Raw genomic sequence first — 143,316 nt, 5'->3', positions numbered from 1 at the left:
AATACTAACTCAACTGCTTGACATCACATTTATCAATGTCCCTAAGAGGAACACTCAATGTTTCAAACTAACCTCATGATCCTGTCCACAGAAGATATGGGATCAGCTGATCCTGCACATGTTTACTTGGACAGTTTCTACAATGACTTATCATTAAGGGTATGCTCACATTAGCAGCTTAAACTCAGTGAAATAATTTCTCCCTGCTGTGTTTCAAGCCACATGTGCATAGTGTTGCTCACACCACAGAGAGGGGGTAAGGATGTCTTCAAATGTCATGCATGACCTTTTTGGCTTCCAGGCCCTTGCAACTCACCCCCCAAAAACTCATGTTTCATGAAGCTGTCATCTGCACATGTGCGCTCATCCGTGCATGTGTGATGGTTGTCTTAAATGTTCACATTACCACTTATCCCTTGCAACTCTCCAATTCTTTGATTCTATTATTCTATTCCAACCCAGTTGGATTTTTGCCAGTTTGAAGAAAAACTCATCAGAGCAGTGTTTCTCAAGAAAATAATGGATCAATGTAGATACTGCTTCAAAAATTGGCAGTGGGAGAACACTGCACACTGGATTCAGAGCAAGCGATAATGTGAACATACCTTAAGTGTGTTTAGGGTGGCATCCTTCAAGCTGCATTTTAAGCATGTTCACTCAATGCTGCCAGTGGTTTGGATTGCTTTTATTTTCTATTTGTAATTATTTGTTTGCTGCATGCACTTTTAAAAAGTTTTGGCTTTAAAAACTACTGTTCACCACCCACAGAATTCTAAAATCGCTATTAGGCCAATCACAATGCCACAAAACACAGGCAAAACATTTCAGGTCTGATAGTAAACCAAGCGTGGCTGGCAGGAAAGCCATGCGAGTGCATCGGGCACAAAGTCTTGAGATGGAATGTAGCAAGAGAAAGCAGGCGTTCAAACGAAGCTGTCAGGTAGGCTTAAAAGGTTGCATTCCGTAGGCCCAGGCAACGGGAGTTATTCCGACGTTATACAAACGGAACACATAAGAAAAACACGTCCAACAAAGCCCAAACGAACCTTATTCTTAGAGTGTTTAGCTTTAGACTGCAGAAGCCTGCGATGGTTCGTCCACAGCAAACGAACCCAGCTCCTTGTGACTCATTCTGTGGCCAGCGGGTCTTGTTGTCAGTCCGGCTCACAGGAGAAAAGGCACACGACACGGACCCCCCACCCACCCACAGTTCCGGCAACCGGACTCTATAATCACAAGGTCGAAGGAGCAGGAGGGATGGGTCTCTGCCTCGAAGAGCTTACACGGGGTGCGGGGGGACACACACTGGCGGAGCCACTTAGACCCGCGAGGCATCCAGAGCCCGGCGAAGGCGCTTCTATGCCTGTGGCCCGGACACCGCCGCCTCCACGACTCCGCCATCCGCCCCTCACTTCTCAGCCTCGGCTCGAAAGGGCAGCCGAGCCTCGTCCTCGCCCTGCTCCCCCCCCCCTCCAATTTCGGACGCGGAGGAAAACATGCAGACTCTGGGGAAGCCTCTCGCTTGTTCTGCGCCTGCGCTCTCGCCCTCCCTGCTGCGCTGTCCCCGCAACCCGCCGCGCGCCGCCCACGAGCCCCGCTCCGCCCGCGCGAGGGTTTCTCCCTCCACCTCCGCCCCAGCGCCGCCGGCCATCTTACTCACCCGCCTCAGCCGCAGCTCCCTCAAGCGAGCCTGAGCCACTTCGACCCCCTGCCTCGGGGCCAGCTCCGCCGCGGCTTCTCCAGGCGCTGCGCTGCCCGACCACAGTCAGGTGACAACATCACAGCCGCCTCCACGAGCTCTTCACCGATTGGGCGCTGGTGCCAGCTGACGCTCGCCCTCTTCCCTCGGCTCCCTCCTCCGAGCCCCGCCTCAGTGTCCCCGCCTACTCCCTCAGCTGCGCACGCGCTCCTTCTTGTGAAGGCGTCCGTTCCGAGCGAGGCCTTCTCCGCCCCGCTGAATGCGAGGGAGCGGAAGTCGGTCCCTCTCTGCCTGCGCTCGTGTGGGAAGAAAGGCCGCCTCGAAGCATTTCGCCGCCTGAGGCGGAGCTGCAAATGTTGCCTTCCATAGTAGTACCCAAGGCCGGTCGAGTTAGTTCGGCACCCGAGGCGGGAAAATGCCGCGGATGTTTCTTCCCCCGTTCCTGGCGCCTAATAAACACAGTATTTTAAAGTAAATAGCTAACAAATTGCTGCCCTTAATAGAGCTACAATTCCCAGCACCCTTAAACTATGGTGCCCATAATTCTTTGGGGAAAGCTATTATTGTTAAAGTGACAAGAGTACAGTGCCGTACTTTGAATTCCTCAGCTGATGGGTAGCAGAAGCAGCTCAGTCTTTGTACGTGCAAGAGCACCATCCAATATGCGATAAAATAATACACAATAAAATAATGAGAATAAGTAGTGGGTTCGTGATGCATATTATGTTTAAAGGTCCAGGTCCGAATGATTGAAGACTACTGATTTACCCAGATTTTTCTATTCTGCCTTCATCTTCAAATATAATACGTTATAATGATAAAAAGAAGAGGAAACCACTTTAATTATACTGCTATTTGCTCTCTCACAGAGCAACAAAACAATGTCATTCAGTCATTTCATAACTGAAATGTGTGACAAAATATGCAAGTCTTGCATTTTCTCCTTAATAGTTTTGAAGTGGATTGATTGATGGACCTCTTTGAGAAGGTAGGAGCAGTGCAACAGCTAATTTTTCTGTGGCAATTTATAGCTATTTATATGAACATATATCAGTTTATACGCTACAAATAATCTAATTCATCAGAAGCCTAACATTTGCTAGATGGCAGTTACTATGATCAACTGAAGTAAAGGCCAAAGGATAAAGAATATAAAATACTTGTTTTGATTCACCCACACCAATATAAATAAGCTTTATCTGTACCTAATAAAAATAGCTACTGTACAGGTCACATATTGTTCATTGCCTATAACAAAGTTCACAACGAATTATTTTATCTCATTTTTTTGCGTATGTTGCAGTGTTCCAAATAGAAACTTATGTCATAGCAAATAGGTGCTGTGTTCCTTGTTCCAAAAGTGGTGCTAGATGCAAATGTATTTTTTTCAATGTTGCTTATTATGTCAAATTCAAATTCAAATTCAAATTTATTGCGGCTATAAGCCCATAAAAACATAAAATATGGAATATATGACATAAAATTACAGCAAACCATAGACCCTGGAGTCATAGGGAAACAAACCACAGCACAAATACAAGTTTTAAAATTGCAACCAGGAAGCAGAAAACAAAAGTATTAGTGGTCGTTTAGTTGGCCACAACGCCTTTTTTGAGATATGACAGAGTTTAGAAACCTTGCCACCTGCAAGGTTGTATAGGAGTTGTTGTCTTGCAGGAGTAAGGCAAGGTGTGACTCAGCTGGTGCACCTGTAAGTTTTTGAGTTATTGGTCTTAGTAATTTTGCCCGAGCCTCACTATGCAGGGAACAGATAAAGATTATATGATGGAGAGATTCCGTCGACTGTTTATCACAATCACAAAAGGCGGAAACTAGGCCCTTGGAAAATCTATGTCTCAGGACATTAGAAGGAAAGACATTAAACCTCGCTTTGGTGAAAGCGAATCGGTGCCCAGCAGTGGAGAGCGAGGATAGGTATAGAGGGACATGATGTATTGGAGTAACTCCAAAATTCCGAGGCGAGCAGACACCCCCACCCAGCATATGATTACGCTGCAGCTCCAAATCGTCCAGTCTTTGATTGATTAGTTGTTGCTTATTATGTCAAAATGTTGGAGACATAATAAAAGCTGAAGCTACTGACATTCTCTCTCTTCTGCATCTGGTCTTCTCAAGATATTTCATTTATTAAACTTAGTTTAAAACAAAACAAGATCCAAGCCATCTCTTCTGTCTTCCTTCAGATTCCTATTATGCAAATTCTTCAGTTTGTACTGCATGGCAGAAATGCACTGCAATAAAACTAGGTGGGAAGCAAATATGATCAGTTTAATTAGGAGAAATAATAATCATTATTCAACTGTGTATTTGTCCATTGATGGTGGTGACTATTGATTCTGCTATAATTAGTACTATTCCAGACCTTTCACATGCAAAACAGCTGCTGGTTCAGAGTTTACTCTGATTAATTCATCAAGCCCCTAAATATTTGGAATGATTTCAGTTCTTCCTTTTAAAAAAAATAATGGGGCCACTTCCATTGGCCTTCCTAGTATCTCACTACTCAAATTATATCAGCAATAAGCTTGGCAAATCAGGCAACTGACCAGTCCAATATTGTCAGCAGGCTACCTATTATTTTGCTGCTGTCAAATACAGTATTGCCAGATAGAAATTGATTGTGTATATGTCACCTTCCTTTTTTATTTCATAGTATGATTTGTTAGCAAAGGCAGGAGGAAAGATAGCATGGCCTCATGGGTTGTAAAGTTGCTTTTGAGACTTTTTTTTTGGTAAAAAGTGACTAATTAATGAAATTAATAAAATAATAATAATAAAGCCCAATAGGTGATGATGGGCTAATCACACACTTTCAGTTTAATATACCTCACAGGGACTTTGTGAGGATAAAACAGCAAGAACCTCAGGTTCTTCAAAGAAAGAAAAAGGAGTAACTCCACATTCCATATTCAATTAAAAATAATCTGCCAGTGGAGGGAGCTCACATGCTGCAGTGCCACAAAATCCAGCCCATAAGTAGAGGAGATGCTGGAACTATTATCCAAAGATTAATAATTAAAAAGAAGGCCAGTTTAACTGGAACTCAGAGTTCATTCTGAATAATGAGCTCAGCATGAGTGTACGACATCAAAGGCAGCCCAAGTCGAGTAAGGAAGCCCCACTGGTCCTTGCCAGACATCCTTCCCAGAGTGGCTGATGTGAATGGGAATCCCCCTGTAGTAATGAGCATATGACCAACGAGTCATGTATGTGCAGGCCTAATAATCTTACATACCCATTGCCACATTTAATCCAGGCAACACCTCTAATTGAGCCTTGTCAGTGATGGCTTCCATTCAGTACGCATGACCCCACCTTAATTAAAATAAAGCACCCTCTTTTGTATTTTCTGAGATCCAAATTCACCTGTGGTGAGCACAGGAACATTCCTTGAACATGATCTGAGAGTTTAAGGTGCCCCTGTGACTTCATGCAACTCTGAGGTTTGCTCCCAGGGTCAGTTTGCCAACTATCTTATTGGGACCACCAATTTGACAGGTGGAAGGAAACGCTGTCAAGGCTTGCACACTTACTGGATTCATTAAAACACAGGTTGAGAATGAGACAAATAGTACTTTTTTTTCTAAGCCACATTAGAACATATTAACACATTTTTGCTACCCTTTTAACTTGGATTATGATGATACTTTCTGGTTTTGCACTGATAAGACAAACAGCATGAGTAAGGACTTGCTTCTTTAGAATGACACAGCAAAATGGGTTCACCTTAAAGGTTCAGAAGGAAGATATTGCTGGGGAAAAACAAAATGTCAGTTTCACAATGACTGTGCTGTTACGCTTTACTCTAGAAATTCACAATTTTCATCCTGAAAACATAACAATAGAAGACACTTTATTATTATTATTTAAACATTTGCTGACAAACCAGACTATTCCTAAATTGCAATACAAGGGGGTTCAGGAAGCCAGAACAGGGAAAGGTAGAAAGGTGCTACAAGCTGAGGGAATGCTGTTGAATATTGCCTTTTTACAGCATTCAAATGTGACTGAAATCACCACAATAGCAGAGAGCTGAACTAAATAGATTGCTATCTGTCCAAGCCAGATTCCATTCTAGTCCCACAAGTCTGAAGCCACATGCAATTGGGGCAATAGGATCCACCCCAAACTTCACACACATCTTGTGCAGAGTTTACACATGCACAATACGCATAGTTGTTCTCCACATTGTCTGAAATCCCGAGTTTTGCAGGGACCTTGATTGCATGAAGAGAGCCAACACGCATGCAAGCAGTACATGTGCAAGCCCTGTGCAAAATAACTAATGGATGCAAGCAGACCCTAAGCACAATTCAAACCACAGCCCCTTCAATGCAGCCAGCATCCCAGTCTCATGAATAGGAACAGTGCTTTCATGTGGTCTGTTATATCAAAATGGCAACATGTGAGGGGCAGTCATTGCCATGATGGTGGTTATTTATTTATTTTTACTCCTTGCCCACCACCACCAGTGAAGTAAGTGGGAGGGAAGTTCACTGCACTGGGTGTGGGTCTGGTGTGTGAAGTTCCACCATCCAAGGGAGCGTGGTCATAGAGGAGAATGGGCTATGGCCTAAGTCTGATTCTCCCCTGTGAACATCCCTTTCCCTTTCCCACTCACAACTCAAATCTGTTTCAGCCATTCCATTGGCATATCTCCCCCAGCAGAACACCAGCATGTTCCATTTACACATATCTGAGGTATTCCACTGTTATATCAGTCATGGGAGTAGGTGTTCAAGAAGGCATCATTTTCCATTCCTCCTTGTATCTGTCACATGCAGCATTGTTTCCATTTCACTGCCATTCACCTGTCAAAAAAACATTGGACTCAGCTAGACTGGTAAAGAAAAAAACAATTTATATGCGTTCTCGAAGCTACTAACATGAGTCTGGCCAAACTGCGAGAGGCAGTGAAGGATAGGCGTGCCTGGCGTGCTCTGGTCCATGGGGTCACGAAGAGTCGGACACGACTGAACGACTGAACAACAACATGCGTTGTATATGTGATATAACACTGTGCCACAAGATGGCGATGTGGAGTCCCATTTTCTCTACCCGTTTTCTCTGTTTAAATTTACAACGCTTTATACAAAATGTATAATTTGTAACAAAATGTATAAATAGGTAAGTGGATGCTCAAAAAGGCTTTTGCAAGTCTCCCATCTTCCCTTTTAAGTCCCCAGTTTTGCTCTGTTATTTTTGCAAGATTCCTCTTCTCAATATAAGATCTATTTAAACTATTTAAACATGTTGTTGTTGTTCAGTCGTTCAGTCGTGTCCGACTCTTCGTGACCCCATGGACCAGAGCACGCCAGGCACGCCTATCCTCCACTGCCTCCCGCAGTCTGGCCAAACTCATGCCAGTAGCTTCGAGAATACTGTCCAACCATCTCATCCTTTGTCGTCCCCTTCTCCTTGTGCCCTCCATCTTTCCCAACATCAGGGTCTTTTCCAGGGAGTCTTCTCTTCTCATGAGGTGGCCAAAGTACTGGAGCCTCAACTTCAGGATCTGTCCTTCTAGTGAGCACTCAGGGCCGATTTCCTTGAGAATGGATAGGTTTGATCTTCTTGCAGTCCATGGGACTCTCAAGAGTCTCCTCCAGCACCATAATTCAAAAGCATCAATTCTTCGGCGATCAGCCTTCTTTAAAACTATTTAAACATAGTTTTCAGAAATGTCTATAGTTCTGCTTATTTGTCTTCATTTCAACTTTAAAGGAAATGAGGCAGCACAAAAAAGAAACTGCTGACTGGAGACATGACAATGTTTTTCTGGGTACTTTTTGTTTTTGAGAGATTAGGTTTGAAGAATTTTACAATCCACTAGAGTTTACAATCCACTACTCTCTGCTAGATTTCACAATGATGGTGTATTTAAGGGCAGATACTGATCTGATGTCTCAACAGCAAGTAATTGATATTTGTCATTTACATAAGTGGGTCAAGAAATCATAGAACTGTAAAACTGTAGAGTTGGAAGTAACCCACAGAGTCATCTAGATTCTAATCCAATCCCCCGTGATGCAAGAATCTCAAATACATCATAAAAACCTCTGCTTAAAAATCTCCAAGGAAGGAGAATCCACCATCTCCCAAAGGAGTCTGTTCCACTGTTGAAAGTTCTTATTGATATTTAGCCAGAATCTCCTTTATTGTAACTTGAATCTATTGCTTCCGGTCCTAGCCCCCAGAGGAGGAAACAAGCTTGCTTCATCATCCATGTGACAGTCCTTTAGATATTTAAAGATGGCTGTCATATTTGCTCTCGGTCTCCTCTTTACCAAGCTAAACATACCCAGCTTCTTCAACCATTCCTCATAGAGCTGGTTTCCAGATGCTTAATCATCTTGGTTGTCCTTCTCTGCATACGTTTCAGCTTGTCAATGTTCTTAAATTGTGGTGCCAAGAACTGGACATAGTACTTAAGGTGTGGTCTGACCAAGGCAGAATAGATTGGGACTATAATTTCCTACGATCGTGACACCATACTTCTGTTGATGTAACCTAGAATCAGTGAGCAATTTAGGGCAGTGTGGGTGGTTCCCCTGCATGGGGCCCTGAGCTGAGGGGGCACAGATTTGAGAAGATTCATAATTGAAGAGATCTATCTGGGGGTACCAAATATTGGCCTTGCACAGGGCACCATATTGTGAAAGATTACCAAAGTCCGTTCTGGATTAGCTTTTTTTGCTGCTGCATCACACTGTTGAGTCATGTTAAGCCTGTGATCTACTAAGACCTCTAAATCCTTTTCACATGTACTACTGGAAAGCCAGGTGCTCCCATCCTATATTTATGCAGCTGGTTCTTCCTGTCTAAGTGTAGAATGTTATATTTATCCCTACTGAAATTAATTTTGCTAGTTTTGGCCCAGTTTTCCAATTTGTTAAGGTCATCTTGAATCCCAGTTGTGTTTTCTGCATCCCTGGCTACCCCTCATAGTTTGGTGTCATCTGCAAATTTGATGAGCATCCCCTCAATTCCTTCATCCAACAGGCAGAACAGATGCCCTCTCCTGTAGAACACAGCACACAGTTGGGCATGTAGAAGATGAGACAATATTCTAGTGCCAACGTGTATAGGGCTTTGTATACTGGTACCAACATCTTGAACTTAGCTGGGTCCTAATTGGTAGCCAATGCAATTCTTTCAGCGGCGGTGCAATATGATGATAATATTTTGCCTCAGGGAATGTTTGAGCTGCTGCATTTTACCCTGGATACTGCCTCTACATCAGCTTCCTTTACATGCATAGAATTCGACTGCATATCCATAGCATTCCCATTTGCTGATACAAAAAGAAGAAGAAGCTAGATTGTGAAGGTTGGAAGTCATTGCAAGTAAACCTCAGACAAGAACAAGGTCTTAGTAGTGCATTTAGTATTGGCCTATAGATGGTGGTGATGATTCCTTCTTTTTCATTTGCCTTTGAAAAGTGGTATTTACTGGGACAGGGTAACTTCTTAAACAAGAAAGGGTGTGGCTGTATTTCATTATCATTCTATGACTTTCAGCATTATATAAATACACATACACCCACACACCCTTGTGTCCTCCAGAATGATATTAAATAAGAGATAAACTTAAAATAACAGAAACGCTTAAAATAGGAATGGGCATCAATAGACGAAAAGTTTCAAATGCTTAACATCAAACCAAAATAGTAATTTTGTTTTTTCAGCTGCACATCTCATAGTTGGTCTGAGCTCACTGCATAACTAGTGTATTTTTAAGCTACTCAACTTAAAACTGCTTCTCTTTCCTAGCCATGTGTTTCTTAATACCTCTGCTCCAACTGAGGAACAGTCTTTCGCAACCCCAAGAGAGCTTGGTTTTGATCAGTGCCTCAGTGATACAAAGCAATTCATAAACTCCCTTCTGTAGTATATTTTTTCCTGAGTAAAAGGCACCATGTGCAACTTGCACATCTACTGGCAAAAATGAATTAAGGAGCATCCCTAAGCTGTGAGCCTGTTTCTTCAGGCAGAACACAACCTTATCTAACATAAAATCCTGTGGTGTGTAAACTACAAACACAATAAAAGTTAAACTAATAATAAAGCTTAAATGAAACATTTTCAAGTTCCATTAAAATCAATGAGAATAAAAACACTCAGCTTTCATGGGATTGCTCCCAAAGCAGTTTAAGTTTCACCTCACATGTGATTGTGTAAGAAGAAGTGACTATTTATGGGAAGCGTGACGTATGTTTACACTGAGGACCAAACGCTATTCCCAGAATATGTCTGCAGTTTTATTTGCTTGGTTGTTGTTTTTTAGAAGCAATAACTTTTACAACTTCTCCAATTTGTTGAATTCTTCTTGACAACAATGTGGCAGAAGAGACCACCAACCAGCTCAAATCATATAATGGGGTTTTATGCCCTTTTCTTCAGCTCAGAGAGTAAAGTTCTTTCTGGTGTAGCTTCTCTAAGAAATGTACAATGAATAGAACATGGAATGGATTCCTGACATGTTCCTGCACAGCCAGCCCCTAAAGCAGCCACTGTGGAAATTCTGTACCTGTACAAGCAGCAGAATGCAAACAAAACGTTGGAGAGATTAAGATGGCTCCATTTTGTGGAGTCTGCAGTTTACCTGTTTTGTCCCTGGTTGTCCAACTTGAACTGCTGCAGCATTAAACTGCTTTTTTGTATATATTTATAACCTTTTCAAAGAGGATAATTCCCCAAGAAGTTGTCAGTACCTCAAAATATTGTTACTTCAATTCCAGCTTTGCAAAATGCTACAGTCACTCTCTTATCTGGCAGTTTCAACACTGCATGACTCATATCCTTATGGCCTGGAATATTTAAGAAAAACATATTGAACATTTGCTACATGTGGAAGAACGTATTTTAAAAAATGTATTATTATGTTGCCAACCAAACGCTCTGGATGTAAGTTAGGAACCATATTCACATTGTCCTCCTAGACTTGACAATTTTAGATGAAAAACTGATTGAATCATAGGCTTAACCCCTACCTCACAACATATTGCCAGCTCTTCTTTTTCTTTTTAATTCCACAATCACACACACACACACACACACACATACACACACACACACACACACACACACACACACACATATTAGTTTAAGAATTCCTACATAGATAATCCATGATGTTGTAACATCTGACATCTTGTAAGGGATGGGAGCATCTCATTCATTTCCATGGAGGCAAGAGACCTGCGTGCCCATTCACATGAACACACAGATATGTTACAGGTAGGTAGCCATGTTGGTCTGCCATAGTCGAAACAAACTAAAACAATTCCTTCCAGTAGCACCTTAGAGACAAAATAAGTTTGTTATTGGTATGAACTTTCATGTATCTGAAGAAGTGTACATGGCCACTAAAGCTCATACCAATAACAAACTTAGTTAGTCTCTAAGGTGCTACTGGAAGGAATTGTTTTAGTTTGTTTTGACACAGATACGTGGTTTTCACTGAAGTGAAGAGGGCAATGTGTTGCATTTGCAGAAGCTTCTGATTCTTTGTGTAGATGCTGTAATTGAGAACTATATTGAGAGGCAACCAAAATATGACCAACCTATAGAAAACTGTTTATGTACTTACAGCCCAACGTATACTTCCATTCCATAATATTAAATATACACATCACATTTGCTTTTATTTTACCAACTAAGTCCTGGAGGATAAGAATAAAGGCCCATCTAGTCCAAAATTATCACAGCAGCCAACCAGATGCCTACAGGAAGCCTTCAAAAAGGACATGAGTACAACACCACTATCCCTACTCGTGTTGCCCAGTAACTAATATTCAGAGGCATATAATCTCTGATACTGAAAGCAGAACCTAGCCACCATGGCTAGTAGCCATTGACAGCTTTATCCTCCATGAATTTATCTAATTTTCTTTTAAAGTCATCCAAGTTGGTGGTCATCACTACATCTAATGGGAATGAATTCTAGAGTTTAATTGGGTGCTGTATAAAGAAATGGTTTCTTTTTTCCTGTCTTGAATCTTCCAGCATTCAGATTCACTAGATGACCCCCTTCCCCACAACATGCATCGTTTTAGATACACCTTATCACATTCCCCCTTACTCACATTTTTTTTCTAAACTAAAAATCCTGAAATGTTGTAACCTTTTCCTCCTTTTTGTTTTCTCTAAATAATGCTGAAATTGTAAAATTTTACCTGCGTAGCCAATCAAACCCTTCCTAAAGTTGGCTTGAGACAGGGGTGGAAAATAGCTGTGTTCTGGAATGATGAAATAGCTAGGTTTAGAAATTTAATGAATTGATTCACCATGGCACATTACGATAAACATTAAGAACTTAAAAAAGAAGGAAATGGGGAAAGGTTCTGAAAATGAAGAGGAGAGTAAAAAATGGCCAGCTGTAAAACGCATTGAATGAGGTACAAACTCATTGAATGAGGTACAAACTTTTGTACAAACTAGCTTGTAGGATTCTAATTCCACACACAAATTTTACCAAGATTGGGTAAAACATAGTAGGCCCTAACCGAACTAAAGTGAAATGCATTTAAACCCAGTTTAAATCAATAGGCTTTAAGTCACCATATATCTACCATTAATTTCATGAGAATTTACAATGCACTTTAGTTCAGCTGGAGCCATTGTAGAATGCACATGAACCAGAACCATTGTTACCAGTTTAAAGTACTGTACTTAGGGGAAACCTTATAATATATAAGCAAATCACACATCTCAATCAGACCTAAGACTTATTAACAGCAGAAAGGAAATTCAGGAACAAAGTAACTTTTAAAATTGTATTTTAATGAAAAAAATACTGTATGAATAGAAATGGAAGTATAACAAAGAATTTTTAGCTGATTCATGAAAACAGAGTTACCAATAGAGGAAGGAAATACTTGATATTAATCTTTTATGCTTAGCTATTTCTCCTAGAAAATTGATACAGATACTACACTACTTTTACACCACAAACCTAAACACATTACCCAAAAGGAAATCCCATTACTGAACTTACTTCCAAGTGATGCTTTTCGGATTTGGGCTCCAACTGACAACTATATAATCTTAACCATTCACCACTCTGGTATCTTCATGTTATATTTCTATTTCTTGCATGCCAGAAAGATGACACATAATTTTAATACATATCCTGATTCTAACTGCATATACTTAGAACTAAGGCTCACCAATATTAATGGATCTGATTTAAAAGTATGCTCAGAATTGCCTGGAATTCAATAATATTTTTGTCTGACAATGCATAGGGCTATCATTTACATAGGGCAATGCAAAAGTCTCTTCCTCTCTCTCTCATACACACAGACACACACTTTTCTCTAGAGCCCCTTTATCTCGTTATGAGATCTGATTATGCACTTGCCTCCCTCTGCACCATGATCCTGATTGAAATGGTGGGACAGGCAGATGTAGGAGTGCTTTTAAGACGGAAAAAATGAGAAGGAAAGTCAGGACATCCAATCACAGATCTCATCTGAAGATCTGTGATTGATCTTTGAAGATGTATCTTTGTGGCAATATAGGCTGATTCCCACAAGGCTTCCTGCCCCCAGTTCTTGGTCAGACTTTGCTATGCACTAAATCACCTTTGAAAAGTCACCCAAACTGGTTTCTCACACTGTTATCACTCAGACTCAAAATGCTGCATGCAGCCAAGAAGATGGTGTGTGAAAACTGACCTATGCTGACCTATGTGTGTGCATGGCACCAACATTCAAACAGCTGGCTCACTGCATGGAACCACACCTGGAAAGTCTGCATAGATAAATCCAAGGTGTCATGCACAGAAAAGGTTATTATTTCCCTGGGGAACGCCCTCCCTCCAGATGTCAAGGAGATAAAGAACTACACAACTTTTAGAAGACATCTGAATGCAGCCCTAATTGGGAAGTTTTTAATGTTTGATGTTTTACTATGTTTTTATATATGCTGTAAGCCACCCAGAGTGGCTGGGGAAACCCAGCCAGATGGGCAGGGTATAAATAATAAAATTATTATTATTATTATTATTATTATTATTATTATTATTATTAATAATTTGGATTACATAAACATTCTGATTCTGAGCACACTTATATTGAGAAGCAAGTCTTGTCACTGAAATATCTATAGGACCTCCTCTTGGAAGGACTACAAGCTCATTAAAGTAAGATTAAGATCAATGGGGCTCACTTTCAAGGAAAACGTTAAGATTGGTACAGTACTGTACAAGGAAATGTGCCCTTTTCCATTTCCTTGCCACATCAAAGTTGTACAAATCACTATTGCCAATTTGCAGTGCGTTCCTATGCAAATCTACTGAGAAGAAAGTCCCAATGAGCATAATAGGACTTAGTCCCAGGTAACTTTGTATAGGATTACAGCAACAGTTATTTAAAGAAAGTGATTGAGGTGCCATGTTACTAGTTTTTAAAAGTTATTCAGTGTATGATTGCTCTTTGGCATATATTGTCAGATAAACAAACTAGTTTTTCTCCCATAAGCTGGAAAGAACAGGCACGTGCTCCAGTGTTCCCCATATTTAACAGTGTTCCTACTAATATGCCTTAGTATGGTCCACTTCCCATCACAGAGACTATTCAAATCAGTTTCTAGTGTGCTTGTATCTTCCTAAAATTGGAAGAAATATATTCAGACTGATCCATTTGAACATATAGTGGGGATAGATAAGCATTCAATAATGTTACTTGAAATAAAATATCTATTATATAACAAATAAAAATATACATATTAAGCTAGTGGCTGGCAAGCATTAAATCCATTTTAGACGTATGCATATTCTGCAAGTGAAGTATTCCAACACATCAGAGGAAACCTTGGAGGGGGAAGGAACACTTGCCTAGCACAGAACAGGAACCCAGATTTTTGATTTTTTTTTTGCTCAGACAGGTTCATTCAAAGTTATGATGATCCTTGCCTCTTTTGATACTGTATTCTAAGCTTCTCCAGCTGTTCAAAACATTGCGTCTGGGCCAGCTTCAGTGTCCGGTTCTCTTCTGTCAGGTCTGCATACTCCTTAGTTAGCTGAGCAGCACCCATGTTTTCTTTCTCAGCTTGATCTAGCCTAGAGATCAGCTCCCTTCTGGAAAAAGAGAGAGATTTTTAAATGTCCTTTGTGTCCCTTTGGCTTGGATCCTAAGAACTATGAAAAGAAGGAAAACACATTAAAATGCTGTTCTGTGAACTCTTAGCTAGCAGAAGACCTCTGTATCAGGGTGAGTTACAGTATAAGAAACAGGAAGAGGGAAAATACTGGCTGTGTCATATGAACCCTAAAAAGCAGTTAAAATGTGGTTAAAAAATTTAAATATTATACAACTCACATTGAAAGCTTAATCCTTCATGAATAAACTGAACACATGTATATGGGCAATGTTTAGACAAACCTTTGGTTTTGATTTTACAATTAATCATATCTTCTCCTCCCAAATAGGAACATAGGAAGCCGATTTAGATGGAGCCAAACTATTGACCCATCTAGTTCAATATTGTCTATGCAGACTGGCAACAATTCTCCAAGATTTCAGACAAAATATCAAAAGAAGAGTGATCTAACAACCGTAGTGGGAGGTGATATGACAAGATAGCCTGATACCCAAGGCCATCAGATACGTGGGCCAAAACCACGCATCAATGTGTTAGATAGCAATTTTTAGATCCAAATAATCTTTTGACCAGATGGTATTGGTGACATGCCAAGACTCCATACTCAAAACAGGTAAGGACAAACTCCATGAATGATACACACCCCCAACCTCTCCAGGTCACAGGATATGAATCTATGATTGCCTTTCTCTTGCCTATGGATGCCTCTGTGAATCTAACCTTTAAGCTTGCAATGTAGACAGACAATGCAGAAAAAGAAATAACACACGTAGGAGGAATACAAGAAAACTCTCTCTCTCTCTCTCTCTCTCTCTCTCTCTCTCTCTGTCTCTCTGAATGTTATCCTGTGTTAGTCATATTCAGAGAAGACCCATTTAAATAAATTAGTTTACTCTAAGCATAACTTAGATGTCACTCATTTAATTTTAACTAGTCTCTTTGATTAAAGCAGAAATTCTTCATGCAGATTTTACCTTTCTGAGTATATGACAGTTATTCTGAAAAGGAAACACACACTTACTTTCTTTCTTCAAGCAGTGCAATTTCCTTTTTGACTTCATAGTATTCTTCTGCTATTTGGCAGTGCTGTTTGAACACCTGCATAGATTCCTTTGAGTCATGGCAAGGAGGTAGAGGCTTCATAAACATAAAGGGGGAAATAGCTTAAGGTTTTTAGCATTCAGATGAATAATCAGAAATGAAATTTAAACTGAGATGTTATTTTAATATAATCATGTGTGTTCTTATAATGAGTGGAGAATTGTCTCATGAAAGTATTAGCTTAAAAAAGAAGACACCTTCTGCATCTGTTATAAGAATAGTAGTATTAATTTGCAACCGGTATTAAGGATCTAATTGATTCTATGGAACATTCACGTTATACATATTTATGAATAACAGCTTTGGCTTTATAATAATTATTTAATTAAATAATGCAACCAAGTCACATAAGCTAAATTACAGAACACAGAAGGCAATGTAAGAATGACCAATTATTTCTAAAGATATAAAATCCAAACCTGAGCCCTGAGCTAATACTTCTGACAACTAGAGCCCTGGTGGTTTGGCTATGACCTTACATAGCCCCTGATTTACAACACAGATAATATCACAATCCAATTCATGTACAGCCTTGCATTTTGTTAATCATATCAAATTTAAAGCATTTTACACAAGGACATAGGAAGAGCCTGTTGAATCAGACCAATGGCCCATCTAATCCAGCATCCTGTTCTCACAGTGGCCAGTCAGATGCCTGTGGGAAACCAGCAAGCAGGATTCAAGCACAAGAACACTCTTGCCTTCCTGTGGTTTCCAGCAACTGGTATTCACAATTTACATTTTCATTCTACAGAGTAATCATACCTGTTTCTCCAGTGGTAACTATGTTCAAGGTATTTTTTATAGAGTGACATAATGTGCAAATACAGGCTGTGGACCCAAGCAGCTTACACTCTAATTTTTTTACATGGGGAGACAGAGGGATAGGAGGGGTATGGGTAACAAAATGTAGAAATTAGACAGCTGAGTCACACACAGAGAGTTTTGGTTTCACGCTGGGGGCAGGGACAAGATGCTAATTCAAAGCCTTCACAGGGTCATATATGACATTCACAGCAATAGACATGGTTAGACTTCATCAAACCTGACCACTGAGCATTCTGGCTAGGGCTCATAGGAGTTGGAATCCAGTAGCATTTGAAGGACATCAGGTTGCCTATCTCACAAAAGTTTAGAGAGGTGGGAATCACATAAAGTTGTGGGAGAAGACTCAAAGGTCTAAGGAGCCGAAGAAGCCGATTCATTTAAGAGGAAAGGAAACAAGGGAGCAGAAGCTGGGGAGGACAAGGACAGGGGTATAATAAGATGTACAGATCTATTGCTGGATTAGTAGATATGAATACCAAAAAGGAAGACAAAGATTAAGCAAAGAGATAGGATGGAGCAAAGCCATGAAGACTTTTAATGCTAGATTTAAGTGTGGAAAAGATTCTGCCCAGAACACTACCTGAGAGCACTATGACACAATTACAGCATCTCAGAGTCAAGGCAACTCAGTCTAACAGAAGCAGATGGTGGACAAGTGGGGAAAGACTGAAATTCTAATGTAGTACTCCAGGCAACAATAACTGGGGTGGGGAGTGGGAAAGATGAGAACTCCCTACTACTTGGGTTGGGCATTGCACTCATAACTAGTGATGCAACAAATAGTTTAATATTCATGCTCTTCAATGCTACAGAACCCCAGTGATGGCAGAAGAGATGTTCTCCTGGTGGCACATAACTTGTCAGGACATGGTGAATATGGTGGCTGACATAAGGTCAAGTGAGTTCTGGGTTGATGGGAGGGGCTCCCCAGGTTACCAGAACTGCTCTGATTTTGCTGCAGCCTTGCCCCACCCAATCTCTGTCCCTATGAGGACAGCAAGACACCTACCGCTACTGAGGAACTGTTTATGTATCACAATTCATGATTCAGGGAGCACAGCCTCTAGCTTCTGATGAGGTATGCTTTTATGTTCCCATTATTTTTCGTTTTCACTGCAACAATGTAGGCTGAGGCACAATGGAAAATGAACTATGTGATGCACCCACCACTTCCTCAGTTCACTTCATACGTCTCTCAGTTATTGCCCGTTGAAACTCAGACCACAAGAAGTGGGTTAAGCTAGAAGGTAGCATACTTACTGCTAATCTTCTGGAAATTTCCAGACAGGAATTCCACACATTTTTCTGTTAAGGAGACACCCCCCCTGAAATGTGTCCTATGCATGTCAACACTGTCTAAAGAGGGTTCATTGATTTATTTATAAAATACTTTGCATTCTGGGCGTGGGGGCTTTGTAGGTTTGGCAACAGTTCCTAAAGATCAGCATTGGTGGACAATCTGGCCAAAGGAGAGCTTTTATTCTACTACTGATCTTCTCCTGCAATGTAAAGATGCAGGGAAGAGTTTGCAGTGTTGTATTCTTTCCATCACAAAAGGCGATTATATACCCCTGAAACTAATTTTAGTTTTTATATGGGGGGGAGGGGAAAACCTGGGGCCTTCAGGTACTGTTGGACAACAACTCCCATTGGTCATGCTGGTAGAGGTTGATGGAAGTTAGAAGCCCAACTATATCTGGAGGACCACAAATACCTCAGATTATCCTTTTTGGAGGTTAAGACCTTCAATAATATGTTATTGTCCTGCACATGGCTAGACATACAGCAGGTTCCAATGTCTAGGGTGGGATTTATTCCCAAGTATACATACAACTGCAGCCTAAGGCTGGAACCCTATCCTCCCTTATCTGAGAGTAACCCCCACTGAACTCCATGAGACATTGTAAGTCTAGTAAATAAAAATATTCTGATATGATCTAAATCATCATTCACTAGTTATTCTGGAGACACCTTTCTGTGCCTTTGAATGAGCAGCACCTTAATTCAGGCAAAAATCAGTGGCCACAATTTGTCTGTTATCGTGGACTGTGTGTAACACACTTTGAAAAAGGTAAGTAAACTTCTCACAATACAGCAACAAGCTGCTTAAGTAGAAGAAGAAAATACTTACTTCATTCATCTTAACTCAGTTTGTTGCCCAGTTGAGAAGCACCCAGCATTCCATTGATCTAAAAGAGAATCTATTTCTAACTCTGCTCCCTCTTTTTAGGCTCCTCTATTTGTGGAGAAAAATACTTGGAGTCACTCTGTTGGGAGTGGCACAGCACATTCATACTTGCATTCAGCCTTTTAAAATGGCATAGTATTTTTTGCTAACCTTCAGTATGTCACTTCAGTAAGAGTTCACTATAAGAAGAATGGCAAATGATTTCACCTAAATAAGTGATAACGCTACAACAAAGAAGCAGGTGCCTGCTTGTAATTGTCCTTGAGTTCAGTGTAAATATTATTGCTATTTTCATACCCCTTGTCCAGTGTGTGTGTTAAGATCTTAAACACCTTCTCTCCTTCAATCTGAACATGGTTTTACCTACTTTCAAACCTGACATTCTCACCACTGTGCTTTTCTGTTACCAGTATTTTCCTTCTAAAGACTGGCTACACATAAAGCCATGGGAGATACAGAAGGTTAAAGTGGGCATCTAGCAGTCAATCACTGTTCCTTTAGTAATTTTTACAGGGACTGCATGAGGGGACACAACAAAAGCTCTTAGCACGTAAACATTTAGGGAAAGGCTATTGTTATGAGCCTTTCTGTATATATTATCTATGAGAATGGGAAACTATGGCAAGTCAAAATTCCTATCCTTAGGAATGAGGCCACATCTTCCAAGGTACGGGGCATAATTTGTGGGGGCTGTACCCTGTTCACCACATTTGTTTTCAATATCTGGAATTAACCTAGAACAGCAGTTGCCAACGTTTTGGGGAAAAAACTGGAGAAACTGTCATGCCCGTGCCAACCAAGCACACGCCACAACCTATTATATTAGCTACAATAGAATGCTTCTTTCTGTCAGGATATTATTACACGCCGAGCTGCAAAAGCTGCAGCAGCGAGGCTCACGTGACTATGTGTCTGTTTTCATCCTGTGAGAAAGCCACCAGTTCTATTAGCTTTCCCACACATGTGTTGTTTTGTACCTTTTACTTTCGTTTCTGGCTCAAAGATGCTGGACACGCTAATGCACAGCTCTGACCTATCGAGCTGGCAAGCAGAGGCATACTCTGCACTTTATCTATAATAAAGTAGTTTTAGCCTTAATGGCTTGTGTGTGTTGTTCTTCACGCTGGGGAACAATCACATATCAATGTGCCCCTGGACTCGAGTAGCCAGGAGGGCACGTAGGCTTCGTCCCTACCTGGGGGTGAGTCTCACAACTTGCCCCAGCGGGACGTCTGCTAACACTTTCAAGTCTAATTTCAGCTGGTGGGAGAGGAGGCCCCTGTGGACACTAAGGAAAGCCTTTGCGAAGCATTGTGCACCTAGAGGCGCCATATAAGCAACTCTTGACCTAGAGCTTAAGGTGTAGGAATAAATCAAAGTGCCCCTGAACAGGCTCAGGGTGCATTTCTCTCACCAATGGAGTAAATAATGTGGGCTGTATTTAAGCACTATAAACTAACCCAGCTTCTAGATTCCTGACCCCTTTTCATTGGTCTAGAAGTAGCTCTACTGCAAGAGGCCTCCAAGAACCCTGAAGGGCTGGCCCAAAACATTTTGCTGCCTGATATGAAGGATATAAAAACACAAGAATGTAAGAAGAGCCTGCTGTATCAGGCCAATGACCCATCTAGTCCAACATTATTTTCTCACAGGGGCCAACCAGATACCCACAAGTAGGACCCAAGCACAAGAACACTCTTTCCTCCAGTGGTTTCCAGTACCTGGTATTCAGACACATCACGAGGCAAAATATAGAAGCTGATGAGAGTGGCAGTTCTGTCTTACTTCAACCCTGATGCTAGCACAGCATCCTTCACCATACCTGAGGGTAGCAGGTTAGCTTAGGGATGCAGGGCAGACTACCTGGGACACACTGATCTGTCCTACCATAGGCTGACACTGCTCCCCACCCGCCAGGATTGACCAGCAGAGGAAACAGTTGCACTCTGCTTAATGGTAGGGCCATTGCTGCCAAGTTCCTACATAGAATACCATTAGGAAACCAGTTTTGTTACCAACACCTGGGTGGAGCTTGAATTCCACAATCCTGTTCAGCCTTCACCAGCCCAGTGCCCTCCAAATGCTTTGGATCACAACACCCATCAGATTGATCAAGCTAGGTTGGACTGGAGCTTGCAGTCAATATCAACTGGAGGGCATCAGATGGGCAAAGAATGGTCTAGTTCGGGAAACACCAGAGACTTTCAGATCAGAACTAAATTTTGCTCAGAGTAGACCCAGTGAAGTTAATGAACATGATTAAGTAAGGTCCATTAATTTCAATAGCTTTACTCTGAGTAAAATTTAATTGAATACCACCTGGGTTTTCTCCACACATGACCCGCTCCTCCGAAAGAATTATCCACCACCAGGTAAGGGCCTAAAAGAAACACTAGTACAGTTGGTTGGATGCAGGAAACCGAAGAGAAAGAGGTTTGAGATTTGAAATGCTCATAAAAGTACCCACTGTTTAGTTTTTGGACAGAGAACAAGACATCTGTAAAGACCAGGACATTTGTAAATGTTAAGGACAGGGTTTAAAAAATAGCAACAAAGGGCAGGATAAACATAACAGAGATTCTGAAAATGTGAGACTATATTTCTACAGTGAGGGCTTAGGAGGCTAAATGTGCTTTGGCTGAGAGAGCCGGGGGGGGGGGGATGAATGTGTCTCCAAATATAAAGCTAAATCTGGGGGTAAGAGAAAAGAACAAATGGAACTGATAACTGTGGTTCTTGTGTGAAACAAAGAAAATAAACATAGGCCAGGGATGTTGCTTGATGTTACGCTTAATTAGTGCATGGTTTCAAGTTTGGATTAATGGTCATCTATAGTTTTCTTGGCTATTTAAAAAGTAACCAAATGCATACTTCTGGTTTGTGCCCAGTACTCAACTCGCCTTATAATATGTTCAGGCTTTCGTGAATGTTTCTATTGTTATCCTCTCAGTAAATCCCCTTTCCAAAACTAGAAAACTTTTTATTCTGGATTTAGGCAGCCCGTGTCTTTCTCCACCCACCCCTGGCTTCCTATAAAGAGAAAGGCAGCCCATCTGTCTAACAAATCTGTCATTTCCTTCTTTCCATGCCTCTCATTCCCCCAATGTCATTTTTAGTCAGCCACTTGCATAGATTGCTTACTGAAATTTTAATAGCTCAAGTGGCCTCCATCTTGTATCTTTAGAGATGCCTGTCCAATTTAGTCTGTCCCCTACCATAGTCTGATCTAAATGTGAGGTGGAAAGCATGTAGCTGTTCTGTTTTGATCAGGTTCAACTGTGTCAAAGCCATGTTCAGAAAATCTTAAATACTTCCAAACACATATGAACTTGCATTGAACCGTTCACAAGATCATAAGGCAGCAAATGACTGTTAGATTATACAGGCTGTACTGGAATAGACATGTAAGAACTGTGTTTCCCAACACTTATAAATCAATTAATTATCTATCACCTTCTCTGTACCTGTTTTTTATTTTCCTTTGCAGGAAAAACTATCCCATGGCACAGAAAACAAAGAAAGAGGAATACAGGAAAGAATACACATTTGCCTGATTGGTGTATTCGGAACCAAATACTTGCTCTGCATTATGACATACACCAGGCTTCCTCAACCTCGGCCCTCCAGATGTTTTGAGACTACAATTCCCATCATTCCTGACCACTGGTCCTGCTAGTTAGGGATCATGGGAGCTGTAGGCCAAAAACATCTGGAGGGCTTTTATTCTGTATTTTTAAATGTCATACAAAGTGGACTGAAGAAGCATGCATGTCTGAAAGAGATGCATTCTTTTATATTTATTTCATTCACAAATGTGCATTTCAATATTTTTACATCATATTTGAGCACCTGTGATGGCCCCTGCATTTCAAGTGAATACTGAGAAATGCAAAGTTTGTTTGTGGCAAATACATGTTTGCTATCATACAGGAAGTGACTGCTTCAGTGTACATCAGGTGGGAAACTTGGTAACATGTAAAATGACCCATGGGGTGGGGGTGGGTGGGAAATGTTATGTGAAAGGGGCCTAGGGACCAAAGGATTCATGTACCCACTAGAAAGTGCAAGGCAAGGGAGGGAGCAAAGAGAACATCACATTGCAAAGTCTACAGACAGCTGGTTAAAATGCCTTCTGTCACTGTAACATTTTGACCAGGCAGCTTTAAGGGGAGCAAGCGGGACCAAACTGATGGGAGGTGGGATAGCAGAATTTCCACATTTTGAACTAATGTTTTCCTAGAAAGCTTCTAGTCTAGTTTTTATTTAAGGAAAGAGAAAAGAGCAGAGGTCCTTTGCTGCAAATAACCAAATGTGGAAAGTGCATTCTTTCTTTTTCTAGATGCATGATCTCAGTCTGAATCTGTGTTCTTATTCCAGTGACGCACTTGAACATGTACTTCAAGCCATCTATATTCAGCAAAGTTCTTGTCCTTACTGGGACTTGTTTTTATATAAATTTATTAGGCTGCTCCTAGTTCAACAATATAAAAAAGGTTGATGACAGGAAGCTTTATTGTCTCTCCAAGCCTTCTGCAAATGTAAAAGATTATACCTGGCTGATAAGGATAATTTTAAAACTGTTAAATCTTATTCTTGCTTGCATAGTGCAGCATACAATATATACATAGCTGACTGTTATTAGCATACATACATTGCAGATATGTGTTGGTAACAGTGCCATTCACTTCCCCCAATAAATGTTAACTAATGGACCACTGATTCAGTGCCTAAAGGGAGACCCTTTGCCTTTCCGGACCTCAGGGCTTCTCCATTTTTCTGCTCATCATTATTAACTTTATGCAACATTTCTCCTACTGCAGAAGGGTTGGATTCAGTACTAAAATGTGGAAGGAATAAAAGACACTGTTTAACTATGGCTGCAACAGAACTTCCTTCTGTGTAAATATGCATAGGACTGCACTGTAAAATTCATGAGCTGAATTGCAGCTCCATCTACTTTTTCTTAAAAAATAAAAATGGCAGTTCACCCTTTTTGGACTGACATTCTGGGAGGGTGAAAGATTCTGCCCCTCGCCTTCTGCTCCTTTCACCTTTAAACTAGTGTGGAGCCAAGAATTTCTCCTGCATTTTTAAAAGTATTTTACGTCGGCCAATGAGAAAAGAAATTGTGTCCAAAAATTATAAAAGGGGAGAGTTGATTTCAGTGAAATTCTCATAGGTTATGTGAAGCACCTTACTTCTGAGGTGGGTGAAGTAGGCCTATCCTTTCTTTCATTCTGCACATCATCTCATCAGAGGACTGCATTTTGCATACTTTCTGGGTGCCTGTACTTCACTTAAGCTCTAGGAAAGCTAGCCTGAGTAACTTCTCCCATGTGCTTTTTTAGATCAGGAAGTGCAGGCAGCTTGGGAGAATGCAGAGTACAGGAGAAATGTGTACTGGAAAGAATAACTCACCCAGCACCCTTGGCCCCCTCATAATGAAAAGGTAAGCTAACAGACACTCTAAAGAAATTCTCAAGTGCCCTGATAATAAGGCAGAACACTTGAAGCCTCTTTCACTGATGATTGTGTGGGTGGGTGGGTGGAAATCAGGGCACAGATTTCAGCATAGAACTACTTTACAGCTGCCATCTGCCATCTCTTGGGGTGAAAAGATGGAGATGGAGATATATGGTGGCTGGGAGAAAGATCCAGAGGGGAATGAGAAAGAATACAAAGAGTTTGAGTCAGATGAAAGGTATCTTGAGAGATGTCTGGAAAGGTTGCTTCAAAATTAATCGCCTCCTAACACTGCTCAAGGTGGGATGAAATTTCTTTTTTCTTTGCTACCTGAAGGCCTCCCATTGTCTCAGGAAGAGATGTTTCACTTTATAAATGTGGGATAACCAGCCTCATGTGACCAACATACTTAAGTCTAATTAATGCAAGAAGGGGTTAATACCACAGAGTAAGTTGTCCTGCCAAGCTTGGTTAGGTCACTTCTCCTCATTTTGGGTGAAAGTTAATCAAGCCTACTGTTGTACCTCAGTCTACCAGAGAAGCTCAGAGAAGCTCAACATGGCTCTAACAAGCGTCTCTTAAGTTCCTATACCAATAGTATAATTTAAGAATTTTCAACACTGTAGCTAAGCCAAGCATTACTGCCTGTGCAACTTTTCTAAATGCTGCATGAACCTGAGCTTTGGAGAGTTTGTAAATAAAGCATTTTCAACTTGCCAAACATGTGGTCTTTTTCTATGTGAAGAGAAGAGGGAGGTTTTGGAACTCACAAGGGCATATTTTAAAAGCCCAACAGCCTATATTTCCATGCTTTTCATTTTTATAGTTTGAGTACATACATTGACAATCACTCACTACAACAGCAGAAGTCCATTTATGATAGTTATAAATAATTGTAGTTGACACTACGGATTTTAGTATTAAATAAAAGAGTCACCTGGAGCTGCTTTTCTAAATCTGGAAAAGCCAAAGGAAACACATTCTCAGGGGGTGTATCATCTGAAAAGAAAACAAGTTTAAATTATTATTTTGAAATCTTAACAATTATTAAGAGGCAGACTACATCATCAGCTGATGTAAAGCATAGAAGAAATGTGCATGCTTACATTTGTTTCCCATCTATACAAACATATATATGGTCAATTACTTAAAGAAGGGGGGGGGGCTGAGTACCAAATATGGCCCCCGGGCGCCTATATCTAGTCCTCAGTCACACCCACTCTCCTCAGGCCACAGCTCTCAGCAGCCCTACGTCACAACCCCCTTGAGTGTTTTTGTCTGGCTGGAATGTGTCTTTGAACTCTGTTTGCATGGATGGAAGATAGAGATGTGTGTGTGTGTGTGTGTGTGTGTAAACCAACCTGATGTACAAGGTAAAACTTGACATTTGCCTCTGACCTTGGTCATCACTGGCGTGTGGCCCTTGGGAAGACTGCCCAGATGGGAATGCAGCTCTTCTTTTGAAACAAGTTCCCAACCCCTGTAGAGCGTAGGCTCTACATTAGAAACAGAGACTTTGGAAAAAACGGATTGGGGGTGGGGTGGGTGAGTGGGTCTGTGCAGGGTGGCAGCTCTTTGCAAACAATTTTACTGTACATGGAATCACCTTTAGGGCTTCATCCATCACATGACCACTGTTGTGGCATCAAATATGTAACGAATAGTTGTGAAGAAGCCCGAGGCTACCTTCTTGGATAGCAGCCCATTGAATGACAGTACTAAATGCCACTGGACTTAGGGAATCATGAAGTTCAACTTACTTTCTCACAGTTTTACAGATAATCTCAAAAAATAAAAATAAAAATTGACAACAGTGGTTCCATTAAGTCTAAGCCCATTGACTGCATCCATTTCCCCTAAAAATAAGGGATCAGGATCCATAAAGTTCATAGATCAACATTAGTTATAGTCTTATGTGAAGTTTTTTTTGGGGGTAGGGTTGCTGCTGCTGGTTTTTTGTATCTTTTTAATAGATCTTGTTATGATTTATGTGAAAATTGTTTGGTTTAATTGTCTATTTTTTATGTTTATTTATTGTTTATGAATACTTTTGTTATGTTGCAGTTATGTATTTTTTATGTTGTAAGCCACCTTGAGCATGGTTTGAACTGTGGAAAGGTGTCATTCAAATAATATTATGTGTATGTATGTATGGCCAACAGTATGCAGATAAAAGCTTCCGGAACTTTATGGTTTCACATAGTACAACTCTCTGCTTCAGCTCGTTACTTCAGTGGGCTTGAACATGGCTTGTGCTGCTGCCTGTTGAAGTCAAGTTCTTCTAAGCATTTTCCCATTTTAAGATTGGTTGACTGTCGGGATCGCTTCCAACAATACAATTATATGATTCTATTACAGTGGTACCTCGGGTTACATACGCTTCAGGTTACGGACTCCGCTAACCAGAAATAACGCTTCAGGTTAAGAACTTTGCTTCAGGATAAGAACAGAAATCGTGCTCGGGTGGCACAGCGGCAATGGGAGGCCCCATTAGCTAAAGTGGTGCTTCAGGTTAAGAACAGTTTCAGGTTAAGAACGGACCTCCAGAACGAATTAAGTATGTAACCAGAGGTACCACTGTATTCTTACAGTACATGCAAACAGAGGCCTGATCTTTTCCTGACTGCCACTTGCATGCATTTTATAGGGACAGGGGGCTAAAAATGCAACATCAATACAGCTCATACTGAGATAGTCAGAACATGTATTTTGTATTCTGGGATCATACCAGAGGACAAAAGAGGAAGGACCATCAAATATTACTATAGAAGAATGTGAAGAGTGAACAGCTGGGTAGTGGTGACATTCTCCTTTTCTCCTGGAATGAGAATGGAATGACTAGATCCCTGGCTGGTTGCCACAAGGCAGCATGAGACTGCCTGGGCTAAGGGGAAAGCTTTGGTGGGTTTGGTGTGGGCTCGAGGCTTTATTCTTCCTGCATCTGGTTTAATCTAAATACCTCTGGCTTATTTATATGCATGTTATGTGATATATCAAATGGCTCACTAATATCACAATGTGATACGTCTATTGTTTCTTTGGCCAACTAAATTCTTTCAAGAAATAAAGGCAAGTATGGCTGAAAATAATCCTCCCTATGTTAAAAGTATTATTATTGTTGTTAATTCAGAAATCCAGGATTTTAATGTAGTTGTAATTGGGCAGTAGTGAATCTACCCAGTGCAATTAAAGGCTGGAGAGGTAAAAGGAGCCAGGGACAAAATTAACAGCTTTCGCCATAGATGGTAGGATGATATCTGGACGCCAGGTCTACCTGTTGATGAGCAGTAGATACCTACTGGGAAACATTGGATGATTAGATTTGGTATTGTTTTCAGAGGCCAGGTCTGCCCAGCTTAGTGGACCTGGTGTCTAAGCCTTGTTGCCACTTAGTCGCCAGGTCTACCAGAAGGAGTGCTAATTATGTATGTATATGCTTTGCCTGGTCCTGGAAAGATTTCTACAGATGTCCATGAAGAGTCTGGAAAAGCCCTAAACCTGCAATTCTAAGCATGCTTGGCAGGAAGTGTCAGTGAAGACAAACCTAATATTTTAAAAATAGTTGCAGCTGGTTTTTCAGCTACAGTGGCCAATCCAGCTTCCTCTTGGTATTGGAATTTGGATGCCAATACTCATTCTATCAAGTCAGCTGCTGAGTCAAACACCAGACTTGCTCTTCCAGCCAGTGTTCCAGGTGGACTGCAAGTAGGTATAGGGGATAAATGCAGTTGTGTTGACATTTTAATGCAGAACTCCCAAAGGGCTTATCCAGACTTACCTTTCCTCTGCTCCTTCCAGGCATAGTCCGCAATTCAAAGGTCCATATCCAAGCACTCCCCTTTTTTTCTCCAGAGTTTTCCCTGTGAAAATGCACTCTTTAAAGCTCAATTGGATCAAATGTCAATCTACAGAAACCCCGAACTGACATTTTCTCCAATTCAACTTTAAAGAGTGTGTTTTCATGGGGAAAGCTCAGGACAAAAGAAAAAATACTGAAACATGGAGAGTTAAGGCGTGGACCTCTGGCTGGAAAGAGTGGGGACAAAGGTAAATGTGGATAAGCCCTAAATCACAGTATGCAAACTGAAATACAGCTTTCACTTGCAATTCTCACTTTTCCAAATTTTGCAGTGCTGTTCCATAACCAAATAATGTGTAAAAAATATGTATATTAGGGGACAGTAGGCATAAATATAAACATATTAGTTAAAATAACATTCAAAAATGCATTGCATTAGGTAAATTTGCTTGCCTATCTGGAGAAATTCACACTAAAATGTTGATGAATTTTCATGAGAACTTTAAAAAATAAATAAATCACAAGCTGATGCGGAACTGCAGAGAAACTGACTCAAGATTGGAAAAATGAGAAACCGAGAGAATCCAAAATGTACATCCTTAGGTGCAAGCTTTCTTTGCTTTTTTAAAGTACTACATTTATGTTTACCAATATGTGTTTTAATCCTTTGCACAATTGTTTTAAAGAAAGCATTTTCAAAATAGTTCTTTTCACACAAGCTGCTCAGAGGATTCCCAAGGGGCTGGGGAGGAGTGCTTCCTGTGATGTAATGACCAATAGCCAATCAGCACTACCCACAAGTAGCTTTTGCTGCAAACCGGTACTATCCCCCTCCTCCCGCAAAGAAAAGGTTTGATTCCAAAGAGATGAAAGTACGTCTGCTCTACTTCTCTACAACTGTTAGGTCTATTTTCAGAAGCCTCAACTAGTTGTGATGCTAATTGTGCCTAAGCAATTCATATTGACAGTTAAAAAAATTTAAATAGCACATGGAGGGGAGGTTATCTCATGGTCCCAATCAAAATCTCCTCCAGCCCTAATACTCATTGGTGCTGATAGGATTTTCATCAGGACCATAATGAGGAGAAAGGGTTAAATCCCTTACATGTTGTGCACTGTGGTCCTAATCCTTCTGTCTCCCCTAGGGTGGCTATTTAAATATTGGGCATGCTAATTACCTTCTCATAATTAACACTGCAGTCCTCAGTAAGCAAGTTTATGATAAGGGCTGTTACTTTATGAATTTTATGCAACATCTTTATTGTCAGTTGCAAGTGTTTCACTTTTCGCAACAGAAAAGGTATTGCGCATTTTTTAAAAATCAAACCAAATATTCTAAAAGAAAAAAGTTGAATCACAGTGAATGGCCAAAAGGAAAGGCAACACATGACTCAAGTCACATTGGTAGCACAGCTGCTCTAAGAACATTTTGACAAGGATACTGGATACTGATACAGTACTTACTTTGGCAACTCAAGAAGCCCATACAACTATTTTTATTTCTAACATGAGTATTTCTTTAACACAATATTTTTAACAATTTAATGGTGGTAAAAAAAGGTAAAGGTAAATGACCCCTAGACGGTTAAGTCAGTCAAAGGCGACTATGGGGTTGCGGCACTCATCTCTCTTTCAGGCCGAGGAAGCCAGCATTTGTTCACAGACAGCTTTCCGGGTCATGTGGCCAGCATGACTAAACTGCTTCTGGCACAACGGAATACCGTGATGGAAACCAGAGCGCACGGAAACGCCGTTTACCTTCCCGCCACAGCAGTACCTATTTATCTACTTGCGCTGGCGTGCTTTCGAACTGCTAGGTTAGCAGGAGCTGGGACAGAGCAATGGGAGCTCACCCTGTCATGGGGATTCAAATTGCCGACCTTCCAATCAGCAAGCCCAAGAGACTCAGTGGTTTAGACTATAGCACCACCCACTCCCTGCTTTACCTTTACCTTAATTTAATTGTTTATGAATTGGAAATGCCATGGGTTGAACCTGGGATCGCCATCAGTGATATATATCCAATTCCATACAATTTATGAAGAACATTTTAAGCATAGAAAGCTGCATTATATTTGACAGGTCAGACTTTACCCAATTCTTTAAATTTAAATTCTTTATACGATTTTTAGACTGCTTTTCATCCAAAGTCTCAAAGTGGTTTTTAAGATGAAAACCAGATACATTTTAAAATAAAAGCAACCAGTATAAACAATGCCGAAAAGGGTAGCTGGGATTAGGCCCAGAAACAGTGCCCAACAGTGCCCAGCTCAACAACCTCGGTAAAAAAACAAAAAAAACCTTAATTTTGTTTCAACAACTTTTGCGTCCAGATTTTCACTTTTTGAAATACGGCAACCCTAGCTACACAACTCGTCTAAAAGCCTGAAAACATAAAGGACTTAACTAGATGACAGAAGGTCAGCAATGATGGTGCCATCCATGCCTCTAAAGGGAGAGAGTTCCAAATTCAGGGTGAAATTACTGAGAAGGCCCTACCCTCCATTCAAATACAGAGATCAATACTCGATGGCAACACTACAAGCAAAGCTCTCCTGATTGATCTCATGGTCTGAGCTGGCTGATATGGCCTAGAGTTGCGTACTCTGACTGCAGTTCTCTCAGGACTTAAGCACAAGGTATTTCACATTACTTGCCACTCAATATTTCTTTCATTCAAGATGGCAGGAATCGAACCTGGTACCTTCTGAATTCAAAGATGTGCTCCATCACCAATGAGCTATAGTCTACAGAGGTGGGGAATCATTGGTTGGATTCTAACTCTCATCAGCCCCAGCCATCATGGCCAATGGTCAAGGACATTGGAAGTGTAATTCCTCAACCTCAGGACCACCACTGGTTCCCACCGTAGAGTTTAATCAAGTTGTCAACTCTGTTGTTGTAATAATGGTTTGGGGTAGAGCAAAATAAATTTTATAACAGATTTAGCCGTTAACCATAAGAGCAATTGGGGGGGGGGGAGCCACCTAAACTTGCTTAGCCTATTTCCCTGCTTTACACATGACCAAAAAAACCATTTATTCTGCTCCTTCTAGTCCAATACCCAGTGCAATACCCAGCCTCCTCACTTTCAGCTCAGCTTCTTGGTCCTTGCACTGTGGATCCTCTGCAACACTCTCCATCCTAGCTTCTCTTGATTTCTGGATCTCTCCTGTAATAATACAGTAATGACCGCTCCCCATATCGAATGGGGGGCGACTTTTGGGGCTCCTGGTAGTTCAGGCTGGCTTCATCCTCCCCATGCTGGATACCTGGGGTCTCCACCTACCTCAGTCAACCGCCCAATCCCGCCTGGGGAGGCGTTGCCAGGGGATTCGCCAGGTAAGGGGAGGGACCGCCCTGTCCGCACAATAGAAGGTGTAGTTTACCTGTGAAGTGGCAGTCGGGCTCCAGAGCTCTCCTCTAATAATAATAATAGTTGTACCCTGCCCATCTGACTGGGTTGTCCCAGCCACTCTGGGCGGATTCCAGCATATATAAAACCATGATAAAACATTAAACATTGTTTGCCAGCCTCACTTATATATATATTCCAACACCTCTACTCAGCATCTTTGCTTCACAATGAAGTCTGTTTTAAAGTTTCTTGTTCTCTGAGTTGCTTCTCCCCCCTCATAACTTCCAGTTTCCTGGTCTGACCTTTTCAACTCCCTGGCAAGTAGGGTAGGCCCAATAAAATTTTGCTGCCTGAGGCAAAGGAAAGGTGACTGCTCCACCCTTCCAGCAGGGGTGGAAGCCGAGGCAGCAGGCAGTTGAATCATGCTTCAACACTGGTGATGAGACAACATCCTGCACTACACCCAAAGGCTGGGTTAAGGGCTATACAGGTCGGCAGCATGCACAGCTCTGTTGTCCAACATCTTCCCACTTGCTTCCCACTCAGTAGCATCTGCTGCCCGAGGTGGTCACTCTACTGAGCCTTGAAGCTTATAGTCTAAACAATTATTATTGCAGTTTCATTCACAGGGACTCAAAGGTACAGGAGTCCTTTCAGGACCTGAATTTAATCTTAGTCATTAAAAACCTTTGACACCAATGTTTAATGCAGCAATTATTATAAAACCTTCAGAAAACTAAGTCATACACAACTTTTCCACATAAATTATGCAGAGGGAGTATAACATGTACATGGCATAACTCTTTCCCTCTCCACCCGGCACTTTAGCCTGCAAAACTGAACAGTCAGCAGTAATATAAAGAACAACGTCAACCAACTTTTTACTTCTTTTGTTTCTGAGGGAACATACAATCCAGACCAGCTGTTTCCTGAGAGCTTCCCTCAGTTTGGACAGGAAGGTATTTTCTTTTTACCCAATCTCATTTTTTTTCATACTCTCTCTCTCTCTCTCTCTATATATGTTGTCCTTCTAAAGATCCACCTAGAATTCTGTAATGTCAGCCTGCTGCTGTGCTAGGATTGTGTCTTTTTGTTGTTGTTGCAACTAAGAGCCCTGATGAACAATTTCAATGAAACAGGTTTGCTAATAAGATTATAACAACTAGATGGATATATGAGACCTCCGGGTATAGGGTGGTATATAAATATAAATAATAATAATAATAATAATAATAATAATAATAATAATAATAATGGGACCAAATCATTTCAAACACCTAAGAAAAATCAAACTGTGGCCCTGAAGTGCCATTTTGTGGCAATAATGGACTACCAGGACAAATAACCTTTAAAAAAATTGAATTTTACCTGCGGAGTCATTTAGACTGAAGGCAATTCGTATCGGTTTATCAGCAGGTACCCTTGCGGTGGTGATCATGTGGGCACTTGAGCCTATGCGTTTACTTATGTGTTCCAGCTGCAAAATATAAATATTGCATATTTTATGGGTCTTGAGAAGCCAATGCAATGTGATTTTAATGTTCTTCAAATATCTTCATAACTTCTCTGATGTAATCCTCTCTCACATTCAGGAATATCGCAAAGCATAATTTACGTGCAAGTAAATTCCCGGTCATGATTCTTTCACATATAAGGTCCACAGTGTGCAGAGAGAGGCAGAGCATAGGCATCATATATCTTTCCAGACAAATCCAAGTCTTCCATTTAACAATTGCTAGCCAAGACAATTTTTTCAGAGAAACTCACTGTATTTTGCTGCCATTATTGGCTTTTCCTAGGACAATGCAGGGTTTAGTGCAATTATATTTGTCTGCACAATGGGTGTAGGCATGTGGACATGCATAATTGATCTGTGACCAGTCCTTTCTAAGCATTATCGTCCAAGATATTTCTACAAGTTTTTGCACAATTTAAGGCATTTTAGAAACTCTACCACCGACAACCAAAGATTGATCAACGAAGGTAGAGGAGAACACCCATTAAACAAAATGATGATGAAAAAGTCGGGAAAACAATTCTTTGGCACAAAACAGCCCATTGCTTTACAAATGGGTTTTGCTTACAAATTGGCAGTGTTAATATACAATGCTATCTTGCAATAGGTCAGAGCACTGGTATATCTAACGAATATATCTCTAGCTCTCCAAAGCTTGTGGAAGTGGTCTATCTCTACTTTGCCACTGGAGAGATCATTTTAACCAGAGAAACTGGGGATTGATCCTGGAATCTGGGAGCCATGTGTCTTACAAATGACCTGTGGCTCACCTTACTGTCACTATTTCAGTGTAAATGAGTTGTCCTGTATCCTCTAAAACATAGCAGGGGAAGCTTTTGAGCTCCATGGGCCACATCCTTATCCAGATTGGACAACAACCACCTGATGTCACAATGATGTCAGGTTCAAGGTGCTGCTAAAACTAAGGTTTCCCACCTCCATTTCATCAGGGCCTTTAATGTAATCCTTCCTGAATTAGGAAGAGGTTTGAATAGAAGCTCCTGCTAAACAAAGGGGACGACGACACACATTTGTTTTAGCTGAGGTTTAAATGCAAACCCCTTCCTGAATGAAGGAGGCTGTATGGAATCCTGCCAAACTGAGCACTGCTCAGTTGTGTGCTCCTGTTCCTACTGCATGCAGGATTTAACCCTGCCCTTCCACCCAAGTGACACCAGCTGGTGGATGGGTGGATGTGGTTTGTGAAAAATGGCCTCATGGGCTAACATGGATCCCCCCAGCAGACCAAGATTGGCCCACAGTTCAGAGATCCTCCCCCCAACTCTAAAAAGCCAGCTAAAGTACATTTAAACCAGGTGTTCTGATGCTTACACTGTAAAATTTTAGACAAACAGATATGTCTGTAACCTAACAGATTTCATGAGTGCAACTAACTTGTTTTAATTCTGCATTAAATGAACCCACTATAAAATAAGTTTACTAAGTTTGAAGCCAGCCACTTACCTGCTCATTGCAGCCGATTATCACCATTTGGAGCATCATTCCAGAAAATGTGACTACTGGGCCAGAGAGTGATCTGTTCAGAAACCCTGCGATTTGTATACAGATACCAGATTTCCCCACAAATCTATTACTACTTCACTGCTGCTATAATATTGTGGCTAACAGAGAAATAAATCCACCGAGTCAGTTGTAAATTACATACTCAGCAGTGTAAGCAAGGTGCATTCATATTCCGCCATTGACCTGTCCTGTAGTTAGTATGGCGTTTAGCTGGTAGAAAAAACAACTCATTGCTCTGCCTCCCTCTAATGCTATACTTTTAATGTAATAGCAGGGAAATGGTTTGCTCAAACATCACTGGTAGAGATGGGTGAATCTGTCAATTTTAGTTTCTCGTTTTTCCAATCTTAAGTTCAGCTCCACATTTTCCTATCAATTTGTGACAAAACACCCAAATGAAAAACTCTATTTTTCTATGCAATTTCGACTAATACATATAATTCTGCAAAGCAATTTTCCCTAATAAAATGCAGTTTTGTATGTTATTTTCATTACTTTACCCTAATATATGCATTTTTGTACACAAGCTGCAGAATTGCATTGCAAAATGTGGAGAAGAATCTCCAAATTTTGGTTCACACATTGTTTCAGAAAGGGCAGACTGGGTAGATTCACCTTTAACATTTCACCTGGAAAAATACAATGCAGCTCTGAAAACTGCAAGAACTCTTGGAAAGTCTGGACTTTGCAGTCTTATGGCCATTGTATTTTATATTTTATTTTTTGAAGCACTTAAAAAAATATTTGATAGCAAGAACTAGTTCACACACAAAAAATCCTTAACACCATTCTCTAACAACATAGGATGTTGTGGTAGTAGGCATAAATTTGGCCAGCCCACATCTGTTTCCCAATGTACCTTGCTCTTTCAGCATTTATCTAGCAACTGTAACACTATCCTAGTTGTGAAAAGCATTTAAACATGTGCTTAAGCCAAGGAGTGTTGTCATTCATTTCAGGATGACACACTAATGCAATTTGCAGGCTCCGGAAGACTAACACATCGAACATATTGTGTTGAACCTCAAAGTGACCCATTTAGACTATTAAAATGCAATACCCTAAATTACCAAAGTTAGTGTACCTGGTCTACTAAAGCACAAGCAGTAAGTACATTGTTTGTTTTGAAATATGTTTGCTGTGAGAAGTTCTATGATATGTCCCATTTCTCTCAGATGATCATGGCAATATCTAAATCCGCTAATATCTACACAAGCACAGGTTGTAACAGTGTTAGTTCTGAAGAGAGCTTGGCAAAATCTTTAGACTTACATATAAAGGTTTGGGAACTCAAGTTATACCCTAGTCAATGCAAATAAACCAAACTTAGATCCATAATCTTTAGCTTGACTACTAGGCTATTAAAAGTGCATAACAAATATTATTGATGCATCACTTAGCTTGTTATCAATTATTTAAAATCCTATCTATACATGTATGATTAAATATTCTTATTGAGTACTGCTTTATTTTCTCTTCTTTACAATCACAAAAGCATTTGAGATGGTAAAGATACACAATTATAATTTATTGTTCACAGTATTGTGGCCAAACTAACCTCCTGCAAAACAGACAGAAAGCATGAATGAAAGAAAGGTTATATATTTGGAAAACCAACATCATCATCACTTTTCCCTCCACGAGTCTCCTGTGTTCATCCTTTGGATAGCTTGGAGCAATGCATGAAAGGCATGTTAAAAAGTGATCAAGCTGTGAAACAATTTATATGTTAAAAAGCGCAAGGATTTTGAGTAGCACAAAGCTAAAATGTGCCTGCAGCAAAGCCTTTTGTTTTTTTAAACCATTCTCTTATCCTGGTAATGTAAGTTTCTTTAAAAATATTTGGCTTCCCACTTTTCAGAAAGGCAACCACTTTTCCTGTACACAACACATACACATAGTTTTCTCTGTACTGTACCAAAGAATCCCAAAAAGTCTTCCTCTCAGAGAATGAAACAAAATGAATCTATGCAAAGAAAGGACGGAAAGTTCATTCACAACATTCTCTGTGTGAATATCATCAGTGAGATAAATTAAAAAGAATTGCTCCCTCCCCAAAATATATCCCTTTTCCCTCTCTCCTGATGAAACCTTTTTAAAATTAAAAAATCCCAAGGAAACAGTTCCTCAGTTCAATTGCCTGTGAAACAGAGTGATCCTTCCTTATTTATTTATTTTTTAAATCTGCAACAGAACTCAAGTTAAGTGTGGTTACAACTCAATCAGTTAGTTCAGTTTTCACACCTGTTGCCTTACCTCACTTAGTAGTGTCTGCACTTGTATAATCCAGGGCCAGCCACTGCCTTGGCTTGTCGCTGCCTTTATGGAGTAAAGATTCAATAGAAGAAAAGACTGCACCTGCTACATAGCAGCAAACTGACAAGGTCTGAGAAGTTGAAACAGCTGTCAGGGCAACATGCTGCTACCTGCACTTCCCATAGGCTTTTCAGTCCCTCAGGAGCACCCTTTTCCGTTTTCCTTCACAATTTCACTGTTCCTTCCCTTCCCTTCCTTTCCAACAACGAAGGATTACAGTGTTGTCATGCTTCATGGGGCAAAAAATCCTTCCATCAGAGGCATTATTAAAGCAGTGAACTGTCAAGAGTCCAAGATTTTTAATTCATTAGTCCTGCCAAACCTAAAATATACAAACAGACTTGCTTCATAGGACTGGAATGTTTTCAGCATGACCCAATCTGTGTCTGTGTCTATTCCAGCAAACTGGAAAAGATAGCCTGACTCCAGTCAGCAAAAATGTCTGCGTCTCAAATCAGCTTGGGTGACATTGCCAACTTGAACCGGCTGCAAGCAAACTATCAAATGATAGCTCCTGCTGCTGCTGCTGCTGCTATGAAAGCTAACAACTAGGTTAGATGTTTGCTGCTTTAGACCGGGCTCAGTAAAATGATACCATCCAATAAATGAGATGATAGACCTGCAGCAATGAAGAGACAATGGGCTATTCTTAGATGCACTGTATACTAAGGGTCTATTAATATTTTTCTTAAGGCATGTCTATAGCCATTCCGGAATTACACTGCCTGAAACGGAAGAGAAGCAATATGTTTTCATAAATCATAGAGTTTACAATTGATGTTTTATGTGAGAGCTAGAACCACTGAAAATAAAAGCAAGCTAATAGCTAGTGAATTGCAGTCTCATCAAACTTTTTTGCCCAATGATAATGTGTATACATCCTTCCTCAGTCTATATAACATGCTTTATTTACAGCTCTGACACTCGTTTTTGAAGTATATTATATAATTTTTTTAAAAATGGTTGGGTTCAAATTATTTTACATTTAAATTATTTTACAATCATGATTATACTGAAGTTATGTTGCATTACCTTTTAAAAGTATTTATGGAAACATGCTTATATGTATAAATATTTTTTTAAACTCCCATGTAAAGTGCTGCTTTTTCCCTGACTGCTGTGGTAGAGCATTTTTGAGCTGCCTTATAATATCATTTTCTGGGGTGAGGGAATGGAACAGGTTTTCCAATATATTTTTCTTAGATATATACAAGTTAAGGGGGGAATATTAGGTAGGCAATAAGACAGACACTACAAATCTTAAAAGAACATATTTTCCCCAAAAGGAACAGCGAGCCTTGCAGCTTCCCAAGGCTGCTTGTTACCAGGGGACAGGGGGACACAAACTCTCATTTGGAACAACCACCAGGTATCAAAGGCCGCTGAGCAAATATTTTCAGGCTGTACAAAAGTTTACGGTGAAAATATCTGTTCAGTTTACATGTGATAATATCAATTGCCATAACAGTACTTTGCTGCTTTCTATTATTATTTTTTAATTTTCAGAATTACATTGATGCATGATAAAGTATGGAATGTGCAAGGTTCATAATAACACATATGAAAGTCATCAATATATAGATGAACCACTTCAAAAAAGATACATAAACATCAATCAACATATACTTTGCTCGTCTTCTGTTTGTACAGTCAATTATAGCACAATCCTAAACATGTCTACTCAGAGACATGTGCAATGAGGAGTCCCCCAGGTAAATGTGTAAAGCACTGCAGCCACAAAGAGCTATTAAATTACTTTATGTTTTGCCCCAAAGACTGAAAAGTGACAATCCTATATTAAAACACATTAACAGTGGCATTTGGAGGCTAATCCTTCAGAACAGAATACTCTTGTGCAATTATTTATGCCCAGCAGAATAGACATAATAAGCACTACTTCACATAACCTCTTTCAAGGAGTCCTTTCCCAGGAAATTAGCAGTAAATGCCAAATTACTGCTCAGCCAGTTGCATAAAGGTGTATGGTAAATTGAACTTGTTACAGATAGACCTTCCACCTCAGTTTGATATTTGGCATATGAGATCACAACAAGTCAACATCAAGATTTTTCTGAGACTGGGTTGAGCCAGAACATGCTGAGTTACACACCCACCATGAATCAAAGTATTCAGAGAGATACTCCAAGACATCAGCATCATGAAGGAATGTATACAAGAAATTGCCTATCTGTGTCACTGTGTTTATCAATTTTTCAAGCACTTGTTTGGCAGAACACTGCTGTGTAAACAGAGGACACAAATAAAAATATAACTGTTTTCCATGCTCATAATATTTATACAGTATCTCCTAACTATATAGCTGAAAGAACCAAATATGGTTTTTCACAAATCCCAAAAGACCACCTTAAGAGTTTTTAGTCCACCATCCTCTGCCAACTTTAATCTATTTTCAGAGATTATTAACTGCTATGGGTGGCAAGTCACCCACCTGGGCACAGAGACAACACATATCTAGAGGACTTGAAAAAGATTTAAATCTAAGTTCAAGGACTTTACACAATGAACAGTCATCCGGAAATACTGTTGTATTTATGACATGGGTGACAGTCAACATTGGGGAAGAGTGACTAGGTTATCAATGGTTTCTCTATGGAAAGGGGACAGATGAAAAACACAAGATAATGATGTCATATTCATCTTGCATTTTTTTACAATGTACTGTTCAAACTGATCCAGAAGAAGAAGAAGAAGAGTTTGGATTTGATATCCCGCTTTACCACCACCCTAAGGAGTCTTAGAGTGGCTAACATTCTCCTTTCCCTTCCTCCCCCACAACAAACACTCTGTGAGGTGAGTGGGGCTGAGAGACTTCAGAGAAGTGTGACTAGCCCAAGGACACCCAGCAGCTGCATGTGGAGGAGCAGAGGATCGAACCTGGTTCGCTAGATTATGAGTCCACCGCTCTTAACCACTATACCACGCTGCCTCTCCAGGGCATGAGAATGCACCACACTGAGGTGTGTTCCAAACTTTCTCCTTTGAGGACTTGTTTTTGTTTTTAAAGCAAATGGCTGCAGAAATGTGGACAATTGAATTTCAGATGGGAAAAACAGAAACGGAAAGAACTAAAACTGACAGATCTGTTCATCCCTATTGCATACAACAACACTCCACACAATTCTTTTAATTCAACCAGACCATCACCCAGCTACTAAAACCATGCCTGGAAGACTATCAGAAAAATATATTCAGGGCTTTCTGAAAAGCCTGCAACTTAGAAATCAGATAAAAGTCCAATGGAAGGAAATGATGTAGCTATGGGGCCACCATACATAAAGACCTGTCCCCTTTGGCCATTCACATTACCAACCTGGGAAGTGGGCACAGTAGGAGAACCCCTGAAGCAGATGTTAAAAGTGCAGGCAGGATGGCAGTCCAGTAAATAGCTTGGGGCCAAACTGTTTAGGGCTCTAAAGTTTCCTCACCCCTATTCTAATTCTTTTACCAGTCTATAATACTCCGGAAATGTGTATTTTCATTATAGCTGGGGTCTCTTCCACATTTGATCTTTAATGTAATATGGTTCTATCTTGAGTTCCCCACAGGCCCCTCTGTTTATCCCTGGGTGTTGCCAACCAACATTTGGATTAGAAGACATTGGAAACGTTGTCCAGTTCCTGCAGTTCTTAATCATATGTGCCATCCTGAAATAAATCAGGATTTGAAAAAGCTGAAAACATACAGGCTATACAGCAGGGTACCTTCTCAGTATTATGGAGAGGACAGAATGACGATAACCCCCTTTGTTCTTCCTTTAGGAACAGGGGCAGTGGTGCTATGTACTGTTTCCTGCCAATGTGTTCTAGTCATCAACTGTTTGGTACCAGAGCAAAATTCTTTCAATCATGGATCATATTATGAAACGTAAGCTCATCTCCTGGGATGACATACAACGTATCATGTTTTAGTCATCAAACATTCCAAAGTTATCATCTCCTGAATTAGAAACGTTACAACTTATTGACACTGGGAGTTTGACAAGTTTGTAATTTTATTCGTTTATTTATTTAGCCTGAAATATTCATTGCCTTGCATATGTAAAGTAAGGCCAGAATTTTCTGCCTAATAAGACACCTGTCCTCTTCTATTTTTTAACTGCACTACTTTCACCTCATTACAGTCCCTTAGCCAGAGTAGCGTTTGGGTAGTGTGTGACCTCACCAAAGATGAAACAGTGTCTGAGGCGATTAGTCAGCCTATAAAAATAAACTTTGACATGTTCTGACACTTGGATGACAGTGTTCAAAGGAGATGGAGGAAAACACTAGCCCCTTTCATAAATTATGCGCACTGAGAACAAATGTGCTGAGGCAGGAGGGTGACATTGTGGCAGTATGTTCTGTTGCCAACTGATGCCCATACATTTCGACATTTGAGGCAAATTCAGTGCCACTCTCAATGCACACGTGTTCTGTGCGCACATAATGTATGGAAAAGAGTATATCCTAACGTGGGGAATTACTTCACACAGTCATATATGTTTTTTCCTAAAATGGCAGAAATGAAAGTGCATTGTTCACTGGTGGAGTTACTTATACGGCTAGTCTATTATAATGAAATCAAAATCAGGATCTTTGTTTTGAAGATATCCAGCACCTGGTTTTTTGAGCATTAAGTACACATTTTGGGGTTTAACATTTTAACTCTAGCCTCAAAATTCACTTGTAAGGCATGAACACAGTTTGAGCAGAGGCTAACAGTTTGACACAGCCTTCAGAATATGCTTCTCTCAGTCATAACAGCTACTCTGGAGTATGGGGGTGAGGGGCTATATTAACAGGTTATTCCTTGCCTTCTTATGGCACATTATGAGACAAAAGGATTGGTAGATTTATTTTACGAGCCTTTACTAATCTTGAACTGGGTGTGCCTGCTGAGAAGACAAGCCCTATCCAACATTCTCATCCCTAGATATATATTTTAGTCACAGGATAGAGCTTGTATTGCCCGTAGGCACAAAAAATTCAAGATGTGGAGCTTTTCTTAGAATTTAAATGCAGAAATAAGGAAAGACATATGTGTTCTGTTTATGCTTATAATGCAGTTATTTAAAGCCAAGGGCCATGGGGGCAGTGGGCAGAGAAAGAGATTCATGTCTGAGTTGAAATAAGGTTACTGTATCTCAGTTCTAGTCTGACACTCTAATTACTGCACCTTATTTGATCCAGAAGGATTGGTTCACATCTTTTGACCCCTTGGAAGTCTTGTGCAACAAACCCACTTCCCCCAAAGATCACACTTTTTTCAATAAGGAAAGCGGCAGAGAAGTACACTGGGGAATGTGGAATAACACTTGCATGATGCAACATCATCTGACCTTCCCACAAACAAATGAGAACCTCCCTGAAAACAAAACAGGACGAATGTTCAGAATAGAAACAACATTGCTCTAATGATGGCAAATTCATATGCTCAGGAGACACGGAATAGTTACAACGAGGGTCTAAATGATTTAAATGTAAGGTTTAAAGCATGCTTTAAAGGAGCGGGGCGGGGGGCACTAAGGAGACTTTATTGTTTTTGAATAGCTACACTTCTACTTTTAATCAGCATAGCTAGAAGGAATTGAGACGCAGTGCCTTGCTGTGGCATTCACTGAGGCCCAAAGGACATGGGGATAACATTGCATGTTTAAACAAGCATGATTAACCTGGGTGCTTTTGGAGAAGAGACAGCCATGGGGCCTCACAGCTTTTTGTGCTGCTTTGCCCCCAAGTTTCTGTTTGCAGTAAACAACACTTGCAGGTGCAAACAGCGGCCAGGAGGGAGGAATTTTCAGTAAACAAACAAACAAACAAACTGGTGTGAGGTCCCAAGTGAGAGAGATAGCACAATGCCCAGGTTCAGCACACTTTAAAAAAATGTGACAAATATCATGTATATTTTGGACCCTGTGCAGGGGCAGAGGAAGGGGATGCGGTAGGTGCGTGCCACCCCAGGTGTCACCACTGAGGGGGGAGACAAAATACCAGGCGGCACTCACCAAAGAGCCTGCAGCGCGCCCGAGCCACGCGTCTCTCCTGGGAGAGATGTGGTGGCTTGGTGCGCACAGGCTCTGCGCTACCCAAACGGTCTGCCTGCTGCCTCCCCCTCAGCTGTAGGGCGGCTGAGTGGGAGGAGGCAGGCCGACTCCAGAGGCGCGGCAGTGCCCGAGCAGCTTCCTCCACTGCTGACCCTGTGCCAAACAGAGGGACGGAGATACTTTAGAAGCATAGTGTCATCAGAAAATCTGGACCCTGCATTAGCACATAAGGAAGCTGCCTTCTACCACGAGAGCATTAGTCCATCTAGTTCAGTATCTAATTCAGCAGGGGCTTTTCCCAGCCTTATCTGAAGAGCCCAGGAACTGAACCTTGGGTCACGTATGTGCAAAGCATGCACTCTGCTGTGAGTTATGGCTCTCCCCCATTTTCAATACAAAAATCGCATTATTTTCAAAGGAACATATTGCCTAAGAGTACTGCACTCTTTTTTTTGCTATTGATGAAAGACCCATCCTGACGTTTGACTTCCCCTTTTTTCTAGTATCAAAATGAGAACCCCAACCCAAATATATCCTTTTTGAGTTAAAGGAACTGCTGTAACTTGAAGCAGTTCCTTTAACATTGCAAGATATGTAAGCAGGGCACCAAAGAGAGGGAAACACCGCCACCAAGAGAACAGATTTGAGAAGTTCTTTATACAAATTGATGTGTTTTAAGACTACAGGGGACTCACTGGTTAAAGATATATGGGTTCAGTAATAATAAAAATTACATATATATAATTTTAAATACTGAGCAATATTAGTTAACTGCTGAGCTGTCTACCAGTGGTAGGAATGTACATAGAAATGTTGCCTAAGAAAAGCAGTAGTTTAGTGGGTGCTGAAATAATTACAAACCCAGCTTTCTTTCCCAGCAGGCTTTGCAGCACCTCACAATGTCTTGGACCATATTTCCTCCATCTCTCTGTTCCTAGGGAGCCTTATTTCTGTCCCTGCCTCCCTAAGTCCTGCACTGTCACCCAGGTGTTCCTACTGCTCACCTGTCTATGTCCAGGTTAATTTTTTTATTCTTTCCTTAGCAGGCTTCCTTCAGGAAATCAGAGGGTACAACTCAATCCAACTTGTCTCTTGCTGTAGCACTCCCTGGTATTTCACAAGATCCCACCCCGTCTCATGAATAAATAAATAAAGTAAAATAAATTATTTTCCTGAAATGCTCTTCACTGCCGTGTCCATAAAATAACTTTGCCGGGGGAAAGGGTAACTAGATTTGGCACATGAGAATTGTTTTACTTGTTTTCCTTATATATTTTACTCGCTACACTGTTTTGTTATGATTGGAACAGTTTTACTTGTTTTATTGATTTTTATAACTATATTATATTGTAACCTGTCCTGGGACCTTATAGTGAAGGGTAGGCAAGAAATTGTATAAATAATAAAAAATTATTATAAAATAGTCCTTCTCACAGGGAGCCACAAGAACAGAAAAATATCTTTTGACATCTTTTTTGCCAGCCACCTAAACATTTGTCTATAAACTTCAGTATTTTCTTATAGCCATGGATTAACAGAGGAAGATACTGAGGAGAATCTTGAGTGCATTTCCTTGTCCCAACTGACATAGCTGGAGAACAGCTGAACAAATCATACCAATTATAGTGTGTAACATTTTCTTCATCAAACCATATGTTGTACCCTTAAGGCATATGGTCCGTGTTTCATGGTTTCACAGTTGGCTGAGATTCCATTTTGTGCACTGTCATCACTATGTTCTTATAGCCAAATGTGCCTGTCTGAGGCAGAAATGGCTCGTGTTCTTTATAGAGATGTGCTTACTTGATCTACTCTAGAAGGACATCTCTTTGCCACCCAAACATTTGTCTACCATTACAACTTGGTGAAGGTAAATGTTAATATTGTTTAGTATTTATGTCTGGTGATATCCAGACAGTATTGCCTATAGACAATGCTAAAAAGCAGGGGACATCTTTGGACATTTTGCAAACTTCAGAAATGAATTGATTGGTATAGCTATATTGAGGGAAATAGTCTTTGTGAAATGAGTACAGGTTGGCAGATTAAGGTGAAAAAAGCAGCAACATCTTTTTGGCTTCCTGCCTCTCAAGTAGTCATACATTTACATATGGAGCCAGGAAATGAAATCTGATTAACATCCAAGCAGAACTGCAAACTCTGCATATTCTCTGATTCTTTTCCAGAAGGATGTTGCTTTCCAGTCCAGTCCATTGAAAGTTAAATGGCATCTTGAAACTTCCTACATAAGATCAATTGTTTTATTATACCTGCCAATTTTCATTTAATCTGTCCCCTATGCTTCATATTCAGAGACAATTTCTCTCCATTCCCTAGTCACAACATGAATCACAGAACCTATTGTCCATGGTATTTATGTTTCGTATCCAAGCAACTCTTACATATTTGAGTTTATTACTCCAGCAAAGGTTTGGGTCAGTTGTTTTGAAGCAAGGCCCCTTCTCGGATTCCCTCAATGAAATGACCTGAAATGGCAGACAGGCTTCCCTGAAAAACAGGTTGCCCATCACTACTATGCCCTTCTGAAATGTGCAGCTGCTGCATATTGTTCCAAGATGCCCGGCCAGTATCCTGCACGAGCTGAATGTGTGCCCAGAATTCTCTGCAATGCAAGGGTTCCTCACCAAAGGAACCTGAAGGCAGAAAATATGGAACTACTGATTTTGTTTATATCTCCTGTTTATGTTGAGCCAATGGTTTGACTTGTGCAATTCCATTATTTTTAGTTCTCACCTTTTACATTTGACTTTTCTTTAACTCTTCCTGATCTCAGACATGTGCTCTGGAAGGTCAACATTATAGACATAGGAAAACGAGTCAGTATTTGCGGACTGTTATATTCTTAGATGGTGCCCACATATATTGCATCAAGCCCCAAGTATTGCATCATGTATTGCACCAAGAGGCATTCCCACCTGTGTAAGCCAGGAGGAATGCTTGTCCTTAGATGATGAGTGCCAGCTAAGATTTTGTAAACAACTGGTTTTTTTAGAAATCCATTGCCATTTCATCAGAAGCATGCCTTTACTCAATTAAGCATGCTTTAATACAGTGGTTGGGATGCGGGTGGCGCTATGGGTTAAACTACAGAGCCTAGGGCTTGCTGATCAGAAGGTTGGTGGTTTGAATCCCTGCGACGGGATGAGCTCCCATTGCTTGGTCCCAGCTCCTGCCCACCTAGCAGTTTGAAAGCACGTCAAAGTGCAAATAGATAAATACCGGTAGGTACCGCTCCAGCGGGAAGGTAAACGGCGTTTCCGTGTGCTGTTCTGGTTTGCCAGAAGTGGCTTAGTCATGCTGGCCACATGACCCAGAAGCTGTACGCCGGCTCCCTCGGCCAGTAACACAAGATGATCGCCACAACCCCAGAGTTGGACACGACTGGACCTAATGGTCAGGGGTCCCTTTACCTTTACCTAATACAGTGGTACATAGGGTTAAGAACTTAATTCGTTCTGGAGGTCCGTTCTTAACCTGAAACTGTTCTTAACCTGAGGTACCACTTTATCTAATGGGGCCTCCCACTACCGCTGCATCGCCGCTGCCACTGCGTCGCCGCTGCGCGATTTCTGTTCTCATCCTGAAGCAAAGTTCTTAACCTGAGGTACTATTTCTGGGTTAGCGGAGTCTGTAACCTGAAGCGTCTGTTACCTGAAGCATCTGTAACCTGAGGTACCACTGTAAAATCAATTCAGCAAATAGATTAAACATTGTAGATATTCTGTCCTGAAAGGGGGCACATCAAGTCACCTGATGGCAATGAGATCTAGTTGGTGGTATCAATCAGAGCTTGAGAACCTCATAGAGCTTCAATGAAGCTTTTGCCCACAAAAATATCAGGAAGAACTTTCTAACAGAATGATACAACAACAGAACAGGCTACCAAGAGAAGTGATGTACTCTCCTTCCTTGTTTTTAAGCAAAAGTTGGATGGTCATTTGTCATGTATGATCAAGTTGAGATTTCTGCATTGCAGGGGGTTGGACTAGATGACCCTCAGGGTCCCTTCCAACTCTACAATTCTATGGTTCTATGAAAGTCTGGAGTCTAAATCAGACTTTTTTATCTAATGTGATGATCTTAAAGTATTAGCCTCCTGGTCTAGAGCCCAGTACAGTACTCTATCTCCTCTTCATTAGTTCTCTTCTGGTTTGTTGTCTGCGCTTGTGGTTCAGCAGTGAGGAGTATGGGGAGATGGTTAGTTCCTTGTGGACCTTAGCAATAAGGTTGTAGTCTCTGGATATGCTTGTTTGGGGGTATATTGACTGAGAACCTGTTCCTCAGGCCATAGCTGTCAACTTTCCCCTTTTTTAAAAGGGAAATTCCCTTATTCCGAATAGGATTCCTCGCAAGAAAAGGGAAAAGTTGACAGCTATGGCTCAGGCCCAGTGTTGGGGCTTGTGGCTGTGGCTAGCTGTCCCATGGCCTTTACCACTGGTACTTCTGATCTCACAGGTCCCTCCTCATCTAGGTCTGAATACAAGCTGCTGCCCAAAATGGGGTCATGACAGCAGCTTCCAACACACATTTTTTGGATCAGAATTTTATGGTTAAAAATAAGCTTCAAGTATAATATTCAGCTTAGTTTTACTCAAGAGTATACCCACTGAAATGAATTAAAATGATGGAGTTAAATACCTTAATTTCAACGGGTCTACTCTGAGAAAAAATTAGTTGAATACTCCCCAACATAGCTGTCAACTTTCCCCCCTTTTAAAGGGAAATTCCCTTATTCCGAATAGGATTCCTTGCAAGAAAAGGGGAAAGTTGACAGCTATGCTCCCCAAATGTTTTTTGGAGACTTGTTCACATGTAACAAATTACACCTGCATACAATGGCATATATTGCAGTGCTAATCCAACAGTTTGAAAAAATTATTTCATATTTTTATCCTATTATCGCTTAGATTTTCTGGTGTTTTATTATTTCCAAACTTTTGCATTTATTTTTATTTTTTTAAATAAACCTTAATGAGCACTCATTAAATTTGTCAAAACTAAGGTGCACATAAGCTGGGGATTTCCATTTGTACAGTAATAGATTTTGGCTGGTAAAAAGAGGGCAACTGCCAACAGCCAAGTCTGTGACCTTTGGATGGTCCTCTATCAAGGCCAAGCACCCTGCAGAATATAGTGTGGCTAAATAAAGATCAAGGCCAACTCAAAGTCATGACCAGATGCTGAGCCTCAAATAAGTATTCAATACATATTCTAAGTGTGTGGGGACACATGCTTTTTCACTCTTATTTTAGTCAGATGTTATGAGGAAGACATTTTAAGAAGATGCCTTAATATTTGAGTACGACATTGGGAACCAGGGGCGTAGCAAGGTAAATTGGTACCCGGGGGCAAAAAAATTTTTGTCACCCCCCCCCAGGCATGGGATGGTCAGGTGGTACCCGGTGCAAAAAAATTCTTGTCAACACCCCCATTTATTCTCCCCCCCCTGCAAAAATGGTTTTACGTTATTTCATATTTTCTTACAAAGGAATAATAACAAGTAATAATAATAAAAAACTTTTATTTATATCCCACCCTCCCTGGCCGAAGTTGGGCTCAGGGTGGCTAACATCAGATACATAACATTGGTATAAAATCAAACAATAATTAAATTACCTCCTAAAAACATCTCAAAATCAAATTAAAGTCTGATTAGATGGCTTTCTACAGGGTTAGGGTTGGGAACAGTAAGTGTTCTCTGAACTGAAATTTCAGCCTTCGTGACATAGGAAAACAGCCAAGTGAACAGCTATTTTGGTGGAGGAGGGTCAATATATTAACCGATATGCATGAAATTTCATATATAGCTATATAATCCCTAGTATAGTAAGATAAGACCTTCGGAGCAGGCATTTTCAAAAAAAAATTCAAAAAAAAATTCAAATTTTTTTTCTTCAAAAAAATTGTTCCTTGATAATTTGTCACCCCTCCATTATGGAACCCGGGGCGACCCGCCCCCCTCGCCCCCCCTTGCTACGCCCCTGTTGGGAACTCAGCTCTTAAACATCTGTGGCAGACTTGACCTGATCTATCATAATGTTATGGCTTCTTGTATGTGCTGGTGGAACAACCATTAGAATTAGGTCACAACCTGTTAGTCTAAAATATCAACTAAAACATTTATATGTTACATGTTTTTATAAGCACTAAAGCAAAGCTCTGGGATGCCAGCTTTCTTGAATTGTTATTGAAACATTTGTTGACTCTACCTTCTTGAATGAATTAACCATTTTCTCGGGATTTTTAAAAATTACCTCTGGAACTTTCAAAATATTTTCTCAGTATACGAAATTCAATGCTCCTTATAGATGAAGTGTTTGCAAGTGGCTCCCTGCATTTTCATCACTGCTAATTTTCACTACTGCTTTCAGGCACATTTGACAGTGGAGGAAGGGACAATATTTTTTTTTTTTAAAAAAACAAACAGTTGGAGGAGCACGTGATGTAGGCAGGAGAGCAAAGAATTATGGGAGAGCAAAGAATTCATTCAGATGTTTGGGTTTAAATTAAACAACTAAACAAAAATTATGGGGGGAAAGAATGACAGAGCTCTGCATAATTTAAGCCTTCATTAAATCTTACATTCCTCTGTTCAAGGGATGTTTTGATTTTTGTCTTAATACAAGGTGTGACCGGAAAGTTTGGTGAATGCAAGTAGGAGTAGGATCGGGCAGCTCAGCTGAGGAGCGCCTGGCTGCCTTCAGATGGTGCAGGGGCTCTCAGATGCAGCTTTCAGGTTGCCTCCACCTTTCCCAACCCCAGCAACTAATCAGCCTGGCTACCTTCATGGGGTTGCAGGGGATCTGATGTAGAGGTGGGGGCTCCTTTAAACCTCTCCCTTGAGGAGAGTGCAGCCATGAACCCCTCAACTGAGCAGCCCCGATCCAGCTCCTGTTCCTGTGCAAGCAGCAACCCTAAACTTTTTTTTATTAAAAAAGCACTGAGTTATAACATAAAATTATGTATCAATGGAAAGATAATTTAATGAAGAATGTAATGCAATAACTTTTATGAAGGATTATTTATTACAACAGCAGTAGTCATAAAGAAGAAACTTGAAACACAGAAAAAATGAGATATACAGGTTAAATTGCTGTGTTGGCACTTTGCGATAAGTGGGTTTGGGGTTGCAGTTTGGGCACTTGATCTCTAAAAGGTTCCCCATCACTGGCCTATACTACAGTATAAATAAAGGGAAGTTCGCCCCCTTGTGGCTGCTTGAGTATCCATTTATTTTATACTAGCTGCCCGGCCACGCGTTGCTGATTTTTTTTTTTTTTTTTTTTGCTTTTTAAAATTCTGACCCGAAAGTATTCTGGAAGCTCCTGTTTTCGTTCTTCCCTGTCCCTGTAGAGTAGGGGTCAGCAAGGGACTGGTCCGGTGGTATTGATCACTTGGGACTGTGTGTGTTCATCATGCGAAGTTGCGGCGGCCATTTTAAGTGAGGGCAATGGGCACCTTATGGAGGCCTTCTGCGGGCCTTGCTCTGGTTTTTTTTACTGTAAAAGCGCAACCCCCCCCACAACCCCCTCCTCACAATTAACTGGCCCCATGCTCTACGCCATTAAAAAGAGCATTCTCCCCCATCCCAGTCCCAAAATTACGCACCCCAGCAACAAAATCCCCTCAGAGCCGGTCTTACTCACTGCGACCTCTCAGGCAGCCTTTGGCTTATTTTGCTCCCGCATTTTTTTCCTTCCCTGTCTTCCGCAACTGCCCTGCCTCCTGCTCCGTCTTTTTTCCACATTTCCACTAAGCAGTTTGTGTCAGAAAGTCCTTGGGTGCTTACAGATGGCAGTTATAAAATGGTGGACAGGGTTTTCTTTTTGGTGCTGGTCTGATGACGTCAACAGGCAATCCGCCTTTCTATTGGATGCTGTTGGAGTCTTCAGTTCTGTTGCTGGTGACACGTAATGTGTGCACCAATTTTTTTGCCTTTATTCTATATTTTAGGCATGACAGGTGTGTATGTTTTTTAATTTTTATTATGCTAGATCCTTCCTCGATGGTCATGTTACGCTTTGTCCTAATTTGATGCTGTTTGGTGCAGCGGTTACGGAGCAAGGTGGTGTCGCACGCGCACGCAATGGGAACATTTATATATAAAATCAAGAGTTAAAACTAAAAGCAGATTGTAATACATGCCGATTTATACATGTCCGGATATTTGCTTTTAAAAAATTACATGCCTGGATATTTAACAGCATTTCTCTCTCTGGTGTTCTGTTGCCCACTCACATCTACCTAGCACTGATTTCTCTGAGCAGGGGTTGTTGTTGTTGTTCAGTCGTGTCCGACTCATCCTTTAACTTCCAAAGCCTCCATGGCCTTGTCTCCCCCATCTCTTCACTTTCATAATCTGACACACTTGTTCCTGTGACTTTTGCTCATTTAACACCACTATGCTCAGCTTTCTGAAGGTTTCCTGCCGCCTGAAATAATTCCAGGCTTTTTTCCTTGCTGCCTCTCAAATCATCTAGGATTTGAAATCCCTCCCCAAGCTGAAGCTTTTAGCACCTTTGCTTCCCCTGCTCTGCAATAACTAAGCTGAAGAGTATTTATAGAAATAATTGCATAGTCTTCCCCATTAACCCAGTTCAATGTCCATTTCCTTCCTCTATTCTTTCCATGCGTCTGGAAGGAATCCAGTGCTTTTCACCTTGCTGAACAGAACAATCTTCGCTCTCATTCCTTTTTCCTTCCTCATGTGCCATATCTTGCGAGCCTGAGGGCAGGGGCCGTTTTAAGTAACGAGGTCCTGTTATTCCGATATCCTTTTTGGCTAAAGGACAGTGTATAAACGACATGAAATAATAAAGGGACACAGATTTCTATCTGGTCCCAAGAAGCTACAGGGCTGGATCCCAGCTAACAACATCTATTCAGAAATCCCACTGAATTCAATAGCGCTTACTTCCAAGTAAGTGGGGTCGGAATTGCAGCCTAAGTCCCACTGAAATCAATGATAAATCATGACTCATTCCTCCTATTGATTTCAATGGGACAGGAGTGCAAGTCACGTAGTTAGGATTCAAGCGGGGGGGGGGAATCAAATCTGGTTCAAAAACGATCTACTACGATACAATGCGTTTAAGATTAGGGACCCGAAAACATTCTAAGCGACAAGTCAGGAGTGGAAATGGCAAAGGCGAGGAGGGAGAGGAACAAGCGGGCCTTTGGCGCCGCTCCAGGGGGAAACAGCCTTCAGAGTCGGGCAGGGAAACAGACGCGGACTTCCAGTTGCGCATGCTCAATCCCTCCCACCTTCTGCTCCCAGCAGCCATTTCCTTGAGTCTCCTCCCCTTCTTCTTCTGCGCTTGCGTGTGAAGTGAGAGCTGCGCGCGCCGCCACTAAGCCTCGGCGTCTCTCTCTTCCTTTTCTTGTGTGCGCGGCCGCGTGTGGTTCGAGAGCTCGCAGAGATGGCGATGCACGTTCCGAAGGCCCCGGGCTTCGCCCAGATGCTAAAAGACGGAGCGAAGGTGGGTGATTTTATTGTGTGTGAGAGAAAGAAGCTCGTGAGCGTGGCGGCGAAGGAACGCAGAAGGTTCCAGAAACGAAGCCTCACCCCGGCGCTTCTAAGGAGGCGGGGCTACTGGGCCCCATCTCCCGTGGACTGGAAGCCCGTTAGCTTGGCGCGTGCTCACTGGCGGTTAATAGTCGCCTGGAGAATTAACGTGCTTCCACCACCGCTTTCCGAAGGGTGGCCAGTGGCTACTCTCTGTCACAACGGACACACCCTAAGATTTCATTCAGGCTCCTTCCATGTCACCTGACTCCTCTCTCGCCGCACTCATTGGCGCGCCCGCTGCCTAGCAATTAGGGGGCTCGCGCGCCGCAGAGGGTGGGTGACGTCTTTTCGCGTTTGCTGACGTCAGGGGCACGCGCCAAGTTCGCGGCCGGCGGCAGACTTTTTCATTCAAGGGAGTTGCTAGGTTCCGATTCTGAAGCAGAACCGGCCCAGAGTGAGGGCAGCCGCTGCTTTGCTTGCCACCTTCCTTTCAAATTCATGTCAGGGGTGCTTTGTGCGGCTTCCTGTGTTCACTCTTCTGAGCTGGGATGCCCACACGCTGTTCCACCTCCATGGCCATAAGCTCAAGAATACAACAGGATGCTGCCTTTGCTCCTGCCACCCTGAACTTCGCAGCCCTGGTGATGGAGGAGTGGGAATGGTTGGCTTGAGACACCCGTGCAGCTCAACTGTACATAACTCGTGACTGCGTGGTTCATGTACTTCCATTGTAGGTCACATATGTGGAAAGGATCCAGGAGCTTTCACATCCTGTACTTGGTGTTTTACTTGTGTTTATAGTAAGAGTTTTATAGTATATGAGTTTTATGACTGAGTGAATCTTTGAAGCTGGGGCCTAGTTTGACATGTTGACAGTGACAATGATGTTTCCATTTATTCCTGTTTGGAGATGCTTGCAGCTATAGTGGGCAGCCACTGGGATAAACTTTGCTATGCTTTTAGATTCACTCCTGACTGCTATAGGGCTAGGTGGCCAAGCTCTTCTTTTTCCTGCCCTTGATAACAAATGACACTTTAATCAATCAAACAAAAATAAGCTGCCAACTGTTCAGTGGCATTCTTGAAATGTTTGACAGTTCAGTTGGCCTGTGTGCCAGTTCAGGATTATAACTTGGTGGGCAGTAGTTTGTAGGCACAGTGAAGGACTGGCTCAGCTCAGTGTTCATTGCCTTTTCTTAAAGATGGCGAGTAACCTGTATTTGATATAGAACATGATATAGAACAGGGGTGGCCAACTTCCAAGAGACTGCGATCTACTCACAGAGTTAAAAACTGGCAGTGATCTACCCCCTTTTTTGTTTTTTGTTTTTTTTAGGAAGGAAAGCCCTGTTTTGGGGGGTTCACGTAAAAGTTGTTGAGCTTCTTTAGGGAAGAGGAAAGCAACATTGAGCTTTTTTTTTTAGGAAGGAAAGGCCTATTTTTGGTGGTTCAGGTCATTTTAGGGGTGCAGGGCAAAGATGTTGAGCTTTTTTTAGGGGAGCCAAAGTTTTTTGGCTCCTTTGGGGGGAGCCACTGATCTACCGGTGATCTACCACAGACGGCCAGTGATCTACCGGTAGATCGCGATCTACCTGTTGGACATGCCTGATATAGAACATGGGTAGGCAAACTAAGGCCCGGGGGCTGAATCCAGCCCAGTCACCTTCTAAATCCAGCCCGCTGACAGTCCGGGAATCAGCATGTTTTTACATGAGTAGAATGTGTGCTTTTATTTAAAATTAATCTCTGGGTTATTTGTAGGGCATAGGAATTCGTTCACCCCCCCCCCCCTAGTCCAGCCTCCCACAAAGGCTGAGGGACAGTGGACTGGCCCCCTGCTGAAAAAGTTTGCTGACCTCTGATATAGAATCATGAGTCTTTGTTTTTATATCTCACTTGGATGAGATATGAGACCTGTGATTTTTAAATGCACAGCCAATGTCTGCAAATAGCTCTAGAGTCCTGGGGGCTGTGGCCCTAGCATCTACTCCTTCACATAGCCACCAACGGTTTTTACCTAGTCATGCAATTACTGTATTTCTATTGTGTCCCCATATATTTCTCTCACTACTATATTATACTTTTTCATGTATTTTAATTTAAAATACTTTGTTTTGTGTCTGTAGCATTATTCAGGATTAGAAGAAGCTGTGTATCGAAATATTCAGGCATGTAAAGAACTTGCTCAAACAACTCGCACAGCCTATGGACCAAATGGTAAGACTTTTTAAAATATTCATAAATTACAACCTTAAAAAGAGGAATTCAGGGTGACTATGTAGTATGTATTAAGAAATACACCTTATGATGTTTTTGTTTGTTGATAAACTCAGGAACCAATGCCATGATTTGTTTGGAGAATTAGATGGAATTAAATCCTGAAACTAATTCACATTTTATAGAAATATGTTATTATGGACCCTATAATGACCTACACTGTCTAGTTATATTAATTTATCATTAACATATTTGAGGTGTTCTTTGTTTTTTTTAGGGATGAACAAAATGGTTATCAATCATTTGGAGAAGCTTTTTGTTACTAATGATGCTGCTACCATCCTAAGAGAGTTGGAGGTAAATTGCTTCCTGCCTTATTCATTCATAGTCTGCTAAGGATATGATGACTTGTACACGCGAATTATTTATGGAGAAACATTGTGTGTGCTATCTGTTACAAGCTAAGCTTTTCTTACCTTGTGTTTGTTCCCTGTGAAGGGGTCTAAAGACACTTTTGGGGTGGGGTGTATGGGATGGGTAGAAATTTGTGGTACAGACAGCTGTGTGTACATCAGGGTTGAATTAGAATGATTATAAGGAATGTGTGCTGCTAAGATTGTATGAAGAACTTGTTAATTATGCCAGAATTTTGCTATTTCAAATATGTGCTTTAATGACTTTTGCCGCGTAATAAGATTTAGGTGCACTGAATTCGTTAAATGTTTTGAATTTGTAATGCAGCGTAATACATATTGAAGCATGCTATTACGTAGTTACTGAATACACACAGGTGTGCTTAATAGTGTTCTCTGATATAAAATCTTGAACAGGTTCAACATCCAGCTGCAAAAATGATTGTCTTGGCTTCTCACATGCAAGAGCAAGAAGTTGGTGATGGAACAAATTTTGTTCTTGTGTTTGCTGGAGCCCTCCTAGAACATGCAGAGGAGCTTCTAAGAATGGGACTTTCTGTCTCAGAGGTAATCTTATATTTTGTTCAGATTATTACAGTTCAAATTAGCATTCTAGGATCTTTGAATAATTGTGTATGAAACTCAGTCTCTTGTTTATCCTCTTAATTTTTCCATTCCTAATTGTGTCCTATTTTGCCTTGCACAGGGTTGCTTATAATTTATTGTGGAGATTGGGTTGGATCCAGATGTGCCTGTCTAAATAAAGTGGCTCTTTTTGTGTGGAATGGGGCTTCACTTTCCCTGCTTCTGCTTGTGGAAGTGTCCAGTTGACAGAGTTTTACTCCTGGGAAGTCTGAATCCAACCCTTTGTTTGTGAGGTTAAGATATCAAACTGACTTTGCACTTTTAACAACTTACGCATTACAGTACAGACATGCTAGTGTCTTTAATTTTAGGTAATTGAAGGCTATGAAAAAGCTTTGAAGAAAGCCTTAGAGATTCTTCCTGAACTAGTGTGCTGCTCTGCAAAAAATCTTCGGGATGTTGAAGAAGTGGCATCTTTGCTGCAAACTTCAATAATGAGTAAACAATGTGGCAGTGAAATATTTCTTACTAAGCTTATCGCTCAGGCATGTGGTAAGTATATGTCAATTTTTTTATCTAAACATAGTGCAACAGTGTCTAAAATAGAGTAACACTTACTTGTTTATGTTATAAAGCATAATATTGTCACTGGCGCCATGCCCACAGATTCTGTGGCATGTAATTAATAAAATAACTAAATTAGATGACTAGCTGTCTTAACAATGCTTCCTAAAAACATGTTACTTTTCATTTTTCACTCTCTCACAGTCTCTATTCTTCCCGAGTCGGGCCACTTTAATGTTGACAACATCAGAGTATGCAAGATCATAGTAAGTCATTCTTTCTTTTCCTTTCAGTACTGTATTACTCAATACTGAAGGCACTTCGTTTCACTGGAACTTGCCTTCTGGTCAGTATGCTTAAGGGTCACAGCTTTAGTTATGATAACCTTGGAGTTTTCAGAAAATCAATTCTGTCTGAACTTTATTTGGGGCCAAAAACTGGAGAGGGTGTAAAAAACATACCATCTGTGGATTTTTAGCATATTAAATAGCAAATTAATTTAATTAAAGTAAAAAATTAGTTGTATTCAGACTTTGCAGTAGGTCCCTTAAAATCAATGAAATCTACTCCCAAGTATGACAGTCTAGATCCAGCCCAGTGTGATTTCAGTGGCTTAACTTGGATGGAATGGTAATTATAATCTGTTCTTTTCAGGGTTCTGGCATTTGTGCTTCTACAGTATTGCATGGCATGGTTTTTAAAAAAGAAACTGAAGGTGATGTTACTTCTGTCAAAGATGCCAAAATAGCTGTCTATTCTTGCCCTTTTGATGGTATGATAACAGAAACTAAGGTATGGTTTCCTACCCTTTGGAAGTATTAAATAGGTATGAAGCAGCAGCATGTTCATACGTATACACAGTAGCTGCTTATTTCCTCAAGGTGTTCCTTTCTGTGTCTGCTATTGCATGGTGAACCTTCTTTTGTGCAGTTCTGCTCAAAGGGGCCGATATGGCGAGACCTTGGTTAGTACAGAGAGGGACAGTCCTATTATTGTGACTGTAAAAAGTCTTCTGTTTCAGTGTATCTGAAGAAGTGTGCATGCACACGAAAGCTCATACCAGGAACAAACTCAGTTGGTCTCTAAGAAAGAATTTTCGATTTTGTTTTGTAAAAAGTAGTGCTGCAACTAGATAAAAAGCTGCAGCCCTTTTCCAAATGCTTTCTGTTCTGTGTTAAGGCAGGGATTCACAAAACTGTCAGTGGGAAGCAGTCACAACTTTGCAGTGACTTTTTGCTCCTGGATGCCCAGCACAATGTGAGAGATCCCTTTCTTGCCTTCCATGGAAAACTTGGGCAAATGCAGGGATCTCTTGTTGCATATTCTCCAGTTATGCCACAAGAATGGGGTGTGTGTGTGTGTGTGTGTGTGTGTAAGTGTAAGTAAGTAAGTAAATAGTCTACAATTTTTTGGCTGATTATATCTGGGCTGGGATTTCATCAGGCAGTCCTTTCATGGCATGTCTGTCCTATATTTCTATGATTCAGTAAACTTTTATTTGGTGGTACTAGGTTCTTAAGTGTCTGAAGTCCTTCCATGTTAGGCTCTTTAGATGAGCATACCTGACATTGGTTCATTTGGAATTCTCCCCAAGCAACCCTTGTGCAAAAACACCATGTCCATGATTCATAAATCACTTTCTAGCTTCAGCAGCTCGGTCCTTGTACTTGAAGTCTGCTAAACACTTTAGAGATCCTGGAGACATGTGTTGCTGTTGATCTATATGTGCATTACGTAGAACATGGTTCTGTGATAGCTGTCACTTCTGGAATTGCCTGTTTTTCAGGTTAATTGTATTAAAACATACTAGGAGTTGAAGATGAGAATGATGGGTAAAATGCTTTATAATTGCAGGGAACTGTACTCATCAAGAGTGCTGCCGAGCTGACAAATTTTAGCAGAGGAGAGGAAAACTTACTGGAGTTACAAGTCAAGAGCATTGCTGATGCTGGTGCAAATGTTGTAGTTACAGGAGGAAAAGTGGCAGACATGGCACTTCATTATGCTAACAAATATAATATTATGTTACTCAGGTAAGTTGTGCAAAGATGTAAATTGTTTACATTTCTTGGCCTATTTAACTGAAATACATAGCATATTTGTTTCCTGAAGTGTAAATTAGTACATATGTTTCATCCCATATGATTTCAACCAAGATTATCCCTGTGTGTGTGTTTTCCTCTCTTTCTGAACAAACAGCCACAGATGGGGGTGAGTGGGTGGAAGGTACTCAAGGCAAGTCAGGATCATGGCACAGAACAGTTCATCACTTTATTTTGTACCATTTTTGCCCTTAAATTGTCCCCTCTTCAAGCTACTATTTGTGGCAAATTTTCTTTAGAATTATAGAGATGTCACATTTCTGCTGATGGAAGGGATTTCATTTTAAGTCCAGTGTGCAGTTAATATGGTTTTGGTTTTCAGGTAGTTTGGATGGTGCTAATATTGTGTACATATGTACAATTATTTGTCAATTTTTTGCTCCAGAGCACCATAGTTCAATAATGAAATGCACTTCAATGCTGCTGTTACCGATCAGGACATGATGGAGGGGCACTGTCCTTGAACTATTACCAGAGTCCCTGCTTGTTCCTAAACAGGACAGTGGTGAGAGGCAGATGGTAAACTGCAGTCTGTTGGTGGACTGCTACTACCCGCTGGGATATTGTAGACTGCTGGGGTTGCTATACTTTGGTCTCATCCTGCAGGCACTACTTACATTCTTAAGAAAGAATGTGTTCTGGATTGCCTAAGAGAGACTGGTGCTTTCAGTGTTTATACAAAACAAATTCCCAATTTCTAGATGGAGAGCTCATCCATTTTTTATTTTCATTTTTTGAAAAAAGGCCCTAGGACAGGATCTTTGCTAGGAAGTAAAATGTTGATAGGGAACATTCTGGCGTGGAGGGGAATAGTTTGGTACTAACAAGAATTTCGGGATTATGAAAATTACACCTGAACACTATTTTATCTCCTTTCTTAAAGGCTGAATTCTAAGTGGGATCTCAGGAGACTATGTAAAACTGTTGGTGCCACAGCCCTCCCCAGACTGGTATGTAGAGAGAACAGCAGAGGTTTTCTTAAACAAAAACTACTCCTTTGCATAGACATAATCCTCCCTTTTCCTTTCCAGACACCACCTAGTCAAGAGGAAATTGGTTACTGTGACAGTGTGTGTTTGTCAGAAGTTGGGGAAACACAAGTAGTTGTGTTTAAACATGGTATGTTTATTATTTTAGTATATTCGTTATCTTTAATACATTGCATATAGAAACTTTGCATTTAGTCAGATTTCACAAGTAAAACCTTGATATATTTTCCTGCAGAAAAGGAAGATGGTGCCATTTCTACAATAGTAATTCGTGGTTCTACAGACAATCTTATGGATGATGTAGAAAGAGCAATTGATGATGGTGTCAACACTTTCAAAGTACTCACACGGGTGAGTAAAGTGCTACGCACAGATGTTGGTATCTCGAGGTTCATGTAAGTACAGCCACGGCAATGCAGGAATCTAGAGGAGCATTTTACTGGCTTGTTAAAATGCAAAGTTAATTGTGTGCAGTTGCAGAAATGCTACCATGCTGGAATATGCAATAGTATAAACTACCCCCAGTAGACCAGAGTGGCACTCTCTGGTTCAGGGTGAGAGAAGTTAAGGTTTTAGGTTTACAGTGATACATGTGTCAGTAAGTCAGGTTGGCCAAATTTGGGGTGGGGATGGTATGTGAAATTGAGTGGCCCAATTGACAGATGAGAACACCCTTTCCCCCCAAAAGGGGGCAAATAAAGTAGTCATTGTCATTGTCATCTTCTCTGGCTTGACAGTTCCCTACCCTGAGCCATTTACCTCCTAATTCTGAGGGAACAATTCTAGGTGTGCAAAGGTGATAAGGTGAGGATAATGCCACTCGCCAGCTCCTGATCCAGCTGTACTGTTCCTCCCCCCCACAAGGTCTTTACCATCTGCTACCCTGTAAGAAGGATATGCTAACTTACTATAATGTTACCGTCTTTCCAGGGAGGCTCAATTTTCTAGAAAGGGGGGATATAAATAATAAAATAACACAGTCTGTTGCACCCAGATAACAGTCCATTTTATATAAGCAACCTTTTGAAACAAACTTCTCTCAAGCCTTCATGCTTAACCTAGGGTCAACTGTTAATTTTGTCTGTAAGCCTGCCTTCTCCAATATGTATCTACTCAAACTTTAGCTTCCTCTTTGGAGTTCCTGCTCTTAGCGCTGCCAAAAAAATGAAGTGAACTGGGTAACCACCCTGGGAAAGGGCCTTTTTGGTATTGACACTAGCTGTGGAATACCCTTCCCAGTGAGGCTCACCTAGCACCTGCTTGTAGTTCTTTTGGCTGTATTTATACATAACTGTTTGGTGCAGTATGTTGTCTCCTCCCCCTGTCTTAGTTGGGACAGGGGGATATGAGACAGTATACTGATAAATATAAAGGAAGATAATGATATAAATTTTAAAATAGACTTAAAATAGTAGTTGCTTCAATTCTCTTGCAGGATAAGCGTCTTATTCCAGGTGGTGGTGCAACAGAGATAGAGTTGGCTAAGCGGATCACGTCATATGGAGAGGTAAGCTACAAACGTCATATCTTTACTAAATTTAGCTTTCCATATCATGCAACTTAAAATCCAATTCTATCTTTAGTCTTGTCCAGGTCTTGATCAGTATGCTATCAAGAAATTTGCTGAGGCATTTGAAGCTATACCCCGAGCCCTGGCTGAAAATTCTGGAGTTAAGGCTAATGAACTTATTTCTAAGCTCTACGCTGTACATCAAGAAGGCAACAAAAATGTTGGGTTTGATATTGAGGTAAGACTATTGCCCAGTATAACATGTTTGTGGTGGTAGCAGTGTTCTGGAATGTCATCCCCAGGAGACTGTCTGCAAGGGAACAGTACTCTCTATGGTTCCGGGGTGGGGGGGAATTCTGGATCACTAGATCAGTGGTGGCGAACCTATGGCACGGGTGCCAGAGTGGGCACGCACGCGCCATCACGCCAGCAGTACTGTTGTTTGGGGTTTTCAAATTCGGCAGCCGCTTCCCCCCATGCCGCCTCATGAGTAAACCGCTCCCTCCCCCTGGCAATTGGTGGGATTTTTTGCAGCCAGCAGACTGTACGTAGTTCGTGTGATTGGTGGCTTTGTCAAGGGTTTTCATTGATTGGTTGCTGCCTGCGATCCTTGCGACTATGTGTTGTTTCTGCTCCACATGCCAGAGGAAGCATTTATGATGTGTGTGAATGTTCCCCCCCAAAAAAACAACTGAGTTCCAAGCCCCCCCCCAAAAAAAATCTCTGGGCAATGCCCCCCAAAGCTCAACAACTCAGGGCAGCCCCCCAGCTCATTTTATTATGGTATTAATTTTTATCCCATATTAAATTGCCGTGTTGGCAACAAGCTGAATAGGTAAATTAGTAGGCTTTGGGTTGCAGTTTGGGCACTCCATCTCCAAAAGGTTTGCCACCACCGCTCTAGAGGGACACATCTGTAAACTGGAAGAATTGGGAGTACACTTAAGCTGCATACACACTTAAAGCACAGGCAAAACACATTTTCTCCTTGAATAATTTTGTGGTTTAAGAGTTAATGGGACTGTACAATGCCCAGGATTTTTTGAGGAGGGAAATGTTCTTTAAAGGCATAGTGTGTATGCAAGTTAGAGCATACTCCAGCTTCTTCCTTTTGGCTGTGCTGTAGCTTTACCTGTCCTGCACCTGACAAATTAGGTGGATGACAGGTAGGTTTGGCCAGAACTGCTTCATGGGCCAATTGGGGAGGCTTAAGGAAAAAAAAAAACCTCCACTTGTTTTGTTAATCTTTTTTACAGGTATTTTAATGACCTTCCTGTTCTAGCTGTTTTGTAATGAAAAGCTCACAGATTTTTTAAGATAGGGAAATACTGTTTTCTTCTTTCAATGCAAAATACTATGGGCTTGATTATCAATATTAATACCGGCTAGCTGTCAGTTTTGTTCCACGGGCAGATTCTTAGCACCTTTAACTCATTTACTGACACCAGTGGAACTCTCATTGTAAACCTGTATCTGCTCAGAAAGTCAGGAGGCAATGAACTCTTTTTTCTAACATTTGACAGGCTGAAACTGCAGCTGTGAAAGATATGTTGGAAGCTGGTGTGTTAGACACATACCTTGGGAAGTTCTGGGGGATTAAGCTGGCTACAAATGCTGCAGTAACTATCCTAAGAGTTGATCAGGTAAGTTGGTGTAATAGGCTTTTTATTGCTTCAGGTATCAGGCTAAATCAATACGGTATGGAAACTGCTAGAGTATCGTTAGGTTTTGTATGCTTCATATGATTTGGTTAAAGTTGAAGGTCTAAATGTCGTGGCAGTGTGTTGTCTTCTGTTTTCAAATGATCAGTTTCATACAGTAAAGGATTATTCAGACTCTTACATAAATACTTTTAAAATTGAAACTTGGTGGAATTCTGTGCTTGATGTGAAATTCCTATAGATTATTATGGCAAAAGCAGCAGGTGGTCCAAAAGCCCCCAAAGCATCAGAACATTGGGACAAGGATGACTGGAAAGATGGACCTGAACAGTAGTGTGAAGTAAGATTTGGTATCATGGCTCATGTTGGCAAGGAACAAGACTTTGCATGAATTCCTCTGCCTGATGCTGATGAGTGTATTTTTTGCTTCCACCGTCACTTATGTGTAGGCTACATCACAATTTAACAACCTGCTTGAGATAAGGGTGCACAACACTGCTAATATTCCTAAAACATGGTTTGAAGAATTATTCTGTAGACTAATATGCATGATTTAGAAACATTATTTGTGGGCTAATCTTACATATTTTGCAAGTTGTTGAATTTTTTTTACAGAACGTTAACACTTTGTCTTGGTTACCACACAATGCACCCAAAACACCTTAGGTTTTGTGTCTCTTTTGTAGGAAATGCATTCTGTGATTTCCATTTTTGGCATTCATGCTAAGCATGTATCTATAGAAATCTAAACTTACAGCAGACAATCACTGCTTCTTTGAGACAATTCCTCATGACAACAGTGCTATCCCCGTGTGGGTATAGCAATCTTGTTCAACTGACACCTGCAAAGGAGATGGGTGCTTTTTGAGATGCAAGAAAAGCAGCCAGAGGCTACTCACATGTGCAAGAGGGTTTTGCTTTTCTCTGTTAGTCTGATTGATTTCCACAATTTTAATCAATATTTTATACAATAGCAGAAAGTCCTGAAGCTATGGCCAAGACTGATGGGTTGAATACATTTTTCATTGCATAACCTTTCTGTAATACTAATTATGGCAGTATGCAAGAGATGAGGCTAAATATACATATCAAATGAATTCTGCCATACCTTAATTCAGTTGAAGTGCATTCTATGTAAAAATGTAGGTCTAACAACTACTTTTGCTTGCAGATCATCATGGCAAAACCAGCTGGTGGCCCCAAACCACCAACAGGAAAGAAGGACTTGGATGATGACCACAGTGATTGAACACTTTCAGAGTACTACTTAAGGGGTTGTGTATCTTGTCATGTGTGTTACTCACCTTTAAATTATGAGACTTATACTTGTCTTGTACCATTACAGTAAAAACTTTCAGTAAAAAATCTTCCCATTTATTTAAAGGGTCACAACATTACTGCACAGATAAGTCCACCTCCTCTGCTGAGATTCACAGGAGAAAGCCACCCTTGCAGTTCAAAGACCCTTCTGCAGAAATTCTGTTGAGCATAGAGAATACATGCCATAGCCTGTCCAATTCCAGTATTTTGCTGTAGGATATGCTCTTAATAGAAAGGCCCTAACCTACAACACTGAATTTGTTCCTCATTACCATGATGTAGATGTTCCTGTACTTTAAGCAGAATTGTTCTGAATGTGGAAATAAATCCTATTCAAGTTACAAAATTACAGGAAGATAGGACTGTATGTAATGTTAGTCATACTCAAAGCAGACCCACTGAAATTAATGGGCATCACTAACAGGTTTACAGTCCACTCAACAAATGACAGCCTCTGCCATTGGCCTGCTATCCAATTAAACCAATCAGTGGCTATATTTACATAAAACTAGGAAATATTCTACTTCCTGCAGGATGTCACCTTCTTTCAATGGAACAGTCTTATGGAATACCTTGTCCTAGCAATAAGACCCTGTGGATTGTTTGCTGTTCTCATCTATCTTAAGCCCAGTTTTTCCTACTTAGGTTCTGATCCTTTGTGGGGTAATGGGAGACTAGACTGCCAATTAATTAAGCCAACCATTCCCCCCCCCCGTAACCCGAAAAAATGCTACCCAAAGCGGACGTAACCCGAGGTACCACTGTACATCATGCCACCACCCTTCATAGAAAACATATCCATGGCCAGTTATGTTCCTCTCTCCTAGTGGCTACACGTCATCATGTTTCAACAAGCTGAATGAATAGGTAACTTCATTTGGCACATTCCCGAGTTGCATTAGAAGACATCTGTATCTCTGTATTGCGATCTAAGCCTTTAAGGCACAGGTAGGCAAAAAACGTGTTCCTACACCTAGTACAGGGACATTAAGAGCACCTTTTAACTTCCACTGCTACCAATTCCTCCAACACCGTTCTGTGTCACTTTTGGGAAGTAAAAGGGTTCATGTGTATTAACAGCCTTAGTTACATGTGGCCCCCAGCAAAGAGTTTTCTGTGCCTACTTTTAAGAGAACAAGAGCCCTACTTCTGCATGTAGCACTAGAATGTTTGTAAAAGAGGTAAAAAGTCACATTAAATTCATGTTAGATAAAACATTTATTTTTTACTTAAAAGCATGTAAGTTCTGTTCAGATGTGGGTAAGACAAAACCAGTGTAGATTGAGTATCAGGTTAATTGAATATGAATATTAAGTTAATTGAACATGATAGCTTTTTTTGGTGCAACTTTCCTTGGTTTCAAATCAGCTGTAAAAGAAAATGGCTCATTTACAGTAGTCTTTCATAGAATAGAAGATATGCTTGTGAATTCAGCACTTTGGCTAGAGGCACTGCTTGCACATGTGTATCACTAATATGAAACCATTGTCCTTTGGATGATTCAGTCTCTGAAGCTGAAGATAAAAAAAAGATGTCATTAAATTCCAGCAATTTGGCAAGAAAGTAATTTTACATTGGTCATCTAGGGTAAAAACACTGGTGCTACTTACTTTGTCCAATCTTGCCATGGAGGACAAGATCAGAAAGTTGGTTGTTAGTAGCTCTCGTCTTCACATAGGCAGTATAGTGACCAGATCTCATAGTGCCACTATGTTCAACAATACCATACAAAGAGTACAATACTCTTGAACTCCCCTCTACAACATTCTGTGAAAACAATATATCCAAAATACTTCAAGAAGGTTGATTTTATAATGCATCAGCAAAAACCGTAACGTTTGGTCATTCTTCCGCACTAGTAAACAGTTATCTTTTTTTATAACTAAGCTTGGCTAATTAAACAGGAAACATGACAAGGGACAGCATTTATCTATATATATAAAACACAAGTGTCTCTGCATCCATTCCGTGTGTCCCTGGGCTTGCGCTACTGCGCATGTGCCCCACAGACGGATTGGATCGGAGAGACATTGGGCTGGGAGCAGCGGCAGCAGTTGAAGCGGCGGTCAAAGCAGAACGCCGGCGCTCCAGAGGACGAGGGGAGGCCACGCTGCCACTCTTGCCGCTGAAACCAGAGCCCCGAGGCCTAGCGGCCCAGAGCAGCCCGCCCCGCGGAGCACCGACACTCTGGAGGACGAGGAGGGACGCCGCACTCCTGCAGCTGCCGTCTGAGGCAGCAAAACGAAACAGGGATCCATATATTGGAAACGGGATGGGAAGGGGGGGCTGAAGACGAGGGAGGGGGTAGCAAAAAGACTGTCCGAGGACTACATTTCCCACTTACCTGAGGCGGAGGAAAACGGAGGTTTCTCTCCTGACTGCGGTGGCTGCGGCCTTGCGTTGAGGGAGGGAAGGGGTGGGGGCGGGGGCGGGCAGGCCCCGGCTGAGGCCCGGAGCTGGCGGAGCAGCAGCCACAGCAGAGGCGGATCGGGGGGTCTATGGACCCCGCCGAGGCGGTGGTGCAGGAGAAGGCCCTCAAGTTCATGGTGAGGAGGGAAAGAACAGGGAGAGGATGGTGGGGAGATGCGGTTGGGGGGGGGGAGTTGGCAATGACTTGCTGCTTGCTGTGGTAGGAAGAGGAGGGGGATGGCGGGCGGGCGGGGGGCATAAATAATCAGAAAGGGAAGCTCTATGGCGAAAGGGAGAGCGGAGGCTGTGGTGTATATGGAACCCGCTGGCAACCCCAGAATATCTGCGAAATGGGTTTAGGTAATCGGGAGGACCATGGAAGGCATACATGTTGAAAGCTGAGGATTCTGTGGGATGTGTTGGGGGGGGGGGAGGGCCCCCCCAATACAAAAACGAGATAAGCCCGACTGCATGGTTGTCCACTTTTTTGACCACATACGTTCTAGCGCCTGTTATTTTAACGGGTTTAAACCACTAGTCTATTAATAAAAGGAGCAGTTCAAACAAATGAGCCTAGTGTTTTGTTAAAAACATAGCCAAATTATTTTATTATTCACCCTTTTCTAAGAATGAGACTAAAAATTAAAGGATAAAACAGCCCAAAAAACACAAATTATATCTAAATAGATCACACCCCACTAAAATTACAATCAAAGGCCTAGGTGAATAACTCGTGTTTTTGCCTGACACCTAAAAAAGAGTGATGATGCTAAGCATACTTCCTAGGACAAAGAGGGCACCACTGCAAAGGCCCATACCCACACAGAGAAGAGCCTCAGATGACAACGTAGGGCTCATGTTGGTTCATGTGGGGAGAGTACAGCCCTGAGCCCCTTAACACTTCATAGGTCAAAACCAGCAATTTGAATCAGGCCCAGAAACTAACTGGTAGCCAGTACAGTTAGGCTATGACTGATGTTTTGTGCTCAGACTCATCTTGCCCCAGTGAGCAACCTGGCTATCAAAAATAGAAAGTGGTGTGGGTGAGCCCTAAGAAAGTTCATTAGCATGTATTTGAACAAGGCAAGATGTTTATTTAAGGTGTTGGTGGAACCCTGGTGGTCCAGGACTGAGGGAATACCAGGGGATCATCTTACCTCAAAAGCAGTGTATGGACTATCTAACCTAACCATTCTGAAGGAAATCAGCCCTGAGTGCTAACTGGAAGAGCAGATACTGAAGCTGAGGCTCCAATACTTTGGCCACCTCATGAGAAGAGAAGACTCCCTGGAAAAGACCACGATGTTGGGAAAGATGGAGGGCACAAGGAGAAGGGGACGACAGGACAAGATGGTTGGACAGTGTTCTCGAAGCTACCAAGATGAGTCTGACCAAACTGGGAGGCAGTGGAAGACAGGAGTGCCTGGCATGCTCTGGTCCATGGGGTAACAAAGAGTCGGACACGACTAAATGACTAAACAACAACAACATGGGCTATCTAGTATTTGGGGGAGCTAGAATAACTTGTTTTCATAGAGCTCACAATTAAATGAGTCAGATCTAGAACGAAAGAAACAGCATTTCCCAGGACAGCATGATGGCCAGGAGAGACGTATGGTTATTCCAAACCAGTCACCCTCATCACATTAGGCTGCTTACTTTAAGGCCACACTGGGGCACTCAAGGGAAGGCAGAAGCCAGAAATTATGAAGGGTGGGTTTCAGAGAAAAAAAGGAGGTTGGGTCTTTGATGTACTGAGTTTGAGACAATGATGGCTATTTCCGCTGGGATGCTTCAAGAAACAAATGGATATTTGGGATTGGAAGGAGGGAGAAAGTTCTGCTGTAGAAAGGTAGGATCAGATATATGAAAAGCACAGGCTGCTATCAGGTTTTGAATGCTCACATACACATAGTGAGCATCTCTTTACTGGATACACACATGATTTTATGCGCACAAGTTAAACTTGTGTGAGCTGACTTTTTAAAGCTGTTCTTCATGAGAAATAGGCTAGTGAAAAATGGTTGAAATCTGAATAGACTTTCTCTTTGCTTACCTTGCACTTAACTGAGCAGAAAGGAGCCAAGTCTATTACTTCAGGAAATTTTATGTGCTTGTTCACTTTTTGGAGATTATATCCAGTCTAGAAGGAGAGCAGAGACAGTGGCAAATAAAATGCATAAAAATGACACAATCTAGTGATTTAAGAACAAAGCTTCTGATCTTCAAGACAAGAATTCTTACAAATTTAAATTATTTCTTTTATAGCTGAAATATAATTGTAATATGGCAATAATAATTTTCCCAGTTTCTCTCTCGAGCACTTTCCTGTCAGCAATGCTGCTTACAGTGATGAAGGCAAGGACTTAAAACTTATTTTACAGAAACATTTATACCTGTTGAAATCTTTTTAAATGAAGCGTTAGAATTGGAGGAGCGAGAGAAATAAGCATTTGTTTTTTGGCATTAGTGTATACATGTTTCTTGACATCTGCAGAACAAAAGGAAAAAAATGACTTATTAGATTTTAAAGAATGCTGTCATGGAATTGTTCTAACGCAATATAACGGATCACATAATTTGAGACTTCAGGCCCACACTACCGAAATTTTAAGTCCCGCTTATTTCTTTGTAAATTGCTCAGTACATAGTGAAATCTCCATAAATTCCAGATTTAAATAAACATGCTAAAACTTTGACTGCTTTGACTGAAAAGAGCTCAATTTATGCTACTCTGATTCTGAGCTCATGCTTCATGGAGTTTTTCTCTTTAACATAATGACCTTTATAAATTTGTAACATTCAAAATACAAACAAATGAATGTATACCAGCCTTTACCAACTTTGTACCTTGAAGATGTTTTTGACTACAGCTCCCATCAGTCCAAGCTGGGAGCTTGGGAACTGTGGTCCAAAACATAGGGAAAACAACTGTTTTTGAATAAACAAATATCAAAGCTGCTCCTCCCATTCAGTTTTGCCACTATATGATTAGTTTTCAAAAATACAACTTCAGCCAAATTGTATACTCACTCTAAACGACTATTTCCAATTCTCTAGGATTACTTAGGACACTACTACATGCAGTTGTCTATACCTTTATAACAGCTACACATGCACTTCCTACTTCCCTCCTGGCTCCCTGTGAAGTCATATATGCTAGGCTGACATGGTAAGAAGTTACAGGTAGGTAGCAGTGTTGGTCTGCCATAGTAAAAAAAATAAAAATCCTCCCAGTAGCACATTAGAGACCAACTATGTTTGTTCTTGGTATGAGCTTCCGTGTGCATGTGTATCTGAAGAAGTGTGCATGCACATGAAAGCTCATACCAAGAACAAACTTAGTTGGTCTCTAAGGTGCTACTGGGAGGAATTTTTTTATGGTAAGAAAAGATTTAATATTGTCTTTAAAACAGAACAAGTCAGCATACTTTTTCCAGGGGTCTTTGCTCCACAAACTTGCCTCTGTGTGCATACATCACACAGCAGTTTATTGTTCTCACAAAGTTTCTCATTATGAGTGAACTGATATAAGCAATGAAGCACTGAACCTTCTTCTGTGTTAATAGCTTCTCTGTTTGCAAGGGTACAAAATGCTGTTTCTGGATCCTCATTTACTACTTCATACATTTTTGTCTCGGAATCATGAAGATCATTCAAGTTTTCCGAATCATCACTAGGCTCTTCATCCAAGGATAATTTGTTAAAGCCATTGGTAATATCCTCATCTTCATCAAGACTATCGTGTTTGGTAGGCAGATTGTCACGTTTAGTAATACACTGTACAGCAGAAACCAAGCCTTCTGTGGTAACAGCCATTGTGGTGTCATTGTTTGCCTCTTGGTCAGAACTTGCTGTATTTTCATTCTGTACTTCAGTTGTTCCCTCTTGCTCATCCATACTCTCTTTCTGATCCATGCACTGCTCTTCACATGGGTTACATGACTCCTCGTCTTGTTTTAGGCTAGTACCCTCAGAATCATTTCCTACAGTTTCACTGCTGCAGTCATGATCACCTTCAGTTTTTTCAGCAGCACAGATATCTGTTAGCGGGATTACCTTTTCTTGCATTTTTTGCTGGCGGCGTTGGTTCTGTCAAAGGAAATACACAAGAAATTAAGGACACCAAAAGGACAATTATCCTAATTTGTGCTGTACAGAGATATATAAAATGATACGGCATTTAAGTTTGCTATAAACTGAGCTTCCAAGTTAATTTACATATAGATGCTCTTACGAGATGTAAGCAGTAAGGCTGTCTTCAAACCTAAGGCCATACCATGATCTGGCGTAGATGAAATAGTTTGGTAGGTCAGCCAAAGGAACTTAATAGGTAAAAATAGGGGATTTACAACAATTTGTGGGAAGGAAGCACCTAAGACAGGGATGGGAACCTATGGCTCTACTAATGCTTGGCTACCCCCCCCCCCCAATCAGCCTTCATCACTGGCCATTCTGGCCAAGGATAATGGAAGCTGAACAAGGCTAGACCTCACTGCTGTTTTAAGAGCAGATATTCCACCGTTTTACAAATTAGCAATCTCCCTGACAATTTACCATGTTGGCTAAAATAATGCCAATGCTCTCTCAACACTTGGTTGAGACAGAATGTGGATGAGGATGCCTATCAGAAAGTAATGCAGTACAAAAAAATATGTATTTAGTCACATATAACTATGCTCAACTTTAAAAACTGGACTGAGGTGAAAATGTTGCTACACAGTCCAGATGAGCAATAAAACAGCCAGTTCAATCTGGCAAGACAGAGCACCGGCCTTAATGCCTGGGCAACAGGGATGCATACTTCTATTCAGAATAAGAGCAGTAAGAGGTCTGTGTTCACTACCAGTTATATGGCTACATTGCAGCATAATATGTTAGGTGATCTGCAATTGTCATGTGATTCTGCAATGACGAAGTCCTTACAAGGTCAACAGATGCGCAAACAGCAGGAGATGGGAGAAAAACAAAGGCTGTATAAAATAGGAATAAGCAACTGCACAAGAGTAGGAGAATGTGGGACAGAGGGCTTTCTTAACTCCCCTACCCAAACCCTACAATGCTCAGTGCAGTACTAGTAGCTACTCTTCTACCACCCATATTTAAGAGATAAGTGTACAGAATTGCTTTCTACTTTGCTACTCTACTAACCTTTGATTGCTTTTTGGCCATTTTCTTTGCCTTTTTCTGGAGATGCTTACTTGTACCAGGAGTCTCCTCTCTCTCCTTCAAATAACAATCATTCCCTGTGTTGTCTTCATCATCTTCAATCTCTTTTTCCTGCATCTTTCTAACATTATTATTATTATTATTGGGTTTTTTCTTGCCTCCCTTAAAAAGAAAGTGATAAACAGTTCAGATACATGATGGGACATCATCCCCAATATTTGGGTTGAGACTGGCACATCAAATGAACAAAGGAAAACAGGATGGGGGGGGGAAGGAATATTCAACTGGATATTTCTATTGTTCACAATAGTTTGTTGAAAAGTGGGGTTTTCTTTGAATCTTCTTAACCGCATTCAAATTTAAGAACAATGGGAACAATTGTCCCTGCTGTTTTAGCAGGGAGGAATGGTTTACTCCATTAGCTTTTTAGGAACCCCATACAAGTGATGGGATTGAGAGCAAGCACCCATAAAATGTAATAATTAATGGTAAAGGTAAAGGGACCCCTGACCATTAGGTCCAGTTGTGTTCGACTCTGGGGTTGCGGCGTTCATCTCGCGTTACTGGCCGAGGGAGCCGGCGTACAGCTTCCGGGTCATGTGGCCAGCATAAGAAAGCCGCTTCTGGCGAACCAGAGCAGCGCACGGAAACATATAAATTTAGTACACATATAAATCTGTAAAGCTGTATGCCTGATTTTGGAAATTTTCTTACTGCACACCTCACTGCCCCCCCCTAAAAAAAGTTATTAAAAATTTGAAAACTTTCTCAAAGCATGTCCCTTGAGGTACACGGCACCTATGCTGATGGGGGGGGGGATCAGCAACCCCTCTCATATATGCAGAACTTTCAGCCAGTGGGTGCCTCTGTTACTGACAGAAGATGGAAATCAATTTCATATTATTCTCTCTTCTGCAATCCTATGCTATATTCCATGCTGTTCTGGAGGGTTCCCTGCTTTTTGGAAATGATTTTCAGGGGATTCTTGGGGCTGGAGGAGGAATTGGCAAAAAATGCTTCCCTTATTTTAACAAAGACGTCTACTACATCAAAAGCTCTTCTGTGAGCACAAGGATACCAACTGTAGAATGACTTCTGTTTGCACAATTGAAGTTCTCCTCCCTCTCCTCTTGCTGAACCCGGAGGGCTGGGGGAGTTGTGGGAGGCATGTAGGGGAAAGAGAGGGAAAGGAAGTTTTGTTGCACAAGCAAAGTCATTCCATGAGCACAACAGTCTAAAAACCAAAGCAATCTGATCTTACCTCATTTAAGACAGGGAGTGACAAATCAAGGAATGACTCGTGTACTAAAGAAATCTGAAATACACATTTTATCATAGTATTAGAGTTTAAGAACAATCATTGTATCTTCAGTTATGTGAAAATAAGTTTGTTGAGAAATAATCCCCAGCTTTGAGGGGTGGGGGTGGGGATCCCAGTGCTGTGAGTGAGAGAGAGAGTGCTCAAAGCTAAGATTAGGTGCCAAAAAAGGATAAGAAGTCCCATTCTTGGAAGTAGGAAAGCAAGATACAAAAGCAGACTGGACTGCTATTATCACTCTATTCTTTCACCTGAATGTAAATACCAACATTTTTTTTGGAATTACAAGTAAAAGCCAATAGGTGACTGGAAATCTTATACACCAACTCCTCCAGCTTATAAGATTTCCAACTCTGCAAGAACTCTTGTAGAACTATAGGATATACTCATGCACACTTCAATTCCCCCATCAAAGGCAATGTCTGGGATGTAGGTCATTAAAGAAATCTGAAGTCAGCAACAGCAAAGAGAGCCCTTGTGTCATTCTGCTTGCCACCAAATTTATAAGCTATTTAGGTTATATAAAAAAGGAAAGTCACTTACAGTTTGGCACTCCTCACACATGATTGTGCTTGTTAATTCTCCACCAAAAATACGGTCCACAAAGCTCAGTGTCACCTTTCCCTTTTCATACTCTGAAATATTGAGAAAGCATTAAAATCTGAGGATGTTATTGTATTAAGAGCTATGCTGAGTTGAACAAGATGATACCCCCACTCCCAACCAATGAGCACCATGAAGAAATTATAGCTCCTGACTAGGAAAAGAGAAGTGAAATGGAGTTGAATAATAGTTCCCAATGGCACAGTGAACATTCTATATATTAATTATTGTTTTTCTTTCTCCAGTAAATAGATGGGTTGGAATCTAAAAATATCCAAAGTATTTGCTCATGTGCACTGGAATTATTAAACACATGAAACAGCCCCACTTCCCCATATCACAACCTGCTTTTGAAAGTGCTTTTGACTGCCAAACAAGTTTGATGCAACTTTCAGTTATTTATTTATCAACAAGGATCTGGTGTGAGTGGAAGGCACCTCTGCATGCACATGAGGCAGGAACAAAATAAATTTCCCCAATAATTTCCCCTGGCACTTATCACATCCTTTTCTGGAGAATCCTCAGCAGGCCTTTTTGTGGTTGTGATAGGGCAGAAATGTGCATATGTTTCACATGCAACTCTTTGGATACCAAAATTAATATAGAAACAATGTCCAAGGTGAGGAACTGATAGATGTTGTTACCTTTGATTTTCTTTTTTAGTTCTTCATTTTCTTTATCAGTAGAATTATTCAGTGCCTTAAAAATTCCAGCAGAAATACGCTAGAAATAAATATAATTGTAAATGTTTTACAAAGCTAACCAATTTTGGGTTTTGTTTTGTTTTTGTTTATTTTACTAAACATCAAGTTTAATCACTACCTTAACAGTAAAAACAGACACCTACTCTACATATTTCTGTATTATAAAGCAGGGGTTTCCAAGCTTTTGGGGCCTACGGGCACATTTGCCAATACGTACTGAAAGGTGTCCTGAAATAAATACTCTCCATTATAATTAAGATACACATATTTTTTCACATTTCTGATTCTGTGACAGCCCAATTTCATGCATATTTACTCAGAATTAAGCATAGACACCTTTCCCAGTAAGCAGCAATGGATAGCACAGTGGGGCTGAACCACTCACTTGACCTTTGTTCTGCCCCACTTGCGCACTAAGAGGACAGGGAGTTCCAGGCTGCAGACATTCTGTACTAGATACTTACTTGGATTTCTTCTGTTCGCATCCCGTCTAATAAATAGCGAAGCAGTTCCTGGCTGTCTTGCTGTTGATAACCTTTAAATCGTAAAGCTCTGTTAAATATAACATAAGGGATAAAGATTTAAATTTAAAATATTACAGTAAGGACACAGAAACATTTAAAAAGTGGGGAAATAACTTGGTAGGGAAAAAACAAAGGCTCACATCACTTAACAGATCTCCTTTTGTTTTTGTTTTTTTACATTATTCTAGGAAGTTATAAAAAAGAAACTTCCTTCTTTCATTTTATTGTTCCTTACATAATTTTGGCAGTCATTAGAAAGATCAAACATGTGGTTTCTTAAATAAATGTACAGCACAATCCTTTGCATGTCTAATTAGATACCACTGGCCTTGGTAATGGTTTACCATGAATGTGGTCATCTTGGTTGCTTTGCTCCCCGCAATCATGGGTGGGGGAACAAGCCATGATCCCTGGCTTGGGGTTATGTCCAAACCACGGGTTGTGATTTGTTTCATTCTCAGCAAACCATAATCTGTAGGCCTTTTCTTGGTCACTGTGGCATAAACTAATCATGATTGAAAGTGAGACATGTAGACATGAAGCCTGTTTTCAGCTTCAAATATTGATAAGACAATGCTAATATCTCATGATGTACAGGAAGAAAATACAACCTAAAATGCCTTTACCCAATCCAATTGCTCTATAGACCAACCAATATATGCAACTCACTGTTTTATGCAAGCTTTTTCAACATTATTAACATTACAACTCAGGCAGATACTCACTTTTTACAGATCTGAGTGAAGAGTTCTTTCGGGGTCACAGTTCCTTTTTTAGTCTCTTGCATTTCTGTCAGAAACTGACACATGGCTAGTGTAAGAGGTCTTGGCTGATCAAGTGTAACTATCATAGGTTCCTGAACACCACACAAAGAGAGCATTTGTATTACAGTACATACATTTTAAAAAGTAATTTGCCATTCATTCATTTGAAGCGATATAGAGAAACATCTGGATTGCCCTCAGCAAAATGTGCATTTTTGTAAATTTTGTAGCCTGTATCCACCGCAGCACTTGCAAAGGAATTGTCACACAATGGGAATTTATGCCCCCCCTCCTTCACACAGCTTGTCATGAGGGTCAGGGACCCATGAGGAAAGAAAATGCCTGGGATACAAGGGTTTGAAAAGGAGCTATCATGGGAATAACCATGTGGATTTCAGAACACCTGCCTGAAAAGGAGAGTCTTCAGTGGTGGAAATTGGTTTGTTTTCTGAAAGTGTAATTAAGGCTAAACACATCTGTTCAGGCTTAGACATGATGCTCAACTGTGGTTAGCTAGAAACTGAAATGAAAGCTTCTGATATCTTCAACATTATAACACAGGAGCAGGATGAGGTAGTAAATGAGCCTGGGGCTTATTCATATAGCACTAAGCCATTGTATCTGAAACAGGCCACTGCGTCAACTGACCTGGCCACCCCCCAAATTCCAGACTGATCAAAGAACCCCCAGACACAGGTTGGTTTTTTTTGGTACAGCTTGCTTAAATCCGCCTCTTAAAATTTTTTATACACCGTAAAGCAACAGCTAAACATACCGTTATTGAGAATTCTGGTGGTTTAAGTGTAACTGCCAAGTCCGGCATTTTAACCTCCTTTAGCAGCTCTCTCAGAACTGGTGTTTGTGATAAGTTCTGTAGGGAATTTTTTTTAGAGTCAATGATTAACACGTTTGGGAACTCACTGTCATACCTAGAAACTTATTTCCTTATGTTCAAAATCCTTTTGAGACCACAATTTATTCAAATAAAGGCAGCGAACAAGATTGTCAGCAAGAAAAATGAGCTTTGTCCACAAATTTCCCCCCACTTGTCCAACTCATGCTATTAGCATTCAGGGCAAAGCCTACCCTAAGAGGTTTTGTTCCCCAGCAATCAGACAAATGCATTCAGGATAATACATTTAATCATACTGTCTACATAGGGATTTAAAAGATAAGAGCTTGCAACTTTACATTTGTCAAGAAACAGAACTGGTAAGCAATGAAGCTCGTGTTGCTACTTCAGCACAAATGAAGGGGGGGGGATCAGGAATCTAGGAATTGCTAGGAATCTCCACCATACCTGCAGAACTGCATTAAAGAAACAGGTATTCCCCAGGTTACTGAGGCCCTTCACTGTCACTTCTGCATTGCCATTTAAATGAAGTTTGTTGTCCTTCACCAATATCTCTTTTTTCTCCCTCTCTTCCTCATTTCGGTGGTCCTTTATTTTTTTGTTTTCCAATGGTTTGTTTTCTTCTTCTTTTGATGCTGAAATAAAAACAATTCATTTTGTGTTTCAAAATGCAATAAACCGAGAGATGTTGGGATGCAGCAATTACTAATACTACTCAGAGAAAAGCTAGACCTCCTAGCATCTATTCATTGCTACAAAAGTAAATTGGCATTTCTAGTACATTCTAGTCTGGAAGGTGACAGTGAACAAAAAACCCATCAACTTCTAAATCAGTAGGCACGTCCCAATAATGTCAGAACTTACCTGTATTCTGCATGTTCACATGTGCTTGTTTTCTAATAAAGTCCACAAGTTGGCCCAATTGACTGTTACTATTGTATGGCACATCGTTGTCACACAAATAGCACCTGTGTCCACAAAAAAGATAAAAGAAGATTAATAAAAAACACCCAGAAGCTGGCTTCAAAATAAAGTGCATATCATGATATAGACACATTTCAAATAAAGCTTTATTAACATATGATATGAAAGTGGTTATCAGATCCTTAAAAAAAATTAAATCATCAGCTAGAATTCTGCAGTTCTTTACAACAAAATGTCCAGCTATTAAGTTCTCAGAAGCTGTTGTCTATGACCAGCAATTTTAAGACTAAACTTGATATATTGTATAAATCATGGAATTAAATCTATATTAGCAGCAAATTCTAGTAAGTTCACTTAGAAGACTCACAGAGCTGCAGAGTTCTTGTTTCCTAATAAATCAATACAAGATTAACAAAATCTTAGTACTTTACTATTGCTACTAGTTAACATGTATTATTTAATCCTTAATTTCTGATGTACCGTATAAGATTTTGTGTGTGTGCCAGAGATATTTATGAACAATTTACAACACAAGTGCTATGACAAGATGGGGATGGGATGCAGAATCACGAAAGTGGTGAAGCCTCTCAAGAAAATAGAAAGCATTTATGATAAACCATGTTACTGCCACTAAAAATATGAAATAATGTTTGTACTCTGGGATGAATTACAAGGCCCTTAATTAGTATGACAACCCAAGAATTTAGGTAGCAATTCCCATTTTTGTTATAGGTTGCACTCCATGTGTGCTGGCACATATTCAGAATAAGAGCTCCATAATGGTTTTTATAGGAAGATGGTGTAAGGGGAACCCCTCATACAGGAGGAAGAGCAAACTAAGTATGCAGCCAAAGCATGACAGAAATGGTAAATAAAATAAGTCAGGTACACTGCACAAAAGGTTACATAATAATTCCAATAACTTTTAGGAAAAAAACATGTATCCTTCTAACTGGAATATTGACAAACTCACCACACACTCCAGTTGTCCAAACTGAGAACCAAACAATGAGGTTCTGATCTTGGTGTTTCATAATGCTTTATGGCATGCTTTTCTTGAGAATTTCTGCCACAGCCCTGGAATAGCAACAGTTGCAAATACAATAAAGATTACAAGTCAACAGTTACTGAATTAAACTTTTTAAAGTGAAACCTTCCAATAGTTGCAATAAGGAATAGTTCCACTATAAGGAGTACTGTTCAGTGCTAATGAAACAAAGCAATTACACATTTCCCACCCTTGATATGCATATTATAGGGAAAGAAATACCGTGTGGCCACATTTTAGGCATAACCATATTGAAGGTCCGCCTTCTGCTCCCTCTTCAGATTTCTCATGGGTCTCACTGTCTGATGTTCGGCAATCCTGGCAGGAGCTCCAGTCCACATTCTGCAACACCTTTTTTAGGCAACCTTGTTCCAATCCTTTGCGAAGGTGCTTGCATACAGGTTCTATTGGGATGTTTCAACAAGGCAAGGCAAATTTAAAAGGGACATTATTTAGAACGAATGTGGTGTAGACATTGGTAGAGATACTCCAATCTCTGCTGTACGGTGCAGCTCCCAGATGGCTTTGGGCAAATTATTGTCCTGCAACCTAACCTACCTCACAGAATTGTTGTGAGAACAAAAACGATACAACTCTACATCTGCCACAGTAGCTTCTTGGGTGCACAGTGAGACACTGGTGTGATAAATGAACAAAAACCTAAGACACATAGCCAAAGAACTGTGAGAAATAGTAATAGTTGCTGGTGCTGCTCTACTAAAGCTTCCAGCAGAACTTGTGAATTTTTGTACAAAATGAAAGCTCTATAGCTCTCTGAGCAAGACATGTTTTATTTGTTCTTAAAACATTTTTTTCTTTAAAAGAATCAGATGTCTTTCTTTAACTGCATGAACTTATATAAGCCAGTATCACTGCCTTCTTTCTGACATGGTCTTAATGCTCTGTCCTTTCCCAAGCCCCATTCCAATGTCCTGTTTTTGTCATATATCCATTGAAAGAGATTTAATAACTGAACAAATGGATATTATTTAAGAATCGGAAATAATGGGATCACAAGCACAACAAACCTGTTTTTATACAGGGAGGTTCAGGCAGGAGAAGAAAAGTAACTATGTCATTTCATACTGAGGATAAAGCTACACTGCTGTTTCATCTGCTCATCATGACTATGATCATACAGCATCAGGGTTCCAAGCTAATCGTCAGATGTTTTGTCCTAATTCAGATAAAACTAGGCAATGAAGTCAACAGAAGTTGGGCAAACGTAAATGTTAATCCATAAATTTCAGCGAGAAGGGCAAACCTTTCCTTGGAGTCAAACCTTTGGCCAGTCCAAGGCCTACTGTAAATTAAATAATGGGATTGCCTCTTAAATATGAATTTAAATACTGTTGTTCTCTACATGATTTGATTTGCACTAAGACAAACACCTTCATAGAGATATTAAATTTCTGCCAAGGAAATAAGAGTATAAACTCTTTCTTCCTCGGAGCTATGAAACTGATTGACAGTATTTGCAATTACAAAGCATACCTGCTATATCAGGTGAGTCATCTGGTGGCATGTTTTTCCCCTTTGTTCGTCTTTTTCCCATGCTGCTGCGCCAAGATTTTATTTCACACCAAACACTTATGGCCTAAAAGAGAAAGAAATATTATCATTCTCAATTTTAGATCAGCGTCTGAAAAAGACTGCATAAGTATGGGCCATGCGGCACATTCTTATGCATGTTTACTCAGAAGTAACTACCACATAGCCAAAGCCTTCACCCAATCAACTGTTAAATAGATATGCCTTTTGCACTAGCTGATCATTACATTTTCACACAGCAATTCCATGCATGTTTACTCAGAAGCAACACAGTCTCTGTATGTGGATTGCAGCCCCGGATGTTGAAACACTCAACCCTACATTTTTTTAATACAGTATTTCCAACTATCCAGGTCATCCTAAATTCAGCACTTCCGTTTCTGTGTAAGCAGTTTATCATTCTCAATTTTGAAGGAGACCTAAAAAACTAAAAGCAACTACTCTAGAAGACATTCAAGACCCAATTCCTCAAGGTGATGGTGAACTCTGAACATAATGCCAACAGTGCCCTTCAGCTCTCTATATTGGACAAACAGGCCAAACCCTACGCCAAAGGATAAATGGACATAAATCTGACATCAGGAATCACAAGACAGAAGCCAGTAGGAGAACACTTCAATCTTCCAGGACATTCAATACAAGATCTCAAAGCAGCTATCTTATTACAAAATAATTTCAGAAATAGACTTGAAAAAGAAGTTGCTGAATTACAACTTATTACCAAACTGAAAACTATGGAGAGACCTGGTCTGAATAGAGATATTAGCTTATTGTCTCATTACACATGCTAAAGCTATTTTTGGTCACCTGCATACTATCTTTTGCTTTTTCCTGTAGGACTAATTGCAGTCATTAACAGTTGTCAACAGGTTTACCATACCCATTGAGCCAAACACCCATCTCCCACTACCCTTCTGAGAAACACCCCACCCCACCCTCCCACTATATATAAGGGCAGGGGTCGGCATGGTTTACCGGCCATGGGCCGGATCACTTCCACAGAGATTGTCCGTGGGCCGTGCTGGCACAGTGCGATGCCAGAAATCGTGTCTGCGCATGTCGGCGGTGTTGGAAATCGCGCCTGCGCAGAAGCAATTTTCGGTGTCTGGACATGCGCAGATGTAGCTTCTGGTATCTGCGCGTGCGCAGATGCCATTTCCGGCACCACTTGGCAAGTCCCCACACCGTGCTGGTGTAGTGCAGCGTGCAGAAGACTTGCCGAGGTTTGCGGGTGGCTCGTGGCCCGGTAAAACTGTCTTTGTGGGCTGCATCCGGCCCATGGGCCACAGGTTGCCGACCCCTGTATAAGGGTCTGGTGACTTCTGCTTCAGTGTAACTGAAGAACTGTGCATGCACATGAAAGCTTATACCAGAACAAACTTAGTTGGTCTATAAGGTGCTACTGGACAATTTAAAAAGACAATTTGAAATATATAAAGCCACAAGTAAAACCAAGTGTTGGGAATAAATAGCTAACCTACCCTGCATGCAGACCTTAAAACAGGTGAAAACATTTCCCTACAACTTCTTATCCCCGCGACTTGCTTGGCCGGTGCCATTTGCTTAGCGCAGGTTAATGGCAGGGAGCGTGCTCAAATTATTGCGGGGGCCAAATCCTGTCTTTCCATCTTAAGAAAATCCCTGCGAAACTTCTGCATGTCCTGTTGTTTTTAACAGGCGCAGGACTAAAGACCAGCAAGAGAATTGGCAACTTAACCGGCAGCTTAACCGGACACGGAGTGCTGCACTTCTTGGACCCAGCTCGTGTTCCTGCGCAGTCACACAAAACCTTATCCTCCTCTCCCTTCATACCCAGGAGTAGAGCCCTTAAGAGGTTGGCAGCCTCAGGTGAGAAGGGCAAAATATTCTGCCTCTCCAAGAAAGCCAGCCAAGCCAAGGCAGACCTGGCATTATTGCCGCCTCCTCCTCCTCCTCCTCCTCCTTTACGACTACATGGGCTTAAGAGGGATGGTACTACTCACCTGCAAGCCTTTAAGCGAAAAGTCTGGTGAAGGAGATACAAATAAAGCCCCGCGACAGCACCCCGCATGCCTGGAGATACCAGCAGTCCACACGGCTCCGTGGCAGCTTCTGCGGCGCGTCACCGTCTCAAAGTGGAGGAAGAAACACGCAGCTCGCGACTGGCCCAGCTCTGCTCTCCTCCCCCTTCAGAAAATGAGCTTGCTGCAATTTCTACTAGAACGCGCCGCAACTTGCCGGGTGGGAGGCAGCCTCCAGCTTTGATTGGCCACGTCACCTTAACCCGCCTAGTCTGCCCTTACTGACAAAAGCCAGAGCCAATAGGAAAACGTAGCTGCGTTGCGTCACGGAGAAGAAGACGAAAGTAAATGAAGCAGCCGGTGAGGGCAAAGGGCGGGGGGGGGGAGAGCGAGCGAGCAACAGCGCTTCTTAGCCGGAAAGAAACGTCCCGGATTTAAACGTTTCACGACATATCTCTGCGTCTGAGGTGGATATTTGCGGCGGATATCAACAGTCCCGTAGAGCGGCACAAAAAAAGGCGGCGGGGGGGAAGCGGTTGACGGTTCGACGAGCATAGATTTCTTACCGTAGAAGGGCCGCTTTGCTGAGCAGGAACTTCCGGTACGTTAGCTGCCGGAAGGAGACTCATTGGGAGGAAGTCTGTGGTCCAGATCTAAAGTGAACCGAAGGATAAACAAGCCACACCGAGTCCAGCTTCCGGGTTCGCTTTGAACTTTCCAGGACAGAAGGGAAGGATGCTCGTAGGCGGGAACTTTGCTGAGAAATCCGAGTTTTTAGTGTGGTTTTGGCCAGCTGCCAGCATGCTCTCCCCACCACCAAAGTAGCAGCAAAGGCAAGCGGTCATGATATTTTAATTTGGGATAGGGTGGAGCTCGATTTATATTTCCGTGTAGATAGATAAAGGTTCTGTAACAATATGGAAACAGGGTACTTGGAGTCCTCCTACTTACAATAAATCAGTTGATTGCAGTGGCTCTATCCTATGACTAACATGGAATATCAACCCTTAATCAGAAAGAAAGAAATGCCCTAATGACTATCTGCTTACACGGAAAATAAAGTGCCGAATTTAGGATGACTTGGATAGTTGGAAATACTGTATGAAAAAAAAAATGTAGGGTTGAGTGTTTCAACATCCGCGGCTGCAATCCATATACACCGCTATGCAGACTGTATTGCTTCTGAGTAAACATGCATAGAATTGCTGTGTGGCAATGTAAATGATCAGCTAGTGTAAAAGGCATATCTAACATTTGATTGGGTGAAGGCTCTGGCTATGGGGTAGTTACTTCTGAGTGAACATGCATAAGAATGTGCCACATGGCCCATGCTTATGCAATCGTTTTCAGAGGCTGATCTAAAATTTTTCAATGTATACCTCAAATCTTGTATGTTATATGAGTTTCCAAAGAACAGTTATCAAGTGATCCATAATCCGCGAACCTAAGTCTGTAGCCCTGTATCCACTTAAAGTTAAAGGTAAAGGTACCCCTGACCATTAGGTCCAGTTGCGGATGACTCTGAGGTTGTGTGCTCATCTTGCTCTGTAGGGAGCCGGCGTTTGTCCGCAGACAGCTTCCGGGTCCTGTGGTCAGCATGACTAAGCCGCTTCTGGCAAACGAGAGCAGCACACGGAAACGCAGTTCAGCTTCCCACTGGAGCAGTACCTATTTATCTACTTGCACTTGACGTTGCTTTTGAACTGCTAGGAGGGTAAGAACTGGGACCGAGCAACGGGAGTGCACCCCGTCACAGGGATTCAAACTGCCGACCTTCCGATCGGCAAGCCCTAGGCTCTGTGGTTTAGACCACAGCACCACCTGCGTCCCTCCTGTATCCACTTACTTGGGAGTAAATCTCATATAACTCCATATGACTTGTTGCTGAATATGCACTGTAAGGCTGCAGTCATATGCAAGCTTATCTGGGAGCATCAGAGTGATCCTCATCCTGGTTAGAGATCAGAAAAGTAGCTGATTGCCCCTTGCATCCCAAATCCTGTTGGCTTGGAACTGGCCAGGTCAAAATATGTGTGTGTGTGTGTGTGTGTGTGTGTGGTATTTTTCCGTATGAGTTTTGGTATTCTAGCTCCTGGCTGGGATAATTGTGGCATAGTCCACAAGGTTTTGAATCTAGTGCATCCAAAGGTGCCTCCTCCCACAGGCAGTAGGGTAACTACTGGCAGTAGCTTTTCACTTGAAACTTGGGTCTTTGCTGCAGCCCCCCCACCACCACCTGACGAAATTACTACTTGCTATCTTAAACTTCAGCACTGGGTTGTGTGTAGGAATGCACTGTAAACCACACTTACCACAGTGAACATGCATAGGATTGGGATGCAAATTTACAATCCCATGCAGTCATTTGGAAGTAAATGTGCATATTATTGGGCTGTCAATAAAACAGATGTTGATTGGAATCTGTGTTTCAATACCTTTAATGTGGAAAAATGACATAGAAAATAATGGTAATATTCTGGAACCAGTTAAAGATTTCATGTGTTTGTCCCATCAAATATAGCCATATACAGCACCAGAAGCTGCAAATACTAACACTTATTTTCCCCTAACTTGTTTAGGAATCACATAAACATATCTAAAATGAGCAACTTGGAAGAGGCTGAACTACAACTTTCTGAATTAGATTTACTTTCTAGTATGTTCCCCAATGAAGATGAATTTAAAGTGACTGACCAACTGGCTTTAGCAGAACTGAAGGATCACATTGACAGATGCACCTTGGAAGTGCCATCATCAAAAATACAGTTTACATTGAATTTAGAATTAGACACTGCAGATGGAAATAAGGTAAGACATCACTGTTTTGAATGAAGTATGGTATTTGAGACTAGATATTTAGTAATCTCTATTTCTTTGAATTCCTTTCTAGATTCCACTTTCTTTGTTTTGTGCTTTCCCATTAAAATACCCAGCTGTTCTTCCAGAAATTACTATCAGGTACTACATATTTTGATATAGACAAAAGTGGCCTAAAGGTTGAAATGCATTGTTTATTCTGTTGTAACATAAAGTCTGCATTTAACTGTCTTATGCAGTATAATTATTCTAATGACTGCAGTGAGAATTCAGGGATGTATTCCCCTCCCCCACAAAGCCAATGGAATCTTTAAACTTTATCCCTCACACACAAAGAAGAAAGAAAGGGAAGGAGATTGTGTGAGCCCAAGGTCACCCCAGAGCATCCCCAATAATTAAGGAAAACTAGATTCTTCCATTTTTTAAATCCTTCTTTCATTTGTATTCTAAACAATGCCATCATTCCTCCCCCTTTAGATCTCCATCTATAAGCCGATCACAGCAGGTACAGCTGAACACAGATCTTATAACCTACTTGAAGACACACTGTGCTGGTGAAGTCTGCATATTAAGTGCAAGAGAATGGATTAAAGAACATGGCACTGCTTACATCAGCAGAGATTCTTCATCTTCCAGCATGATGAAATCAAGTATTCAGAAGTCAGATAATGTTTTCACTAGACTATGGATTTACAGTCATCACATTTATAACAAGCACAAAAGAAAGAATATAGTTGATTGGGCTAAGGAACTCTCTCTGTCTGGATTTAGCATGCCTGGGAAACCAGGTATCATTTGTGTAGAGGGCCAGCAGAGCCTGTGTGAGGAGTTTTGGGCAAGGTTTGTTTTTCATTTTATATCTTGCATTCTTGAGTTGCTACCTTTTGGTGGTTTACTTCAGTCATAAATTCCTGAAACCAATATTTTTCACTGCATATTCAGAATCCTTCCTGTGCTTACTTTGCCAGTTACACTTTACAGCACCATAATTTAGCGCTGCAATTAGGCAGTTGCTTGATCCTTTTAGCCAAGTAAAAATTGGCTCAATTTTTCAAAGTTCTGTGTGCGCACACCTCACAGAAGAGGGATGGCATGATGAGATTGTCAGTGACTGTTTCATCACCAAGAAAAACATGATGGAATGCTTTCTGTTGGCATAAGAAAACTTACGAAGTAGAGGCAAGAGAATACAATGGTCACTTAAATTAGGGGTAGCCAACACGGTGCTGTCCAGATGCTGTGGACTGCAAATCCCATCATCCCTGACTGTTGATCATTTTGGATGGGGTTGATGGGAGTTGTAGTCTACAAGATCTGGAGGGTACCTTATTGAAATTCACAAATTTAAAACACATGACTTAAACATGGGAACTAGTTTAGCACCCAGAGGGCTACAATTCCCAGCACCCTTAACACGCTACCGTTCCCATGATTCCTTGAAGGAAGCCATCTTGTTTTAAATGCACAATGTGGGTGTGACTTAAATCAGTAACAGTATAGGAATATACAGTATAGGAATTTTATGAATTCTTTATGTCTTGAGACCAGACATGGTTGCAGTTCAAGATCTTAATGTCAGAAGAAACTTTCAAGCCATGGTTCAGGCCTCTTTTTGTTGCCGAAATGTTTCTGGTGGCATTGTGAGGAAGGCAGTATAAGTATGCTCGGGAACTATAAACTAGTAAATGGCTTCTAGTTTTCACCAGTGACTTCATCCTGTTTCTCACAACCTCTCTCTTTCAAGAGAGAATATTCATCACCTCAACCACTAACATGGAATGTGAATACTGAAAATAGGCCCTTTCCAATTATAGTCCCCCTCAGTGGCGAGGAGGCTGACAGTCCACTAGAATCTCTTTAGTTAGTAAGGGGTTATATATAAATATATTAAAGTTGGTAGAGCATGGTAGAGTTGGTTTGAGCCCCACCTTTGGCAAAAGATTCCTGCATTGCAGTAGGTTGGGCTAGATAAACCTTGTGGTCTCTTCCAACTCTATAAGTCTATAAGTGCCTAGGAGGGCTTCCCCTGTAATTTATATAAGTTACCCACTTTCATTATAATAGAATATATTGGAAAACAGATTTAGGTGTATTGTAATGGATACTGTGGTGTAATAAATACAACACTTTGCTTCTAAGAATATTTATATAAAGAAAGGTTTGTCACATTTTTGTAATATTGTTCCTTTTACAGTTTCAGAATATATTAGCCCATGTCTTGTTCTATTGAAAACACTAGGATTTAAGTTAATTGTGACTAATAAATTACATTGGCCTCAACAGGACGGTCAGAAGTAATTTTAGTTGGGTAGGGCTTATTGTGTTTTCTAAATTTGTGATTCTCTCGTTGAATTTAGAATCAGAAGATTATCATGGCAGAGAATTTTAATACGTCACAGAGAAGACATTTGCTTAGAAGGGACTGAAGCTGAACTGGGAAAACAAAATAAGTTTTTTGCTTTTGAAGAAAAAATATTTGATGCACATGGTGCCAGAGGAAATCACATGGATTTGGGACAATTGTATCATTTTTTACTTGGCAGTGGATGTGGTGATATTTTTCAACTATACTTTGGAGTTGAAGGACAATAGATCATCAAGAGGTGGAAAAATCACATGGAACACTTAAATGAAAGTTTAGCAGTCCTCTGTGGGTGACATGCAATTGTGGTGTCCCACTTCTGTTTATGACAATAGGACTTGTACCTCTTCCTCTCCCCTTTTCATCCCAAATGTTTTGTGGGACCTTCTGGAGCATTTTGGGGAGTGGGTTGGCAGGAGAAAATCCAATCGCATCCACTGGTGTAATGTTGGATCTTGTCCTATGTTTTTACTTTTTAAAAAATAAATACTAAGAACTTTACTAATTTATATCAGATAAATTATGAATGTCCAAACAAGTTTGCTTTTAATTTAAGATAACATTTTAATGCTAATGACAAACAGTAAAAACAATGCAGTTGATCTATTCATCTAAATAATTCCCATAATCTCAAATACCTATGTAGCCTAATCCTTTGCAGAATTAAGAAACTCATTGAAATAAATGGGCTTTGATAAAACTACCGGTAACTACAGTTAGTTTTGCTACACATTTGCTACACAGCATTTTTCAGGTATGAACTTCTATCTGTTCTTGTCTGCACATCACAAAATACAATAGCTATTTTTTCACATAACCCACTTGCAAGGTTGACTACATCATCATGTTTCCCACTTTAGGGGTAGCAAAATTGTGTAGGTAGGTAGGTTGTGCTTGTGTTACACATAGATAGGCAAAACCTTTATGTCTGCTACACCTCTTACAGCTGGCTGTCACTCTGTTGCCAACACATTTCAACCCAATGTGTGGCAGCTATGAAAAAGGTGAATTCCATTTTAGAGATTGTTAGAAAAGGGATTGAAAATAACACTGCCAATACTATAATGCATTTATATAAATCTATTGTGCAGCCTCAGTTGGCATGCTATGTACTGTTCTAGTTGCCATATCTCCAAAAGGATACTGTGGAGCTGAAAAGGTGGAGAAAAGAGCAACCAAAATGATCAGGCTGTTAGGGGAAAAGTGAGTAAGCGGAATATGATAGAGGTGTAAAATATAAAAGCTTATGCCAAATATAGGATGGCTATCCCTAATCCTATAGAAGGTATTTCAGACTATGCCTTTTATTTCCACCTTCTGTGAAACTTGGAAGTTCCTGAGCGTATGCTTATATGTTGAACATATGTAGGACAGGAGTCTAAGGCCAGTACACTCCTGTCCTACAGATGTTCTACATATAAGCATACGCTCAGGGAAAATAACTAGCAATGAGCAGGCTTTCAGGAAAAGATACACCTTACAGATCCTCCATTGAACTACCCCTAATGAGCCCCAGAATTCTCCAGTACATAATTTGAACACTATCTTAATCCTAAACTGGAAAAAAAATTCCTCCTGTCAGATTCCATGTATGCTACTAAGATCACTTGTTTTTTTAAAAGCCCTATTTATCAGGGCACACATTAGCCTCCCATCAAGTGTCTGACACAGGGGTGCCAACTTGAATGAAATGTGGGGACTGGGCAGAGAGGTAAGTCCTGCCTTCACAATTGATCACTAGACACAGGACACACACACCGTTTGAATGGCAATGTCCATCAACGTGGGGTGGGGAACCGAAGGAACCTCGGCCCCTAGGAGTTGACATTTATGGTCTGAGTGGGGTATCAGAGGTACCTACATGAGACAACCCTGCTGCCTGTGGCTGTGAACATAACTTTTTTAAAAACAAAAAAACACAATTATTTATGGTGAGCAGATTGTGGACCAAAACGTGTAAACCCCAAAGTCTTGATTCTGCTGCAGAGCCCAAAGGTACAGGCAGGGCGGATTTAGGTTTGATGATGCCCTAAGCTACTAAAGGTAATGGGGCCCTTTATATGTCCAGCTGTCCTTTGTAAACAACAAATTGTCGCGTTTTTTGGTGTTGAATATATGCTATATGGTAATTTATGGACCTAATAGGTATCTAAAGCTGTTTGCCACTGTTGCTGTATGTTGTTGTTTAGTCGTTTAGTCATGTACGACTCTTTGTGACCCCATGGACCAGAGCACGCCAGGCACTTCTATCTTCCACTGCCCGCAGTTTGGTCAGACTCATGTTGGTAGCTTCGAGAACACTGTCCAACCATCTCATCCTCTGTCGTCCCCTTCTCCTTGTGCCCTCAATCTTTCCCAACCTCAAGGTCTTTTCCAGGGAGTCTTCTCATGAGGTGGCCAAAGTATTGGAGCCTCAGCTTCAGGATCTGTCCTTCCAATGAGCTGTTGTTCAGTCGTTCAGTCATGTCCGACTCTTCGTGACCCCATGGAGCAGAGCACGCCAGGCACCCCTATCCTCCACTGCCTCCCGCAGTTTGGCCAAACTCATGCCAGTCGCTTCGAGAACACTGTCCAACCATCTCATCCTCTGTCGTCCCCTTCTCCTTGTGCCCTCCATCTTTCCCAACATCAGGGTCTTTTCCAGGGAGTCTTCTCTTCTCATGAGGTGACCAAAGTACTGGAGCCTCAACTTCAGGATCTGTCCTTCCAGTGAGCACTCAGGGCTGATTTCTTTAAGGATGGATAAGTTTAATCTTTTTGCAGTCCATGGGACTCTCAAGAGTCTCCTCCAGCACCATAATTCAAAAGCATCAATTCTTTGGCGATCAGTCTTCTTTATGGTCCAGCTCTCATTTCCATACATTACTACTGGGAAAACCATACCTTTAACTATAAGGACCTTTGTCGGCAAGGTGATGTCTCTGCTTTTTAAGATGCTGTCTAGGTTTGTCATTGCTTTCCTCCCAAGAAGCAGGCGTCTTTTAATTTCGTGACTGCTGTCACCACCAATGAGTACTCAGGGCTGATTTCCTTCAGAATGGATAGGTTTAATCTTCTTGCAGTCCATGGGACTCTCAAGAGTGTCCTCCGTTGCTGTATGTAGGCTTTATTTTTTATCTTATATTTTGAAAATTTACATCCAGATTTCCCCCCTCCTTTAAATTTTTTTGGGGCCCCCAAGAGAGTGGGGCCCTAAACTATAGCTTGTTTAAGCTTATACGTAATCTGGCGACTTGTTCTTGAAGAAGCTTGCAGACAGTCTAATAATATCGACACACGGGAAGAACAGAGGAAAGTGGAAGAACCGGGGGGAAGAATAGCCCCGTATTTAGGCTTATAAAAGTGGTTGGGACCTAGAAGGCAAACGGGGTTGAACTCAACCCCCACGAGCCACGTCTCGAGCTCCCTTGGAAGGCTCCGAAAGCGGTTATGGAAGAGGCGTGATTCGGCGGAAGAAGAGCCAAGTATAAGCGAGGGAGGCGCGAGAGGGGAGGAGACTCCCGTCTCCGCCGGCGGCCTCTCCGCCATCGAACCCGGAAGCGCCGTCCCTCCTTTTCCCACGTCTGTTGCCCGGGACGAACTGCCTTGGGCCGGGCTGCCTGCTTGCTTCCGACTTCGCCGCCGCCATGGGAGGCAAGAACAAGCAGCGAACGAAGGGCAACGTGCGGGTGAGTGAGGCCGCCGTCGCTCGCGGGGCGTGTGTGTGTGTGTGTGTTCGCCCCCGGAGGGAACTGTATCAAAACGGCAAGAGCTTCCCCCATCCAGCACGGGCCTGCTTTCCCTTTGGCGTACACGTATAGGAGAGCCTGTTCCCACAGCCTTCTCTTTAAAGGGCTGCGTGTTTCAACGTCTGTCGGGGCAGGGAGGAGAGGGGAAAGAGGCGCCCTATGCCAACACAAGCAACATAAAACCCTCTAAAGGGAGGATGAACTCTTACTGCCCGGGGCCTTTTAGCGGTTGCAAGTTTGTCAATATTGATTCGAGTGTGATCTGGATACTAAGGATAATTGAAAGCACGACAGTTCTCAGAGGACAATTTTTTTGCTAGGGCTTCTTGATTTTCTTTGGTCACGCCACGTCCATATGATCTTGAAATTGTATTTGACAATTAATGCGGACGAACCCCGTCATTGGCTCCGTTACTGAACTTACAGGAATCGGTTTCCCTCCCCACTTTGCCATAAACGTGTAATGTAAAGAATGGCTCCATCCCTTTCTACTTCAGTCTCTTTCCCTGCTATTACTGTGAGTACAGCTAATCTGTGTTCACCTAACACACTCTGTGTTATATATTCCTGGTATGGTGGATAAGAGTACTGGACGTGACTTGTGTTCCAATCTATGCTTAGCAATGAAGCTCTGATCACTACAAATAAACACATGCAACTGTATACCAAGTTGTAAATTATCAAACTGGTAATCTTGTCATCTGTATTGCCCTGTCAAGTGTTAAGGAGAATTTTAGCACTCTCCTGCTCCTCAAGTTTCTAAGTTAGGTGTTGAAATGTGGTAAAATTATCCTTATCACTTTGTACAACAATACAGATTGACAGTTTTCCAAGCAATTACATGTACCCTACAGACACGGGGCGCGCTGTGGTCTAAACCACAGAGCCTAGGGCTTGCTGATGGGAAGGTCGGCAGTTAGAATCCCCATGACTGGGTGAGCTTCTGTTGTTTGGTCCCAGCTCCTGCCCACCTAGCAGTTCAAAAGCACGTCAAGTGCAAGTAGATAAATAGGTACCGCTCCGGTGGGAAGGCAAACTGCGTTTCCGTGTGCTGCTCTGGTTCACCAGAAGTGGCTTAGTGCCCGCATGACCCGGAAGCTGTCTGCAGACAAATGCCGGCTCCCTCGGCCTATAGAGCAAGATGAGCATGCAACCTCAGAGTCATCTTAGTATGTTGCAATTAATTTGTTACCTGTATTCACATAATCCTTCAGCCAAACCAATTTACAGGTTTATTGTGAGGATAAGGTAGCTAGAAGCTCTGCAAAGCCTCAATTTTTAACAGGCTTAAATGTAATTAACTGCATAGATTTTTGCTTTAAGATCATCCTGTATTATCTTCCTGTTTCCCTCCCCCCCCAACACTGTTCAAGTGTTTATTCCACGAAGGAAGTAGGGGGTTGGCTTCTTACAGACACTCAACTCGTCCCACCTTTGAACTCCACATTTTTTGGAACAAGGGCAGGAAGTCCACATGTGTACAGTCCCTTATGAATATACTTGAAAAATAGAGTGTGCGGACACTGTGCATAATCTACTGAATGTGTGGAAATCAGGAATGGGACTTGTTGGTGTGTTCCCCATTCTTGTGCCCATGTGTTCATTCCTACCTTTGATAGGTGTTTGAACAAGGCTTCTGTAGCTTTGTTATCTTTGCCTCTTCCTGCTCTCCATTTCTTGTTTTCCCCATTGTTGAAATGTAGGGCAAAATCACTGTGATCTTTTCTCCCGGAACCTTCACACTCACATGTTCTTGTTAAGCCCTGGTTTGGCTTGTTGTTATGTGCTAACAGGCTCACTGTGTGTATCTGGCAGGAGAGGGATGGACATGAGAGTTCCCCAACAATGCAGTCCAAACTGTTCTGAATGTAAACATAACAAGAATCCTGTAGTAGCTTCAGGGAAAATATAATTATTGCGACAATTTTAAGATTCCAGGACTCGTCGTTTTTGCTATAACAGACTTGCATGGCTATTCTTTTGGAATTTATCTAAAATGTAGAATTCTAGAGAGAATAGAGTTGTGAGCACAGAAAAAAGTGTTGGGTTAAGACTTGAACAAGCAGCAGTGCAACTAATGGGAATAATGGTATTGGGCCAGTTGGATTAGTTATTTCAGTCATAAGACATAGAATTGCACAAAAATATGCCCCAAAATGGTTGTCGGTAAACAGAAATTTTAGAATTGTTCTGTAAAAGTAAGCTCTCGGTTTCTCTCTCTCTCCTTTTCTTTCAAAAAATAGCCCTCTAGCAGTGGTAGAGCAGCAGAACTTCTTGCCAAAGAACGAGGAAGTGTTCCTGGGTTTGTTGGCTTCGGCACATCTTCAAGTGACCTAGGCTATGTCCCTGCGATTCAAGGCGCTGAAGAAATAGATAGCCTTGTGGATGCTGACTTTCGAATGGTGCTGAGAAAACTTTCCAAGAGAGATGTTACAACCAAATTAAAAGTAGGTTTGTTGTACTGCTCTTAAATGCCTATTGATTATTTATTGATATGCTGCTTAAAGCAAGTTTAGACAAATAACATGAGGATAGAAATACATCAAAGAAAGAAATAGTTACTTTCTAACAAATGGTTTGTTGCATTGTGTGATTTGTTTAGCTGCATATTTTAATGGTTAGGCAAGCCTAGGATTGCAACTTTATTTGGAATTAAGACCATCTAAACATGATGGGGCTTGCTTATGTAAACAAAGTATAGAATTCACCCTTAGTCTTTGGGTTATCAAGTGATTCACAAGGTACCAGGCTGTTTATCCTATACATGCGTATATTCAGAAGTAAGTCCCACTGAGTTGAGTGGGACTTACTCTCAGGGAAATGCATATATGCTTGCACTGATAGTGTTTGAAGGGTAGGAATGGAGGATTTCAACAAATACTTGATATCCTTCCTTTTATATGTTGTTTAGCCCTTACATGGTTTTAGCTTGTTCTGTAAAATAGTTATCCAGAGCTGATGGAAATTGATGTGGAAAAGATTACCCCAGTCTTTAAAGTTGCATGTGTAGAGTCAGGTGCAGTCAGAAAGCATATGGGAAGGATAATAGGTTATCAGTGTTTGGAAATCATGCTCATTTTCTCTTTTTAATTTCAGGCTATGCAAGAATTTGGAACAATGTGTAAGGAGAGAGAAACAGAGATTGTTAAAGGAGTCCTACCTTATTGGCCTCGAATTTATTGTAAAATATCTGTTGTAAGTATTAAACTCTTGGATTATGGCAAATATGGACAGGTTTATATCTCTGACAGTTGTCAAAGAAATCAGTGCAAGGTTCTATTGTACTGGGGGGTATGATTAGTTTTGAAGAAAGTTGGTGACTTGATATAGAACTACTTTGTGCTTTATGATCGACTCATATTTACAAAGGAGTATGGGAAAGCCTGAAATAATATTGTATACCTTGGTTTTTAAATGTCAGGATTGATGCCAAGTAGCTTTTGATTTTTTTGCCCCAGAAACTGAGAGACTAATATAAATACTGAGCTCTTAAGTGGTATACCTGTATAGTATGCTTGTTTATTTATATATATAGTTACCTATAGTTTCCCCCCCAATATTCATTGTAGGATCATGATCGTCGGGTCAGAGAAGCAACACAGCAAGCTTTTGAGCAGCTTATTTTGAAAGTTAAGAAACATTTGGCTCCTCATTTAAGAAGTCTTATGGGACACTGGCTGATAGCTCAGTGTGATACTTACTCTCCTGCAGCGTCAGCAGCTAAAGTGGCATTTGAAAAAGCCTTTCCACCAAGCAAGCAGCCTGAAGCCCTAGTATTTTGTAAAGATGAAATTCTGAATGTGAGTTTTCCAGTCTGTATGACTATGTTAAATGTTTATGTTAGTTACATTTTGGCTTTTAAAAAGAGTGAAAAGAACCAGGCAGAGGGTCTTCTCGGTAGTGGTGCCCGCCCTGTGGAATGCCCTCCCATCAGATGTCAGAGAAATAAACAACTATCTGACGAGAAGACATCTGAAGGCAGTCCAGTTTAGGGAAGTTTTTAATGACTGAGGTTTTAATGTATTTTTAATATTTTGTTGGAAGCTACCCAGAGTGGCTGGGGAAACCCAGGCAGATGGGCGGGGTATAAATAATAAATTGTTGTTGTTGTTGTCACATTAGATACACATCTAGTTTTGAGTTTGATTCTTAATTACATCAAATATATATTCTGTTCTTTTCTAAATTATTTCAGATACAGTATGGACAGAGAAAGTTTTGTCTAAAACCAGGATCATAGTTTACACTATAATTAGTTTCAAGACAAACCAATTTTATAACCCATGGTTTGAAGTTAACTTGTTTTGAGACTTAGTATTAAACTATAATCCCCAGTTCAGATGAAAAGGCAGGCTGCTATTTTACTAAAAACAGAAGAAAAGCTTTTACGTATTTTCTTGACCACACAGGAGCGGGAGGCAGGAATGTGTGAATCCAAGACTTGCTGCAGCTCATACCCATCATGATACATCATAATGCATTGTGATGCTCCAATGCGGGCAGTGAATATTAGTGAGAGAGAAAAGGTGTTACAAATGCAAATTCATTTTTCTTGTTGGTCTTTGTAGCTACTGATATTATCAAACTAGACGCTATGATGCTCCTGGCATGCATAGTTGAGCTTGTTTAACAAAGAGGGGAAAAATACACAAAGTCACACATTTGTTCCTCATTAATTTCAAAGTGATTTACAGTTTGGGAAATTCTAAGATGAAAGAAACAAAATGTCGTAAATTTTTTTTGCTTTATAAAACTTAATATTAACTTTTCTATGAGAACTGCATAATTTTATTTTCCATTTAAGGACATCTAGTTGATTCTTCTCTAGGTACTCCAAGATCACCTTTTGAAAGAAACACCTGATACACTAAGTGATCCACAGTATGTACCTCTATATAAATATGCTTGTTTTGTATACATTCACAATAAATATGTAAAACTTGGAAGCATATTTCAGAACCATTATATCAAATTATGGGAAGCATTTCTCCCTCTCCAGAATTTTGTGTGCATATATATAAAGGAGACTTCCTCATTCACTTAAATAGAAGCCCTTGCATATGTGGGAGTTTTGTGTGTACTATATATCTATCTTGCCTTCAGAGCACTGCTGGATCAAAGCAATAGTATGCTTAGAACACTGCCTTCTTTTTAATATTTCATAGTCAATGCAGATTGGTCTAGTAGTTTAGTTTGCTTGTGAGAACTTATGCTTGAACATTTTTGTTGTAATTTTGCTTCCTGACAAGGGACATAGAATGTCTAGAGTGAATTAGAAGATGGATTTAACTTGGTAGTGCAATATTGGTAATGATGCTTAAAAAAAGCTTTTCATTTTTTCTAAGACTAATGCTGTTTCACAGACCTCTCAGACTGATATTTTTTATGTATATGTACAATGTGGGATATTCAGAGGAGAACTAGCTTTCAGAGTGAGGTGCTATCCTTTTTAACCAATGATTTAAAATCAAATATGAAAATTATGGTCATGACTGAACTTATATATATAGCTTATATATTCAATTATTTTGTTTTAATAGAACTGTGCCAGAGGAAGAAAGGGAGGCCAAGTTCTTTCGAATTCTAACATGTTCTTTGTTAGCTTTAAAGAAATTGATTTGTATGTTACCTAGTAATGAGAACAGTTCATTGGAGGAGAAACTTAAACCTCTGCTGACTCAAAACAAATTTTGGAAATACGGGAAGCACAACTCACCACCGGTATGTTTACCTTTTTGTACACTTTCTAAAACGGATCTTAAAAATGGCATAAGTCGTGATTATCTGTACTGAACCCTTTGCTTTAATTCAATTTTTTTTTTTTGCCTTTTCATATACATTGCTGAATTCTTACATGGATTGCCCAAGATATGGAGGTCACAAACCTGTTACAGTCCATAGTGTTTGCTTGAAAATGTTTAAATTTCCCTCTCCTTCCTCTCCTTCAGGTTCGTTCAGCTTTTTTTGAGCTGATTTCTGCTTTTTGTCAGTACATTCCTGAGTCAATGAAAGCTGAAGCTTCAAGAGTTTGCCCAGCAGTTCTTCTCAGCATTGATGACAGTGATGCCATTGTATGCCCTGCTCTTTGGGAAGCTGTACTTCATGTCCTTACTTCTATTGAGGTAATACAGTGGGCTAAATGAATGGAAGCATTATTTCTCACAATTCTCAGAGACTTGTTTCCAGGGGTCAGCAAACTTTTTCAGTAGGGGGCCGGTCCACTGTCCCTCAGACCTTGTGGGGGGGCCGGACTATTTTTTGAAAAAATAATGAACGAATTCCTATGCCCCACAAATAACCCAGAGATGCATTTTAAATAAAAGCACATTCTACTCATGTAAAAACACCAGGCAGGCCCTACAAATAACCCAGAGATGCATTTTAAATAAAAGGACACATTCTACTCATGTAAAAACATCCTGATTCCTGGACTGTCCGTGGGCCGGATTTAGAAGGCGATTGGGTCGTATCCGGCCCCCGGGCCTTAGTTTGCCTACCCATGTATGCAGACTGTGCTTCTTTAAAAATAATTGATATTATTCAATGCGTAGGCACAATCTTATTCCCATTGCATGCTTCTCTGTAGTTCAGCTAGCACACTCAAAAACCTTTGACATTTTTACTCTTTCGTTAGACTGATAATTCACAGATCAGTTTCAGTAGATCTGTTTATGTAGACCCAGGACCCACAATTATTACAACTTGCAATATGTGAAATGTAGGCTGGGTAGTTTTGCAAAAGTTTGATCTCTTGGCTGAATATTAATTTCAAAAACTTGGAAAATTGAATTCATAAACTATGTCATTACTTTGATGTAGAAGCAAATATTATATAGGTCCCAACTTCCTGAAAAGAGGTCTAGTTTAAGTTCTGTTGAAATATCACTGCACTTAACATTTATGTTCCTGTTGTCTCTTAGAACATTCATTATCTTTCAAATTTGTGAGCATGTCAAATTAGCATGCTTCTTTTGCAGTGTGATCCACAGGGCTACTCCATGAAACAGATTATGCATTTGTTAGGTTGCTCTTTCCAAGCTAGCTGAGTAGTTTTTAATTTACTTCTGAACCTTGTTTTGTTCTGTAGGATTGTTGGAGTCATGTGAATGCAAAAAAGGGAGTCCTGCCAAAAATATGGGCAGTCCTTCGAGAAGGAGGACGAGGTCTTGCTACAATTATATATCCTAATCTCTTGCCTTTCATTAGCAAGATACCTCATGGTATTACAGAACCGAAGCTGGACTATTGTAGAACGTTTTTCACCACCTTCATTCAAGGGTATGAACAACTAGTTCTTGTTTGATTAAAGATTGCCATGTGCGTGTTTGGAAATGAAGGGGATTGTATAGTGGGTAATATCCAAATGGGTTGTATCCAGTGGTGTTGCAGGAAGGGAGAACATTTTCACCTTCGCTTCCCAGATCTACTTCACCTGCTGTGTGACACCATCAAATGCATCCCATAATTTAAACAAATTTAAAATTTGTAGATGCTAAACATCAGTGCTCTGTATACTTCAATAGTAACTTCATACTACTTCATAGTAATACATTGATAACTATTTTAAAAATATTGTTCTTTGTTCTTGTAATCTAGTTCTGTGTTTCTGATTTTCCAATCAGTGTACTTTCAGCACAGTGTAAAGCTATAGCATTCACTGGGAAGAATTCAACATAGTGCTAAGGAGACCGTTCTATCAGCACAAGCTTGCAGGCACCTACTAGTGGGACCTGTTAGTTAAATCAGGCTCTTTAATTACATCTGAATTCAAAACTATAAATGAAATTTATTATGTTTCTCAATTTTGTGTTTGTCTAGGTTGATGACTGAAAGAGCTATGGCTAGCCGTTCAGAATGTTCAGCAATCATTTCGGCTTTCATGGAATGTTTACGATTTACAGTGCTACAGAATATAGGTGAAGAAGAAGAAGAAATTAAAATTCAAGAAATGCTTATAAATGATCAGGTATTCTTTTCATGGGAATATATCATTTACTTCTAATAATTTTTAGTAATTTGAGTTTTAGTCAGCTGCCTAAATGTCTGTAATGAAATGGCTAAAATACTCTCTGATGCAAGGATTTTGAATAGGAGATAGCCACAAGTGCCCTCTTCACCACCATTTTGACTGCAAAACTCCCTAGGGTAAAACAAATAAATATGTTAGATCACAGGTGGGCAACCCACAGACTCCCAAGTTCACTATCAGTTACCCAGCAACTTAAATTCCCTCCACCCCACTCTCCTGTTAGCTCACCAAACATTCCTTACAGCCTGCCTTGAATTACTCAAGTTACAGGCAAATTCACACCCACCCACAGTTCTCACCTGAGCTCCCCAACTAATTGTTTGGCAGACTGTGGGGAGCCCAGTTTAGACCGACAGCTGTGCTTCCCTCAGTCTGCTAAACAGCTGTTCGGTGCTGGCAAGTATACTCCCCTCACCCTGTCAATCAACTGGGGAGGGCAGCTCCTCATGTGCATCCCCTCCAGCTCATTGTTGTTAAGGATTGTGCTAACAGTTAGCTAAATGAACTAGGTCTGTGGTAAATACCTTTCAGAATATTTGTATTTATCTGTGCCTTTTCACTGCTGCTGCTGCTATAGCTATGCCTAGGGTTGCCATATTTCAAAAAGTAAAATCCAGGACACCTCAAAAGTTGTTGAGCTTTTCTTAGGGAGACCCCACAACTGTTGAGCTCTTTTTAGACAAACCCCAAAGTTTTGGGTGTTTACAAAAACACCCCCCAAAATGTGACTTCTACTGGACACCTTCCAGAAATCCCAGACATATGGCAGACCTAGCTATACCATCATCTTCTCCTTCTCACAACCCCCATTTTGTTAAGTTTTCTGTTTGCTGTGACGATTTTCTTTGCCTATGGCAACAGTACAGCAAATTAGGTAGCAGCCTGGACACATCCCACTTCTCCCTCTCCCACCTTGCTTTTCACCATACTTGGGTGTGTGGGTGGAAATCGCCAAAAGGAAGGGTCACTTTTTGTAGTGACGAACATTTTCTACATCATGCCCTAGTTTAATCTCTGTACTAAAATGAATGTATTTTCTCTTTACAGCTAGTTCCCCTCATTGACACAGTGATTAAAGAGCCCAGGTTACAAAATGGACCTTTGTTTTTTGAGGTAGCAGGCGTCTTGCGCTTTTGGAACACGCGAGCAGAAATTTCAAGTGGTGGTGGAGCTGCTCCCACTTTCCAGAGAATATTGTCGAACTTTTGGGATGGCCTTTCAACTATATGTGTGGGGCACATTGATGTAATAGATGCAGATGAGAAATCTTTGGCTGCTGTGTCCTCTTTGCTACAAATCCTTCAGAACCCAGAAAATAAGATAAAACCAAGCAAAAGAAAAGCTGTGAAGATCAGGTTTGCAGAAGATGATGAAGCTGAAAGCAACACTGAACATGAAAATTTTGTTGATATGAGAAGCAGCAATGATCCTGGCACTCTTATTCATGCACAACATCTTTCCCCTCTACAGAAAGAGCCTTTAGAAGATTTAGTTTGTAAACTTGCAGAACTGAGTATTGTGTATACCAATGAACAAAGGTCTGACCGGCACTTAAAGTTCCTCTCTGCTCTCCTCAGTAACTTTGCTTCCAGTAGAGTCTTCCAGGTGTTGTTGGAGAATAGGACCAATAATCAGGAAGTAGCAAAGCTTCAGTATGGAAATCCTTCTATCCAATTTCTCTATGAAAATCTAATTGATTGGCTGAAAGAAGACTGGAGAAAAGAGACGGATTTCTTGGTTGATATTTTGTATAGTGTCCTCCATTGCTGCAGCAATGCCCCAGAGAGAGAAAACATTCTAAATGACTTAACAAAGGTACACTTTCTTAAAAATAAGTTTCATAGAATTGTAGCGTTGGAAGGGACCACAAGGGTATTCTAGTCCAACCCCCTAATTTAGTCATTTCATATTGAAATTTAGAAAGTTAGGGTTGTATCCAACACAGCACGAGTGGAGATCCACTCATACAACAGGGCTTCCCCTTCCTCTCCTTTCTCCATGCACCCCCCAAATTGCCCAGTATGTTCTCTCCCAACCCCCTGGAGCACATTTTGAGGATGAGTTAGGCGGGGCTGCACAAAAAAGAAAAGGAGGGGGATATTTAGTGATGCAAGTGGGAGTCTGCTGCACAAGCCGAACAGCAGTGTGGGATACAACTCTGCTTTTCCACCTGAAGGATCCTCAAAAAGTTCAATAAAAAAATTAACAAACATTTAGAAACTGAGAGGAGCACACAAGCAAAATCAGCAGCATAATCAGTCACCTAGGGCAGAGGGTTCCACTGTCTGGGTGCTGCAGCTGAGAAGGCTCTGTCCCACATTTCCACCTGCCATGCTTCTGATGACACTGCAACATGGCTACTTTTATGGGGGAAATGTGGCTTGCCCACAGGAAGAACCACTCACAAGGAAGCCTCTCAGTTTGGCACTCATGAGAACAGATCTTCTGAAGAAACAGTCCAGTTATACTAAGCAAAAGAGAGGAGGGAGTTCTCTTGCAGCAGATTTATGTGTCCGTTTGTAAAAATATTTGTATCCTACCTTCCCCGCAAGGAGCTCAACTTAGGGAAGATTTGAACCCAGGTCTCCCATACCCTAGTCCAGTACTCTTAACCATTATGCTGCATTTGCTATAAATGTTAAATTTTTCGCACAAAATGTTTTAAGTTTCTGCTTGTCACATTGTTGATGTTCTCTCTTTTTTCTGTTTTTGTTTCAGATGGATCTGAAATGGAATATTCTTCTTCAGATAATTCAAAAGGTATATTCAAGATTTTTGTTGGGGTTTTTTACACATACTAGTTTTGTATGCAGAGAAGCATGAATTTAAGATATTTAAACAGACAGTTTTATTGCACTTTATGTAAATATCTGTCCCATTTTCTGTGTGTGCTTAAGATGAAAAAGCCCTTTCTGTGCTGAATCACTTGCACAATTGGTAATTAACTATAGACACATGTCTATATAGTTTATAATAAATAGTACAGTATATTTGGACATTAAATAATTAAACCACCACTAAAATATGCATTGGTATTTTTAATGTTTTAGGCATGTTCAAACTCAGAGAAACATTCATTGAGTTCTGCTTGGTTGAAAGGAGATGTGTTAGGAGAAAAGCTTGTAACTCTGGCTGATGACTTGTGCAACACAAGTTTGAAAACGATAGTAGCTTCAGCAGAATCTTTTCATTCAGAAAGATGGACTCTACTAAGCTTGGTGTTATCTCAGCTTATTAAAAATGGTAGGTGGCTTTAGTTTACTTGAGAAAATAATAAAATTATCTGCAAGAACTGGCAGACAGGCTTGTCATGGGTGAGAGGTGTGAGACAATAGTGGTGTCAAGGTGAATAATATAATATTGCATTTATTCTTTATAATATCCCAGTAAGAAGCCAAGGTTCAGGGCTTCAGAGATATGGAATGCCAAAAGCAAGTAGCTGATTAACATACACTTGGCAGAGATCTTGCTAGCCAGTTGACCAAGATCAAGTCTGTCTGAACCATAGCTAAGGATTTTTGTACATGGGAAAGACTCTTTGACTCATATGCTCACTATTCCATTCCTTGAAATTTTCATGACTGTATCCATGCATTAAGTCAGAATACTAACTATCTGGATCTGATAAACTTAGCTCCACATAGGAACACTTTTGCAGAAATTAGATTTAATATGATGCCCTCTGCTTTTTTGGATGGTCATTGTAAGAAATTATGCTTCAGACAACATATTTTGTAAAACCGTCACAGACGATATTGTTCATTATATTATTCAGTGCCCACTTTATAAAGATCCCCATGAAAAATATTTGTTGGAGTTTAGTTTCAGGGAGAACTTTGTTTCACCTAGTAAGTTTGTTTGCTTTTTGCTGTTTGATAAAGGAACACACAAAGTAACATAATTTTCATTATTTGTGTTGGGGACCAGGAAATTGAGAGCTAAATTTGTACTCAATGCTACATGCGTTTTTTGTTTTCTGTTATTGTATGGCTTATAGCTAAACAAATACAGTGCAGTATTACCTACCTATCTGCCAAAGGAAGAATCTCAGAGCTGCTGGCCCAGTTTCCTCAGGCTGTAAGCACTGTAATTTCAGCATGCACACATTGATCACGGAGTAACTTAAAATGTGCCTTTTTTTAAATCAACAGAGTCCTTGATTGGTGAAGTTTATGTTAAAAGGATTATTGATAAACTTCAAGCAGCTCTGTCTAAAGCAAAGGATCTTTCTGAAGCTGGAAACACAGAACCATCGGTGTCTTTCATCTGTGACATAGCCTCTAACTTTTTCAGCTCAGTTAAAGGATGCTTGTTGATGCCATCATCAGAAGATTTGTTGCTCACCATTTTCCAGTTGTGTGCACAAAGCCAGGATACAACACATTTGTCAGGTATTGCAGAAAAAATCTATGTTGATAATACCATATGCTGGACTATGACCCTCATCTTCCCTGACCATTGACTATGCTACTAAGGCTGATGGGAGTTGGAGTCCAACAGTATCTGCCAGCTTCCTTCCATTTGCGCAATAGAACTTCCATGGGGGAAGCGCTATAGCTCAGTGGTAGAGCATTTGCTTTACTAGCAGAAGGTCCCTGGCTGAATCCTAGCATCTCCAAATAGACTGTGGTTTGGGGCAAATGGTCTCCCAAGTCAAATGGGGAGGCCTGGCAGGCCAAATTTAGCCTGTAGACTGGAGGTTTCCCACCCCTGGTGTAGACAATACTAAGTTAGATGGACTAATAGTCTGACTCAGTATAAGGCAACTTCCTGTGTTGCTATGTTCCTCTTCTGGTGCATTCAGCTGAAGCAAAATATTGCTTCCAGTAATGCCTAAGTGCTGGTGATCATCCCTCAACACTCTGGAAGTGGCAGTTCCAACATTCAAGTGAAGAGAAACTGGCATGAGGTGAGGGAAGTCAGAGGAAAGATTCTAGCCTCTGAAAGTTGCCACTGCTGACAAGTACATTGACTTAGCATGGAGCAAGGGAGCTGGCTCAGTTGGGAGCTGCTGCCTCAAGGTGCCTGGACTGCCTTGAGGTGGCACTTCCCAAAGCCTTTGTGAGGCATATGGTGTGTGTGTGTTGTGGATTGCATGTGTGTAGCTTGCATGTGTATGTGAGAGGGGTGATCCCATGCTCATAAGTAGCTCTCAAGGACAGGATTCTGCTCTCATGCTCATGGATTTAGCAGTATGACTAATGCTTCCCCATTATGGTCAGAAGTTAAAATGTCCGGCCATTTCCCCCCCGTTGATGTAGATTTCCTTGTGAATAAGCTGAAGCACACATGGTTGTGTGGCTTAACTTCACTTGTGCATCACCTTAGCGATATGCATAAAGACAGCACCTTCCTGCAGAGATCTGCATTTTGGGTCAAGAACCAACTTCAGTCCTCAACGCTGGATGTTAAAAGGTAAGCAGTGCGCTGCTTAATTTCTTTGCTGGGGCTGCCACAATTTTAACAAGGCTTCGTCTTTTCACCAGGATTTTAAATCAAGATTTGAAAGTGGTTTCAAAACCTAGTTAAAATGAAATTGTTAGGAAATTCAGTGGTGCCGTAATAATGGAGGTGTGAGCCTTGACATTCAAGGTACAGTGGTGCCCCGCTAGACGAATGCCTCGCAAGACGAAAAACTCGCTAGACGAACGCATTCGTCTAGCGGAAGGCTGCCCCACAAGACGAATTTGTCTATGGGGCTGCCTCGTAAGACGAAAATTTTTCGTCTTTTTTTTCCGTCTAGCGAAAGCGCGGCTGTCATTGCCGCTTCGCTAGACAAAAAACCCGCTAGACGAAAATTTTCGCAGAACGAATTATTTTCGTCTAGTGGGGCACCACTGTATGTCATTGTATGGAAAGATGTGGAATATGATATTTTTTAATTACCTGGTTTCTTCACAGTTTGCAGGTTTTGATCACAGCAGTTCATGACTTGTTGACTAAACTTTTGGAAGCTGATAAAGTTCCTACTTATACTCTGAAGAATTATTTTGATTGGCTCACTCCAAGTGAGTCTGAATGGGAAAAGATGCGGAGATCTCTATCCAATGAGGTATATAAGTTTCCACAGTGTCATTGCATAGTGAATAGTTACTGTCAGCATTTGCAGTTAACTTCTTGGGGCCATTTTTTTTTTGTTGCTGTCACAAACATGCAGCTAAAGCAGGCCACCAGATTCTGCATGAAGAGCGCATGTTATGTATGGGCTGTAAATATGTCTCTTAATAATTAGTTTTATGTGTTAACTTTTAACTATAGCCAATTGTTGCTAACTGTTATTAAAATGTATAATATTAATGCAACATTCCTATTATGTGAACACTAATCAAAAAATTATTATCTTGTATGACTCAGAGGGAAATTGAAATTCAACTTTTTTTACTTCCTATGTGTTGCTGTAGTGGTTAAAGAAACCACTTTTGGAAGGAAGACTGAGTATGAATTGTGAAATACCTGAAATGGTGAAAGATCAGAAGCTTTGTTTCATGGAAAAACTTCCAAGCCACCTATGTACTGCAGCTCTGTTAAGCAGAATGACACTATTAATACTGGGAAATGGGGTTGAAAACCATGAAGTGGAAAGAAGCAAAACTGAAAATATCAGTAAGTGACAAGAAAGAAAGAAATCAAACTTTAAAAAAATCTTACTGTTTGCGATTTATAATTTATTTTCTTATCAGTTTCTGTAGGGTCCTGTTGCCAAACAGAAGTGTGACATACATTTATTTATGTAAAATATTTTTAAGGGGACAACTTATATTTGAAAACACTGAATTGATAAGGATATGCTAGGATTATAATTGAGTGGCATTTGTCATGCTTTTTGTGTTATGATTTACACTAGGCTTGTGTGTACATAACTTGAAATCACAGTTGGTTTAAAAGTGAATGTGCTGTGTGCTGGTGTATGGGTTGAAAATCACAGCAGCATAGCCCCTCCCTCCATCTTGCTGCTTCTAGGAGCTAAGCCATGGTTTGTCTTAGCATTATGTTCATTGTTTCCCAGACTCATTGTTCGTCTCCTTCAAACAAGCCACAAGTGGTAAGGCCAGAACAAAGCTTGATTACAACTTGAGGTTTTTATGGAAAAAGGCAAACAATGAGCACAGGTTCAAATGCAACTTTGAACCAAACCATGCCTTAGCTACTGGCAGCAGTGTCAACAGTAGGAGCAGAGAAGGAGTGAAGCAGCCATAACTTTTGCTCTGTGCATTCTGTGTGTATGCCTTTAAACTAGAGGTGGGGAACATTTGGCTCCTTAAGATCTTGCTAAAGTAAAACCCACATCATCCCTGGTCATTGGTCATGCTTGCTGGGGCTGCTGGAAGGAGTTGTTCAGCAACATCTGAAGAGCCAATGGTTCCCCACGCCTGCTTTAAACCACAGTTAAACTTAACTATAGTTTACAGTGGCACGTGAAACAGGCCACTGTGGTTTATTGCACAGAACTCCCACATGCACAGGCGTCCCTATTTATTTTAATTGTAGGGCAGAAAACTCTTTTGTGTACATGGAGACGCCTCCTGTTTTGAAATGAACAGGAAATACCTTGTGTGTGAAAGCTTTCAGTGCCATAAAAGTTCTGATATGAACAAGGAACTCCTGCCCTGCACAGTCTATTGTGTAGCCTAATAATTGGAGTGTTGGATTTAGAATTAGGTGACAAACGCATATATCCCCATCTCTGAGCTTCAGTTTACCTATCTGTAAAATGAGATTATAGTTGATTTGTGGGATAATAGAAATTTGAAACATGTTTATTAAAAGGACTTTGTACATTATATAAACAGCTTCCTCTGGTGATTGTTGCAGTATAAATTTTACCATGTTCAATTATATGTTTAATAACTATTACAAGGTTAGCAATGAATTCATTTGCTGGATTATACTATTCAGATATTGTTCTGTTGTTGTTATTCTAGTTGCAGAACAGCTATATGCCTTACAGTGGATTGAAGAACTAGCAAACCCACCCAGCCTTCTTATTGAATTCCTTCACCAGCTGCAAGTAATGAATATTTCATGTGAAAAATTATTCATACTCAGTAATACAAATGGCCTATTAAGAATATTATTCAATAGGTAGGTATTTTTTATTTTTGAAATCATTGTTTCTCAAAAAACAGACAATTGTTTCTCAAACAGCTTTCATTAGAAAGCAACAAATGTCCCAGTTCTTCCTATTCAGGTATCACTTTTGTTATCTAATCTGAAGGTTGTCTCCTTGTGAATTGTTCACATCAAGAATAAATAAAAACGAACATTTATCTTGTCTTTAAATAAACCAGGTTTATCACAGAAACTTTATTATTCCATAGATCAAAAGACTGTGGACGACTTTGGGCCTTAACCATGGCTAAATTGATAAAAACTGAGAATATTGCATCCTGTGAGATAAAAGGACTATTCAGTACATCAGAAAGGTATGATAGTAGGCTTGTAGTTTTTCTTAGACTGTGATCACACCTACTGCTGCCCCATTGATTAAAATAGGAAATGGGAGGAAAGGCCCACATTGTGTCTCACACTATAAAGAGAGAGGATGTGGCCAGCACTGCTCTGGTCCAAAATCAGATGGCAGTGATAAAAGTGCATATTAGTGATCATATAACTAGCCAGTGTGGTGTAGTGGTTAAGAGCGGTAGACTCGTAATCTGGTGAACCGGGTTCGCGTCTCCGCTCCTCCACATGCAGCTGCTGGGTGACCTTGGGCTAGTCACACTTCCTTGAAGTCTCTCAGCCCCACTCACCTCACAGAGTGTTTGTTATGGGGGAGGAAGGGAAAGGAGAATGTTAGCCGCTTTGAGACTCCTTCGGGTAGCGATAAAGCGGGATATCAAATCCAAACTCTTCTTCTTCTTCTGTTTGGATTTTCAAGCTTTGCTCCAAATTGGAGCCACTCTGTGATAAAGACCTTTGCCCTCTTCAAGAGAAGCACATGTATCACATGAGTATGAGGTGGAAATGATGCTTCACTGCACCTAATTCCTAAACAACATAGACAATAAACAACAATAGCTCTGAATTTGGATGGAATTAATTCACCTATAACATATATCATGCATCATGACTAGGATGAAATAAAGTTGTTGGGTCATAATTTGTTGGATGCAAGTAGCACAAAACAGTAAATATATTCTATATTGTTGATATGTACCGGTACTTAGGTATTTGCTGGTGCACGTGCTGCTTTTGGTGCCAGAAGGGGGTGGAATGGGGTGGAACAAACTAATGCACATCCCGCTGACATGCGCGGCGGCCAGGAATGCAACCTTCATGCGAGTGGGAAGTTGCCTGTACTGTCTTTCAGGCCATAACACCTTAAGGTGGCTCACATAATAAAACATTTAAAATCCATTTTTTTCCCTCCCCTCCCCCATCCCCAACAACAATGCAATATACCCCCCTGCCCCCGTAAAGAGATAAAATAGAAAATATAATAGTAAAATAGTAAAAGTGTGGTTAAAAGCTAGGTATTTAGAGCCTTTAAACAATCAACAGGAGAGCCTTATGGATGTTGCTGGCAGTTCTAGAAGCAGAGCTTTTATAGCTGATCTTAAGGTACAGTCATATGGGAGCAGGCGATCTTTCAGATAGCCCAAGTCATTTAGGGCTTTAAAGGTAACCAGCACTTTGCCACGGCTCTTCTGGGCCCCAATCAAGCTGGTACAGAGCTGGAGTTACATGCTCCAGTCACTTGGCTGCCACAATCAGCTGGGTGGCACATGGATAGCCTTCATCCATCTCAAAACACTCTCCTGACAACTGTTCACTATTTCTACAGCTTCCCTATGCCTAGTAGGTGTAAATGATGAGTGGCAGAGCTGTGAAAGACACTTTAGCCTGATCATCTTGGTTATTTCATATAGATGTTAAATAGCATGGGAAACAGAAATGGAACATCTTTAGCATCCCTGATCCCTGTCCCTATCTGCTTTAATTCCCTTTGGTGTAGAGTCCTGTCTGCTTCAAATAAATGCTCTGGGGGTCCTGGTTTGTGGTTGTGTAAATCCTATTCTTTCCCTGTTTCATGGCCCTTCTGAATTACTTTGCATTTTATCTATGGACATCATACTGATTTCCTGATTGTCTGCTGATGTGTTATTTCCTTGGACAGGTTTTTTCCATTAACGGAAGGCAACTTGCACACACTTCAGAATCTGTCTTCATTTTTACTCCAGGAAGACAAGGAAGAGCTTGTCATTCAGTGCACTGCTAAACTAATGACCTGCAATGAAAGTGGACTTTACAGTACTGATGGTCAGTGCTTTAAATATTATCTCCAATGTTTCATTAGCTTGTAGGAGTCAGATTTTTAATGCACCAATTTAATTACCGGTAGATGTTTGCTTGCCTTTGAGAATTGCTTCTGCTCTTCATTGAGAGAGGAAAAAGCTCTTGACGAGTCAGTGCATTGTTAAGTGCTTTTTCCAAGGTGCATATTATTAAGCATACTCATTAGATAAAGGGTAAATCTACGTTTCTTTTAGACAAGTTCTGACTTATTACAGATTGAAGAAAATGGAATATGTATGCCTTTTTAAAAGCTGAACATTAGGAATTATTTAACTTACCTTTTTCTGATCTTGCATCCAACCACCAGTGTTCACATCTTGTTCTGCTTCTAATTTACTGCTTTTCTTGTTGTTTTCAATTTAATGTGATATTTTAAATCTAGCATTTGACTCTGTTTTAGGAGCTTTTGGATATCTTGCTATTTTAAATTCCTGCTTGAATTGTGGAAGCATTGATTATGGAGATCTAATGCCTGGAATATTAAAAATCATCATATCCTGGCGAAATGACTATGAGGACAGCTTTCTTTTTAGCTGGTGGGTAGCTTTGTTACAGCTTTCTTTTTAGCTGGTGGGTAGCTTTGTCAATGAAATAACTGTTTGAAATTTGTGTAATTGTAAACAATATTTCTGAAGCAAGAAGCATACTTTCCTTTTTAGAGGATCTGCCATTGTCTTAATAGGCATTATCTTAGCAGAGGTATTTCTCCTGTGTGTGAGAGAAGGGGAAATTCCTCTTTGCTTTCTGCAGTGTTCACAAATATTGGAAAAAAAATACTATACAAAATCTGCTGCCTGATTAATTTCCGTTTTTGTCATTTTCCTCCCTGCCCCCAAGCAATCTACGGGAAGGAAGCCCACAGGTGCTTGGCTTGAACATAGAGATGATCCGGTTTATTTCTTTGTTGCTGAATGATCCTTCCTCTTTGCTGGAGAGTGAGTGGGATTTTGTCATGTGTTCCATGCTGGCCTGGTTAGAGGTAAGAAGCAAACTTAAATGTAGGGAATGATATTAAGGCCTCTGCATGAAGTCTTGAGAGTGCGGATATTTTTCTTTGTGAATCCACTGGGTGGCAGTTCTTGCCTTTGAGAAATCTAAAATATGCGGCAACAGCCTGTCATGTAAACTTAAGTAATATTATTGTATGGTTTTACTGTAAAATTGGCTACAGTAAATGTTTTGAACTTTTATGACGCAAAATTTTCAGAGCACATTTAAGATTATCTGAGCTCAATCTACTCCCGTGCACCAGTTCCACAACATGTTCAACAAAGCATAACTGGTAGTTTATTTTGCTAAAATATGCTTAACTGATAAATGTTTCACCTGACCTTATACAAAGAGGTATGGATAAAAATGTGGAACAAGAATGTTGTCAAAATGAGGGTAAAAGAAGAAATATAGAACATAGAATCATAGAATTGTAGAGTTGGAAGAAGGGACCATGAGGGTCCAATCCCCTACAATGGAGGAATCCTTCTGCCCAATGTGGGACTCGAACTCACGACCCTGAGATTAAGAGTCTCATACTCTTACCAACAGAGAGATCCTGCCATTCTCTCTATCATTACAGAGACAGAAGACTATTTGAATCTATTTTCATACTTAAAGAAATTGCTTTGATTTGTTATAGAAGGGTTTGTTGTCATTAAACTTTTAAGAAAATGTGTAACTTTTAGATTAATTTAGATTAAAATTATTCTTTGAATGGGTGTTATTGAAATCCCTCAGTTGTTGTTGTTTTTTTTTAAAGGAAAAATAAAACCCAACTTAGTGTTTTTCTTTCTTTTCCAGACAACAAGTGACAGCCGGGCAGTCTTTCCTGTTGCCCTTGTGCAAGTGTTTGCCTGTGTCAGCTGCGACTTGAGTGCTGCCTTGAGTGCTTTTTTCCAGGCAGCAACTCCTGAAATCACTGAAAAACTTCCACCAAACCTCATGGCTGAATGGCAGGAATTCTTTTCTGAAGGCATTCATAGTTTACTTTTATCTTTGCTGGTAAAAATTACAAGTAAGTCTGGCAAATGATACGTATACAATATAATATGGAAAAGTAATTGACTAATATTTTGGACACTCTGCTTTACTGCATCTTAGTTTTATCTAACAGTCTTAGAAATACAGAACTTTTCAGTGTCCAACACTGTTCTGCTTGTGTACCGTGGTGGTCTGTTCACTTGGTTAGGCTGTTAAGCTCATTGATAAAAAATGAGACTTTCAGCAGTGCTCTGGAAATACTTCACTTTTTGCAATCCATTCAGGAAAGCATGTAAATTTAGTGTGCTGGGTGCTTCCAGACTGTCACTGTTTTTCTGGAGGGATTCAAGGGCGTACTGGAAATTTAGGTTTATACAGTTAAAGTAGATTAAAACATTCTATCACAAGGAATCAAATTTTTAATGGATTTTTTTGTGGTTAGGAAATTGAATGGGAAAAATACTGAACAGTATGGGATGAACAAATTATTAATGGAAAGATGTTAGCAAGGAAATGAGGATGAATGCTCAGTTAAGTCCAAATGTAGTCTAACTACCACATAAACTTTATGCGTTCAAATCAAGATCAATAAATCAGAGGAGTCCTTTAGGAGTACAGCATCACATTTGTATGTTACATTATTTAATAGTTTTCCAGGAGGAGAACTAATAATTCCATAAAGTAAACTTGCTAAGATGAATTAAAATTGTGAATTCTCTTGTCTGAACAGGAAAAGAAAAAGATGCATTGGAAACATCATTTCAGAATTTCATGTTGAAATCTTTGGGGAAAGCTTTAATGTACATTTCAAAGGATCAGTTATTGAACCACAAACTTCCTGCCAAATTTGTTGCTGGCCAGAAGACAAATCTCCCTGATAAACTACAAACCTTGCTCAATACTTTTTCTCCAATGCTGCTCTTCAGAGCCAGACCTGTTCAAATCACAGTCTTCCATATTTTAAATAAGTAAGTTATCCCCTCCACACATACACTTTGATGTTGTTATAGCATAGAATATGTATTTAGAAATAGACCAGGGAACATATTAGCATAACCAATTGCCAGTTCATTACTGGGCTTACAGTAGCACCTTAAAGACCAACTAAGTTTGTTCTTGGTCTTTAAGGTGCTACTGGAAGGAATGTTTTTATTTTTTATTTTGTTTCAACTATGGCAGACCAACACGGCTACCTACCTGTAACTGGAATTACTGGGCTTAGTTCAAGGTGCTCACAATAGTTTGAAAGGTTCAGTCTTTCCAACCCGGAGCCTATGTAGGGCTTCTTGATTTCTAGGTCTCCTTCTCCCTTAAAGATGAAAGGCACATTGACTGACTACTGTTTCCACATCAAGTCCACCAGGGAGCTCCTACACTAAATGGTATTGGCCTCCTCAGAGGGACTGGTGACCACTATTGTCCTGTGTGCATCTGTTAGATCACTTTACTGATTCCTAATAAGGAGACTTACCAAGGTGGCATAGAGGAAGAGGGAGAGCAAAGGGATGAATGCAGAGTCTCTTTCACCCCTCTGCCCTTCTATCTTCTCCAGTTTTGAACTATTGTGTCCCTTATATTTATTTTGTCAGACACTAAATATAATAGGATGAGGGTAATGATGCAAGCTATTTCTTTGTAGCACCTCTGTAAACGGATGATTCCAATACATAATGGTGTACTTACTTGCTAGTAATATCCAATATTTAAATCCTTTTCAGAACGGATAATGTTGGGCCTTAAAAATATGAATAAAAATCACTGTTGTTTTAATTTTTCTGAATCCCAGGTTAATGTCTGACTTGCCTAAATTTGACGACGAGGATCTCAAATCCTATGGTGATGAAGAGGAGGAGCTATCCTTGTACGTTTCATTTTATTTATATAATGAACAAAGCAACTGCCTGTCATAGTAGAATGTTAAAATGTTTCAACCACATGCCAGACTTGGACTTTCAAGGCTTAAGTGGGAAGATGCACCTGTGATCTTGTGTTTGTGTGTGTACGTGCACGTCACATAGTTGCAGATGGTACATCCCCAAAGAACTGGGAAAGAGTAATGTTCTGTGTGTGTTCTCTTCTTCCTGATGTCTTCACATTTAGGGACGTAAGAACCTTGTTGGGTCAGACCATAGTCTCATCTGGTCCAGCATCCCATCTCTCATAGCCAACCAGATGCCTATGGGAAGCCCACAAACACAATGTGAGGGCGATTACTGTCTCCTGCCATTGAACCTCCAATCCTGGGGGGTAGTATATAGCTATCATGGCATTCTAAGTAGGGCAAGCTAGCCTTTAAACTGGGTAACACAGTCACAATTTTAAGCAGTGATTCTGCCTTGGGAGTAGCCAATTGTTTGATGTCTGTACAGATCTCTTTGCTCCTTGCTCTGGGCTTATTCAGTAGGGCTGGTTTAAGTTCCAAATCATATATTTAGACCTGGAATAAGTTCTTTGTCACCTTTGGTAGTACATTCTAGGTCTTGGCATCAAGGAAATGAAAATAAAATGAATTTCCCCTGGAGAAAAAGTCCTCCATTGAGGTGCTTGAGATAACATGGCATTGTTTAATGTGCTTACATGCTTGGTACAATGGAAACTGGTCTGAGTGTAAAAAATTTCCTCCCCTTACTTTAGGTCACCACCAGCAGCTCTTATGACTGTGCTTGCCACTCAGGAGGAGTTATTGGAAAACATCCTAGAAGGCATTCCGGTTGGAGAGTTTGCAGTTATTCAACCACTAAGTGATGAGTTTTGCCTTGTTTTAGGATACCTCCTCACCTGGAAATTAATACTAACTTTCTTCAAGGCAGCATCTTCTCAGGTGAATAAAAGGTTTTATCTTTATCTCCTCACCCTGTGACACACCCATGTACTTCTCCACATCCTTCTACTGACAAATGAATTCAGCTGTGTTCAGTTATTCCTAATCCACAGCAGTAGGAAATAATAAAGCCTTTTGCTTGAAAAGCATCATTAGTACAAATAAAAGCAGTTCAAATCCTTTTGCCCAGAACTTGGAGCTTCAAAATAGCTGTCATATGGTGTTCTGCTATCCATTTTACCAGTATTCCCAAGTCATTTTTGCCAGTGAGGAAAAAGTACTTTCCTATATCTGAACAAGCGTTATGGTCGTTCTCATGCCATTTTGGATAAATGATATTGTCTTGTAGCATCTGGCTGCGAGAAGGAAAGACTTAGAAGTGCATAGGGTACTGGTATGTTTCATACCTGGCAATATGAAACTCAAGGCAATCTTACCAACATGAGTGTTTATCATACTGACGTTGCTAAATTGCTCGATAGAAATATGTATTTGTAATGATGTATCCTATTTTTTTAAATAGTTTGAGCAATGCATTACCACTTGCAAGTGCAAGGCTTTATATAAAAGCAGTCTTGTCTAATCTGCTGTGAATCCCACTAAGCCTTTTCATACTCTCATTGTATGCAGCATTCCTTCAGTTTAATGCTTCTGAAAACAGATTTTATTGGGAATAATTTTTATATGGTTTCACCACCAGCTGCGAGCTCTTTATTCACAATACCTCCGAAGAACTAAGAGTTTGAATAAACTATTGTATCACCTGTTCAGGCTTATGCCAGAAAACCCAGCCTTTCCAGGATCGACAGCTGAACTCCCAAGTAAGGATGTAAAAACGTACTTTACTGAAGAGCTTGACTTAGACATCAAAGGTCAGTCCAAATAGTTTTAGCTTTTATTGACATTGAATTTATTTCATTGTATGAAACAACTGTGGAGATATAATTTAACTGTTCTTATTTACAAACCACTTCCCCCATTTGTTATCCAGACACCTCATCGCTGTCTTCCCACATCCCTCATTTGGCATGTTCTGTTTACTGTATGACATTAAAAGATTTGCCAGCCATGGTTCGTCTTTGGTGGAATAGCTGCGAGAAACGAGTCTTCAACACTGTAGATAAATTTACAAGCAAATATGTCAGCAGTGTACTTTCTTTACAAGAAATATCTTCAGTGCAGACCAGTACACAGTTGTTTAATGGAATGATGGTTAGTATGATCTTATCTACATAAATTTATTTCATTCTTTGAGAAGTCTGATACTGTAGAAAGTAAATTACCATCGAGTGTTCAATCAGAAGCACACACTTTATCTAAGGTTGTTTCTGGAAAACAGGTTTGTGCATATATAGTGCTCTGAATTAGGGCAGTGATTATCTGCAGTCTATTATTCTATAATTTAGAGATTGTATGAGATACTTCAGTTAATATCAATCCCTGAACAAAATAATGTCTGGAAATGCCTTGTGATATTTGTGGGAGCACACAGAACTATTCCAGGATTGTTACTTCTGCTTGTTAAATAGAAAAAAGAATCAAAGATATTTGCGCTCATAAATGTTGCAGATTGTGCTGTCATTTCCAGGGCAGATCTGTTCTATAAGCAGCCATTTTCAGTGTCTCTGTTCTGGCCACAGTTAAAAACGTAGCACATATTTTGGTGGGAGGAGGAATAGAAGTGTATTGCAAGTACACTTTGCAAGTGGATAGATTTTAAGTACATTCCAAACTATCTGCTATATGCCTTTTTGACAAGTATTCTGCCTTCCATGGATTTGTTTTTCCACAGGTAAAAGCTCGATCTGCTACGCGAGAAGTCATTGCTACCTACTCAGTTGATGATATCTTCATTGAACTGATAATACAGCTTCCTCCAAATTACCCCCTCAGTTCCATAACTGTTGAGAGTGGAAAGAGAGTTGGTGTAGCAGTGCAGCAATGGCGCAATTGGATGCTACAGTTGAGCACATATCTCACTCATCAGGTTTGTGTCACTTAAAAGTACAATGTTGGTTCAGTCCTTGCCATGTATTATTATCCACAGGTTAGGTCTGCTCTGAACAGCAGGTGGGTGCAGAATAGCAGGGTAGCTGCTCACCATTGGACAGCTCCATTTTGTCTATCTTAGACTGAAAGCTATCTGCATGGGTACCGAAATTGCCACCTCCTGAATTTGCACATGCAAAAAATGTCTAGTCCCTAACTGAGCAGGGAGAGAGAAGTACTTTCCAAGCCTGGATCCAGTCAGATCTGTACTACCAAAAGCCCTTGCTATTGAAATGGCAGCTGCTTCAGTCAAAATTCCTGTTCTTTTCTTTTTTTAGAAGAAAGAGAGTTGTGTAGTATAGCTATTAAGCTATTGTGTATGCTTGGCAGATTCTGATCTATGGAAAACAACTCTTGCTAAAACTATAGCAACAGAACTAAACGGTCACCAGATATAGTGGAATACTTTATTGTGCAGTAGACAGCGTTAATGATGGGACACCATGCTTTAAAAAACTTTCAAGATGTGGTATAACTTCCTTGTAAAATAGTTGAAAGGACTGTGAACCAGAATGAGAAGTGAAATACTGTAAAGACAAACTTGAAATAATGAGATTTATTTTCTTTTAGAATGGAAGTATCATGGAAGGCTTAGCATTATGGAAAAACAATGTGGATAAACGCTTTGAGGGTGTCGAAGACTGTATGATCTGTTTCTCGGTCATACATGGCTCTAACTACTCTCTCCCTAAAAAAGCTTGCAGAACATGCAAGAAAAAGTTCCATTCAGCCTGTCTGGTAAGTACACGGAATAGACAAATTCTGAACCAAGTTTTAAATAAAAGACGACACAGAAAGCTTCAATAGCTTTAGTAGTCAATTCAACAAAACTAGTTGAGTTTCAGCAAAATTGAGAGGATAAATCCTCCTGTAATGAGTAGCAAGTCTTTCCCTTAAGAAAACATAGCTTACTTCCATACTGCATTGTAAACTAATTATGATCACTCTTGGGAAATTATGCAGCCGACATTCTTGAAAACTGAAAGACTAGGACATATTCGACTAGGACAGGAAAGCTATCTGCCCATGGTAGTAAGCCTTAGAATATGACAGTTAAGTCCTTAGGCACCCAAATGGGCAAAAAACTTCATTGAATAATAGGCTTCAGAAATGGCTTTCATTTTAATTTTCACAGAAGTTACACGTGATAGCTACTCAACTATTTAAGACATAAATAAAACTTGTTCATTTAGCAACCTTACATCTAACATAAAATGTATGACAAATCTGCTTTTAATACTCTTTTTTATTATTCTTTCAGTACAAATGGTTTACATCTAGTAACAAATCCACCTGTCCGCTTTGTCGGGAGACCTTCTTCTGAAATGACTTCTCTGCTTCAATGAACTTCTAACAAGAAAATCAACAGCCACAGTTGGATTTAGCTGTGAAACGCTAATTTTAGCTTTATTTACAAATAAAAATCTTAAGTTGTTTGATCAGGGTAACACACAAATTGCATATGGTTTTTATATTAATATTTATTATTACTATATATATTAAAGCAAGGTATTCTGACATCTCAGACAAAAACTGATGGTATGTAAAGCCTCAGCTTCTGTGCTTTGGTTAATTCCATGTCCAGAGACTAGAACACCACCAGTGCAATGCTGTGCATACTAGGGGTGCCATATTTTGAAGAGCAATAAAAGAGGACATGAAGCTCCATGGCGTACGTGCGCTGTGGACACGAACACCATACCTTCCCAACATTTCTGTTCAAGAAATTCAGTCCTGATCAAAAGAACTTCTGTCTTCGTTGTGAGAAAATAATAATACAGGATCAAGTATTATTGTTTTTTGTGCAACCTTTTGGAGACCACCTGACTAGAGCTCTCAGACCAGCACTAGTCAGTGGGTCAGTTTGAAACCCTTTATTCCAGAGTAGTTTTTGTTTAACAGGTAGTCTTCAGGACTTGCAAAATTTAAGTACCGAGAGCTTTTCTCTTCCTGCTTGTCTGGAAAGTACTCTGGTGCCTTTTAAGCCACATTTCCGCAATATTTTGATAATTTCATCTGCAATTACAAATGAGAAATCATAGCTCAGCATAAAGCAACAGATGGGTCCTAGGCTTCTTAAACAACTATCAGCCCAATTATCTTCAAATTTCTTTCAGCATTAATTTTGCAAAAAAACAACAACAACAAAACAACCATACACAAACACAATCCACCCAGTTAGATTTCCTGCCTACTGGCAAAGAGAAAAACCTGTAGAAAGCTGATACTAGATTACCAGCACTGCCGTGAGAACAGATATAGAACAAAACTAAGCAAGGTTCTTAACTCCTTATTCCTGACCAGTGTAAGGCTCACTTATCTATCATTTCCAAGGCTCTCTCATTTTAAGAGCTACACACTTGGCTATTAAAATGAATAATAATTATTCACTGCCAACCTAGCCTCAGTTTGGCTCTCAACCAAAAAATCTGTTCCTTTGCTACTCCATGATTCTCATTTACTTAACATTCAATTCTTGCAGCCTCTGACTCACCTGTATGCCACCTGTAAATAGATGTAGAAACACTGGGCAAGAATGGATCACTAATCCATTCTACAGCAAGCTTTGATTACATGACTAAGCAGTAATAGGCACATGACGAATCACAAGGAAGTGTTGCAGCCCCTAAGAGAAGTATAGCTGTTTACAGCTACAGCTTGAAACAGATGAATCTGTTTGGAGCTCAGAGTGGAACTGGGGTGGGTGACTTTTTGGAACCAGAAATGGAAATTTTATGACCCTTTTTTCTTCCCTATCTTCCTGTCACCTTGTGTCGACTTTACGGTGTAAAATGATTTAGGTTGGGGGCTAGCTAGCCCTAACTCAAGTGTCCTATGCACTGATGGAAGCAAGGAAGGTTTTGGAAGAATGGGAAAGAGTACGTGTGACCTTTTTATTTCTCTTTCTGAAAAATCTTGGTAAAGTGCAAAAAAGGAAGCGTAACCTCATGGCACAGGTCCCTTTGGTGACCCTAATCCTCCAGAATACCTACTGCAAGATGTTAGGGGAGGCATATGGCCTTCCAGTTGTTCTTGGTCTCGCAACAGTCCCAGGTAGGGTGGTCAATGGTCACGAATTCTGGGAGTTGGAAGACTACCAACATCTAAAGAGCCACAGGTTCTCCTTGCCTATGTTAAAGCCCCAAGCAGGTTTTTTCCCTTTCCTTCCCCCACTGTTGCCCTCAACATTCTTTTAGACATGTTTGGGATTTAATTTATTTAGCTTTAATTCATATTTTTCTGCATACCAAAGGAGCCCCCCCTTAATATGCAGAAGTGTCTACCTTATTTTTGGGTGGTCCCATTTAGCATCCAAGCCTGAGGCTAAATGGCTTTTAGAGGAAATAAGATGGTCATTCTAGCCCCCTGTAGGTGAAGAAAGTTCATGTGATGAAAGGGAAGTTGTATCCTCAATGTTCTGTGCTGGGACAGCCTCAGAATCCACATATTGAGTGTGGATCTATGCATGAGATACACCTTTGCAGCCATCCACATTAAATGCATAAGCATCAGGGGGTAAGGCTGGCCCAGCACAGAACACCTGGAATGGGGGAGTCCCACTTTCCCTTCATCATATGGAATTCATTCATGTGAATAAGGTATGAAGGGGGATTCTGCGTTCTCCACAAGGGCTTTCACTAGCAGTAGCTGAATACTAGACAGACCATGCAAGATGTATACAGCTCATTTAAGGTATCATAGGAGTGGCTGAATCCAGTTTGGCATAAAATTGTCTCCAATACTCATTCAAATGAATTACAAAATTATTCTAAAGCATGCCTCTCTGAAAAGATTTAATGCAAAAAGTAAAGACTAGCCTAAACTGTTTTAGGATATTTGCCAAGTGTTTCAGTGTAAACTCCTTAAGTTTAAGGGGGGGGGGGAGAACAGAAGTATTGCTAACCTGGATCATTTTCTTTAATTGTAACTAAGTAAAATAATCCTCTAGCTGAAAGCAAGTCTGACACCAGTGGAAGGAGCCTGTCCATAACTTCTCTGCCATTTTTACCTCCAGCCCATGCTGCCTCTATTCCATGACTGTGAATCTAGAATAAATGAAATAGGAAAATTGCACTTTGACATACCATGCAGTATTTTAGAAAAATAAAAACAAGATGACCTTTGCAATGACTGAAGTCAAACACATTTGAATTAAATCAATTATCTAAGCCACACATACTTGTTCAGCTTTTTAACCAATTTTGTTTAAGCAAGATGGCTTTACTGCCTATGATTACTGAAGAATCCTCGGGATATGAAATCTGCAAACCTAAGCAGAGCTCCATTCAACACAAGGGTGACTGAGATAAGATCAGGCTGCAAGTATCCAGAAAATGCATGTGCAAATTTCTTAACAGCAGTAATAATGGAAGACAGAAATACTTGACAAGATTAGCTAGTTAATAGTGAAAGCAGATTTGGGAAATGCTGCAGCTGAATTGAAATTTTCAGACAAGTGAAATGCAACACATTCAGTGGGTAACAACTGCTACCCAACTGCAACAGGTTGATAAACTATTTTCTCAAAAGCATACATACCTCAGCAGAAGGGGTTACTACATAAGGTGGATTAAATAGCAGTACGTCAACTTTCCCATGCAATCGTGGCAACAATGCTGTTACCTAGACATAAGTTGACGTAAAATATATTAACACAACTTTTATTCTCCAACAAACTTGTGTAAAACTTTCAATACGATTTAGTAAAGAATTTGGGGCAGGGGCAGGGGGGAAGTTACAGCTATTCCAGTTTGGTTCAACTTTAGCACATGACCTCCAGTTGGGTCACAGATGACTGACATCTTATTAAAAGACTGGTTATCAATCTAAAAGCTGTCTCATTGCTTTTATGCTCCAAGAAAAGATCAAAACCAAAAAAGCAATGATGTTTTCAATTAACTCACCAAATTACTGGATGAGGATAGTTTTGCTACAATTATTTTTGAAAGGAAGTGAAAAAGGGTACCTCTATATTCAAAGGATTAACATTTTAGAATTTGATCTGATTTAATATTTGTGTTCTGCTTTTCAAGTAACAATGTTGAGATGGAAGTAGCTCACAATAATAACAGTAGGCCTAACATTAAAATTTACAAACGTAAGAGTCACTAGTAAAAAACAATAGTATATAAATACCTCAAAAAAGCTAATTCACTGAACAATATAAACTCATAGTGCTATATCAGCACATCACAGTGAAGTGTTTGGTATTATGAAAGTATGCAGTATTACCTATCAAAAGGATGAGTTATAATTTGAATCTCACCAGATCGGTAATTATGGGCTGAATGTCAACATTATTATGTATGGCTGTTTCCACAGTGCACAGACCTGCCAGAGGGTTGATATCGGTACACCTATAAGCAGCAAATGAGCCATTTTTCAGTTAAAACAAGCTATGTTTTGTCAACCAATATAACTGGACATTAAATATCATTTAGCTAAGGTGATATTAAAACTGTCACAATGTGATACAAAGGTTGCAGTTCCTTATAAGAGTATTCTCTTATAGTTGGCAACAATTAAGATACCATGTTAGGCATAACAATTCAAATATCCCTTTCCGCTCTGACTGCAGGGATTTTGTGCCACCCAAGCTTTGAAAGAAAGAATACTGGTAACTTTTATTAACTTTTAATTAAACCAATATTAACCATGGACTTCCATGCAACATACTGGCTCAGTTCAGAGACCATAAAAACTATGGTGAATGAAGTTTATGATTTGGCACAGCATGTAAACATCTCCAGGCACAGCTGCACCAGAAATACAGAAATAACTCTTTGAATACTAAAGCAGATAAAGAAGTCTAAAGCATAGTTTGCTTCTTATGCATTTGGAAACTCAATTGTTTAGGTTCTAAAATACTGCTAAAATGAACCATGATTTGGTGTGATATCTGAACAAGTAATTAGCTGTATAGATTTGGGAGATGTATAGTATTAGCTTCAACCTGTGCATCTTTCACCCAACTGGTCTACTGTAGGAAGGATCCACTGGCATCAAATATATATTCCCATGACTTTAATTACACTTCACATATTCATGCCCAAATGTGTTTAAAAAACAAACAAACCCACTATAGTATACAACTTAATTAAAAGGCCACTGAAGTGCAATTCATGGGTAATATTTTTTGTGATCTAGGGGTGTGGGATACATTTAAAGAATCATATGCACCCTACCTTTACTTATCCTACAATACAACTTAAAATAGCATATAAAAACTTACAAGTATAACGCTTTGGGTCCAGCAATTGAAGCCAAAAATGTTGAAACTACTCCAGATCCAGATCCTACTTCAAGGCAGATCGCAATGCTAAACGTTTTAGACATAAAAATAAGGGTGTGATGAGATTAACGAGGGCTGTGCCGCTACAAACTATTCAGACAGTGACTACATTATCTTAAATATATATGGATACAATGTATTTTTCTGCAGAAAAAAATACGAGATTAATATTGTCCACTGTAAGCTTTACTTTAAATGGAATGACTATACCCACTAAGAAGCTTAAGTTCTATTTTTATAAATTAATAAGCTTGATTTTTAAAGAGATTAAATTCATTTTCCATGTAGTTTTTAACTTCTGATTTTTTAAACTAGTAAATCCTATTTGAAATGCACTTATCCAGTCTAATGATGGCCTTTCAAAACAAACTAAGCCTAAGTTCTTTATATATTTTCCATCTGTAAATGACAGTACGTATTCTAGTTATGCCTCAAAACCAGTGGGTCATCCTGCAGATGAATGTTTGCTCTAGACACGCTTAAGCACAGTTAACTGTCATAACTATAGGACAAGTGTATCCTAGATATCAAGCTAGACTACAACCATAGTTCTAATAGAGCTTATTTTGTGAATATAGAGTCTCAGATTCATCCCTTGGCAACACTACTTTAAAAGGGGAGTCTCAAGTACTTCTACTGAGAAAGATCTTGCCACAAGGCTGGTTGAACTCCTTTCAGCAGAAACAGTTCACAATCCTTGCTGCAACTAAAACCATTACATTGGAACAAAACACTATAGAGTAGTAACCAGCTTTGGCAAGGCCCTATAAGGAAATAAAGTAAGGTGGTATGTTTCTGGGTGCTATTAGAATTGGCAGTGTGAGAGACAGACACATCTGATTCATGGGGCACAATGAAATTCTACTCTCAAGACTCCTTGAAACAGCAGCAATGCTTTTGAGGTTCAGGGGTCCTTGGTGGCATGCAGTGCCTCCCACCAGCTTCAGCTGGTGACCCAGCTGCACTCCTATTTGGACACAGATAGCCTAACTTCTATCATCTATCCTCTGGTAACCTCTATGTTACATTACTGAAATGCGTTATATGTGGGGCTGCCTCTGAAGAGTGTTTGGAAACTTCAGTTGGTGCAGAATTCAGTGGCCAGGTTGCTCATGAGGGCAAAACAGTTTGAACAGTGTTAGAAACTGAGATATGACAGGAGCTAAATGGCACCTTAAACTTAGGTTATGGGCACAACAACGGAATGTCTAGGCGCAGTTTTTATAACTTTTTATAACAAGAATACAAAGCTGAAAATGAAGGAGCTGCAAATAAAATCTTATACTGTATTCATTTTTCACATGGTCTAGTCCTCTTCTGAAGACTGCAAAAAACAAAGCCATTCTTCCCCTGCCTATCCCCCAAATATTATTAAGAAGGTCTCTTCTCCAGTCTTCAGAGTGGCTGGAAGTGGGGAGGCAGAAAAAGGTCTTCCTTTCCTTCCACTCTGCAGTTTTAATCTGAAATTTTAGGCGCAGTACTGTGCCCAGAGCTATGAAACTACTTGTGCAAATGAAATTCCTTGTCGCAAAACGCGCCTAGAATGGGAGTTTCAAATGTTGGGTTTGAGCAAATGACAGCAATTCTGGCCTGACTGCACTAGTTTCCAGGCCCAATTCAAAGTGATGGTTTTGACCTATAAAGCTTTAAATGGCTCAGGATCCCAATACCTCAGGGCCCACATTTCCCCATTATGAATCCTCCCCCCAACCCTGCAATAATCATCTGAGACCCTTCTTCCTCCACGAGAGGTCCAGAGGGTGGCAATACGAGAACGAGCCTTTTCTGCAATGGCTCCCTGCTTATGGAATGCTGTCCCCAGAGAGGCTCCTCTGGCTCCTTCATTACATATCTTTAGGCACCAGGCAAAAACATTCATCTTTTGCCAAGCCTTTGGCTAATTAAACTACCTAAGATCTTTTAAACTGTGTGGGGAAGTTATTGTTTGTTACTAGAAGGACAGATCCTGAAGTTGAGGCTCCAGTACTTTGGCCACCTCATGAGAAGAGAAGACTCCCTAGAAAAGACCCTGATGTTGGGAAAGATGGAGGGCACAAGGAGAAGGGGATGACAGAGGATGAGATGGTTGGACAGTGTTCTCGAAGCTACTAACATGAGTTTGGCCAAACTGCGAGAGGCAGTGAAGGATAGGCGTGCCTGGCGTGCTCTGGTCCATGGGGTCATAAAGAGTCGGACACGACTGAACAACTGAACAACAACAACAACAAAGTTATGCATTTTTGTATTTTAATATTCCAATCCACCTTGTGATCCTCAGATGAAGAACGCTATAGAAATTTAATAAATAAAAAATACATTTTTTTTCAGTGGGACTTTCTGGTGCATTGTGGCATGTTGATTAGTGGAAGGGCTGCCATTTAAACTTTCTGCTTCAGGCACCAAAACAGGACAAAACCCTGGGGTGTTGTTGTTTTTGCTACATTTCTTTCACACCCTTCCTCCAAGGAGCTCAGGTGAACTCTGTGAGAAAAAGTTAGCTGAAGCTTGCAAATCTTACTAATAAACGTGTGCAGGCAGGGACAGAGCAAGGGGGGCGGCCCGCTCCATGTTCTAGGGGAGGGGGGTTGACACTTTGGTCGGCCCCGCCCTACCCCACTGGGTGGGCCCCAAACGGGGGCATGTAACCTTTCCCCCCTTTCTGTGGCTTTTTTCGGCGTGAGGGGCGGGCCAGCGAGGAGAGGGCGTCATGCCAGGGACAAGTGTGATGCCCCCTCCTCGCTGGCCTGCCCCTCACGCCGAAAAAGAGCAGCTAAAAGGGGGGAAAGGGGAAGCAGAGCAGGCACGTTCAAGCGCCTGCTTTGCTTCCCCCTTTCAGCAGCCATCCACGTGCGTCGGGATGTTACGATGCATGTGTTGTGACCCGCCCCCAGGGGAGTGCCTCTGCGCCACCGCCCCAGGCAGCCAAGAGGCTTCCTCCGCCGCTGTGCGCAGGTTCCCAAAGATGTGGTCGCAACTGCCTTGCTCCTTGTGGTGGCAAGCATATCCTGATCCTATCTGTCCAGCTTCAAGATTGTGCCAGCTATGTGGGAAAGAAATAAAGGGTGAATGTTGTCCTGTTTCTTGTAAGTTGCCTTGAGAATGTGTGATCCAAGGGTGGGGCATAAATCTTTAAAAGTACTGTGACCAACCCTAATATTAAGCAGTTATAAACTCACCTGCCACTGCATACACTGTAGTTCCATACACATTTGTTGTGTGCGCATTACTTTATGCGCGAATCTTTAAAAAAGCGTATGGAGTGCTTTTAAGGAATCTGCTTTTTGCTCATGCCATGATGGAGGAATGGGTATTGTGATCAGAGATCAATGCCCTCCTTACCATCATTAGGCACACACACCTTTCTTTTCTTTTCCCCCCAGACTTCAAAGAACTCCATATGCATGGATATACACTTTTAGTTTAACTGCGAGCAATTTGAGGTTTGAGTGGGTTCGGTTTGATGTTTTGATCTGCTATAGTGGTCTGCACTTTCGCCGTAGGTCCACGCCGCCGTCTTAAAACGTCCTCGGAACGTAACCCACCTGCAGCACCTTCAATACAAAATTCACGCGAAGTAAACGAGTTCAGTATTTGCCAAGAGGCCAGAGCTGCGAGACCTGAGCCGCGCCACCAGCACGCGAGGTGAGGGCTCCTGACAGGAACTTGGGGCTGCCGAGCAAATGACCGGCACCACCGCCGTTTGCGTGCGCGCGCAGCCCCCTCCGCCCCCGCTCAGAGGCCTCGCGCGTCCTTCCCCCGCCTCCCTGCTGCCATTGGCTCCCTCACCTGGCGCTCCTCAGCTCCTCCGCGTCCCTCTCCAGAGCGTCCAGCAGCAGGAAAGTGTCTTCGGCGGGCTCGTAGACTTCGCTGAAGGGGCCCTGTGGCCCCACGTGCCGGTGCCACGGAGTGGGAATCATCGCGGGTCACCGCCAAGGGTTAAACAAACGGCGTCCCGCCTAAGAAGATGAGAGTAACGGCCGGTGAGACGAGGTGAAAACTGCGCAGCCGCAAAAAAATGTCCCGGATGTAAATGGTTCACGACACATCCCTTCGTCTGAGGTGGTGGATATTTACAGTCCTGTAGAGAAGCACAGAAAGACACACACACAAAAAACTACTGTCGCCTGCCCGATGAGCATAGATTTCTTGCCGTAGAAGGGCTGCTTTGCTGAGCAGGAACTTCCGGTGCGTTGCCTGCTGGGAAGGGACCCTCTGAGAAGGAAGTCTGTGGTCCAGATTTAAACTTGCGCCGATTTATAAACAACTCGCACTGAGCCCAAATTCCGGGTTCAGTGTGAACGTTCCAGGGCAGAAGTGAAGGCTGCTCGGAGCGGGGAACCAGCAGAGAAACCCAGATTTTTAGCGTGGCTTTTGCCAGCGGCGTGCTATACTCTCCCAAACAAGGCAGCAGCAAAGGCAGGGGGTCACGATCTTTTAATTTTAGAGAGGGGGTTGTATTTATGTTTCGGCATCTAGCTATAGGGAAGCATAGGGAGATAGCCGACGAAATCATTCTCGGACTAGACTCATTGGAATCGATCTACTTAATTAAGTCCCTTGATTGGAGTGGGTTTATTCTGAGTATGACAAATGTTAGAAATTTCCCCTTGGTAACATCTTTTTTTTTTTTTAACTCCCGTGACTGCTTAAACAAAAGCGAAAGTGCTGAATGTCGGATGAGCTGCAAACTGTACATAGGCGGCTGCATTCCTTTGTGCACTTAACCTGATAGTACAGTACATGCCTTTAAACAGACTGTATTACTTACGAGTAAACTTGGGTATGATTGCTCTGCTACTGTAACAGAGGTGCCAATTTAACATATATTTATCACTGATTGTAATTTTGAATTTCATTGCCATTAAAATTCCACTTTATTTTTTTCCCAACACCTTCCAGCTAAGATTTCACTTCATGCGTCTGATAAAGTGGGCTTAAATCTACAAAAACTTATTATAAGTTTTACTCTTTCAGTTTTGATAGTGGTGTTTAACTAGGACCTAGGATCCCTGGGTTCAATTTTCCACTTGGATATGAAGCTCACCAGGTGACTCAATCTAAACTACCTCACAGGGTTGTTGTGGGGATTAACTGGGGAGGGAGGAGAACAATATTTGCTATATTGAACTTTTTGGATAAAATATGCATATGAATGTAATAAATAAATAAAATAAGGTACCACAAGACTGATTTTTCTGTAAAAGTGCAGTGCGTCTGTATGCAACACACTGAATGTCTTCATTCCCTTCTGCCTTCCCTGTGCCCCCTTTGTTAGCCTCTCACCACCCCAGGCCAGCCTAAGACATTTTGCTATCTGAGCCAAAAGACAATTTGATGCTCCAATCCCATTCTTGTGGGTGGAGTAGCAGTTGATTCTTCAGTACAAGCACAGGGTGCCTCTTCAGCTGCACCTAGGGCAACAAGCTAGTTTAGAGAGTACAGGACAGATCACGAGGCACACACTCTGCCCTACAACAAAGTGCAATAGTAGAATGGGGGCACTCAGTAGGAACAGCTGGGAGCTGCATGGGTGTGTGTGTCTGTGAGTGGGACTAGTTAGTTAAATCCAACTCTTGGACTACCATACCACCCTCTTTGTGGGGAAGAGGTAGAAGAGGAAAGTACATTTCTTTCTGTAACCTACTAGGTGATTTTTCCAGGTCAAACTACTCAGGTGTCAACACAGGTACAACTCAGTTGTACATACTTCAGCCAGGTTTGCTGGTATAGCACACATGGTCTGTATGAGCCTACCCACATTCAGTGCTATTTTTCTAGAAAAAGAGGTGCCAGAATTCAGCACGAACGCCTCCTTTGTTCTTTTATAATGGCAATGGTGTCCACCTCAGAGGTAGCGAAAAAGCCCTGCCCACATTTAACCCAGAGTTCTACATGTGGAACTATACATTCCTTGATTTGAGTTGTGCCTCATGGGATCTGCCCTACAGAAAGGTAATGCCTGTGTAGTGTTTTTATTGGTTTTTTTGCCGGCACCCGGGCTGGAGAACGTGTTGCCCTACAGATTTTGGACTCCCCATATCCATCAGCTGTAGTAGGCATAGCCAATATTCAGATATTATGTAGGTTGTTGTGGTCCAGTAACGTCTGGAGGGCTGCAGGTGTCCCACCACTGAGTACACTGAAACAGGCAAGCATGTTTTTTCTGGCATTAGAAGCACCAGCTCTTACAAAGAAATGTACAGCAGCCATTTCCTGTTTCTGCTTTTGCCTTTCCATTTTTCATTCTCTCACTTTTTTGAGAAGTGTACAGTTATTTCAAAGCATGGTAATGCATGGGAGTCTCTTCCAATCCCTCTTAAAAACCCATTTTTGTGAAGGCTTTGACATGGTCCTAGGTCCTATAGTATCTAAGCATAATTACACATTCTTTTCATCATTACCCCTGTTTCCATTTCCATCACCTATTGTCTCCCTGTATCTGATTATTGATTGCAGATCCTTCGGATAGGGACCTGTCCTATTGTATTATGTAAAGCACTATGCACATTTATGTATTTACAAGCAACCCCATGCTCCATAGTTTGGGAATTCTAACAAATAATTAAATCAGTGCAGTTTTCAAAGGTACAGTCTGCCATCTTGATTCAAAATGGCACCCATTTGTATCCAAACAAATGAAAACCCCTTGATCTCAGGAACCATAATGCAAAATTTGGTTCCTATATCTTAAGAGGTATCCACATGCATAATGAACAATTTTTCAAAATACATAATTGATTTTAAAGCATGTTACCCCAGCTTCAGCTAAAAGACTGCCAGAGCAACTTACATAAGATCAATTAAAACAAGTAAATCCCCGGTCCACAACTTGCAATTTGAAAGAAAACAAAGGGAGAATGCAAACTCTGGCACAAACTCTTCAAGTTACATAGTACCGGTAGGTCTTCTAATGAGCAGATGGAATGAAAACAGCTAAGGAAGATGAGCCAAAGGGTGTTGATAAAAAGAGATGATGGAATGCCCCTGCTTCTCACCTTTCTTTCTGTTGCAGCCAGGTGATAGCCTATGGAGGGAGGAAGAGCCAGATAAAGTGGCCCTGCTTTCCACCTTTCCCTCAGCCAGGTGACACTTGATGGAGGGAGGAGGAACCTGCTAGTGTGTTCCTGTTTCCCATCTCCCCCTCTGCTTCAGCCTAATAGAATTGCTGCTGATGGTGCTATATACATAACAAGAAATAAATGAATAGATTATGCAACATCCACAAGATACACTTTCAGAATGTACACAGAAAAGACTGTTTCTTGTAACACCATAACAACCAATGCTGCCGAATAACTTGGTGGGCCAATATAATGTTGTTGCCAAGGCTGAAGATCAAGTCCAATTCTTCAGTTTGCTTTTGGGTGGCCAGGAAAAATTAGTTTCAGCAAGGCTCTTGCATGCTGATTTAAAATGAATCCAGGTCTTCTACAAAGAACACTGGAAAATTGCAGCAGCCAAGAACAAACTTGTATTTGTGAAGTTTTATAGGCTTGTGATTTTGCATGAAGCCTGAGGTCTTGTGCTAGGCACTAAAAATACTCAATTAGCAGATTATGACTAATAGAATAGAACTGCTTGCACGAGACAAAGTAATATACAGCAATATTTAGCTCTTACAATAGTACAATGTCAGGGTGTGCTGGGTAGATGGAATAACAGTTGTACAGTACAACATATTCCTATGCTTGTCTACTCAGAAGTACTGTGCATTCCCCAATAAGTGTGCAGCATCAAACACATGTTCTTTATAGTACTTGTGCATAAAGTAGTGCATATCTTCTGAGACAGGTGCATATATTTGGTTTCTTTTGAAGTGGATTTTGGGATCTGATGGAACCTTAAGGCAGTGTTTTTCAACCTTTTTTGGGCAAAGGCACACTTGTTTCATGAAAAAAATCACGAGGCACACCACCATTAGAAAATGTTAAAAAATTTAACTCTGTGCCTATATTGACTATATATAAAGTAATTCTCTTGAATAGGAATCAAATAAACAAATTTTTCCCACGGCACACCAGGCAACATCTCGCGGCACACTAGTGTGCCGCGGAACAGTGGTTGAAAAACACTGCCTTAAGGTACTTTCAGCCCAAGTTGTATAGGGTTTTGCGAATTAACACACAGACTTTGAACCTAGCCTGGTAGCAATTTGATAACCAATACATATTGCAAGCAGTCGGCTACTATGAGAGAGTAGCTGCTGCATTCTGCACCAGCGGCATCTTTTAGACCAGACACAACAGCAGTCCCACATAAAGTATGTTACCATAATTGTGTTTTGAGGCTACAAATGTTTGTATGGACCATGCCACTGTAAACCAGGAATAGTTGCAGCTGGCGTACCAGCCAAAGTTGCTAGAAGGCCACAAGTCACTTGGGGCCTCTAATGACAAAGATGGATCAAATAATATCTACAAACCTGCTCCTTCAGAAGGAGTGCAGCCCCACCCCAAACTGGCAACTAATCTATCTCCCAGATATGGAACCATCTACCCTCAAGGCCTCTGCCTTTCTAGGATATCAGCCCAGCTTACTGGCTCACACCCAGTCCACCACTGCATTCAGACACTGGTCCAGGGCTTCCACAGCTTTTCCTAACTCAGATGTAATGGAGAAATATAGCTGCGTATCATCAGAATATTAATGATACTACATTCCAAAATTCCTAATCACTGTTCCCAACAGTGCCCTCTGGCACTCCAATAGCGTAAACACCAGAGGGCTGAGGAGCACTCTCCCAGAGTTACTCTCTGGACATGGCCCTATAGATAGGAATGGAGCCACTGCAGCACAATGCCATCGATGCCAGTCTGCAGTTTTGCTGCAGAAGTATACAATGGCCAATAGTATCATAAGCCACTGAAAGCTTGAGAAGAAAGAGCAGGATTGCACTCCTGTCCTCTCTACAAAGGGCAACCATGGCTGATCTGCTCCCAAACTCAGGCTTGCATGGATTCAGATAATCATTCTCATCAAGGAATGTCCAGTTGCTCCATCACAAACCTCTCCGCCACCTTGCCTAAAAACAGGGCATTTGCAACTGGGTGATAGTTGTGACAATTGACTGGATCAAAGCCTGGCTTTTTGGGTAGTAGCTGTTCTCCCACCTCGTCTAAGGTGGCAGGCATCATCCCCTCACACTGTGAAGCAACCACTGTCAACCATCCAGATTAGCCTCTCACACCCTCCCTGAGTTTGATTTCACCAGCCATGATGATACACTTGAACAGTCTCCTAAGAAATCTCTATGTGGGACAAGAAGCTACAGTTAGAACTGGATATGGAACAACTGATTGGTTCAAAATTGGGAAAGGAGTACGACAAGGCTGTATATTGTCTCCCTGCTTATTTAACTTGCGTTCTGTCCCCCACTGGATGCGGTTGTGTTCCACCTTGGCGAGAACGACCTGGTTGTTCGGAAGAGCATAATTTTGATAAAGACGACAATTGCAGACTTGGAAAGCTTACAAGCCACGCACCCCACCATCACTATATTCTGGTCGGAACTTCTCCCACGCTTGCAATGGCACAACAACCTCACACCTATTAGACCTAATTACGCTGTTGAAAAAATAAATAGAGCATTGCGTGCAGCATTGCTCGCGCATTGGGGGTCACGTTGTCAAGCATCCCAGCATCAAAATATACAGGAAGGAACTCTTCAGGCCTGATGGCGTGCACCTTCCAGTCACTGGTAACGATTATTGACTGAGCGACATTAGGCATGGCCTTTTGGAATGGTTGGCGGATTGCGAAGCGTCTTTTCATTTGTAGGTAGTCTTGGCGGTGAGACCGTGATTTTGCGGTCTTGGGTGGCGGTTGCAGGCCTTGGGCAGAATCCTTTAGTCATCTTCCTAAATGGGGGGGGGGGCGTGGGGTGGTGACTCCATGCCCCCCAGTGCTGCGGCGATAACAGGGTTCCCGTTAAAGGGGCTTGGGGTGAGGCATTGGCCATACGCCAAGAGGTTGTCATTGCCCTCCCCCTGCAGCGGCGGCGAACCGGGGGGTGGGCTATCTGCTTGAACACATGTTCTGCAGACTTGGCCCAATCCCCACACATGCTGGATAACCCTGAAGTTACCCAGACCCCCGGCTGGGGGGCTGGGAAGGATAAACGCCCAATGCCTGAGCCAAGGTCTTCCTACATCTGAATCTTAATAAAGTTGTGGCCAATTTTAATCCCATAGCACATTGTCTTGTGTCATTATTCCACTCAGGGGCTGCATGGGGTTTGGGAGACTCCGCCTGGCCACACAAATGGGAGTGCCTGGTCACCTCATCTGTCTTCTGAAAAATCTCTATGTGGGAGAAGAAGCTACAGTTAGAACTGGATATGGAACAACTGATTGGTTCAAAATTGGGAAAGGAGTGAATCCCAAAATGAAATTAAGATTGCCGGAAGAAATATCAGATATGCAGATGACACAACTCTGATGGCAGAAAGTGAGGAGGAATTAAAAAACATCTTAATGAGGGTGAAAGAGGAGAGCGCAAAATACGGTCTGAAGCTCAACATCAAAAAAACTAAGACCATGGCCACTGGTCCCATCACCTCCTGGCAAATAGAAGGGGATGAAATGGAGGCAGTAAGAGATTTTACTTTCTTGGGCTCCGTGATCACTGCAGATAGTGACAGCAGTCACGAAATTAAAAGACGCCTGCTTCTTGGGAGAAAAGCAATGACAAACCTAGACAGCATCTTAAAAAGCAGAGACATCACCTTGCCGACAAAGGTCCGTATAGTTGAAGCTATGGTTTTCCCAGTAGTAATGTACGGAAGTGAGAGCTGGACCATAAAGAAGGCTGATTGCCAAAGAAATGATGCTTTTGGTGCTGGAAGAGACCCTTGAGAGTCCCATGGACTGCAAGAAGATCAAACCTATCTATTCTGAAGGAAATCAGCCCTGTGTGCTCACTGGAAGGACAGATCCTGAAGCTGAGGCTCCAATACTTTGGGCATCTCATGAGAAGAGAAGACTCCCTGGAATAGACCCTGATGTTGGGAAAGATTGAGGGCACAAGGAGAAGTGAACAACAGAGGACGAGATGGTTGGACAGTGTTCTCAAAGTTACCAACATGAGTTTGACCAAACTGCGGGAGGCAGTGGAAGACAGAAGTGCCTGCCGTGCTCTGGTCCATGGGGTCACGAAGAGTTGGACTTGACTAAATGACTAAACAACAACAACAAAAATGTTGGCTTTGGCTGCCTAAATGCTTGTGAAGTCTGTTGTTGCTGTTGTTAGCAGCAGCAAAAGTAGTGGGGTTTTTTTTAAAACACACTTTTAAACCTTTCTTGGTAAATTTTGTTCACCATCTATTTTTAGCCTTTACATAACTAAATATGATTATTTTCCTTTGGAGAAGACAGACTGTTGTTGCCAAAAAGAGAGACAGATCTATTTCATTTTTTAAAAAAAATATTACTTGCAAGTTAATAATATTTTTGTTTTGACGGTATCTCTGTCATGTAATTAAAGTCTATATTACAGCAGTTAAACATTTTCTTCTTGATGGATATCATCACCTGCAAGATACATAGCTTAATTGCCTTTAGCATTTGGAGACATTGTTTAGCTGAGGGACATGTAACCCAGCCATACTTGGAGCTTTTCCACAAAAAAACTTTAGCTTCTTTTTAGTGCAACCAGGACAGGGACTTTTTATCACATAATGGACATGAAGAGGACAGACTTGCTGCAATGAGGCAAAATAGGTGTGTTCCAGGATAGCAGAGGGAAAGTGCACAGCTTTCAAAGAGCAGCAGTAAAAAATAAAATAAAGAAAAAGGAGAAACATTTTTTATAGGATTGAACATTATTTTGTGCATAGCTGGGGGTGATGAAGTCATAGCTTTGGTGATGTTGGCCACGTACTCACAGGACAACAGTTTTATTTCTAGGCTAAGTTTGTACTGCACATGAATGGAGTAGTAATATTAAACAAGCAGCAATGGAGGATTGCTATCATGGCAACAGGTTTCACCTGACTGTTGGGCAGCAAGCTGCTAAATTCCTGTGTCCTTTAGCTCTTCAACTACCATAATGCTAAATTTTTCTTTCTATTCAGAAATGGGCTCTTCATAAATTTTGGACTGTAAATCACACCAGCCTCTGTTCTTCAACCATCATCCCCAGAATGGCTTACCACAAGATGGAATAAAAACACATAGTACCAGAACCAATTAACCAGTGGGAGGCAGCACAAGGGCTCCTGCTAGTGCAATGGGGCATTCCTTACTCTCTTTCCCCTGCGTGCCCCCCATGTCCTCCAAATCCACTCCAGAGGGTCAGGAGAATCTGCAAAAAATGTTGTAGGAAGGGGGGTGGGAATCATTCATTCTAGCAAGAAGAAATGTTTGCGCTGACAGAATGATCACAAGTTTGTGATGTTACTAATCCCATAGTGTTGAATCCTTCCTAACATAAATCAATTGAACTTAGGCCGTATTGAAATCACTAAGATGAGCTACCAGTCATGACTGAACCTAGTTCCCAATGAAATCAATTGGTCTTAAGGTACTTTCTATGTCTTAAGACAAAATCAAATCAATGACTTTTATCCAACCTCCAGAGATTGACTTAAAATATACAGTGTGCTTTTTAATAGCCTTTCAAGGAGGGTAAACAAAATAATTGAAAAGTTCCCTAGCCACATTTAAATTTCAGTGAAATGCTTCCTAGAAGAGTTTTTGCAGTCTGAGGCACAGGCCCTCAACATTGTGGGGGGTTGGTTTTTTAAAGCATTGATGGAAAAGGTAATAACCAAAAGAGCATTGTTTTAAAGATGAATTGTCCTCAACTTCTTTGCCAAACTGCTCTCTAAGGATTAAGGTGTTTATCATCAGTATGTTTTACTGTCAGTTCATATGTCTGAGTAAAATCTGTTCTCTCAAATAACCATAGTTGAATTAATCATTTTGTAGACAAACTTCTAGGAGGAGTTAACTGGGTTTTGCAGCTATCAAAATAAAATTAAGTGTGATATGGCAATGGCTTGAATTTCACTGTTTTGAATGGATGGATGGATGCTTTTCACAGAACTGTAAAAAAAAAAAAAGATTAGAATTTGAAGATAGCTTGGGGATCTGACAATCAGCAGTGGAAAAACAGGGTATAGAATTGATTTAATTAAAGGAGCTCCATCACTTTCTAGAATCTATTTCTAGGTGTTTAATACAAACATAGATTTAAGTTACAATGGGAATACAAATGATATCTGTGAGAATATTATATGGGTTTGATGGCTGGGTCTTACATTTTATCTATGGAAGTTCATTCTTTTGGAGGTTAAGTTAGCCTCTGCTGTGGTGCTCCCCTTTTAGAGTGTTGGGGTAGGACTTGCCTTTCTTATTGTATTGTCAAAGGAGTCTTGTATGTCATTTTTAAACTTGGCTTTTAACTGTCCCCCCCCCCTGTTGTTAAGTTGATTCAAAACTTTTTTTTCACATAAAACACCTAACACCTAATGCAATAAATCATAATAATATCGGCATTTTTTAGATACTGCAAGTGTTAAATGCTCCTGCTGCTAATGCTACTACTAATGGTCCATAGGCCAAGTTGCTAAGAACATTTTTATTAGGGAAATCACAGGTAAATTGGCTACAGTGTCATAAGAACTATTTGGGGATTTGATGTGGATTTGCTGTTGGAATGGTTAAACTATAGCCTATCCAGTAGCAGCCAGCATGTTGGGGAGCTGCCGAACTGCCCTGATGACACTGTGGTGATGGCAGCATACCTGGATAGGAATGAGGCGGGCAGGGATGCTGCTGTGTCAACTCACCAGAGCCAGATTGGCTTTGCCAGTGTGTCCTCACAGCCCTGAACTCACCACCACTCTGCCCTGTCTACATAAATGACAGTGATACTGGTGTCAGGAGGGCAGCTCCAAACACTGGATGCTACTGGCTATAGGGAAGTTACCCATACTGTTTGTTCAATTATCACAGCATGAAACAAGAAGTGAAGGGGAGATTATTTCTGGAGCTTTGCTGAAAACCATAGCTGCACAGGAACGAAATGTTTTGTGTACTGAACTGCAGCATGTTTTTGTTTTTTTAATGGCACCTTTAATTTACAAGATGCTGACACTATTTCCTCAGTGCTGGTATCTGTTCCTGCATGATACAATTGTGGCATCCACATACAGACCTCCCTGTACCAATCCTATTCCCACATTTTGTATCTTATTCACTGCACTGTTCTACACTAGGTTCATAACATACACTTTTTAACTTAAGGATTCTCACTCTCAATAAGACGGCAAGCAAAATGTTGTTCCCTTGCACATGAGCTGCATTTCCAAGAGAAATGTGGCAAATGGGAGTTTTGCCAATTCCCCTTGGGTTAATGATGAAAGAAGCCATGGGGCAATGTTGGTGGCAGGACCATAGCTCAGTGGTAATGCTTTTAGTGAAAAGGCATTGGTTGAGATCCAGGAGAATTTTTGTTGTTAGTAAGATTGGACAAGACAGGCCAATAGATGGAATTAGATCATGTTTATTCATGTTTGTATATATTTCCCCATTAAATGTTTCCTTGTTTCTAAGTATTTGAAGGAACAGGAGTTCTGCCCAGGGTAGAATTTTAAAACTCTAGGCAAGACATCATGGCTAAAAATAGAGCAATATCTATTTTTCCCCTGTAGTTTGACCCAACATTCTTTTTGAGTAATTCCTGGCTTGGCTCCTTTCATCTGCAGACCCTGCAAGGGAAGGGACAGTCGCCCCAAGAGAAGCAAAAGCAGCAAACATGCAACCAAGATTGTTATTGTACAGAAACACTGATTGGGAATTGGAAGAAAAAAGAAGACTCTGCTCTCTGTGTGCTGTTTGTTATTGAAGAAAGTTTTTCTTGGCCAAATGTAAAAACTTTGCAAAGTGCCCACCCAGTTAGTGTTCATCTTTGGGATTATTTTGCAGCAAACATGGTCTCTATCTACAGTGTGAAGAATTGATCCTTAACTCTTTGATGATTGCTATATTTCATTAATAAGAAATAATTCCAATAAACCTATTTTCCAGCTGTGTTCCTTGCTACAGTTAGTTAACAGTTAGCATGGACATGTCCTTCTCCAAAGCACACAAGGGAAGTGTCTGTTGTCAATGTGATCTTTCCCCTTACAGTCTGAACAGATTTTATTGTACAGAAAATCTATTATGTTCTGTATCTATCTATATATATATAAAATCAAAAGTGCTTTCCATATGAAACAGAATAATAAACCATCTATCCCATTCTGAGCTCAATTAGTCGATATGTGGGTGATGAAGGATGGAAACTTGGCTCATTTGTGGTGGTTAGGCTGTTCACTATCAAACTCTCTGAAATATAGGCACTTGTGGAAGGGACATACCTCTCCTGAAGGACAGCATCAAACAGCTTCTCCTGGCTAAATAGGGTTGTGGAATCAATGTGAGTTCTGGGTTGTACAGTCCTCCTTCCCATTTTATATAGTGCTCAAAAACAGTGTTTGCGAGTAACCTCATGTTGTTGGCACCCATCTGTCTTGAGAGACAATGGAGTGCATCTCCAGGGATGAAAGCATACCGCTGTGTTAGCAACACCAATGTGACCTCCCTGGGATGCAAGCCTGGGCAGTGTGTATGGAAGTCCTGGGCTGCCCAGATAACAAGCCTCGCTGATGTGGTCCAAAGGAAAGCAGAGCAATACATTTTGTACCAGCTTGGCTGCAGGATTTGCCAGAAGGAAGCATAGAAGTCGCCATCCAACTGTCGTAGGGACTCTAATCCAGATTTGTGTAGGGTTTACTCCTTAGCCTTTTCTTCTCCCGATGATGTCCTGCAAGGTAGCTGGTATAGATTTTTATTTGGGGTTTACCCCTGAAGCCTTTCTCACAGATGAGTATAGCTGCAAGGCAGCAGAGGTTTAAAATCAGATTTCTTTTTCCTAGGTGTGCTACCTTCCCAGGTTGATGAACCCCAATATGCCCCTCACTTCCTTCTACAGCATGGGCAGAAACTGCCTTCTTGACTGTCAGATCCACTATTGGCCTGCTTAACCCGCTGGAGGCTGTCTTCACTTGCAGGCAAAGTCCTAACTCACCAAGGGTATGAGACCCATTGGCTACTCTTACCTGATTTTAGATGCCCGGTCAAAGCTGTTTCCCAGAGTATGACTGCTGTCACATGCTGATAGCTTCTACAAGCCACAGGTGAGAGCTGAGTGCAAGGTGGGGACCAAGGGTGGACAAACTACCCCAGAAGGAGCATGATGTAGCCTCCACCAGAGGCAGCAAAATAAGGAATTAAAATCTTGACTGGAGGAATGCCTGGTTGGATTGTTGTTCTACTTAATCTCATGGAGTGGAGACACTGTGACATTGTTGTGTGTGTTGCAATAGAGAGAGGTGGGCTCTAATAATCATGAGTTCATCAACTCTTTTCATGTGTGAGCAGCATGTGGGCCCTGTTGCCTGTGCAGTCTTTAGTCGGCTTTGGGTGGGTCTCTGTGTGTGCCTTGTCAGAGTTTTCTGAATGGTGTGTTCCCCCCTCCCATCTTGGTCTGAAAATGTATTAGATACACATGACCCAGATATTTTTATATCTTCACTCTGAGTTCACAAGATGGCAACTGAGCAGCACTGAGATATACTAAAATGCATTATGTGGCTATTTCATTAACTGTCATCAGGTAGAACTGTTTGAGCTCAGTCTGATGTTTGGAATATCCTTGATACAGAACTACGAATGAAACAGCAGTTCTGATAGAAGCCCCTGGAAAAATGAGGATGGGAGCTAGGCATTTGCTCAGGAATGTCTCATGGTTAATTGGACCCTGAACAAGGAGAAAAGCCTTTTTTGTTAAGTGCACAGCCAAGGGGTATTAGATTTCACCAACTCTGCTTTTGCAGCAATAATACAATTAGCTTTTCTTCCAGAAAATTATAGTGGTTAGTTTATATATTTAAAAGAATCCAGCAATTTTGCTTTGTTGAGTGAAATATTCCAGATGGTGACCATCAGAAATTTTACAGCACTATTGATAGAGGAACTTGACAATTAAGCCCATAAGCACACACATATACTATATATGTATGTTGATGATGGCTGGTTTTATTGTGTGGTTCATTTTAAGTAAGTAAATAAATAATCACTTTTCATATATATATATTTTAATTCCACAAAGCACTATAAATTGCTTGCTATATCCGGAGTTTCTTACAAAACATTTTGTCAGCAGTGGGAACCAATGTTATTAAAGTAAATTACTGCTCCAATAGAGCAGTGCTCCGTGTTATTTGCAGTTGCCTTAATATATAGGACTTAAAGGATATGGCTTAAATAAAAATCGCAATCTCTATAAAAGTCAGTTTATTTTAGCACAATTTTGCCAAACTTTCTTGGATTCCTTTGAATAGATTTACAGCCCAATTGAGGGAGCAATGCTTACTGCAATTTCACCTGTCCCTTGTGGCTAAATCCATCAAATGGTTCCAGGTCTTGTTTCAAATTACAACTGAATTAATTACTCATGAGTGCAATTGGCTTAGTTGTAATTATTTTATATGATCCAGGCTCATTCTTAGGGGGGAAATATATCAAATATATAAACAGCAATGCAGTGCTAAGTCATCAAAAGTAATTTATAGTTACTTCTTGTGTTTCTATATTAGGGGCACATTAATGACAGTTTGTACAAAATGATTAGCCATAGATACATATGGCATAGTCATGTATGGCACATTAAGATATGACAGTCGAGGACATAACAGTCCTAGGATAGCTCTGAGAGAGTGCACCAGAGGGCACCTCGTCCAAGGCTGTCTCAAACCTGACACATCTGCAAAGGCACAGCTGGAAGAATCTTCAGTGAAGATGCTCAGCCACCTTCACTGCCATATAAACATTGCTCACAGTTGACACTAGCAATACAGATTTTATATTAATGTTAGCAGCAGGAGGTGCTCTTGTAGTAGCAAAAAGCTAGAGATGATCTCACTTGGCAGCTGGAATTGAAATGCAGTCACTTAGCTCACATCTTCTATTTCAAGGATAAGAGAACACATTATACGAACTTCTTAATTTAATCAGGCAACCTCACTTCTAATTAAAATCAAGGGCATCTCTAGATGTCAAACTTTCTCAGTTGAGCAACTGTAACTGAAACATTTTTTTAATTATATGGATTTTTTTTTAAAAAATGTAGACTGCTGGCAAATAAAATTTTGAACATATTTTTGGGATGGATGGAAATCTGAAGGAAAAACAAGGAGAAGTAAAATTGACTGTTGCAAAAGGACAAACACTTGATATGTTTAGCATAACTGATGCCATTTAAAAAAATCCAATGAAATATTAATGGATGCTTAAGTTTCAGAAATGGAATTTTTATTTTTAAGAATATTAGCATATTGTTGGAAATAGCACATGGTTTAACTGAGAGCACCACTTCAGTAATTTAGGTTGTGCTTTTGGGCAGACTGCATGTGGGATAGGCATACTACACAGTGGCACAGGAGATTTAAAAAAGTTCTGTTTTATGTTCTTGTATGTGTCTCTTAGGTAGGGGGAGTGCCATCAGACAAGCATTGCGCCCCTGCAAGATGTTTGGCTAGTTTTGCCCTATGCAGTGGAGACTATTCCACAAGGGCTCTTGCCATGCATTGAAAACATGTTCTGCCATGTTCTGATGTGCCCTGGTTCAAATTAACTGGTTGTCTGTTTGGTATGCTTTGTTCTTTTGAGAAAAAAAGTATTTTGGATAATGAAAAATTAAGTTGATTTTTTTGTGGGGAGGGGGGGACAGTCTTCTATTTGAAAGTGGTTCCCTAGTATATAATAAAATTGCAAGTACCAGTATATTGTCACTTCAGTTCCATAGTTGCCAATTAGAGCTTAATCCTAGTCTGTTAGGCATTTTGTAAACCATTTAGCTTCAGTTTTTAACTGCTACATACAAACTGCTTCTCTCTAAATGTAATCTCCTCTAGTGTTTTGTGAGCAATTGGGCTAAAAACTGAAGGCACAAGAGAAGTGTCTCTGGGCAACAAACCTGCCAAATTACCGGTACATGCTAACAGGTACAGGGGTCTTTATGAAAGGCACAAAATTGAGTTTCTGAATAAAATAAAACAAAGTTGATTTTAAACTTTCTGAATGAAATCTTTGTCACTCAGCCACAATGGAGCTCTCCAATTTCTCTCTCCCTACTTCAGAATTTTTTTCTCCCTTTCTCAATCACTGCAGCTTATACAGTGAGTATTCCTTGTATGGTAAGCTTATAGATGTTACTTTCTATTATTTTTAGCAAATGCTTATCAAGGTGTCATGAAGCACCTCAGGGGTCCCTACTTTGATTTATGTCACCTCATATGGATCCTGCTTTGCCTCTGAGAAGCCCCAAATCACCCCCCGGGCATCTTGCTTTTCTTTAGGATATGGGATTTGTCCTAATCTGATGCACATCCCTACAGAATACCTCTTCTTGATGTTTGTTCCTCTATAACAATTTGCCTCCTTTCATGAATTAAAATACACATGAATGAATACAATTATGAATTGCCAATTTACCATGCTCCACTTTAAGTTTTACAGCACTGTGTGCAAAAATGCAGTACACCATCAACATTTCAGTAACCACATTTCGGTAACAAAGCATTCAGTACAATCATTACAGTAACATTTACTGTAATCATGGTTCTGCATTACAATAACATTTAATCACGATCTTTTCATTTTGACAGTTATGCAGATTTGTATATCAAAATCCACAAAATAAGTGAAACACTGACTTCTCAAGCTTCTGGCGTATTTTTGGCAATCCACCGTTTCATTCCATGTTGTTAATTTTCATTTGTACACATTTTTAAAATATTGATTCCTTAAATCTTACATTCCAGATTCTCACTTATTCCTCACAAAAGCATCTATTATAGGTAAGCTGTTCTTGAAAGGATAATAGCCTATGTGACCCTTATTCTTAGATAGGTATTTGGTAAGTTAAATAATTAAAAATAAATAAATATCCACATACAAAGTTTTCCAAAGGTTTTAAAAGACATGTTATGTAGGCAATATTGGTATAGTATGGTAATCTATGTGATTAGTTCCAGTTTTGCCACTACCTTTGGAGAAAGAGCGCTGTTTGTGTCTTCACTAGTAAACCCATTCAACTGAAGCCATCATGCAATTCAAACCACCATTCCATGTTACAAGTGCCCAAATGGCAACCAATGCCACCCACATTGAATTATGGTTTACGAAGACTGTGCCAACAACTCTCTCATCAGGCAAACTTCAAACTGAAATGAGAACCTCAATGGAAAAGTCAGTGGGAGAGATGAGAAATAGGGTGCGTTCCATCAGCTCTGGTTGCTGCTGCTTCTCTTCATATAACAACTAGTTCACTGGGTGAAATTAGTGAGGGTTCATGCTGGTTTCCATGTTCTACAATCACTCCAGTGGATTCCTGTATATTTTATGTTTGTTAAAGGTGCAGGATTAGGCCAAGGTGGCTTTTTAGGTCAATGGGCAAGTCTTAAAAGTTGCAATAGAAAAATGGGAAATCCAGCAAATTAAGCACACTCGAGCCCCCTAAATCTCCCCCCTCCCTTTTTTCCTGAAGCCTCTACTCTACCAGAGCTGTCTTTCCTATTGGGCTTACTGGCGCAACGCCCCAGGGTGCTGGTCTCTCAGGGGCACCCCAGCGAGTGGGGGAGCTGCATGGCTTTGCCAGTGGCCTCCCATTTCCCTGCACACCCATCAGCTGTGCCCCATCAACCATATGGCTGGCAGGCATGCAACTTGCCTCCCAAGCCTCCGTGGGAGGAAAGTGATCCCCCAGAGGCTTAGGATGGAAGCTGCACCCCACCAACTACATGGCTGATGGGCGTGCAGCTTGCCTCCCAAGCCTCTGTGGGAGGAGAGCGATCCCCGCAGAGGCTTGGGAAAAGGTCAACAACTCTGGGAAATGCCCCCCCCCCCGCCGGAGGGATCTTTGCACCACGGCGCCGGATATGTTTAAGACGGCCTTGTACTCTACTTTCAAAAGCAGATCACCAGAATCCAGCCAATTTGCACTTCAGAGATATTGCCCCCTTTCCTTCATGCCCCTCAAGCTATTTTTACTCATCTCTTAAGATTTCATCTCCCTGTCTTCCTTCAAACCTAACTTCTATCCTCTTGAACCACCCGAACTGTAAACACTTCAAGGCTGAGGCCTGGCCTGCCCCCAACAAATTCCTGTCCTTCACACAGATACACCT

The 143,316-nt window shown here is 40.8% G+C and overlaps 7 protein-coding genes across 11 annotated transcripts in view; 3 read left to right on the top strand and 4 right to left on the bottom strand.

The window, feature by feature from the left end:
- The window catches only part of BACH1 (BTB domain and CNC homolog 1), a 20,938-nt gene extending 19,088 nt beyond the window's left edge, over window positions 1–1,850 (bottom strand). Inside the window, exon 1 of the mRNA XM_033146898.1 lies at window positions 1,671–1,850. The gene's annotated coding sequence lies outside the window, so the exon portion shown is untranslated. The remainder of the gene's footprint in view (window positions 1–1,670) is intronic.
- A 12,098-nt stretch (window positions 1,851–13,948) lies between these two features.
- On the bottom strand, window positions 13,949–37,308 carry MAP3K7CL (MAP3K7 C-terminal like). Of its 3 annotated transcripts, none has more exons than XM_033146894.1 (5): window positions 36,857–37,297; window positions 32,929–33,037; window positions 25,341–25,402; window positions 15,845–15,960; window positions 13,949–14,800 (listed from the first exon to the last, which is right to left on the bottom strand). In XM_033146894.1, the coding sequence occupies exons 2-5, from the start codon at window positions 32,996–32,998 to the stop codon at window positions 14,620–14,622; spliced, it is 429 nt and encodes a 142-aa protein (XP_033002785.1). In that variant the 5' UTR covers window positions 32,999–33,037; window positions 36,857–37,297; the 3' UTR covers window positions 13,949–14,619. The 3 variants fall into 3 exon arrangements, with proteins under 3 accessions (XP_033002785.1, XP_033002786.1, XP_033002787.1); XM_033146895.1 differs by lacking the exon at window positions 36,857–37,297 and adding an exon at window positions 36,519–36,543; XM_033146896.1 differs by lacking the exon at window positions 32,929–33,037 and having other exon boundaries at window positions 36,857–37,308.
- Window positions 37,309–52,315: 15,007 nt separating this feature from the next.
- Window positions 52,316–63,852, top strand: CCT8 (chaperonin containing TCP1 subunit 8). 2 transcript variants are annotated; one of them, XM_033146892.1, is made up of 16 exons: window positions 52,316–52,459; window positions 54,615–54,705; window positions 54,983–55,062; window positions 55,536–55,685; window positions 56,075–56,255; window positions 56,472–56,533; window positions 56,922–57,059; window positions 58,122–58,300; window positions 59,253–59,319; window positions 59,401–59,488; window positions 59,594–59,709; window positions 60,794–60,865; window positions 60,942–61,106; window positions 62,392–62,511; window positions 62,771–62,869; window positions 63,701–63,852. In XM_033146892.1, the coding sequence occupies exons 1-15, from the start codon at window positions 52,400–52,402 to the stop codon at window positions 62,861–62,863; spliced, it is 1,662 nt and encodes a 553-aa protein (XP_033002783.1). In that variant the 5' UTR covers window positions 52,316–52,399; the 3' UTR covers window positions 62,864–62,869; window positions 63,701–63,852. The 2 variants fall into 2 exon arrangements, with proteins under 2 accessions (XP_033002783.1, XP_033002784.1); XM_033146893.1 differs by lacking the exon at window positions 62,771–62,869 and having other exon boundaries at window positions 52,317–52,459.
- A 1,330-nt stretch (window positions 63,853–65,182) lies between these two features.
- On the bottom strand, window positions 65,183–82,033 carry USP16 (ubiquitin specific peptidase 16). Its single transcript, XM_033146891.1, has 18 exons — window positions 81,699–82,033; window positions 79,660–79,762; window positions 78,388–78,569; window positions 78,091–78,194; window positions 77,058–77,161; window positions 76,641–76,828; window positions 76,116–76,211; window positions 75,302–75,432; window positions 74,517–74,604; window positions 73,993–74,071; window positions 73,289–73,380; window positions 72,689–72,742; window positions 71,410–71,589; window positions 69,690–70,350; window positions 68,655–68,749; window positions 68,315–68,401; window positions 65,460–65,616; window positions 65,183–65,363 (listed from the first exon to the last, which is right to left on the bottom strand). The coding sequence occupies exons 2-18, from the start codon at window positions 79,718–79,720 to the stop codon at window positions 65,239–65,241; spliced, it is 2,484 nt and encodes an 827-aa protein (XP_033002782.1). The 5' UTR covers window positions 79,721–79,762; window positions 81,699–82,033; the 3' UTR covers window positions 65,183–65,238.
- An 85-nt stretch (window positions 82,034–82,118) lies between these two features.
- RWDD2B (RWD domain containing 2B) lies at window positions 82,119–87,497 on the top strand. 2 transcript variants are annotated; one of them, XM_033146889.1, is made up of 5 exons: window positions 82,119–82,183; window positions 84,297–84,524; window positions 84,607–84,674; window positions 85,011–85,373; window positions 86,891–87,497. In XM_033146889.1, exons 2-5 carry the CDS (start codon window positions 84,318–84,320, stop codon window positions 87,123–87,125), a joined length of 873 nt encoding a protein of 290 aa, XP_033002780.1. In that variant the 5' UTR covers window positions 82,119–82,183; window positions 84,297–84,317; the 3' UTR covers window positions 87,126–87,497. The 2 variants fall into 2 exon arrangements, with proteins under 2 accessions (XP_033002780.1, XP_033002781.1); XM_033146890.1 differs by lacking the exon at window positions 82,119–82,183 and adding an exon at window positions 82,522–82,549 and having other exon boundaries at window positions 84,296–84,524.
- Window positions 87,498–90,422: 2,925 nt separating this feature from the next.
- Window positions 90,423–117,231, top strand: LTN1 (listerin E3 ubiquitin protein ligase 1). Its single transcript, XM_033146886.1, has 30 exons — window positions 90,423–90,563; window positions 92,867–93,070; window positions 93,720–93,818; window positions 94,193–94,423; window positions 95,452–95,504; window positions 96,164–96,344; window positions 96,572–96,745; window positions 97,711–97,901; window positions 98,442–98,589; window positions 99,700–100,467; window positions 101,371–101,412; window positions 101,703–101,895; window positions 102,804–103,043; window positions 103,914–104,067; window positions 104,554–104,704; window positions 105,054–105,255; window positions 106,575–106,734; window positions 106,971–107,075; window positions 108,770–108,912; window positions 109,349–109,484; window positions 109,786–109,927; window positions 110,743–110,956; window positions 111,653–111,890; window positions 112,709–112,783; window positions 113,557–113,743; window positions 114,444–114,615; window positions 114,735–114,955; window positions 115,536–115,730; window positions 116,363–116,530; window positions 117,054–117,231. The coding sequence occupies exons 1-30, from the start codon at window positions 90,522–90,524 to the stop codon at window positions 117,114–117,116; spliced, it is 5,292 nt and encodes a 1,763-aa protein (XP_033002777.1). The 5' UTR covers window positions 90,423–90,521; the 3' UTR covers window positions 117,117–117,231.
- On the bottom strand, window positions 117,021–126,089 carry N6AMT1 (N-6 adenine-specific DNA methyltransferase 1). The gene is made up of 6 exons (XM_033146887.1): window positions 125,871–126,089; window positions 122,025–122,111; window positions 121,059–121,149; window positions 120,332–120,415; window positions 119,697–119,838; window positions 117,021–117,808 (listed from the first exon to the last, which is right to left on the bottom strand). Exons 1-6 carry the CDS (start codon window positions 125,999–126,001, stop codon window positions 117,702–117,704), a joined length of 642 nt encoding a protein of 213 aa, XP_033002778.1. The 5' UTR covers window positions 126,002–126,089; the 3' UTR covers window positions 117,021–117,701.
- Window positions 126,090–143,316: the final 17,227 nt, after the last annotated feature.

The sequence above is a fragment of the Lacerta agilis genome, chromosome 4 (assembly GCF_009819535.1).
Source record: "Lacerta agilis isolate rLacAgi1 chromosome 4, rLacAgi1.pri, whole genome shotgun sequence".
Taxonomy (NCBI): domain Eukaryota; kingdom Metazoa; phylum Chordata; class Lepidosauria; order Squamata; family Lacertidae; genus Lacerta; species Lacerta agilis.
Note: the sequence above shows the minus strand (reverse complement) of the source record. Positions and strands in the feature narration are given on the sequence as shown.

Bases quoted from the DNA above. Each gene is read 5' to 3' on its own strand.
- N6AMT1 (XM_033146887.1), bottom strand. From the start codon at position 126,001: ATGATTCCCACTCCGTGGCACCGGCACGTGGGGCCACAGGGCCCCTTC. The intron at 121,150-122,024 runs GTAAGTTTTTAT...TGCTGCTTATAG, and splicing joins GGACCCAAAGCGTTATACTT to GTGTACCGATATCAACCCTC. The intron at 120,416-121,058 runs GTGAGATTCAAA...ACTTATGTCTAG, and splicing joins AGCCCATAATTACCGATCTG to GTAACAGCATTGTTGCCACG.
- RWDD2B (XM_033146889.1), top strand. From the start codon at position 84,318: ATGAGCAACTTGGAAGAGGCTGAACTACAACTTTCTGAATTAGATTTA. The intron at 84,525-84,606 runs GTAAGACATCAC...ATTCCTTTCTAG, and splicing joins ACACTGCAGATGGAAATAAG to ATTCCACTTTCTTTGTTTTG. The intron at 84,675-85,010 runs GTACTACATATT...CTCCCCCTTTAG, and splicing joins CTTCCAGAAATTACTATCAG to ATCTCCATCTATAAGCCGAT.
- MAP3K7CL (XM_033146894.1), bottom strand. From the start codon at position 32,998: ATGATCACCACCGCAAGGGTACCTGCTGATAAACCGATACGAATTGCC. The intron at 25,403-32,928 runs GTAAAATTCAAT...TTTTCTTTTCAG, and splicing joins CAGTCTAAATGACTCCGCAG to ATGATACACCCCCTGAGAAT. The intron at 15,961-25,340 runs GTGACTCTTTTA...ATGTTTATGAAG, and splicing joins ATTTAGAAAAGCAGCTCCAG to CCTCTACCTCCTTGCCATGA.
- CCT8 (XM_033146892.1), top strand. From the start codon at position 52,400: ATGGCGATGCACGTTCCGAAGGCCCCGGGCTTCGCCCAGATGCTAAAA. The intron at 52,460-54,614 runs GTGGGTGATTTT...TTGTGTCTGTAG, and splicing joins TGCTAAAAGACGGAGCGAAG to CATTATTCAGGATTAGAAGA. The intron at 59,320-59,400 runs GTATGTAGAGAG...TTTCCTTTCCAG, and splicing joins CCACAGCCCTCCCCAGACTG to ACACCACCTAGTCAAGAGGA.
- LTN1 (XM_033146886.1), top strand. From the start codon at position 90,522: ATGGGAGGCAAGAACAAGCAGCGAACGAAGGGCAACGTGCGG. The intron at 97,902-98,441 runs GTATGAACAACT...GTGTTTGTCTAG, and splicing joins TTCACCACCTTCATTCAAGG to GTTGATGACTGAAAGAGCTA. The intron at 109,485-109,785 runs GTGGGTAGCTTT...CCTGCCCCCAAG, and splicing joins GACAGCTTTCTTTTTAGCTG to CAATCTACGGGAAGGAAGCC.
- USP16 (XM_033146891.1), bottom strand. From the start codon at position 79,720: ATGGGAAAAAGACGAACAAAGGGGAAAAACATGCCACCAGATGACTCA. The intron at 74,605-75,301 runs GTGAGTATCTGC...TATATTTAACAG, and splicing joins TTCACTCAGATCTGTAAAAA to AGCTTTACGATTTAAAGGTT. The intron at 73,381-73,992 runs GTAACAACATCT...TCAATATTTCAG, and splicing joins ACTAAAAAAGAAAATCAAAG to AGTATGAAAAGGGAAAGGTG.